General features: G+C 39.1%; 3 protein-coding genes across 6 annotated transcripts; 2 read left to right on the top strand and 1 right to left on the bottom strand.

Annotated features, from left to right (window-relative positions):
• Positions 1-1686: 1686 nt before the first annotated feature.
• On the bottom strand, positions 1687-5281 carry HINT1 (histidine triad nucleotide binding protein 1). Its single transcript, XM_070736305.1, has 3 exons — positions 5128-5281; positions 3022-3126; positions 1687-1991 (listed from the first exon to the last, which is right to left on the bottom strand). Exons 1-3 carry the CDS (start codon positions 5236-5238, stop codon positions 1827-1829), a joined length of 381 nt encoding a protein of 126 aa, XP_070592406.1. The 5' UTR covers positions 5239-5281; the 3' UTR covers positions 1687-1826.
• Positions 5282-6024: 743 nt separating this feature from the next.
• Positions 6025-17492, top strand: LYRM7 (LYR motif containing 7). 3 transcript variants are annotated; one of them, XM_070736302.1, is made up of 5 exons: positions 6025-6148; positions 12651-12723; positions 14782-14852; positions 16144-16225; positions 17393-17492. In XM_070736302.1, the coding sequence occupies exons 1-5, from the start codon at positions 6134-6136 to the stop codon at positions 17461-17463; spliced, it is 312 nt and encodes a 103-aa protein (XP_070592403.1). In that variant the 5' UTR covers positions 6025-6133; the 3' UTR covers positions 17464-17492. The 3 variants fall into 3 exon arrangements, with proteins under 3 accessions (XP_070592403.1, XP_070592404.1, XP_070592405.1); XM_070736303.1 differs by lacking the exon at positions 6025-6148 and adding an exon at positions 6792-6875; XM_070736304.1 differs by lacking the exon at positions 6025-6148 and adding an exon at positions 8846-8970.
• A 52010-nt stretch (positions 17493-69502) lies between these two features.
• Positions 69503-139200, top strand: CDC42SE2 (CDC42 small effector 2). Of its 2 annotated transcripts, none has more exons than XM_070742834.1 (5): positions 69503-70475; positions 112737-113046; positions 133396-133497; positions 135263-135377; positions 136787-139200. In XM_070742834.1, the coding sequence occupies exons 2-4, from the start codon at positions 112993-112995 to the stop codon at positions 135359-135361; spliced, it is 255 nt and encodes an 84-aa protein (XP_070598935.1). In that variant the 5' UTR covers positions 69503-70475; positions 112737-112992; the 3' UTR covers positions 135362-135377; positions 136787-139200. The 2 variants fall into 2 exon arrangements, with proteins under 2 accessions (XP_070598935.1, XP_070598936.1); XM_070742835.1 differs by lacking the exon at positions 69503-70475 and adding an exon at positions 70543-70839.
• The last annotated feature ends 4979 nt before the right edge of the window (positions 139201-144179 follow it).

The raw sequence follows: 144179 nt of genomic DNA, 5'->3' as shown, positions 1-144179 counted from the left end.
TGAACATGGTGGGAACATTCAAACAGGGACCTTTGCTCAGGTTCGCCTGGTATACCAGTTGCGGCCCTATTTGGACCAAGAGGCTTTGACCAGTCACTCACGCCCTCATCACCTCCCGTCTTGATTATTGCAATGCGCTCTACATGGGTCTACCCTTGAAGAATATTTGGAGACTGCAAATAGTCCAGAATGCAGCCGTTGAAAGCCACTATGGGTGCATACACCCATATAACACCAATGCTCCGCAAGCTACACTGGCTACCAATTAGTCTCTGGTCACAATTCAAGGTGTTGGTTACATGTAAAGCACTATATGGCTTAGGACCAGACTATCCACAGGACCGTCTCCTGCCACATACCTCCCAGAGACCAATACGATCTCACAGGGTTGACCTCCTCCAGGTCCCGTCAACTAAGCAATGCAGGTTGGCAGGGCCGCAGGGGAGGGCCTTCTCTGTAGCTGCCCAAGCTCTATGGAACCAACTCACCCTCAATGTTCGTACTGCGCCCACCCTACTGGTCTTCCAAAAGGCAATGAAGACCTGGCTGTGCCAGCAGGCCTGGGGTTAATACTACCATCTGTCACAGCCGAATAGTGTTGATTGGATAGGTATGTATGTTTGTTTGGTTGATTGGATTGCTGTGGGGGTTTTTTATTGTTATTATTGTAATGTTTTAGTGTTCATTTTAACTTTTTATTATTGTATTTTATTATTATATTGCTGTAAGCTGCCCTGAGTCCTAAGGGATTGGGAGGCATAGAAGTCAAATAGATTAAATTAATTCATAATTGGATGCCTGAGAGAGTTTTGTCTAATTACAAAATGGTCACCACTGGAAGCTTGGCAATGCCCATTAACAGAGGATGAACGGTTGCAGGAACTGAGCATGGCTAGTTTGATGAGAAGGACCAGGGGAGACATGATAGCAGTGTTCCAATAGCTCAGGGTTTGCCACAAAGCAGGAGGAATCAATCTATTCTCCAAAACACCTAAGGGTAGAACAAGAAGCAATGGGTCAAAGCTGAACTAGGGAGAAATTTCCTGACAATTAGAACAATAAATCAGTGGAAAAAGCTTGCCTCCAGAAGTTGTGAATGCTCAAACACTGGAAGTTTTTAAGACGTTGAATAACCATCTGTCTGAAGTAGTGTAGGGTTTCCTGCCTAAGCAGGGAGTTGGACTAGAAGACCTCCAAGATCCCTTACAACTCTGTTGTTGTTGTTGTTGTTGTTGTTGTTGTTGTTGTTGTTGTTGTTGTTGTTATGAATGAAAGAGGCTTCTCTACTAACATCCCCATGCACTGAAATTAAGTCAATATGAAAAGATCTTTGGTTTAAGTTATATTTTTTAGAATATATTCTGATTTTCTTCACAGAATGTATTTGTGGGCACTAGTCTCAGCAAACGAAACAGCATTTTGAGAAGCAAAAGAAAATATCCAAGCATATAAAATATTATTTTCAAAATAAATTCTGTTCATTTCTGCTTTAACAAACAAAATTTAAACACATCTGATTACTTCCAAAACTTTCTTTTCTAACATAGTGGCATTACAACTTAGAAACAGCTTTTGGAAAGTTTCCGGTTGGCTGCATTCAGAGCTTTTAAGCAGCCAAATATAGCCCTGAGTTTCAGACTGTACTAATTTATATTACATAATATAAAAATAGGGGGGAAAGAATAATTAAGCTTAAACTTTATTGATTTATGAGGTAAAATTATAATCGTCTTCCACACAAAACAGTAATTAATTGGTATTATAGACAGAACAAGTGTGGACTCTATTCAATAGACTGAGGACAGTTTTTCTTCTCATTTGAAGTCTTAGCCTGGAGGCCAGCCCATCTGACGTCCCCCAAGTACATGGAGATGCACGTGATAGACGGATTGAGCACCATCTGGACCTTCATTCACAACCATTCGGTATCCTCTAGTCAGACCTAATTGAGCTGCACATTTTTTCCCCACAATGATTAAATGGCCAAGAAGCTGAAAAACAAAAGAAAAGCACATTACTTTAAGACAAAAAAAGGGGGGCAAAGAATATCTCCAGGACAGCCTTCTGCCGCACGAATCCCAGCAACCAGTTAGATCCCACAGAGTTGGCCTTCTCCAGGTCCCGTCGACTAAACTCAAGTTTCAAGTTTCAAGTTTTATTGGATTTATATGCCGCCCCTCTCCGAAAACTCGGGGCGGCTAACAACAATCATGAACAATATACAATAAAATCCAATACTAAAAGCAAATTAAAACCCCTGAATATATGAAAACCAAACATACCTACAAACATATCATGTATACAGTTGTAATGGGCCAGGGGGAGAAGAAGTCTTAATTCCCCCATGCCTGGCGACTGAGGTGGGTTTTAAGTAGCTTACGAAAGGCAAGGAGGGTGGGGGCAATTCTAATCTCTGGGGGGAGTTGGTTCCAGAGGACCGGGGCCGCCACAGAGAAGGTTCTTCCCCTGGGTCCCGCCAAGTGGCATTGTTTAGTTGACGGGACCTGGAGAAGACCCACTCTGTGGGACCTAACTGGCCGCTGGGATTCGTGCGGCAGAAGGCGGTCCCTGAGGTAAACAATGTCATTTGGCGGGTCCCAGGGGAAGAGCCTTCTCTGTGGCGGCCCCGACTCTCTGGAACCAGCTCCCCCCGGAGATTAGAACTGCCCCCACCCTCCTTGCCTTTCGTAAGCTCCTTAAAACCCACCTCTGTGGTAAGGCATGGGGGAACTGAGATATGCCCTTTCTCCTAGGCCTATACAATTTATGCATGGTATGTTTGGTTTTTTAAATTAGGGTTTTTAAAATTATTTTAAATATTAGATTTGTTATATGTTGTTTCACTATTGTTGTTAGCCGCCCCAAGTCTACAGAGAGGGGCGGCATACAAATCTAATAAATAAATAAATTGCTGGTTTAGCAAACCTACCCAAACCTTACCCATCCTTCTTCAGATCTCTTAACCTCTTATTATTGAAAAGCTGGCCACTATTTAATATAAAGTCTTTTTTCAATACTTACACTTGCATCGGTGTCTTCCGCTTGAGATATCTGAGCAATATGCTTCTTGGGGATCACTAGGAAATGAGTTGGAGCTTGTGGAGAAATATCATGAAATGCAAGGCACTAAATAGAAAAAAGGCACCATTTTAGTAATAGCTTTTATTAAATGAATATAAAGTTTTAAGTAATATAAAGTTTTAAGAACCAAAAACAAGTTTTAAACTGGAATGCATTGTATGAAATATTACCCTATGCTGGCCTGCCCTCTTCATAACACAGTAATATTTTAAAATAAAATTATCAATTTAAGCAAAACGTGATTAGGAGTTACGGACATGAAGACTATGAGAAATGGACTGTGAGATGCATATGTTGAATTATAATCACAACTTTTAAAAAATATACCTCTACTGGGATCCTTACAAATATTCATTCTGGCTGAGAATGAATACACTCCTTCCAGTCATAAATTTAAACAGTGAATACAAACAAGATTGTAGCCAAAATTGAGCCATTAAAGAGGAAAATATCAGAATGATTTCAGAAACTCTAAGGAAATCAGCCTGTGATTCTTCTTTTGTAGTTAGGGTTAGGAATTGCAAACCAGATTTTATTTTATTTGATCCCTAGATTTAGAGGAAAGTATAAAAATCAGGTACTAGATTTAATCACAATAAAACACTTTCTCATTTGCATCTAACCCTGGCAGTAATATGCTCTGGCACATATATATATTTATATGCCAGAGCATATATATATTGTTAGCATGTCCCCATATCTCCTTCACAAGTTCCTCAACACAGCAATGATAAAGAGCCACAGTGGGGCAGTGGTTAGAGTTGCACTACTGCAGGCTACTTCTGCTGATCACCAACTGCCAGCAGTTTGGCAGATGGAATCTCACCAGGCTCAAGGTTGACTCAGCCTTCCATCCAAGGTGGGTAAATAAGGACCCAGATTGTTGGGGGCAATATATGCCGACTCTGTAAAGCTTAGAGAGCTATAAAGCATTGTGAAACATATATAAGTCTAAATGCTATTGATATTTGCATTGTCTTTAAATACTGTATATGTTTTTTCTTCTTTGATGAGTACCCTAAAGGTGCAACAAAATCTGTACCAGCCATTGCTTTGGATAAGAGTCAAATCATCTGCTCATTTACACTACTCAAACAAACAAATAAATAAATGGAACAATTAAACAACAGAATATAACTCCAAGTAAATCAAACTTCTGTGAAATCAAACTGTCCCCTTAGGAAGCAAAACTGATTGACAATCAATTTCATTTTGTTGTTAGCACATTCAACTTTGTACAGAACAAAGTATTCAATGAGAATATTTCATTCATTCAGATCAAGGATGTGTTATTTGAGAGTTCCCTTTATTCTTTTGAGCAGTGTATATTGCACCTTTCCTCCTGAAGTGCAAAGAAGTACATAACATTCCCTGTTCTAGTTATTATTCACTTGGGATGAAACAAAAAATATCATGAGGAAAATATAGCAGAAAAAAAAATATTCCTGCCATGGAATTATACAAACAGCATGCAGGGACAAGGACCCAATGGTTGAAATGTACCTAGGTCAGAGGTAGGCAAAGTTGGCTCTTCTATGAATTGTGGACTTCAACTCCCAGAATTCCCGAGCCAATCATGCTAGCTCAGGAGTTCTGGGAGTTGAAGTCCACAAGTCATAGAAGACCCAACTTTGCCTACCCCTGACCTAGGTAATTGAGAACAAACTGCAGAGGTTAGGATTATACTAAACTACTTAAAATTTAAGAAATTTAAATTTTGAGAAATTTAATCTTAAAGGATAGAAAACGTTAAGATTCAGGGATGGACATTAGACATTACTTGTAGGTAATATAGCCTCTTGGGGGGGGGGGCGCAAGAAAAATAGAGCCTCCAGGTGCAAAGTCATTCTACCTCGCTTCGCTGGGCACTCCACCCACAGGCCACGCGATAGCAATCCCTAAGCGACGCGGCCACCAAGCCTGCCTCGAAGTCATGCGAATGCCGGTTCAGCGTGGCATTGCAGCCAAAAAAGGCAAACAGACCCCGGCCAATAAGATTTAATGGCCGCAGCCATGCAAGTTCGGACTCGCCCCCGTTTCCCCCACCTTCTCGTCCTCGAAGATGATCTTAGCGGGGATCTCTTTACGGATGATTTTCCCGAATATGGTGTCCCCGCCCGGCTGAGCCGCCTGAGCCTTGCAAACCTCCTCCGCCATCTCTGCACAGAGAAACGCCCACCCGACTTCTCCGTCGGGGCCTTCTATAGACCGGTCCCACCCACCCCTCGAATCGACCAATAACCAGCGTAGGAGCGGGAACAAGCGGCACGTCCGCCCTATCAAATCAATACACTGATAGAACTCCCCGTTTTAACCTGTCCGTTCCTCTGCCCGTCATTTTATTCTTCCTCCTCATTCTTTCCCCAAGGACTGGCAATATCGCTGAGGCGAAGTCGTATGATGCGGCAATAGTTTTTTTAAAAATGCTGGGAAATATGCACTACACGAGTTCGTCCTTTCTCATAAATTATTTACAGGCTTTATACATATGGCCTTTTCCTGTCAGACATTTGTTCACCAGCTGTGGTATTCCATTTTTATTATTTTAATGTTTTTCTTAAGACAAGACTACTATTTCCGTGGCGTGTGAATTTGAATAAAAGAAAACATTAAAAATTTCCTCCGTTAACACAATTTTTTTGGGTCGGGCACAGGTATTTCTGAACCTCCAGCAATGTTTTTTAAAGTGTGGACTTCAACTCCCCAAATTCCCCAGCATCCCGCTTCCAACTGCCGGCTTGGCTAGAGAATTCTGGGATTTGAAGTTCCCTGCATCTTCAAAGTTGCGGAGGTTGAGCCATCGGAGCTTAGCGGAACGTCGACCCTTCTTATTTCCGTTTCCTTTCAGGCACCTTGTACTCTCCTCGTAACGCTACTCTAAGAATATAGCTCTCAAATCATCTTTTATCTCCTCCCATTTTGGCTGCAGGACGCCCGCTGATTTGTCGTCGTCGTGAAGGCGATGTTCTCATAGAACCAATAACGTGCACGGGTGGGCGTGGCTTTATTACGGCCGGAAACCTCAATAATAGGGATTCCTCCAAGAGCAGCGATGCGAAGGGCAGAGGTTAGTTGATGGTCCTGTGTTAACTTCGCAGGCAAGAAAATGTTTTGGAGCGAGAGAATATGGTGGTTACTGTAAAATTTTGTTGTTGGGTTGAGAATATTATTTGAGCAATATAAGAATGTATTACAGTATATAGTACGAGTGCAGGCAAAAAATGGAAAAGATTTTATTTATTCATTCATTCATTCATTCAATTTGTATGCCGCCCATCTCCCTAGAGACTCTAGGTGGCTCACAACCAAAATCAAAATATACAAATAATATTAAAATATCTAAAAAGCAATTAAAAACAATTTAAATCCAACAGTTAAAAACCATACAGACAATTTATGGTATGGTACCATCAGATCAACAATGGTACACCATCAGAGATAAAAGTGTAAAGAGATGTATTCCTCCTTTTTCTTCATTTTCTTACTTCATTGCCTGACCACATTGTTACTACCAGTATGTTTGCTTATTTGTGTCAGAATGTTAGGAAGTATCACAATTAAAATAAGGCATACTATCAGACCTAAGATTTGAAATACAAGATTAAAATGTGTACAAATTAAACAGATCTTGCCTAGAAACTAACAATGTTAATTATGTTATTGCCGATTGATTTTCAAAATAGGCATACAATATATGAATCCTTGAAAACTTCCTTGCATTTTTTTTAACCTGCCGGATAATCTAGTCTTGAAAGGGAGGTTGTGATAAGGCCAGTGATTATACCATGATGATAGTAAGTTGTTGGTTTTTTTCTTTGGAATTACTTTTTGCTTCCTTATGATTTACTTGGGATGCACTTTATTAGACTGCAATTTCCCATCTTCTAAAATGCTGTAGAGCCCTATTGTATACCACTCTACATCTGGATTCCCGCAACACATTAAACCGGATATATACCGTATTTTTCGCTCCATAAGACGCAGTTTTTTTCCTCCCAAAGTAGGATGAAAAATCAGCAGCGTCTTATGGAGCGAAGATGCAGGCAGGGAGGGGGGGCGGCGCAAGCCCAAAAAGCAGCCGCAGCGGAGGCCAAGTCTCGCTCCGGGCTGTGCCCCCTCCGAGCGCTCGCCGCCTGTCCCTGTCAGCGGCCCAGCCACCTTCACCCGTCTTCGCGTTGCTTCGGAAGCCGCTCTGCATCAGCGGGAAGGAAGGCGGAAGGCAAGCAGCAAAGCGGCACTTGGCGAGCGGAGAGGCGCTTCGCTGGCTGCGGGCATTTCGGAAGAGAAAAGAGCCCACAACACCGGGGGAGGCAGGGGGTCCCGCGCCGCAAAGCAGCCAGAGAGGCTCCCGCGGGGGAAGAAGAGACTAGGGGCCTCCCCTCGGAGGCGGGCGGGGGAGGGGCAGGTAACGCGCACCGCTGCAGGAGGGATGAGGAGTCGAAGCAGCCCCCCGTCCGCCCAGCTGCCCGTCCGGGGATTTGGCAGCGCAGGCCGCTGGGCCCTCCCGCCTGCAGGATCAGCCTCGACAGCCCCCCCCCACTCGCCTAAAGGCCTGGCCGGGAGCCCGCGGGCTCGCCCCAAAAGCGCCTTCGCCCCGGAGAGCAGCCGCCGCCGACCTCTTCCTCGCCCGCAGAGTGGCAGGAGCAGGCCGAGCAGAAGCGCCCCCGCCCCGCGCCGGAGAAGTCGCCCCTCCGAGCCCGACGTTTCGTGCAGATGCGGCAGGAGCGAAGCTCGCCCACCTGCAGCCCGTTGTGGCTCGGGCGGAGCGGCTCGCCCGGGATGATGCTCTGCCCCGCGAGCGCCTCTGGGACTGGAGGACAACCCCCCCCCGCCCGCTCGCTTGCTCGCTCTCTCGCTCCCGGTGCGTGGGCCCGCGCTGCGTCCGACCGGGCGCCCTCATGTCGAGGTTCTACTGTACTGCCTATTTTGTCTTGAAATATCTAAACTTTATAAATATATCATGGCAAGATTCTTCTTTATGTTGTCTAACAAGTTATTCTGTGAAATTTCCTAAATTTCAGAGTTTTATCCATATCCAGGTTGTGAACTACTATTGCAGTTTTCAAGATCTCTCTCTTTCTGTACTATAGTTTTTTCAGACGTGTCAGATTGATTAGTTTGCAAATCCCCATATATTTGACTTCCTCCACTTCTCAAAAATTTGTTGAAAGGAAGAAAAAAACCCAAAGTTTTAGCAAGACTATTATTAAGTTTCTACTGTATTACAAAGTGTAGTTAATCTAGCCCAGGAGATTGTAACTCATTAAATTCTCTTTTAACAGTGATAGCTGCTAGCTACTTTATGTAAGATGCTGCCTGGCATTGTCATACAAGTTATTATTTACCCTTGTATCTGAGCTTTAGTAGAAAGTCAATTATATTTAACATCAAAATGATCCAAGTGAGATGTTGCTTGTTTGTATATTTTCCCAATTCCCCTAGGGCAGTGTTATTGTAATAAATATTTTAGCCTACTTTTTGGCTCAAAATATTTTTTTTCTATTTTCCTCCTCTAAAATCTAGGTGCGTCTTATCAGCAGGTGCCTCTTATAGAGCGAAAAATACGGTAATATAGTATGTTACAGTTCAGTAAAATATATTAGTCCTACATTTCCCACAATCTTTGATAAGCCACCTACTTCTTTTTTCCCCTCTTTAAATGGCATGTATGTTTTCAGGTAGGGGTGATTCCTGGCAACTGCCTGGCGTCCCTGTAGTTTTCTTAGCAGGATTTACACCACTGCTTTGTCACTGTCTCCCTTAGGCTGACAGAGAGTGACTGGCCCAAGGTCACCAACTGGTTTCATGCCTGAGTTGAATTAGAATTCAGTTTCCTGGTTTCTAGCCTAATGGCTAAACCATTGTGCCAAACTGGTTCTCATTTAAATGGTACGTAGTTTATATACTGCTCCACTTAAACAACAAAATATAACTCCAAATAAATCAAATTTCTGGGAAATCAACTTAGGAAGCAATTGACAATCAATTTCATTTTGTTGTCAGCACATTCAACTTTGAACAGAACAAAGTATTCAATGAGAATATTTCTTTCATTCAGATCTAGGATGTGTTATTTGAGTGTTCCCTTCATTTTTTTTGAGCAGCGTACATTCAATGAGATGAAATGTCTGTTGCTTCAGTCCCACAAAAATCTGCTATTGCCACTTTATCTCCAAAAGATAGTCTGCTATCCGTTTTATCTCCAAAACTCATGTATTCTTAATAGTTATAGGACAAGCAGAAATACACCAAGTGATGCCTGTTTTTAACTGGAAAGATACACCTATGGAATTCTTGTTAGTTGTAAATGTTTTAAATTATTTAAGTTTTGTAAAATAAGATGTAAATATGCATTTTTTTTACTCTGATGTAAACTTTGTTTTCTTTGATATCTCAGTTCATAAGGATAGTTTTATTTCTTCCTATAAAACAGTATTCATTGCAAATAAGTATTTTGAATGGAATTCAGAGGTGAAATCCAGCAGGTTCTGGAGAACTGGCAATGTAAATTTTGAGTAATTCAGAGAACCAGTAATGAAAAGTTTGAGTTGTTCAGAGATCCAGAAAATACAACCTCTGACTGGCCCCAGAATGGGGTGAGAATGGAGATTTTGCAATATCTTTCCCCAGGAGTGGGAAGGGAAGGGAGATTTTGCAGTATCCTTCCCCAGCCACGTCCACCAAGCCACGTCCACAAAACCAGTAGTAAAAAAAATGGATTTTACCACTGGTGGCATTAGTGTCTTTTGGTCTTTCTGTCATCCATTTAGTATTTTTATGGTGAATTTTTCCCATTTACTAGTCAAATTAAAGAGGTTGGTATCCTGGCTTACCCGTTTGAAAATATTTATTTATTTATTTCCTCTGTTAAAATTATAAAATGATAGCTTTTCTAAAAATCCCTCTTCTGCATAATTCTCTAGAAACTAAAACTGTTTTGCAAAAATAAGTGTTATAAGAATTCTTACTGCTAATGATGTGATTTCTGTGCATTAAAAACAATACCCTTAGTTATATATTTTTCTATTTTAATTATGCCAGTAGTGTAACTGGCTTATTTAAGCAGTTATATTACTGGCTTAATTTAAGCAATAAATTTCAGCATTTTTGAAGTACTGTGTCAAATTTCCATTAGTTTGATTTGTTTATGTATTAATTACTCCGTGTTTACCTTCAAATAATACCTTTTTCTCACAGTTCTAGCACCTTCTTTCTCAAAGTTTATTTATTTGTATGTTGCTCAACTCAAATACGTGGCAGCTCTTAAAGTTAAAAACAGAAAGCATTACAAAAATTAAACAAAATCATAACAATAAAAACACATTAAATAGATTAAAAGAGTAAAACTATGAAAAACCATCCCAGGTTCAAAATGGCAAAGCCAAATCTTCAGACCCTTCCAGAAGACCAATAAAGTCAAAGATAATCTGGCCTTGTAAAACTAAAAACTAGCATTTTAAAATTTTAAAGTACAGTGGTACCTCGAGATACGAGTTTAATTCGTTCCGGACCTGGGCTCTTAAGTCGAGCAGCTCTTATCTCGAACGACTTTTCCCCATAGGAATTAATGTAAATAATTTTAATTGGTTCCAGCCCTCAAAAAACTCACAAAGTTAGTCTAAATTATGCAGAAAGACATGTTTTTAATGAAGAAATGTACATGTACATATAAATGAATAATGAAGTTTCTTTCACTTAACTTGTAAACTTTCTTAAACTTTTAAATTTACATATGTTCAACTTCTCTGCCACCCAATCCTGTAGGACAGAGGTCCCCAACCCTTTTTGCACCAGGCACCGGCTTTAAGCGATCAAGAGAGGAATGGGTGAATGAATGGACGGAGGGTGGGAAGGAAGGAAGGAAAGAGGGAAGGGACAGGAACAGAGGAAGGAAGCAAGGAAACTTATGAAAGGGGAGAGTAAGAGAGGAATGAGTGAAGGGAGGGCGGGAGGGAAGAAGGTGGGAAGGAGAAAGAAAAGAAGAAATAGAGGAAGGGAAGGTAAAAGAGAGAAAGAAAAAGAGCAAGAAAGAAAGCTGCAAGCACCCCCCCGAGCCCCCCAGGCCGGCTGCAACCTTTTAAAACACGCGCGCCGCTTCGCAGCTGTCTCCTGAAGCCGAACGCGGAAGTAAGCGTTTGGCTTCAGGAGACAGCTCCTTGGCGCTTGTATCTCGAATTTGGGCTTGTAAGTAGAACAAAAATATCTCTCCCCTCCCAGCTCTTATCTCGAGTTGCTCTTAAGTAGAGCAGCTCTTATGTCGGGGTTCCACTGTACTGTATTACCGGTGTTATTTCAGACATACAGCTGGAATATCTGTGAAATGTCATCTTCAACAACTTTTCTGTCACTTTCTAGAAGCTCGCCTCGCTAAGAATCAGGCAAGGAATTTAAGATTATAATACCTAACATATTATGTTCTTTCATGCTGAGTTTCACATACCAGTATTACATACCGTATCTACCATATTTTTCAGATTATAAAACAGACTTTTTTCCTTCCCTAAAAGAGGCAGAAAATTTGGGTGCTTCTTATACTCTGAATATAGCTTTTTTTTCCCCTCGAATTTTTTTGAAGCTTTTTTTCCTAATCTTCCCAGCTCTAACCTTGCAGACTTTTTCATTGTTACTTTCTCCAAAGGATGTTTTTCCAGCCCTAAGTCTTTGCAGGCTTTGTTTCATTGTTCTACTTGCTACGAATAAGTTTCTCTCCAGCCCTAACGAGGTGCTAACAATGTTCCCAGCTCTTGCCGCCTTGCAAAACTCTTTCATTGTCTTTACGAATAAGGTGTTTTTTTTAAAGCCCTAACCAAGGAATAAAATAATGTGCTGAAGCTGATTAGACTAAGGAAACTAGCCAGATGAATACCTGGTAGGCAGATTTTTTCCTCATATTTTCCACTCCCAAATCTAAAGTGTTTCTTATACTCTGATGCGTCTTATGCTCCAAAAATACGGTATGTTAGTAATCATGTGGTGTCAGCGTTCCAAATAGCATCTGAGAAATAAATCAGAGTCCAAGGCTTGGCCTTCTTCAAAATTCCAATTTATAAGCAGAGTCATGTTAGCACAACTGGAGAAACCTGAATCTAAAGTTAGGAGGGTATCTCCACCTGGGTTAGAGTTCATTTCTTTGCATCTCCTCTCACAAGCCCATCACCTGAACCATACATCTTCTGCCAGCATATCCTGCAACTCCCAGCAGCTTCCAGCCAGACGCTGAACAAAGGCTGACCATGAGAACTTAAAAGGAATGTGGAATGGCTTCACCCATGCAGCCACACACACACACAAGTTCCCACAGCAAGAAACATTCTAAAGCATTTAAATGTGACAGGCCAGAGGCTTCAATAAAATATGGATTTGGTCTGACATGTGGGTTGCTTGTTATATCAGTATTTACAGGAGATGCTATTTCTAGGAATCATTTTGATTTCATTCTATGACCAAATGCTTTTTCCTGGGGAATTTCTATATTTTGTTCTCCCGATATTCTTACTTCAAATTTAACTGAACATATGGTGCTTTCTTTATAACATAAGGATGTAAAACTTTTAACATTCTATTTACAGGTCTTGAAAGTTTTCAAGGTTTTACATAGGACAAGGCAAAATGTGTTCAAAGGTGACACCAGAAGCTTAGACGGTAAGATTATTATTATTATTTTAGTAAAACAAGTTTTACTAAAGGAGCAAATGCTCAATCTCTTTCGCAGTAGACGGCCACTTTAAATCATAGTATTTAAAAACATAGTTTTAAGGTATGATTATTACTTCTAGCATGGGTTAGAGTTCATTTCTTTGCATCTCCTCTCACAAGCCCTTCATGGCATCGGACCAGAATATCTCCGAGACCGCCTTCTGCTGCATGAATCCCAGCGACCGATTAGGTCCCACAGAGTGGGCCTTCTCCGGGTCCCATCAACTAAACAATGTCATTTGGCGGGGCCCAGGGGAAGAGCCTTCTCTGTGGCGGCCCCGACTCTCTGGAACCAGCTCCCCCCAGAGATTAGAACTGCCCCCACCCTCCTTGCCTTTCGTAAACTCCTCAAAACCCACCTTTGCCATCAGGCATGGGGGGCCTGAAATATCTCCCCTGGGCCTATACAATTTATGTATGCTATGTTTGTACGTATGTCTGCTTAATAATGGGGTTTTTAAAATATTTTAAATTGTAAATTATTAGATTTGTTATGAACTGTTTTATTGTGTTGTGAGCCGCCCCAAGTCTACGGAGAGGGGCGGCATACAAATCTAATAAATAATAATAATAATAATAATAATAATAATAATAATAATAATAATAATAATAATGATGATGATGATGATGTAGTTGTATTTGAGCCTCTATGCTTTTTTTTATAGTATACATTCTGTAAATGCACTGAGTACCTTGTTATTTCATTGTAAGATCTTGCCAGTGTTGAATTATAGTTGCTTCACTGTTTATTCAGTCTTTCTTTCCATGTTTTATCTTAAAAGATACAATGCCTAAAGGTATCTACAGTTCTTGCCTTATGACCTGAAAAGGTTTTCTTCAGTCAGAAAGTAGGCAAAGTCATCACCGAGAAGCTGTTGGAAAAGGGGTTGAGCGCTAGACCTTTCTAAACCTTTAAAAGCAAGTTGCAGCAAGACTGCTGGAACAAGAATTCAATCTTTTTCTTTCCTGCAAGCTCAAAGGGGACTGGGGGGAAAAAATCAGACTTTTGCAGGTACGGTACTTTTCGGAGTATAAAATGCACCTTTCCCCCCACTAAAAGAGGTGAAAATGATGGTGTATCTTATATACCGAATACAGACATTTATTTATTTTTTTACTGTACTGAAGACCTACCCCCACATCCCATTTTTGCAGAAAATGGGTTGTTTTTCACAAAAATGAGGTGGACAGAGAGTCTGGGAAGCCTGCAGAGAGCTGAGGGCGGGGGGCGGGGGCAAATCCCCCTGTTTTTGCAAACATTTTTTTGCCTGTTTTTTCGCAAAAATGGGATTGGCAAAGGGTATGGAAAGCCTGCAGAGAACTCCTGGGGACTGGGGGGGAAACAAAAATCCCCCCATTTTTGTGAAAAAAGTGGCAAAAATGGCTTCCCAAATCCTTTGCCCACCCCATTCTTGCAAAAAAAAAATTGCCTTCTAATTATTGGAGGAGGAATTCTGGGAGTTGAAGTCCACTAATCTTAAAGCTCTCAAGTTTGAAAATCTCTGGGTTAGCAGTTAGAGGTGCAAGGGTCTTCAAACTTGGCAAGTTTAAGACTTGTGGACTTTAACTCCCATTCCTGAGCTAGTATGACTGGAGGAAGAATGCTGGGAATTGAAGTCCACAAGTCTTAAAGCTGTCAAGTTTGAAGTTTGTAAAAAGTTTGTAAAAAGTATACATGTTTGAAAAAGTATTCTGCTACACTGGTATTTTATTAAATAATATATATATTACAAACCATTTGGTTCAGAATACTTTTTTCCTTGTTTTCCACCTATAAAATCTAAATATAACATGCATTTGGGACTTCGGGTGACATTTTATAATATCGTATATTGCAACTTAATTGTTGGGGAAACAGATTACGTCTTTTTAAATATCTTCAGATTAGCATATATGATTCTGGTAACCTACTGGGGAAATAATTTTTATAGAAGTATATATTTTATATGTAAAAAACCTGAAGAAATGCATTTCTTTAAATGCCTATTCTCTTGTTTTATCTAGCTGCAAGACTTAAGATAAATGAGGAATTCAAAAATAATAAAAATGAGACTTCTCCTGAAAAAATAGCTGAGGTATTTGCATCACTGGCCTACAATTTTGTCACCTTGCTATTTAGCAGAATATGTCACTATCTCCCTCATCTGATATAACTCTTATTTTAAACTTTATTAGCTAATAAGTGTTATATTTTGTCACCTGTGCCAAATTAGTGAATAAGCTCTTTTTGTTGTTCCGTTTCAGAAAGATTCCCCCCATTCATTGAATTTTTTTCCTAAAAATGCCACCAGCAAAAATGCTAGTGATCTGACAAGTGAAAAAGAGGGAGATTAGGAACAATAGGATTTCTGAAGAATCTGCTTTGAAAGGATAATAATTTGCCTGTAAAACAAGAACAAGTTCTTTTATGTGCATGCAGGATATGTGTGTGGACAACTGTAAATGAACCAATTTTTGGCGAAGAGTCTTCTTACAGTAATTGGCATAATAGATTTCATTATTCTGTAATTTTCTCTCTTAAAATTGGTACAGTTCCAATTCCTTGAATTATTGGCATTTAGTTTCTTTTGCCTGAAGAAAAAAAAATCACCAAGTGTTTGTGTGTTCGACAATATTAAAATCTTTAAAAAATGAATTTCTGAAGCTTTCACAAAATCTTCGCTGATTGAAAACTGATTGCTAAAATGAACACACGCATATTTTTTCATGGGTTATTATTCTTTCAATCACTAACTCAGATATTTTTTCAAGCTGATTGATGCAAATAATTATTTAGATTTGGAGGAATAGACTGTCAAATTATTCATGAAACTGATGAAATGATAAAATTATAACTCATCTGAAACCAAATTAAACTGTAATTACTATATGTGTATCAAGTAGTATATTTCTGCTTTATGTTTTAATAAAGTATGAAAAAATTTTTGCGCTATCCAGTTGATAGCTCTCTGATTACTTCTTTGAAGTAGGGTGATGGCATTCTAAGAGTTTCTAGTAGTAGGTACAGTATAAATTAATGAAAGATATAAAAATGAAAATTTAATACTAATGTTAGAAGAATAAAAATGTTGTTTCAAAGAGACAAAAATATTAACCAAACTAATAGTTTCAGACACTTTTACTTATTATAAAGGAAATATATTGAAAAGTTCAGTTTTGCTCTGTTCTGCAAGCAAATGCATGGTTTTTATGATTAAATCTTTATCCCATGATGAATATGTGTTGCTAGTTCTGAGAAAAACCCATGTTCTATTAAGAGTATGTAATATAACTATAATAATGAATTTGGAATAACATTTCATAGATGATCAGTAAACAAAATATATTGATGAATACTTATTAATTCTGTTTCCTAACTCCACCCAGTCTATAAAATTAGCTTCAGAAGTGGAAGTTATACTTAGAACATGTGTCCTACAAGGTGTTTATGTGGATGCCAACAAAATAAGTAAGTAAAGATTCTCTGCCTTGCAACTTTTATTAATCAGTTTATACGAAGCTAAAGCTGGCAAAGTGTATTTGATTTATGAGGTATAAATATATACTAGAATAGATAAGATTGGATGGATGGATGGATGGATGGATGGATGGATGGATGGATGGATGGATAACCGACAGAGGGGGGTACATGTGATTATTATATATCTTTCAGATTTTAATTAGATTTAATTAATATAGTAAATAGAATTTCTATAGATTTCTATGTATTCTGCTTATGGCAGATTGGTATTCATTTCAAGTAGTTCTTTAATGAATAGTGGAATATTGATAAAATATTAGTATAGTTATGAAAGTCTAATAGTCAGCTATCAAATTTGTTCTATTTTCCTAATTCCAGCTGAATCTGTTTTAATAGAAACTTTATACCTTGAAAAATTAAATATCTTAACAAAATTAATGTTTCCATTCATATATTTTTTTCAATATTGCCACTAAGGGTTGATTAGATAACCCAAAATGTATGTGTTTTCTCTATTGTTCTATCCTATACTTCCTGTCGTGAGATCTTTTGTGATATCTTTACAATTTAAAATATAAAATGTTATGATTAATTCAAACGGGTTCAACCACTTTTAATCCAAAATATGTACATATTCAGTTTGCATCAAAACGTTAACTAAAATTCCAGATATGAAGGTGCCATAATTTTCTGTTGGCATCCCTTTCTTAATGATCTGTAACATAACAATTTTCCTTTTTTAAAGCTGATATACATTGCATGAATATCTTTTTTTATATATCCACTTCATTATTCACTTCATCATCCACTTCATTAACACAAGGACAACATGTCAACCCCTTAGACGCCCCTTTGGCTTCTACAGCTGAGACTGGATAGAAACTGAGATTTCTGTAGTTTTAATTTGATATCTTAACCATCTTGCTACATTTGTTCCATTATACTGTACAGTATATTCATCGTGGGGAGATTTTAACTGCAGAATAAGAAATACAGTGATACCTTGTCTTACAAACTTAATTGGTTCCAGAATGAGATTCGTAAGGTAAAAAGTTCGTAAGACGAAATAATGTTTCTAGAGTACTAGAAAGACATTGTTGCCTTTGTTTAAATAATAGTGTGGAAAATCTAATAATAATGTCTTTTTTCTTCCAGAGGTTTCACCAAGAAAGGAGGTGCTACGAGACAATGCCCCATTCTGTGACACGCCGAAGCAAAACACATGAATAGAATAAAAATTTTGATTAATTAATAATGCCATGTAATTCCTTTTTTTAAAAAAAATAACTTTCCTATAATACTGGCCTAAATAAAATGTTCAACATGAAAAATGACAGCTATTTATAGTCAGATCAAAAGCAAAAAAATATATAATATTTTGTTATTTCAAGAAATATATTTACATTTATTTTCTGGTTTAAAAGAATGCCTTCACCATTACCAAATTAGTGTAAGACTTTCATAAATTTTAATCTCTCCAATTCATTCTTCCTATGTACTGCAAGTTTATATTTTTTTATCAATCCCCAAAATATGTAACAACCTATTTTAGAATTAAAAAGAAAATGTTTTAAAATTTTAAAATATAATTGTAAAGGTTCCAGAAAACAAGGTACAAAGTTTCATAAAATTAAAGTAAATTAGAAACTTTTTTTAAAAAATGTGAATATTATGCAGTATGCATATTATTTTGCTTAAGGACATCATTTAAATTTTTTACACTTGAAGAAGTGTTAGTTTGTAATGGTATAATTTCAATCACTTCACTCAGAAGTTATTCACATTGAATTAATTGAGTTTAATCCTAGATATGTAGATTGCAAAATTAAGCTTTGATGGTATCTACAATTTATATTATTTACATGCCAATAGAAATCAAGTGGCTTATGCTTACCTTTTTATAAATTTTAGTGAACCTAATAATAGGATTGACTTCGATGTAATCTTGAAATGGTGCTATATGTACATTGTTTCCCCTTTATGTTCTCAATATAATTTTGAACCTGAGTTTTAGCCTATATATTGAATATTTTTGGTGGAGTTGTAGAAATAGATTGTTCCCTTGGCTGTAACATTGTTACAGGAAAACAGTAATGGACTAAAGATTTAATGAAAGAGGATGGACTCTTAACAGTATGATTGTTTTTTTTAGAAATACAAATATTGGAGTTTGAATGGCAATACCCTCATTGAATGGCAATACCCTCATGGGAAGAAATTCAGATATTTACAAAGTGTTCTATGAAGAACTTTCTCCATTCCTGATCTAGCATGATGGCTTTCATTCCAAAATTATTTAAATTATGTATATTTCATTTGTAGAATAATTCTTATTGGACAAATACATCAAATTGACTTCATTTTCTCCCTTTGGAACCACAGAGTTACTAACTTACAACCTGACTCGGGCTCTCTCTTAAACATTGATTTCAATGATTCTCATAGCATTATCCATCCATTACTACTGCAGTGATATAAATAGTACATACAATAATAACACTGTTGTTTTGATCTAAACCTATAAAATGAAATTATTAGTAGGGGTGGCTTCAGATAAATGCCATTTCTCTGTGATAAAAATGTAGCAGGCATTTTAATACCCACATGGGCAGACACATTGGCTTATAAGTCAATTTCGTTTATAATTAATGTTTAATTATAATTATAGTAAATTAGTACCACTGCATTTGTTCTTTAGATTTTACTTATTTTTATATCCATTCCTAAAGATGATTAGAGAATATTTAGTGAAAAAACATAGTGTTCAGCAGATGGTGCTCTTGCATATCTATAGAGAAGCAAGCTTGGGAGAGAGTTCTGAATCATGCCCTTGTGTACATTTTATATTGAGAGGTAAGCAGTATTTAAAAGGCAATTTAATAATTAAACTGCTTTGTTTTACAAAGAAATATAAAAACAAAAAGGTTGGTTTTGAACTGTTTAATCAAGTATGAGTTTACTTGAAATACATATATATAGCTATATAAATGAAAATGTAAATTTTCATCTATTCCAAATTTTAAATCTCCAAAGTTCTTCACCTATTGTTTTGAAATTTTGACACAACATGCCATTTGAATACACATGTGTTTTTATATACCTTCTATTATATAGATGTCATATCTGTATAAAAACAGCATCAATGAAGGTGTATGGCAAATTCTTTCATTTCCATACATGCTTTGAAATTGACATGCAACATGCAACATGCAAAGGGTTTGACAGGACCTTTCAAAGGTGAAGGTGTTCTCATTGCTCACATTCCTATGATTCCAACGGATATGCCATTTGAATTTAAGAGATTACAATTCCCAATTCGATTGCCGTTTGCAATCACCATCAACAAAGCTCAAGGCCAATCTTTAGAATTGTGCAGTTTAGATCTACACACGGATTGCTTCTCACATTATTATGTTGCAGGTTCTACCGAACTGAGCTACAGCAATGCCTGGCCAGGTACAGCTAATATTAAATAAAATACTGTTTAGAATAAAATTGTGATTCAATTAATAACAGTTTATATCCATAATAATGAAACTGTCTTAGATGTAGGTCTGATTAAATTCAAGGAAATATCCAAGTAAATGTATAGTATTTAAAATCTTAGCTAAATTATAAGCTTATAAATTATAAGCTATAAATTTTACATCCAAATTTTTCAGTACTGTTTAAAATACGACTTCCACAGGGGTTCATTGCCTTTGTACTATTGCTCCTGAAAATGCCAGATAGGTGTTAGCTTTAATGATGTAACTGTAATTATTGGCTGTGTATCATATTAGATCTGTACATAAGGAATTTAATTTCTAGTACTGGCAGTTCTTCACACTTCCTTTGCAAAAATGGAAAAATATTAACACTGGAAAACTAAAAATAAGGCCAACTAACCTTTGCAGGAAAACAGACTTTCCTTGAATGAGACAGCTTTTTCCAAATATTTCCTAAGGTTTCGCTTGGAAACAACTGTTACAATGAATGAGAAAGCATAATCATGAATTCAATTAAATATGCCATCTTTTCTATAAGTTATGACTACAATTCAAGTTGAATTGTAATGTACCTTATGTGTTAAAATGTTTTTCTTGATAAACCTTGTTTCTTTTTATAGGAAATGTTCAGTACAACTGACTCCTGGGATACAATTTAGGCATATAGTATAATCTTCTCAGGCATTATGTTTTCTATCCTATTATGGAACATTTTAGACTAACAAAATCTCAGTTATTATGGTATAATGTAGCAGGCTGTGCTTAAAGTATTGGATGTATATGTTTCAGCTATGAAGCTTTCATTCATTTTTGACTTTGAAAGATGTGAAGTTGGGAAGGACTATTCTAGTTCCTGCCTTTTCAAGATGATTTGTTTAATACAGATCAGAGGTGGGTCGCTCCCAGTTTGCTGGCGGTGGGAGCCTCTGGCCATCCGCCCAGGACACTTCTGCGCATGGGCAGGAGCATCACAGTTGCGTACAAGCATGGGCACAAACCAGTAGCAAAATCATTTACAACCCACCACTGTTACAGATGGTATTATTATATCATACTTGGCTGTACTTTTAAGAAATTACATTTTAAACACCAGTTTAAACTAAGGCAATTTGGGAACTTGATAAATATAAAGAAAAGCTAAAGCCTAAAATTCTTAAAAGAATCTTCAGGTTGGTTCATGCTAGGGGAAGGTTAGTTTAGACCTCTACAAAGCAAGAATCATGCTAAACTGACCTTGCCCTTTTTTTATGCTTAGGAATTATATTCTTATGAAGTTTTACCGTTCAGACTATGTGATTCAGTATTGTCTGTAGCAGGGGTCTCCAAACTTGGCAACTTTAAGACTTGTGGATTCCAACTCCCAATTCTGGGTATTAAAGTCCACAAATCTTAAAGTTGCCAAGGTTGGAGAACCTTGGTCTGTAGGATTGTTTTCTGTCAAAACCTGTGTTCGCCCATCATGATACTTCATCCAGGTATGATAATTTTCATGACAGCTTTACTGCTGTATCTTAATGGTAGCTTTATTTACTTTACCTCCTCTTACAAAGCCTACACTGGAGGGCATAATCAACTAGTGGCTCCAGATAGAAATGCTAAGTACATAATAAAGTAATCAAAAACCATTCTCCAATTCTCTATATATTTAGGACATGGAGCAGATTTAATAAGACAGCACCCTATCCCTGCCAAACCTCAATGGCCTATAGGTAGCCTCAGGTCAATTCACAAGATTCAGATGGGGTACATCAAATGTGAGGAAAGAGATAAAAGGAATTACGTCCTTCACTTGCCAGAGATTGCCCGGGGCTGTCAGTGAATGACTTATCCTATGATGGCTGCTTGCTAAAACAGAACCAGCTGATTAGCTCTCACATAATTAAAAGCAGCAGGAAAAAATTATGTCTGAACTAAGAATATTGGGGAAAAATAGTGGGAATTGTGCATTTAGAAAGGACCTCATAAGACAGCAGTCCCCAATCTTTCTGGCTTTGTGGACCACCAGCGGTAGGGGAGAAGAGAGAATGGTTCTGTGCAAGCAGTGGGCGAGCACAGTTGGCAAAAATGGAGGTTGGAGACTCCTGCTATAGGGTTTTTTCCTTTTATCGTCCTAACAGTTGGCCAATCGAAATATATTTGATATTTAATTTGCAATTATCTACTAGGCCAGTGATGGTGAACCTTTTTTCCCCCTCAGGTGCCGAAAGCACACATGCGCTATCACACACCCATAATTCACTGTCTAGAGAGGGCAAAAATGGTCTCTCCCACCCCTCCCAAGGCCCTCTGGAGGCCGGAAACGGTGCGTTTCCCAACTTCTGGTGGGCCCGGTAGACAAAAATGCCCTTCCCCATCTCCTCAGAGGTGCTCTGGAAGCCAAAAACTTTCTCCCAGAGCCTCCTTGCAAGCCAAAAATCAGCTGGACAGTGAGCACACACGTGCTGGAGCTGAGCTAGGGCAACAGCTCATGTGCCGGCAGATACAGCTCTGTGTGCCACCTGTGGCACAGGTGCCATATGTTTGCCATCACTGTACTAGGTGGTCAGTCAGTGTGATAATATTCAGTATATTCCTGCCCCATTTTTATCCTGGTAGCAATCCTATGAGGTAGTCTCCACTTGGAATTGGAATTGCCCCTAACTCATACAGAGTGCTACATGGACAGGCATGAATGTAAGTCTCTCAAACTCAATATTTCCATGCTGATGTTGGAAATGTAACGGAAGGTTTTCCTCTGCAACCAATGATCTCTAGTCCAGCCTGCAACAGTACGTATGTTCTGGAGTGGTTGCTTCAAAACAGGCTGTTAACCAAATAAAACAGAACTCTGGCATGAAAGCAAAACAAATGACATGAATGAGAATGGGAACACCAACGCTCAAGAGAACAGGAAAGCAAGACCAAAACAACGGATATGAAATAAAGCATGGTCATCATGTTCCTCTTCCCCCCCCCAAAGGATGGTTGCCCCTCTCCTGCCCTTTCCTCCTACACTACAGAATATGAGTAATTTGATGTAAACTTCCTTTCACTTGAAATTTGTAGGTGGAAGATAGTTTCTTATGTTCTTCAGTTGCCTGTTCCTCAACAGCAGACTTGCCAAGAAGTTTCACTACAAATGAAGTACTGTATCCCTCATAACATTTTTTTCTTAACATGCTTCTTTTTTACTGCAGTATTTTAAGATATTCTGGGCAAGATGTTTTCTGTGCCCCCATATTCCCGACTCCCTTTTTTTCCATCACTTTCTTCATTCTTGGTTGCTTATCCAGCTCCCTATTTTCTTTTCGCTTACTTCCTTTCCCTTACCAGAGATAGGACTGTTCTCCTCACCCCATTTATTTATTTATTCATTTATTCATTTATTCATTTATTCATTTGTCCAATACACAAATACATAGGAAGAAAAATAGACATGTGATAATATAAAAGAGAGTGAAAGTGAACTTAGGGGAGAGGATATATGAGAGGAAGAGAATATATAAGATAGGTGAAAGAAAGGAATTTCTTTGTGGGTTTCTTGATTAAATTCACACAACCATATACTGTAATCCTCCTTTCATCGAGAGCAGGTACCAGGGAGGTTGCTCCAAATCAGGTTGCCCAAAAGCTGGTGTGGTACAGATGTATAGGAATTTGCCACAGGTCTGCAACGCTTCGGGTATATCATGGTTTTAAGTTATTCATTCCAACACTGATGACAAAACTGCTTCCATCCATTCTAAAAGGAGATTGAAAGGACTTCAAGGCTGCATAATGTAAGATTAGAATTAGAAAATCCAATATACAGTGATCCCTCGATTATCGCGAGGGTTCCGTTCCAAGACCCCTCGCGATAATCGATTTTTCGCAATATAGTGGTGCGGAAGTAAAAACACCATCTGCGCATGCGCGCCCTTTTTTTTCCATGGCCGCGCATGCGCAGATGGTGTTTTTACTTCCGCACCTGGGAAGACCCAGGGAAGGTTCCTTCCGCCGCCCAGCAGCTGATCTGCTCGGCAGTGCTGCAGCAGCGAGGAGCTGAAGATCGGGGTTTCCCCTTTGCGTGGGCGGCGGGGAAGACCCAGGGAAGGTTCCTTCGGCCGCCCAGCAGCTGATCTGCTCGGCAGCGCCGCAGCAGTGAGGAGCCGAAGATCGGGGTTTCCCCGCCGCCCATGCAAAGGGGAAACCCGGATCTTCGGCTCCTCGCTGCTGCGGCGCTGCCGAGCAGATCAGCTGCTGGGCAGCCGAAGGAACCTTCCCTGGGTCTTCCCCGCCGCCCACGCGCCGCTCGAGAGCAAGAGGGGGAGAGATAGAGAAAGAGAGAGAAGGAAAGAAAGAGATGAGAGAGGGAGGAAGAGAGTGTGAGAGAGGAAGAAGCAAGATAAAGAGAGAGAGAAAGAAAGATGAGAAAGGAAGAGAGTGATGTCATCGGGTGGGAAAATATTTTTAATTAATATTTTTTTGAAAAATCGCGATATAGCATTTCACGAAGATCGAGATCGCGAAAATCGAGGGATCACTGTATTTGTTTTGCTGTGGTGGGCTGTGACTTATTTTTTTATTTATGTCCTGCCTTTATTTTGCACACTTCAATGTGACAAGCATTATTTATTTATTTATTTATTTATTTATTTATTTATTCAATTTTTATGCCGCCCTTCTCCTTAGACTCAGGGCGGCTTACAACATGTTAGCAATAGCACTTTTTTAACAGAGCTAGGCTATTGCCACCACAATCCAGGTCCTCATTTTATCCACCTCGGAAGGATGGAAGGCTGAGTCAACCTTGAGCCGGTGATTAGATTTGAACCGCTGACCTTCAGATCTACAAGTCAGCTTCAGTGGCCTGCAGTACAGCACTCTACCTGCTGCGCCACCCCGGCTTCCTTCTCCAAATTTCCTAGAACAACAACAGTCTACGGAGAGGGGTGGCATACAAATCTAATGAATAATAATAATAATAATAATAATAATAATAATAATAATAATAATAATAATAAAAGTTGGGGTAGGAAAGTATGACCAGATCAAAGATGTCTGACCACTATCAAAATATATAATTAGGTTTAGCTTCCTATTAGGTAGTCCAGAATGAAATTAATAAAATGTTAAACATTAATTGGATTATTATAAAAGAAACAGCAATTTTAATTAAATATAGGGAATTAGGAGAATTTAAGGAAATTAAAACTGCAGCATTGGAAAGTGCTCAAGCGGTGATAGTTCTAGGATGGAAAGATTCTACAAAATGGACAGTACAAAATTGGTATTGGTATATGGTGGATCACATATATTTTGAAATTATGGAAATAAGATTAAATAATTTTGATGAGAATAAATTAGAGAAGCTGATGGTGCGATGGAACAAGGTAAAAGATTATATGTTAAGTAAAATCTGTGATGTAAATACGAAAAATAAACTACAATCACTCTTTTAGTAAAATTTGCTCAAGATAGAGCCAAGGATTAATAGATAGATAAACAAGTGAAACCTCTTTGAATCCTCCTGTAGGGGTGGTGGAGGTGATGGGGTGTGTGTGTTGTTTGGTGATGGGCACAAGCACTGTGCACTGTTATATGTTTGTTTTTTGTAAACCTATAAAAATCAATAAAAATATTTTTTTTAAAAAAAGGTTTAGCTTCCTATTATATCAGTTAATTAGCGATAGAATGTGAAACCATCTGCCAATATAAATTTATTTCCACCACAAAGTGATATATACATGCCTAGCTACTTCAACACCACCAAGTAATGTTTTTTGTGGCCAACTTTGAGAGCTATCAAGAGAAGTCAATCTGATTCATATTTTACACTGTTGGAAAAAAGTACTTATCCATATCATATTCTCACAGAATCAACACTGATAAAACTTGGTTTTATTGATTAAGGTTACATGTTACGAAATCAATTAATGGTCTTTGGTATTTTTAGAGTGTATCAAGGTGTATTGTTCACACCCAATGCATTGGGCATATTCTGTGTGATATGTTATATCTACACCTATCTCTACATATATATGCATACTGTTGTCTTTTTCCAAGATGCTGAAGTCAAGTAAACTAGATAAACCAAGTATTGTAGAGATTGATAGGCCTACAGTTTATAGTGACAATAGCCACAATTTATTTATAGTCTATCAGATCAATCTGAAAATGTGGCACTAGCATTTATTTATTTTGGAATAGTGGCTGTTTCCAGCAGTTTTTGTAGAATGGAAACAACAGTGTGTGTGCTGATTCTCTGAAAGGCATTATTTATTTGTTTATTATTTTAAAAAATTCTGCCTGTCTTAAGTATGAGCCTGCAATATGCTACAATCCAATCCTAAACTGCATCAATAAAAGAATAGCATCAATTGCCTTCATTCATGAATAGCATTAAGATCACAAGAAATGATAGTACCACTTTATATGAGATTAATTATGCCACAATTGAAATACTGTGTCCAATTCTGGTCACCACGATATAAAAAAGATGGAGGATTATTCTCCAAAGCTTTTGAGGGCAGCACAAGAAGCAATGGGTGGAAGCTTGGGATCCAACCTGGAACTAAGAAATTTCTTGGCTGTAAGAACTATTAACCAATGGAACAGCCTGCCACATGGAACTGTGGGTGTTCCATCACTGGAGCTTTTCAAGAAAAAAATGGACAACCATTTGTCCAGGATATAATAAGGCCTCCTGCCATGGGAATTTGACTAGAAGACCTTCCAGCGCTATTATTCTATTCTATTCTATTCTATTCTATTCTATTCTATTCTATTCTATTGAAAATTTCCTGAGATAAACAGAAAGTGCAGCTTTAAGATGGGGAATGGCTATCTTTGTGTTTCAATTTGTATCTGAGAGGAGCTTTGGTTGTTCTATTCCTCTTATTGTTTTTTAATTAACATCAAATATCTCATGTGGCATTTACATGCTGATAAGTGACCAGATTTTACCTTCAGTAAAGTGGGACACCACTGACGGGGGCGAGACGGATGACTGAAAAATCTCTGCAGATCTAGGAGCCCCCAGCTATGCTCCCCCCACTGCAGGGAACAAGACCCCGCGTTCCCCAAGCCCCGTTCCCCTCCAACATTGCATCGGGACATCCCCCAAAGCCCTGGAGTACCCATGCTCCCCAGGTCAATGCTCTCCCTCTCCCGCTGCAGTGCCCACAGAACCCCAAGATCTCAATGCGCTCCGCAGCCGTCCACAACCCTTCCTTCCTCCCAATGCTGGACAGGCACACACCTGGCCTCTCCCAACCCCCCTCCCTCTCGCTGCTGGGCACCTGCAAAGCACCAAAGCCCCGGGCCACCACCCCATCCTCCTCCCTCGGGGCCAAAGGAAAACTCCCCCAGTGTGCCGCAGCTCAGACCACCCTTCCCCATGGCCTCCAAGCCCCCTCCCAGTAGCAGCAAGCAGAATCGCTGAAGAAGGAAGCCTAACCCCACACCGGCCAACACCGGGCAGCGCAGAAGCTGAGCTGCCCGCCGGACAATCCCCCCAAGCCATGTGATTGCCCGGTCCCAAGGCAATCCCCAGCCAGCATCTTCAAAAAATTGGGACTCCCCCAGAACACCACAGGACGTGGGACAAACCACCCAAAATCGGGACCGTCCCACCAAAATCGGGACATCTGGTCACCTTAGTTATAGCTTGCCATATTTTCTGCCCAGATACGCCATTCTAACCAAATACTCTGTTTTCTCTTTTCTTCCAACTAGTTTCCAACTGATTCCCACTGACCATTTTTCAAAATATTGATAAATGGAGAATCCATACACCCACCACCCCAGGAGGTTTTCTATAAATGCTGAAGACCCTCTCAAGCCCATTCATGCGATCTTCTTGTGGGTGAGTTGTATGATACTGAAGAATCCATAAGTTCAAAGAACAATTTGCTGTTCTAATACAAAAGCAGCCAATGTCTAGTTTGACAGAATACCAAGAGCATTCAGAGAGATAAATATGCTTAAGTATTTACTTCCTGAATGCTGAGCAACGCCAGATTTTTTTCCTTTCGTAAATGAGACTGGCCTCTCAGTTTCATAAGATGTGATAGATATTTCTGTAAAGAGGAACAAATATTTAGTGAATATATTCTAATCTCACTGATCAGTCTTCAGTTGGAAGGTAACAAGTCAATTTGGGCAAGCCAAATTTTTGTCTTCTGAATAAATATGTGTTTTTTTTCTTTTGACAGAGAGCTTTCTGTCATGCCTTCCGGATGTAAACTACATAACTCAGGTTTGTATAATCTGTTATGCCATCTGACCTTTCCTCACTTTTCCCAAGGTTTGTATGAGGTGACGCTGAATTCCAGCCAAGTTGGCTGATATTGAGACTGATGAAAAACCAGCTCACAGAGAAAAACAACTAAAGGAAATGGAAGAGGTTATAATTGCTCCCTGTATCTAGAGTATACATCCACCTTTTGATTCTCAGTCAATCGGCTTTGGAAGAATATTTGACATGCTCTTAGTCTGGACTAAAATGGATGAAGCTAGAAAGAACAACCAACAAATGCTCTATCCTCCACATCGGCAAAAAGAATCCAAACCTCATATATAAACTAAATAAACAAACTCTCACAGCCAACCCACACTCAGTAAAAGACCTTGGAATACTAATATCGAATGACCTAAGTGCTAAAGCCCACTGCAACAATATCGCCAAAAAGGCTTCTAGAGTTGTTTACCTGATCCTACGTAGCTTCTGCTCCGGCAATCTCACACTACTCACAAAACTTTTGCCAGACCCATCCTTGAATACAGCTCATCTGTCTGGAACCCATACCACATCTCGGACATCAACACCCTTGAAAATGTCCAAAGATATTTCACCAGAAGAGCCCTTCATTCCTCCACTTGAAACAGAATATCCTACGAAAATAGACTAACAATCCTGGGCCTAGAAAGCCTAGAACTACGGCGCCTAAAACACGATTTAAGTACTGCCCACAAGATCATATGCTGCAACGTCCTACCGGTCAATGACTACTTCAGCTTCAACCGCAACACAAGAGCACACAACAGATTCAAACTTAATACGAACCGCTCCAAACTTGACTGTAAAAAATAAGACTTTAACAATCGAGTTGTCGAAGTGTGGAACTCATTACCGGACTCAATAGTGTCAACTCCTAACCCCCAATATTTCTCCCTTAGACTATCCACGATTGACCTCTCCAGGTTCCTAAGAGGCCAGTAAGGGGCGTACATAAGTGCACTAGTGTGCCTTTCGTCCCCCATCCAATTGTCTTTCCTTTATCTCATATATCATATATATTTTCTTCCTTTCATATATCTTCCCTTCTATTTTCACTTTTATCCTTATATATATATTACTTGATGTTTATTTTTGTGTATTGGACAAATGAATGAATGAATGAATAAATGAATGAATGAATGAATGAATGAATGAATGAATGAATGAATAAGCAAGCAAACAAACAAACAAACAAACAAAAAAACAAACAAACAAAATAAGCTTCTGAGAAATAATAGTTACTAAAAGATCAGTTTTTTAAAATTTAATGTTTGGTGTGTCGTACACTAAAAGCATGACAAGACATGAAAGACACTCTGGTCAACCACTGCGCCCAGACCATCTCCAACTGTCTTGACTTGTCCTTCTACTGGAGCAAGATTAAATCTGGGAAGAGAAAGTGATGCTGACTATGCGCATTTCTCCCCCTCACTTTAATCCAATTCATGCGCAAGTTTGACATCCCCTCCAAGAGGTCAAAGTCCTATTCGAAACAATGGACGAACATCATGTATCTAAATATACACCTCATTTCTATTATAATTGTAACCTGTAAATAAACTAAGGAAGAAATGAAGGGGAAAATTAAAGATTATAGCATCTGATCTCTAGGCAACCATTTTATCCTGCTGCTTACTATATTCAGAGTTTAAGTGGTGATGTAACAATAGAAAGGGAACATAGGAAAGAAGACAGAAAAACAGACATTTATAAAAATATATATTATCAAAAAATAGGGTTTTTTAATGTCATTTTTACCCTGAATTAGGTAAATGAGAGTAATTATAAAATAAGTTGTACAGAAATTAGTCAAACTCTGTATTTCAAGTAATACAAAGAGACTGACTGACTCTTCTATGTAGTACAAACAAGAATTATTGGTGCAAATTTGACTTCATACCTATTATTCATGTATAGTGTTGTGGTTGGCTCTGACCCAGCTCCTGCCCCAGGGAATGTGGGAAGGCAGGGGAAATGTCAACATGTCCTAGGCCTGTTTTGTTGCCAGCAGAGTCAGGGAGTGCAGTTTCCTCGGACGAAGAAGAAGGTGGGGGTGACTTGGAAGAGTGGGGCTTGGCACATAGCCCAGGAAGCCAATCACCATTATCTTCGGTCGATTCGGATGACAAAGTGTTAGACCCACTCAGGCGCAGACTTATGCATCGAAGAGACCAATTGAGGAAACATTACAGGAGATAAGAGAGGCCACCTGTGTTTGGGTGGGGCTCCAGTAATTAGAGCTGCTGCTATAAATATCAGCGTGCTAGCTTGGCCGTTGTGGAAGATTATCTGATCGCAGTTCTTCAGGATCATGCCTCGCTGTTTCTGAACATTGTTTGTGGAGTTTTCACGCCTTTGACACCAAAGCAGAGTAAAGTGTATGTGTGTTTCACTTCATGGGAAGAAGGAGGGCTGTGACGTTTCTTCACAGCTACTAGCTAAGTACTTAAGGACTGGTTAAGGGACTTGTACAGCCTACAACGTTGTTTTGGGGAAGAGTGCTCTTTGCAATACAAAAAGGGTGCTTTGTTTCTTTTGAATTTTGTAATAAAGAACATTGTTTTGAATTTTCAAATGTGTGTGTGTCTGAAATTTGTACCCTTGAATTTTCGGGAGGCTTCTACCAGAGAGCCTGGCAGAACATATAGTAAAATAATAAAACCGTGAATTGGGTGATGCAGAATTTTGAACATTCTTCATGTCCATTCGTTATTGTTTTATTATTTAATTATTATTTAAGCCCCAAAAGGTTTGCTTACAACCACTTTTCCACATTTGCTGGCCTTTCTAACATCGCTAATTGTGATCCTTCTTCTCTGTGCACTCAACAATCATGTGCTCTTTCTCCCAGCAACTGCCTGAGCATTCATAGGTGAAGATAATTCACAGTTACAAAACACAGGAAGACTAAAAAAAATTCTTAAACACTTCCAACTAGAAGCTTTAACTGTGAAAAACACTGTTAAGAAATAGAACTGTTGAGGCAATATCTCAAGGACCAAGAAAATTCTCTGCAATGTAAAAATAACATACCGTAGAAACATAGAAGTCTGACGGCAGAAAAAAGACCTCATGGTCCATCTAGTCTGCCCTTATACTATTTTCTGTATTTTATCTTAGGATGGATATATGTTTATCCCAGGCATGTTTAAATTCAGTTACTGTGGATTTATCTACCACGTCTGCTGGAAGTTTGTTCCAAAGATCTACTACTCTTTCAGTAAAATAATATTTTCTCATGTTGCTTTTGATCTTTCCCCCAGCTAACTTCAGATTGTGTCCCCTTGTTCTTGTGTTCACTTTCCTAAAACACTTCCCTCCTGGATCTTATTTAACCCTTTAACTTATCTAAATGTTTCAATCATGTCCCCCCTTTTCCTTTTGTCCTCCAGACTATACAGATTGAGTTCATTAAGTCTTTCCTGATACATTTTATGCTTAAGACCTTCCACCATTCTTGTAGCCCGTCTTTGGACCTGTTCAATTTTGTCAATATCTTTTTGTAGGTGAGGTCTCCAGAACTGAACACAGTATTCCAAATGTGGTCTCACCAGCACTCTATATAGCGGGATCATAATCTCCCTCTTCCTGCTTGTGATACCTCTAGCTATGCAGCCAAGCATCCTACTTGCTTTCCCTACCGCCTGACTCACTGTTCACCCATTTTGAGACTGTCAGAAATCACTACCCCTAAATCCTTTTCTTTTGAAGTATTTGCTAACACAGAACTGCCAATGCAATACTCAGATTGAGGATTCCTTTTCCCCAAGTGCATTATTTTACATTTGGAAACATTAACCAATAACCAATCATTACAAATGAGCAAGTGATAAATTTAATAAACCCACCCTGGATTGACTGCCTACAATTCCATAGTACAGTGTAGTCTATAAAACAACAATCTTCAAGAGAAAATTGACAAAAAATATTACCTCTAAACTCATCACAAAAACCATGGCTTAAAACATGCAAAAAAAAACACACACACCCAAGCAACTCAAGAACCACTTTGGAACAGCACTTTGTACTGATGAAACAAAAACTGAACAATTTGGCCACCACCTTTAAAAGATATACTGGGGCGGGGGAGGTGAAGGATTTGTAAAAAAACAAAAACAAAAAAAAACTTGCCAACTGTTAAGTACAGGAGGAATCTGTTACAGTTTGGGTTTGTGCGGCAGCAAATGGTCCAGGAAATATTGTATGTAGGAGGAAGAAAGAATGGATCATTAATTATCAACCTACTACAACTACACCCAATAGTTAATATATGAAGAAAGTAAATCTGAAAAGCGGTTGACTATTTCAGCAAGATGACATTCTAAAACATAAATCAGGCATAAAAGGGAAATTAAGTGTTCTGGAATAGCTGCTCAGTACTCCAACTTGAATATTATTGGAAATCTGTGAATTGGAATGGAAGTATGTAGTGTATACAGAATTTTTATTTATCTGGAAGAATTCTGGAAAGAACACTGGGTAAAATGAGGACCCGGTTTGTGAGGGCATTATGCTGGCTCTGTTAAAAAGTGCTATTGCTTACATGTTGTACAGCCACCCTGAGTCTAAGGAGAAGGGCGGCATAAAAATTGAATAAATAATAAATAAATAAGCCACGCCCACAGTGTGGTAGTAAAAATTTTGGTAGCCCTTCACTGCCCAAAACTAAGGTACGTCTTATATTCCGGTGCATCTTATACTCCAAAAAATACGATACTTGCTGTATCCACTGTTTTTTTAATCTTAATCTGTTAAAAAAAGGCTGTACACGACTGGTAAATATGCTTTCAAATTTCCAAAAAGCTGTGAATATTGTACCAATTTCTTTTCCTCAAAAGACTGAATAAAGTACAACATTTGGCAAGAGGTAGCTCTTTTGTACAGTAACTCTTAGATTCTGTGCAGAGTCATCTTACAGGGCACCTGGGTGGCATAAAAATTAAATAAGTAAACAAAGAAAATACAGAAATGGTTAGATTTGCACATAAATGAAGAGGTGATGCTCAGGGACAGTTCAGCACCTTTATTGTCTATTAGCTAAACTAACACGGACTGCCAGCAAGCTGCAGGGAAGCTGCTTTTAAGGGCTTCCCTGAAATCAGCCAACCAGTGACAGCACTTTATTTCTGCTGCCACTGTATCAGCCAGTCAGCAGCGACTATGCAAATTTACTCCATACATCAGAACATAACAGAAACACCCTAAAAATTTGGTGAGGGGCTATCAGGAGATAGAATTAAGCAAATTGGTCACCTAATTGGCCCCTTATATCTGTACTATTAGCTCTTTTCTCCATTCTTTTTTGCCTGCTGAGTTACCTAGAATAACAGAGTTAGAAGGGACCTTGGAGGTCTTCTAATCCAACCCTCTGTTTAGGCAGAAAACCCTACACCATACAATATCTTCTTTAAAACTTCCAGTGTTGGAGCATTCACAACTTCTGGAGGCAAGTTGTTCCACTGATTAATTGTTTTAACTGTCAGGAAATTTCTCCTTAGCTCACAGTCTCCTTATTTAGTTTCCACCCATTGTTTCTTGTCCTACCCTCAGATACTTTGGAGAATAGCTGGACTCCGTCTTCTTTTTGGCAACCCTGAGATATTGGAACACTATCATGTCTCCCCTAGTCCTTCTTTTCATTAAACTAGACATACCCAGTTCCTGCAAATGTTCTTCATGTGTTTTAGCCTCCAGTACTCTAATCATCTTTGTTGCTCTTGTCTGCATTCTTTCTAGAGTCTCCACATCTTTTTTACATTGTGGCTACCAAAACTGGATGCAATATTCCAAGTGTAGCCTCACCAAGGCATTATAAAGTGGTATTAACCCTTCAGGTAATCTTGATTCTATCTGGGTTGGCTTTTTTGGCAGCTGCTGCACATTGCTGGCTCATATTTAAATGGCTGTCCACCAGGACGCCAAGATCCTTCTCACAGTTACTGCTATTGAGTGAGGTAACACATATAATGTACCTGTGCATTTTGTTTTTCTTGCCTAAATGTAGAACCTTACTTTTTTCACCATTGAATTTAATTTTGTCAGATAGCGCCCAATGTTCCAAGTGTGTCAATAAATCTGTCAAAAGGTGATATAGTATTATACCGTATGAGTTGATCAGTAATCTTTTTTCAATCATGGAATGATTATATGTAGCTTGGAGGATCTACGATAAGTCAGCAATACTGCTTTATTTGCATTAGCCCCTGACTAACATGTTATCAATTTTTGGTCCAAAACTATTATGTCCACCTGGTTTTAAAGACCCAACACGATAGCTCTGGTCTTTATGTATCTTAATATACAGTATTAGGATAAAATTGGTATGTCTTTTTAAATCCAGCTGTACTCAAAATACAACTAATTAAAAATATGAAAAAATTGGTATGTCTTTTAAAATCCTGCTGTACTCAAAATACAACTAATTAAAAATAGTTGACATAGTAGAATGGGAATGGGAATTGAAATCCAAAAATATTGAGAAGATTACAAATGTCCTGTTCCCAGATTAAGTACTGGACTGCATAGCATAGTGGAAGGGCCAATTTATATTGAAGTTAGACATCAACTATATTTTTTCTGAACAGCTGGAGGAGGGCCACAATTAATCTATACCCTTTATTATAATGGTAAGGAAAATATGTACTTCAGTACTAGTGCTGGAAAGCTTCAGACACGTATCCAATTAGCTGATTAGTTTTGATTCTTTGAAACCAACAATGCTTGGTCAGCAATTGGCAGAAATGATTTAACCTCTATGTTTCTAGATGTGGATTTATTTTTCCTAAAGTAATCCTGAATGCATGCATATTACTAAAACATATGATTATACTGTTAAAGTGGCTTTGTATGGCAGAAAAAATATTTTTACATAGTGACAGATTGTATTGAAGGATAAGGCATAACACAAGGAGGCTGTCTACCTCAAAGTTCCTATAGTTTCCCCCCCCCCCCTCAGGTTGGTACCATCCTGATTTGTTGGGTATTACTCAAAAAATCCCAGTCATTACTCCTTATTTCGTGGAGAAACATTGTTTGACTTTTTTCTTTTTATCTTTATGCTCAAACTAAACATGATGATGGAAATATACAATTCCCTTTGCTTTTTTTTAAATATATTTTTATTGGTTTTGCACATTGAAATTAACATAAACAAACATAAAACGGTGCACAGTGCATGTGCCCATCAACCGACTGACAATTCCACCACCACCACCACCAATTGCGGGGGTTCAAATATTACTAGTTGATATTCTTTTATTTCCTTAGCTCTATTTTGCATTTGTTTATTATTGAAAGAGTGATTGGAGTTTATTTTTCACATTTTCGTCACAAATTCTACTCAGCATATAATCTTTCACCTTATTCCATCGTACCATCAGCTTCTCCAATTTATTTTTGTCAAAGTTGTTTAATCTTATTTCCATGATTTCAAAATGAATGTGATCCACCATGTACCAGTACCAATTCTGTAATGTCCAGTTTTTAGACTCTTTCCAACCCAATACCACTACTGCTTGAGCGCTTTCTAATGCTTCAGTTTTTATTTCTTTGAAGTCTCTTAATTCTCTTTGTTTAACTAATATCGCTATTTCTTTTGTATACAATTCCCTTTGCTGACATGAATTTAGGGTGTCTGTGTTGGTGAGGGTCTATAAGTCTTTCTGTCCACTGATTACTTCTTGCATGGCTCCATGTGGACTTTGAAAACAGAAGTGGGGAAAAACATTACTTGAAAAGGAGGTGATGGTGAATATGATTTCCTTCTAAACACTTTTTCCTTGTGTTTCCATGATTTCCAAATATGAGATTGGAGTAAAATACTGAGCCCTGCCGCACATAACCTATTGTGTTTATAAATTGGCACTAGCTGGTCTGGTCTATCCAACCAGAGAACCAGTTTGGTGTACTGTTATGGACATGCTGAGCTAGGAAGGAGGAATCTGTGAGTTCTTGGTCTCCTCTAGCCATGAAAGTCAGCTGGGTGACTTTGAGACAGTCACTCTCTCTCAGCCCAAAAAATCCCAGTCATTACTCCTAACATATCTAGGTAACCCACCCTTCAGGGTTATTGCTGTGGGGAGATAGGAGGCACGAGTATGAAGTATGTTTGCTGCATTGAGATATAATAATGCATTAATGAGATATAATAGAGCACTGGTGAGACCACATTTGGAATACTGTGTTCAGTTCTGGAGACCTCACCTACAAAAAGATATTGAACGGGTCCAAAGACGGGCTACAAGAATGGTGGAAGGTCTTAAGCATAAAACGTATCAGGAAAGACTTAATGAACTCAATCTGTATAGTCTGGAGGATAGAAGGAAAAGGGGGGACATGATCGAAACATTTAAATATGTTAAAGGGTTAAATAAGGTTCAGGAGGAAAGTGTTTTTAATAGGAAAGTGAACACAAGAACAAGGGGACACAATCTGAAGTTAGTTGGGGAAAAGATCAAAAGCAACGTGAGAAAATATTATTTTACTGAAAGAGTAATAGATCCTTGGAACAAACTTCCAGCAGACATGGTTGGTAAATCCACAGTAACTGAATTTAAACATGCCTGGGATAAACATATATCCATCCTAAGATAAAATACTGTACAGGAAATAGTATAAGGGCAGATTAGATGGACCATGAGGTCTTTTTCTGCCGTCAGTCTTCTATGTTTCTATGTTTCTATAATAATAATAGTAATAGTAGTAGTAGTAGTAGTAGTAGTAGTAGTAGTAGTAGTAGTAATAACAATCCAGGATCGAAAAATCAGCTGATGACCCAAAATGCAGACTTTGCAAGGAAGCTGATGAAACTATTGATCACATCCTCAGCAGCTGCAAGAAAATCGCACAGACAGACTACAAACAGAGGCACAACTATGTGGCCCAGATGCTTCATTGGAACCTGTGCTACAACTACCATCTATTAGTGGTAAAGAACTGATGGGATCATAAACCTGAGAAGGTAGTTGAAAAACAACATGCCAAAATATTTTGGGACTTTCGAATTCAAACCGACAAGATTTTTGAACACAATAGACCAGACCTCACAATCGTGGAAAAGAGGAAAAGTGTGGATCATGGATGTCGCCATACCAGGTGACAGCCGAATTGATGAAAAACAACAAGAAAAACTTAGCCAATATCAGGAGCTTAAAATCGAACTACAATGACACTGGCATAAACCAGTGCAGGTGGTTCCAGTGGTAATCGGCACACTGGGTGCTGTGCCAAAAGAACTCAGCTGGCCTTTGAAAACAATAAACATTGACAAAATCAAAAATTGTCAGTTGCAAAAGGCCACTGTACTTGGATCTGCGTGCATCATATGAAAGGGCAGCGCCGGACTTACCCGGCAGGCAGGCTTTGCTGGAGGGACCGGGAGACACGGTCCCTCATGGCGGCCGCCATTTTGGATCCCGGGCGAAGTCTCGCGATGCGAGACTTCGCTCGGGAGATCAGGGCCTGATTGGCCAGGCCCTGATTGGTCCGGGCGGGGCCTGCTTGCCCTATATAAGGGCGAGCAGGCCCGGGGCTCTCCCTTTTCGCCCGGACTGAGCTTCTGAGCAGACGTTCGGTCGTTCTGCTCCGGCGGCCATTTTGTTTGGCGACCTCGTGCGAGGCGCCATTTTGTGGCCTGTGGAGTGGCGAAAAGCCTTTTGCAGCATCAGCGGAGCCAGCATCGGCTGGGCTCCGCTCCGGTTTGGAGCCTCATTGTCCCTTGAACAGGGGGGGGGGTGCTGCCTTCTGGTGGCCTCGCGGGCCCGCGGGGGTCGCTGGGGGGCTTCAGGCCTGGGATAAAGGCCTGGTGTTGGGCCTTGTCGCCCATTGGAAGGGGGGATTGGCTTCCTGGGGGGTTTTGCACTACTGAGGCCTGCTGTTTTGGGCAGGCCTTGTTCCTGTGGTGCAGGGCCCGTTGGTGGAGGGCTTAGTCCCGCCCTATTCCTTCTTGTTATAAAATTAGATTTGGTGGTATGGCCCCTAAAAAGCGGCCAGCTAAGGCCCTCCCGGCCCAACCTGTGGTGCGGCCTAGGAGGGCTGCCAGGCCGTCTGCCCGGGCTCGGGCAGCGGCAGAGGGGCCCCCGGGGGGGATCCCGGTGGGGGGGGGGTTGGGTTTATGCCCACAGTCCCTCAACCCGAGGTGTCCCCTTCTCTCTCCTGGGCCAGGGTCCTGGAGCGGCTCGACGATTTGGAGAGGTGGCGGTCGGGGGCAGGCCCGGAGGGGCTTTCCTCGGCTGCCACCGCAGCATGGGGTGCAGACCCTGAAGAGGAGTCGGCACCAGCAGGGCAAGTGGCCCACGATGTGCAGATGGCTGGCACCGGACAGACGGGCAGCACCGGGCAGACGGGCCACGCTGGGCAGATGGCCCAGCCTGGGCAGTGGTCATCGTTCCAGGGCCCAACCAGGATGGGCCCACCGTGGATGGCTTCTACCCCTTACGGGGCAGGTGAGGTTGCACCACATGTAGGCACATCACCGCTCCTGCCCATCCAGGGTCCCGGGTTCATCCCGCCAGCTTTGGGGGGTGGTAACAGCTTCATGGGGTCTGCTGCAGGCACCTGTGGTCAGGTCTGGTCCCCGCCGGCTCCGCCAGTGGGGGCGCCGGGGGTACCTGTCCCACCTGGGGCGGGGGTGGGGGGTTGGATCCCTCCTCCACCGGCCATCATGCCACCGGTCCCATTCATGTATCCGCCGGGGCTTGGGGTGCTGGGCTCGGGGGCCACCACGGTGTGGGACCCGTTCGCCAGCATCAAGCCTGGGGCCATCCCTTGTGGGTTGCCCGCGACGCCTTTAGGGTACCATCTTCACCCGTCAGTTAAGGAGGCAATCTGGCGGGGGGAGTATGTTGATCTTTTCTCCATTTTAAACAGGGAGGTCCCTAAACAGGACAAGGAGGTGGTCCCTGGGGAGAAGGTTAAAAAGACAAAGGTCACGAAATGCTTCAGCTCGTGGCTGTATGCCTTTCTGACCTTTGCGTCGGTGGTCATTCAGAGGCAGCCGGGTAGGGCCGCTGCCTTGCTGAAGTACATCGACCTTATAGCGAGGGCCCATTTTGAATATGGGGGCACCATATGGAGGCATTACGACAAGGGGTTCAGGATGCGTATTGCCCATGACCCCTACTTGCCTTGGGATATGGTGGTACCGGACCTGTGGTTCCAGGCCACACATATGTCAGGTAAGGAGGGCTGTGATAGGACCGATAGCGGTCACTTTATGGAAGAGGAGCCTGCGACGCCCGCGCCGGCCAAGGCCGTGGCGGGTGCCGTTGGTAAGGGAGCCTCTTTAGTATGTCATGAGTTCGCTGCAAAGGGGGCGTGTTTCCGCCCCATTTGCAGGTTTCGTCACGCCTGTGGAAGTTGTGGGGGAAACCATTCCGCAGCCATGTGCCCCCGCCCCAAGAAGGGGATTGAAAAGAAAGGCTCGGGTCTCCCAAAGCCTCCCCCACCTGCTGGGGGAAAAGGGGCCCAGCCCAATTAATTTAGTGGTGCTTGAGGGTTGGTTGGGCGACTACCACCCTCGCTCGAGAGCGGCCGCTCTCTTGCTAGGTTTTTCAGAGGGATTTAGGATCCCTTACCAGGGTGTTAGGAAGGCCTTCATGTCTGACAACCTTAGGTCGGTTGTTGGTCATGAAGACATTGTTAGGGAGAAGATTGGGAAGGAGGTTGCCGAAGGCAGGGTCCTCGGGCCCTTCTCGGAGCCGCCCTTCCCGAATCTTCGGGTGTCTCCCTTAGGTGTGGTCCCCAAAAAGGCGAGTGGTGAATTTAGGTTGATTCACCATTTGTCTTTTCCAAAAGGGGAGTCAGTGAATGATTTCATTCCTGACGAGTTGTGTTCAGTCCGGTATGCGTCCTTTGATGCAGCCGTGACCATGGTTAGGAAGTGTGGGGTGGGAGCCCTTATGGGTAAATGCGACATTAAGTCGGCATTCCGGCTCCTCCCCATACACCCAGACGACTTTGAGCTGTTGGGCTTCCATTTTGAGGGGGGTTATTACGTGGACAGAGCTTTGCCCATGGGGTGCTCTGTCTCGTGCTCGCTTTTCGAGAGTTTTAGCACCTTCTTGGAGTGGGCGCTCAGGAGACAAAGTGGTCTGGGTACGGTCGTTCACTACCTAGATGATTTCCTGTTGGCGGGGCCTGCGCATTCAGAGCAATGTTTTGCTTTGATGCGGGACTTCGAAGCCCTTTGTGCTCAATTGGGGGTGCCTTTAGCCTCTGAGAAGACCGAAGGCCCCGCTACCAGGATTACCTTTCTGGGTATTGAATTGGACTCAGAGGAGCAATCTTCTAGATTGCCCCTGGAGAAGTTGGTTAAGATTAAGCGGAAGCTTGATGAGGTCCTGGGCTGCCGGAAGGTGACCCTACGGCAGCTTCAGGAATTGGCAGGCATTCTTAATTTTGCCTGTCGGGTAGTTGTTCCTGGAAGGGCTTTTTCCAGGAGGTTGTATGATGCGATGAAGGGGCTCCGTTTGCCCCATCATCGTACCCGCCTTTGCGCTGGGGTCAGGGCTGACCTCGGCATGTGGCGGGATTTTTTGGATAGATTTAATGGGTTGTCTTTCTGGAGGCACGAGCTTCTGTTGGAAGCTGAGTTGCAGCTCTGCTCTGACGCCGCGGGGACTTGTGGTTTCGGGGTAGTGTTAGGTGACCAGTGGTGCTGGTCGGCATGGCCTCCGGAATGGAGTGCCTCTTCGTTGGTTAAGGACCTGACGTTCTTGGAGCTCTTCCCCTTAATAGTGGCCTTAGAGCTTTGGGGGGAGCAGTTTAGGGACAAGACCGTGCACTTTTGGTGTGACAACCTAGCGGTTGTCCATGTGGTGAATGCCCTGTCCTCAAAGAGCGACAGGGTCATGCGGCTTGTCCGCCATTTTGTGCACGGGTCCTTGTCTCTAAACGCATTGTTTTTGGCTAAGCATGTCCCCGGGTTAGATAACGGGGTTGCTGATGCCTTGTCCCGTGGTCAGTTGTCCAGGTTTCGGACCCTGGCCCCGTGGGCCCGAGAATTGCCAGAAGCGTTCCCCAGCCACCTCTGGAGTCTGGGAGGGATCCAGAGTGGTGGAGAGGCGAGGCATCCCGGGCGATCTCCTTGTCTGTAGCGCCCGGCACCCTCAGGGCATACCAGCGTGCAGGTAAGGAGTTTGGGGAGTTTAGGCAGGGCAGGGGTTACCAGCTTAGTTGGCCTGTCCCTGTAGAGCATTTGGCCGAGTTTTGCGTCCAACTCAGGCAGCGTGGCCTGTCAGTTAGGACGATCCGGTCCCGGTTAGCCGGCCTCGCCTTTCTGTCCAAGGCGGGGGGGTTTGCAGATCTTTCGGGTGACTTTCGCATCCGGAAGATGCTGGAAGGCTGGCTTAGGGAGCAAGCGGGGGCCCCAGGTGACACTCGTCAGGCTCTGACGGTGGAGCAGCTGTCTTTAATCAACGTGGTTTTTGGCAGTCTGTGTTCCTCATTGTATGAGGCCCATCTTTTTAGGGCAGCGGCCTGTGTCATGTTCTTTGGGGCCCTTCGGGTCAGCGAGGCCATGGCTTCGTCTCAGGCTGACACTTCGCTCCGGGCCTTCCAGTTCGCTGATCTGGCCTTTAGACAAGGGGGGGTGTCCCTTGTAGTGAGAAGGTCTAAAACGGATCAGCTACGCAGAGGGGTTACCTTACAACTTAGTGCGGCCACCGACCAGTCGGTGTGTCCGGTGGCCGCCCTACGGCTTTATTGTGGTATGAGGGGGTCAGGTCAGGGGTACCTGTTTAGGCATTGTGATGGTACCCCTCTGACCCGTTTCCAATTCTGGGCTTTAGTATCTAGGGCGATGGCCCAGGTGGGCATGGATCCCGCCGGTTATGGAACGCATTCGTTCCGTATCGGCGCCGCCACTAGCGCGCCACTTTCTGGTTTCCCGGCCCATCGGATTCGGGAGATCGGCCGCTGGCGGTCAGCGGCATATTTGGGTTATGTTAGGCCCGCTGAGGATCCCTGGCAGGGCTTAGGCTAGGTAACCTCTCTGTGTCTGTGTCCTCTTGCAGGTCCCCAGGCTAACACGAAACCGACGGCGCTGCTGTGTGGCCACAGCATGATTTTCTGGGCCGGCCGCGCGGCAGCCAGGAGCACCATCGGGACCCACCTGTCCCTGGGGCGGTGGGTCAACGTTACCTGGATGGGCCGGAGAGGTATGCGGTGGGAGGGTCTCCTACCGGCGTTGCTGGGCGGTCAGCATTCTGTGGCTGCGCCCGGCAATATGGGGGGCGGCTCCTGGAGTCGCGCCCAAAGGGGTCTGGGTGGGCAGCGTCCTGTGGCCGCACCCAGGTGGCTGGTATTGCACTTAGGTGGCAATGACCTGTGCATACTGGGAGGCCTGGCGCTGCTCATCCAGGCACGCGAAGACCTGCGAAGGCTTCGTGAGGTCTGGCCCACCACGCAAGTGGTGTGGTCAGAAATATTACCTAGGATTGTGTGGAGGGATGCCTCTTCCCTTAGGGCCATTCACCGGGCTAGGCGACGGGTGAATAGGGCTATGGGTAAAACGGTTAGAGAATTGGGTGGAGTAGTAATACCTCATCCCCTTATATCAATAGACCAGCCATGGCTCTACCGTGATGATGGCGTTCACCTGTCTGAGCAGGGGAACGCCATCTTCTTACAGGACCTGCAGCGGTCTCTGCGTGAGCTGGCGCAGCTAGAGGGGGGAGTCGGGGGGCCAAGATAGAGATCTGACCCCCGCTCCTGTGGCAGGTTAGGGGCGGAAAATTGGGTGGTTTAGCAACCGCGCATTCTCCCTTGGGCATCTTTGGGGATGATTGACAGGTTCTCCGCAAGCTCATGGAGGGAGTTTCTGCCTGAGCAGCTGGGGGGAACCTGTCTTTGGGTCCTGCACCTTTAATTCCCCGATTCGGGTTAGCCGGTGGGACCCCCCTCATGCACAGCATGGCAGAAAAGGTCACAGGTGACGGCCTGGCCCTCACCTGGACCTTGCATCGAGATACGCCCATGAGTTGCCCAGGAATGTTTGCTGGCATAACGTCATTTCCGCCCCGGAAGTATTTGTTTGACCCTGCAGGTCCATTTCCGGGTCATAGTTGTTTATGCTAATTTATGCAAAGTATTTGAATAAATTATGCAAATTTATGTTAATAAAAATGACCCAATTTTAAATCCAGCTCTGGTGTCCGTGTCGTTACTCCGTCTCTCCAGCAAATACATCACACAGCCCTAGACGCTTGGAAAATGTTTTCCATTACATTGCATTTTACATCTTTCAGTCTCAAAAGACCATGGTATCATGCTCTGGATTCCCCAGAGCACGAATCCTGGGAAGGTTAGAATGGAGGCTAGACTGTTGGAAAGTGTTAGACTTGTTATATTGTAATACAAAATCCAGCATATAAATCTTGTTTGCTGTGTAAATTACTGCTTTTAGTGAAAATAAGAATAAGACTAATAATAAGAACAACGAAGCTGGAAATCGGAAGGGACCTTAGAGTTCTTCTAGTCCAACCCTCTGCTTAGGCAGGAAACTCTGCTCTACTTCAGACAAATGATTATCCATACCACATAACCCATACCACATCTCAGACATCAACACCCTTGAAAATGTCCAAAGATATTTCACCAGAAGAGCCCTTCACTCCTCCACTCGAAATAGAATACCCTACGAAAATAGACTAACAATCCTGGGCCTAGAAAGCCTAGAACTACGGCGCCTAAAACACGATCTGAGTATTGCCCACAAGATCATATGCTGCAACATCCTACCGGTCAATGACTACTTCAGCTTTAACCGCAACAACACAAGAGCACGCAACAGATTCAAACTTAATACAAACTGCTCCAAACTTGACTGTAAAAAATATGATTTCAATAATCGAGTTATCGAAGCGTGGAACTCATTACCGGACTCAATTGTGTCAACCCCTAACCCCCAACATTTCTCCCTTAGATTGACCTCTCCAGGTTCCTAAGAGGCCAGTAAGGGGCGTACATAAGTACTGTACACTGGTGTGCCTTTCGTCCCCTGTCCATTTGTCCTTCCTTTCTCTCACTTATCATATATATTTTCTTTCTTTCATATATCCTCTCCTCTAAGTTCACTTTAATCTTATATATATTACTACATGTCTATTTTTCTTCCTATGTATTTGTGTATTGGACAAATGAATAAATAAATAAAAATCCAACATCTTTAAAATTTCCCAAAAAAATTAAAATGTTTCCACTCTCTTTGGCAGAAAGAGCATATTGTAAGAAATTAGGTTTTTTTCAAGCAAAAAGGAGAGAATAAGGTCAATGCTGTGAGGGCATACATCCTCAAATATAGAAACATGTGAAGGAAACTTCCTTTTTAAAGATTTTTGAGCAACTGAATAATTTTGCTTCTTGCAAACATAACTAGAAAGTCACAGTCCTTAAGTCAGTATCCCTGGTGTCATGAGACTTAATCTCTCTTTTAAAAGGCTTGATTTGGTGGAATCTAATGATGATTAAAATCAAATTGGGGATACAGGAGATGATATTTTATTGGTTAGATCCTTTCAACTTTAATAACTCTGAAAATGTAAGGATCTGGGCAGTTTTTAGAAATTATATTTGGAAAGGTGAGAATCCTATCACTTTCTTTATGAGAATCCCACTTGTTTAATTTTTTAACATATAAAAGACATGCTTAGAAGTCAAACTGGAAATTTCTTAAAGTCCAATCCCCAGGTCCTCCTGTTAAAGCTAGCCTATAATTATTGTACTCTTGTTTCCATTGGAACTCTAAAAACATTGAAATAATCAGGCTTATTTTCAGCTAGATTATAAATTAATCTTGCTGATCATCATGGATTCCTGTGTAGTAAGATCTCTCACTCCCTCTTCAAATTACAACATAATGAAATAAATTCCTAATAATCCAGTACCTATGGTTTCAGTTTACCTGTGAATGTGTTTGCTTTATCTTTTTTCAAAAGGCATTTTTTTAAACTTCTAAATCTTAGTTGCATATTGCTATGGTGTTGGGGAGGAAAATAAACAGCCAGCCTGCAAGGAAGATACCTGACTTTTAACAGAAGAAAGAATATTGATGCTGGGAGATTTGAGGTGATGATCGCCACAAATGGAAAAAATGTCTGTCCATAAATTCTGTAGAGCTTTAGCATCACAGATACACAAGTTGCTTTTTCTACAATTTGAGGTATTCAGCCGATGAGCCAGAAATAAATTGGATCAGCTGTCAAGCAGAGACTCTGTGAAATCATACAAATGTGGAATTCATGGTACAAAGACTTCATGAGGAAGTGCCCCTTATTATTTTAGGAGTGTAAAAGGATTACATTGGTTTACTAAAAATTCCTCTGTCTTTTCTACAAATATTGGACACTAAATTGTTGCAAAATGGTAACACTTGTGGCCGGCATAGTTTTTCAGTAGAACAATATCAGACATTTGCAGGTTTGTTGGGTTTTATACTTTTGGAGGTATATAATGGATCTTTTAAGTGTGGCAAATTACCATCATTTTATGAGGCACATATAAGACCGATTTTAAAACCAGATAAAGATCCAAACTTTTGTGCTAGTTATAGACCTCCTGCATCAATTAATGTGGATATTAGGATCTTAATGGCTAGATAATTGCAAGTTGTCTTATCAGACATAATTTATTCTTCCCAATTGGGGTTTGTTAAAAATCATTAAGCATTGAACAATTTACAGTTGTTATCTAATATATTCAATATAGCCAAGCATAGAATGGATTCTGTAGTGCAAGAATCTTTAGAGGAAGAAACCCCGATTTGGATCAAATTCCTAGCGCAAGTGATTATTAGATATGGCTTTCAATTGAGATTTATTACTTACAACTCTGTGCCATTATAACAAACGGTGTGATTTCTCTTGGATTACAATATGGCACTCAGCAGGGCTGCAGACTTTCACCCTGATTATTTGATTTCACCCTTGAGCCTTGGCCACCATGATGGGATAGACATTAAGCATATTACATTGGCAGAATGCGAGTTTAAATTACTTATCCATGCTGATATTTTTGCTATTCTAGATCAGCATCTTATCAAGCATCCTAATTTTATAAAAATAGTACAGTATGTTGGAAAGCATTATTTGGATAAATCTTACCTACTTTCCTTGGCTTCTAATATATTAATAGTGTTAGGCAAAGATTTGGCTGTTCTAACTGACTATATTGAATATCTGGAGCCTTATTAAAAAAAGAGAGAAAGGATTGCAAAAAGAGAGAATTAAAGAGATCAAAACTGGTGGAATATAATCTGTGATTCAGAATGCTTTTTTGTTGGATAAGTGAAAATATGATAGACTGCCACAGAAACCAATTATAGCCTTTCCTGCACACGGCTCAGAGCTATCAAACGGCAGAATTTGCACTGACAATTTTCGTAAAAGGCAGCCTAAATGGGTAAAAGAGACATTACAGGCTGCTGTTGTTCCAATAGATTTTTTAAATATAGTACAGTATATAACAAATGCAGTAGTCTTTAATTTGAGTAAAACTGTGGAGTAAAATGGAGATGGAACTGCTCCACACATTTTTCAGTTTAAATCACTTCCCCTAGGCCTATTATGTTGTTGCTTAGATCATGGAGGAAAACACAGACATATGAGTACATTTATGCAATGTAGGTCATGTGTACTTAATTACTGTGTTATTTTAGCAAATCAACATGTTTGTTGTTGCTGCTTTTTTTTTTCTTTTTTTTTTGAAAATTCAGTATATAAGAACTTTCTATACTTTGTGGAATTAAATTCATCTGGAAAAATTTCATGCAAAGAAAACTATCTGCCAGTTTCATTCAATTGTTTCTATTGCAGTGAAGAAGAAGAAAATCTATTACAACATTTTGATGAGTTACACATGATAGCTGAAAGCACTTATTCCAAGATTATACTTCAGTGTCTTAGCAAACTCCCCCTATTGTGTGTCGAGGAAAGTGGGAAAACTCAAGGGTCATTGGGCAAGAATGATGGAACGTTGACTTCCTGGTGTTATCGTGCTTCAGAAATTATGAAAAACAATCTTTTTTCTCTCCTTACAACACAATCAATGCCTGCATAAGTCTTCAGTGGAAATACAGCATTTTAAAGTAAATTATGCACCTAAATGAACATGATAACTATCTGAAATTTTAGCTATGATAATCTTTACATTCAATAGGAGAGGTATAATCTTTATATCACTTGACAGCGGTGTGAGTTAAGCAGGAAGTATATATGGAAAGAATCCAAAAGCATGTTCATCAAACTATCAGAAGACATCAGAAGAACAGAGAACTGAAATAATGCTAGAAGAAACCTCAGCCCCACTCTAAAGCGACAAGTTATCACAAGTACAAGAGGGAAGAGGAATATTTTTCTGCTTAAAATGAATTTCTCTTGGTTTTGCAGTCTAGCTGGCTGAAATATTACAACTCCCTGTCTCCAATTTTTCCTGCTCGAAGTCTATGATTCCATAGTGACGACTTTATTTTTCTCTCTATAAGCTTACAGAAATCAACTACACCAGCAATTGAATCTTACATTGACCCCAGAGACTTAAGAACTGCAACTGCAAACATTACATTGACATTTACAGCATTGTTTTCCAATGAAAGGGTATAGCTAGGGATTCAAGAGGAGCAGCAAAAATGGCTAATGCTTCATTAGCACATAGTAGATGAAGTAGATACTCTCCTGTGTCTAATGATAAGACTGTTCCGATCTGCATTTCTTAACTGAAGGAACAAAGTGCGGGCAGCCCAGCTTTACTACAATGTGTGCAGTTGAACTGCAAAACTTCATGTGATTATTTGTATCATCTTCTTTAATTCTAGATGCCTCAATTAACAAACTACAGGAATGGGCACAATTAGCTTTTGTCATGCCAAGAAAAAGTTCTAACGTTTTATTTTCATCAACATGGAAAAACAGAAGAAGGCAGAAACAGCAGAATGAATATAAAAATTAACATTATAAAGTTGTATGAAATGTGAACAAGTTGGAAAAATGCAACTGAAATCCCAACGTATTTCCATCATTTATGCAATCCATCTAAGCTCTAATCTTTAAATGTTATAGCAAAGAATAGCACTTTTCCTTTAGATACACACCAGAAGAGTCCTTCACTCCTCCACTCAAAACAGAATATCCAACGAAAATAGACTAACAATCCTGGGCCTAGAAAGCCTAGAACTACGGCGCCTAAAACACGATTTGAGTATTGCCCACAAGATCATATGCTGCAACGTCCTACCAGTCAATGACTACTTCAGCTTCAACTGCAACAACACAAGAGCACGCAACAGATTCAAACTTAATACGAACCGCTCCAAACTTGACTGTAAAAAATATGATTTCAACAATCGAGTTATCGAAGCGTGGAACTCATTGCCAGACTCAATTGTGTCAACCCCTAACCCCCAACATTTCTCCCTTAGACTCTCCATGATTGACCTCTCCAGGTTCCTAAGAGGCCAGCAAGGGGCGTACATAAGTGCACTGGTGTGCCTTTCGTCCCCTGTCCAATTGTCTTTCCTTTCTCTCACTTATCATATATATTTTCTTTCTTTCATATATCCTCTCCTCTAAGTTCACTTTACCCTTATATATATTACTACATGTCTATTTTTCTTCCTATGTATTTGTGTATTGGACAAATGAATAAATAAAATAAATAAATGTTTGGATACTATGTTCTGTGTAAGCACTGTGTGTTAGAAAGAATAGCTTATACCCAGTAATGGGCAGCCAAAATCTTTACTGCCACACTATGGGTGTGGCTTATTTTGTGGGTGTGGCTTAATGATCATGTGACTGGGTAGGAATGGCTTGCCGGCCATGTGATCAGGTGGGAGTGGCTTGAACGATCATCATCGTTCAAGTGAACTGTTAAGTCCTCGACTTACAACCTTACCAGTGTCGCTCGTTGAGGTGACAATTTGCTTCGCATTTCCCACATTCTCCTTTTGGGTCACCCCCTCCTCAGGCTGGGTAACTAGGTGAAAGGATGCTGCCCAAAGCATAAATGCTGCCAGTCACGTTTCCACCTACGCCTTCTGCTTGCACCTCAGGCGGGAGGTGGCTGCGTGAGGCTGGAGGGGAGCCGGGCAGGAGAGAGAAGCTCATCCGAGGCCAGGAAGGAGGAAAGAGGAAAAAAGCAAGGAGCGCAGAGCCAGCAGCAGCAGGGGGGAAAAGGAGAGTCGAGCCAAGACCTGTTATCCAAGAAGTGACAGCCACTGATCAGCTGGAGTTATACACGCGTCTTCATTTCCACCAGTGAACTGCGTTCCACCCCATCCTGCCTGCTGCCCACCCCTACTTACATCCAGTAGCGGGTTTCTACCAGTACGGCTGACATCATCACACCAGTAGTGAAAATTGAGCTGCACGCACAACTCTGCATCTCTGGCATGTGCATGCACGTCCATGCAAGAATTTGCTTCCGTGCATGTACAGGAAGCAAAATCTCGGGTGAGATTTTGGCATTTTCTGCTTCTGCACATGCACAGAAGCAAAAAAAATTGCTGAAATCTTACATGAGATATGCGTGCAGCACACCAGTAGCAGTGGGAGCGGAAAACCCTGCCTGCTTATATGGTTGCAAAAACTGTTAGAAGCCATTTTTTGCAAATGTCTCCCTGGTGCACCCAGATGCCAACTACAGGTGAATGTAGAAAGAATTATAAAGTATACAATGTATAGCAATATAAAATATATACTTTCTGTAATATACTGTATGTACTTTCTGTAATATACAGTATGTTGTATAAAGCAATGTCTCTCAACCTTGGAAACTTTCAGATATGTGGACGTCAACTCCCAGAAGTCCTCAGTGACTGGCTCATACACCTTAAAGTTGCCAAGATTGAGAAACATTATAATATATACAGGATATAGAAAATAGCAGAGATAGATAGATAGATAGATATAGATAGACAGACAGACACATAGACAAATAGACATAGAACTCTAACCAGCAAACTTACACAAAACCCTTTGCAACTAATGTTTCTTGGGTAAAGAAATATACAACTTCAACTCATGAAGCAACATGTAATTTTCAAAAAGAAAAGAATCGGTATCTTCTTATTTATTTATTTCCTGATAACAAAACTGGCAGTAAATCAAATTTATATCAGGATTTTCTGGTTGCTTGGTGGTGAAGTAAAAGAATTACAGTACAAAGTAAAATAATTTTTAAAAATTTAATGTGTTGCCATGGTCACAATCAAAAGTCATTGAATTTGTTAATTTATCTCATGTTTTATATAACATTTCCCCCCCCCCCTTTTGGTTATATTCAGAGACAGTTGCATGTGAAAAGATATATATTAAAAATATGATTTTGCTCATAAGTAAACATGAAATGAATGTGAATAAGGCTATAAATTTATATACACTTAGCAAAAAGTAGGCCCTGTTAAGTTCCAAAACTGAACAGGCAGGAGACTGGTACCAACTCTTTATTGGTTACCATGAGTAAACATCAGCACCTGCCTGCCTCTGGCAAGAGGTTTAAATAGTGAACTCTTTTGGAAAAGAGCTAATCAGAATTTGTCTGTTCAACTTCCTAGTCGGACTGGAATGAAAACTTCCCAGTTTCGCAGGGCATAATATCCCTCCTCCTTTAGTTCAGTGCATAATTTAGCATATGTAACCATTGAGATAGGTAGGATGTTTAACTGCTCTAGTTCACCTGCACAGTTCACTCTGCACATTGGCTGAGGCTGGAGAGGATGTGTTTCCTCTCTCTGGCTCTCTTTCTGGAACCTTCTGGAACAGCTGGGTCGCGGTACTGGATTTGGTTGGACTGAACTCATCGCTGTCGCTGGGTGACACTTCAGGATCGAGAGATAAGTGAACCGGCTCCCGGGAAATAGTTATAGCTGTAGGAGTACATTGTTAGGGGTTGGGCCTGGATCCCAGCATTTAATGGCCGGCGGTCCCGTAATTGTTCCATATGGTACTGCCAATTTCTGCCATCCCCTAGCTCTATTGTGTACAATTTGGGGCCTGTTGTTTCTAAGACCTTCCCAGGTACCACAGGGAACCCGTTGCAAAGTTTCTTGCATATACTGAATAATTTATTTTGTATGTGTTTATTTATGCCGTTATTTGAATAACTTGGGTATAATCTGTTGAGGACAGACCAAAGCTTTCGGTCCATCATATTTTATGATCACCCTTTTGATTCCCAACACCAGGATTTGGTTTACTTAGCAGTCTGAGATCCTCACCGGCTGAGTTTTGGGTTGGCCCGGAGTGAGGTTAGGCATGGCTTGCTTGGCAGTTTCCTAAGACACGATTGTTATCAATGAGGCTGTATCCATCTGCATCCCACAATAATGCAGATTGGCGCACTGCTCTGGGCCCTTGCTTGGTTCACCCTGATGTAATTTACCCTGGTTGTATAACGTAGCTAATGCAAGGTACTGGCACTGGTTTCTGCACCTCCCTTCTATGGTCCATCTGATATACAGTGGTACCTCTATTTACAAGCTTAATTCATTCCGTGACCAGGTTCTTAATTAGAAAAGTTTTTAAGAAGAAGCAATTTGTCCCATAGGAATCAATGTAATAACAAATAATATGTATGATTGGGGAAACCACAGGGAGGGAGGAGGCCCTGTTTCCTCCCAAGAGATTCCTAGAGAGGCCCCATGAAGGCTTCTACCTGCCTTTTCTGGTTACAGTGTCAGAGGCTTGGGTTTGTAAGTAGAAAATAGTTCTTGAGAAGAGGGGGAAAAAATCTTGAACACTCGGTTCTTATCTAGAAAAGTTCGTAAGTAGAGGCGTTCTTAGGTAGAGGTACCTGTTCTGTCTGGGTGCCCCCAGACTTCAACACCAACTGAAAAAAGCAGCCAGACACGCTGGTAAAAACAAAGGTACTTTATAGTTGGGAAAACAAACACAGAGACAAAACTGTTCTTACAAACAGGGTTGTTAGGAGGCTTCACAGCAGAATCATGATGGCCAGACAATACAACAAACTTCTTGCTGGCACACACACCTCTGTAGAGAATAAGACCCACGCCTCCCCCCAAGGTTTCAGCTTTCAAGGCCACAAGCCAGAATCAGAGACGCCAAAGAGCACAGCCAGATCGCAGGACTCCCAAAGATAATACTCCACAATTACAGGAAGGGTGGGCCTGCCTTTTCAGCCTTTCTGGGGAGAACCACACCCAAACCCAGCTGTTGCATATTTAGTGCTGGAAATACCTGGCTAATTGTCCCCTTCGCTGGACTGCTCTTCTCTGCCTTAGATCAATTATGGCTTGTGCATCCTCAGCTAAGGACTCCAGGCTGCTTGCTGGGGAGAGCTCCATCCCGGGGGACTCAGGCTGTTCTCCCTCTCCCTCGGCCTGATATTCCTCCTCCCCGTCTGCCTGAGCCTCCTCCTCCTCCTCCTGTTCCTCATCCACCCCCTCTGAGCATGGAGCCGGCAGAGGTTCAGCCGTTCCCTGAGGAGCCTCAGACGGAATCACAACAGTACCACTGTATTTCTTCCTCATCTACTTCACGTTTGGTTAGCTCAGCAGCAATGTTCTTGCATTGAATCCAGGGGTGGGTTACTACCCGGATTGGGGGGGGGGATGCAGTGGGGTAGTATAAATGGAGTTCCATCCCAGAACACCCAATTTGCACTGAAAGATGTTGAAAGAAAATGCAGGGTGCCCTGCATAAGCCACGCCCACAGTGTGGTAGCAAAAATTTTGGTAGCCTTTCATTTCTTGAATCTCATAAATTTCAGCATCCCTTTTGTTGGAATTTGGAGTGCTCTTTCAGTACAATGCTTCAGCAGCCTTATTAGATGTCTTGTCTGCCCTGGCTTCAGAGTTAAATCGCTGCCTTTTGCTGAGAGTCTTTTTTGTAACCCTATATCTCGCACCTCACAAACAAGTTGGAAAAGTAGCGCTTCATCTAGATTTTGAAATTTACCATGGATTGTGGCTTTTCTCATTTATGTAGTCATTTATGCTCTCTCACTCTTGCTGCAGGCCTTCACTGAATTTGTACTAAGAAATTTTGAAGGTCATAGAGTTTCTTAAACCAGGTTAATGGCCTTTTAGGCTTCCTCCACATGAGTAGGAGTTCACTTTTTGAATAGTAAGAATTATATGTGGGGGGGGGGATCAGGATTTTAGAGATTCTTAGCAGGGGCATGGGCAAAAAAAGATTTAGATTCTTTATTTCCATTACTAAATCCTTCACAATGTAGCTCAATGTTGATTTGCCTTTAGCTTTGTTTCTACAGACTTTACAATTCTGAGAACTCACCGGGGATGTTACAAGCAAATCAGTGCTCACTACCAGTTGACTATTAGGAAAGTTGTGAAGAAATTAACCACTCCTTGCACTACACTTTGTGAGCTTCAACAGATCTTGATGCAACAAAAAATTCTTAACTGTAACATTACACAACAGGAAAAATCAATTGATTGCTAGTGTTTCTCACTGTTATTTGGGGTTCTTTTGATCTGTACTTTGTTAAGAATTCTGAGCAGTTAATATGACAAAAAGGTTTTTACCTGAATTTAAAGTTCTCTTGCAAGCTGTAGAGATGAAAGGATAGCATATTTGCATTTTACAACACATATTTTTTTTAATGCTTCTAACTAGAGGGGTACAAAATGTATTATTGGGATAATGGATCATTCTGAAGGGGGAAAATGGGGAATTTGCAGAAATATGTTTTCCAAATCAGAAACAGTTCAAGGGTTTCTTAGTTTTGTCTGTTCCCAAACAGGTCTGTTTTATCTTGTCCAGATATCTTGAACCTCTTCTGGTTTAGGCAACTTTTTTTTTTAAACGGCTAACCAATCTCTCCAAAAAACATAACCAAGTTGGGATACTAAAGAAGATTTAGCCTGGTCAGATGCCAAATTCAAACTGAACAAAGACTAAGGCACCAAATAGAACACTGTTATGTCATCCTACCATCAGCCAACCCCATTTGATAGAGAAAATGAAACCTGGAACAATTATATGGCAAGATTCCACTGTTTCCTGGGAGCTAATGATTTGAAGGATCTTTCAGATAACAGGAAGAGAGACAAATTCCTGAGCCACCGTGGACCCAAGGTTTTTAATACAGCTGTAGCTTTGACGGAGCCAGTTACATGGACTAAGCTGCAAGAAGTACTTAAACAAGGTTCCAATTGCCCCTATTAAAAATCAAATCACCCCACATGGGAACCAGGGATCTAGATGAAGTATCTGAGAGACCCATTTGTGTCATGTTGGTGCAGTGGGTCTTGAAACTATTGTATGGGTGTAAAAATAAGGCTTTAGCTATTTGCTTTCATTTCTCCTTTGGTATATGGGTTATTTAAAGATGGGATTGAAAAAAACAGAGGAGAGGAATAATCGGGGTTTATGGGACTGATACAGAATGGGTTAGGCACGTGTAGTCCCAAGTCTCTTTTTGTGGGATGCTTTTTTTATATTTATAGTTTGCAGGATTAAAATTTCCCCTTCCCAAACATTTCTGAAAACTGATGGCAAGATTTGCTGCTTTATAGAAGTATAAAGCAAATAAAAATGATTGTCCTATTGTCCTAAAGCAGGCTACTAATAGTAGAGCGGTGCAAACTGTTTGTAAGGTTTATGTGAAATCCTTTAAATCAGCTTTCCAAAAACTAGAGGGCCTTTCCCCTCTTTCCCTTTTATATAGCAGAATTTCTGCAAAGGCTCTGTATGGCTAAGGAAAAAGTGCTTTGTGTTGACTCAGAGAGGTAACTAGCTTCAGTTGAGGCAAATTGTTCTTATTCTGCACTAGCTCAGAAGATCACTATCAATAAAGAAAAGAGCAAACTCTCCAAAGTCTAAAGACAGGGGTCCCCAAACTTTGCAACTTTAAGACTTGTGGACTTCAACTCCCAGGATTCTCCAGCCAGCATGGCTGGCTGGAGAATTCTGGGAATTGAAGTCCACAAGTCTTAAAGTTGCCATGTTTGAAGTCCTCTGGTCTAAAGAAAAGAAAAACAGGAAATTACTAACCCAACTATTACCTCCCTCATCTCAATGTTTCAAAATCACAGATATTTCTCATCTGCAGTCCTCCAAATTGCCACCCTGCATACGGCACTCCAGGGTTTTGTGCATTTGCTTCTCAATTTGCTTGCAGAGAAAGGGACCCATGCATTTTGCTAAGTGGAAATTACCAAATAAGAGAACTATCCATAGATCAAAAATGACAGCAGTGTTTCAGACCTGAGTAATCAAAAAAGCAAGTAACAGCCAAATCATTAAAGAATTGAATAACGTTAGGGCCAATATTTATTTGCCAGTCAGCTTCTAGCACCATACATTCATCAACTAAATGTAACTTTGAAAAATTAACCAGATTAAAGTACTGTACAGCTGTAAGAGTTAAAAAAAAAAAAAAGCGGGCAGCCTTGATTGGCTGGTGTTTACACAAGCATCCCTGTGGCTCTGACTTTAGAGTTTCTATTTTTGGATGTGCCACCCTCAAAATGGTAGAAACTAGGATTGGGTTTATTATAACAGGTTTTGGGAGACCCCAAAAGAGGTTTAGAGCAGTGTTTCCCAACCTTGGGAATTTGAAGATATTTGGACTTCAACTCCCAGAATTCCCCAGCCAGCATTCGCTGGCTGGGGAATTCTGGGAGTTGAAGTCCAGATATCTTAAGTTCCCAAGGTTGGGAAACACTGGTTTATAGGCTGTGTACAACCTTGGATCGTCATACTGCTCTTTGAAATTTGAATTAAAACAATTCAAAAGTGTTATTTTCCATCTGTCATCCTACTCACAAAGCAACTGCTAGTATGCAGCTCTTCTGTTATGATGATGTTTCAAGTCGTTTTATTTGCATCCTGTTCCTCTTCCCCCTTGCAGAGTCTTGCATTATAACCATGTGTTTGAGGAAAATCAACATCCTTTCTGCATGGCCCTTTGCAAACACATTCTCTTGGGACTCACCTCTTTACAGCAATGGGCTTCAAGCGGAAACACTAAATTGCGCTCACTGCCACGTTCTTGCGGGACCAGCGCGATTTTGCTGCTGCCCCTGGGAGGTAGCAAAATTGCGCCCATGTTTCGGCGAGGTTTTATCTGCGGCTCCGTGCGTGATTTTGCAATCTCCACAGTTGCAGCAGCAAATCGTGCTGGTCCCGCAAGAACTTACGAGCTGCGGTGGCGAGTGCAATTTATTGTTCCGGCTCGTAGCCCACCGCTGCCTCTTTGCCAGGACAAATGATAGTCATCATAGCTTGGAATCCTATAGAAGTTAAATGATATTCTATCTTTCCATATGGGGAGTGAGCCAGGAAGCAGCACTGAATAATGCCACAATATGTATGTGTTCTGTCAGGTTCTCTGGTAGAATCCTCCCGAAAATGCACAGATACAATTTCAGACACACACACGTTTGAAAATTCAAAACAATGTTCTTTATAATGAAAATTCACTTAAACTAAGCCCTCTTTTTGTATAGCAAAGAGCACTCATCTCCAAACAAACTGGTAATTTGTACAAGTCCCTTATCAGTTCTGTGATACTTAGCTTGCAGTTATGAGGCAATTCACAGTCCTCCTTCTTTCACAAAGTGAAACACACTTTGCTCTGGTTTAGTTTCAAAGTGGGGGAAAATCAGCACACAAAAGGTCAAAGTCAGTAAAGCAGTCATGAAACACAACGATCAGATAATCCTCCACAATGGCCAAACCCACAGGCTGCTATTTATAGCAGCCTCACTAATTACCACAGCCCCACCCAACCACAGGTGGCCTCATTTTCTTTGATAATAATCTCTCAGTTGTTGTTGCTTATGCATCACTCTCCGCATGCGTGGCTGTATCATTAACTCTTGTTCTGAATCCAAGGAGGAAAGAGATAATTGATCTCCTTCTGAGCTGTCTGCCACACTCTCCTCCTCCCTGTCACTCATGTCTTCTTGGTCAGAGGAGCCTTCACCAGCAGATTCCACCGGGAGCAAAACAGGCCTGCAGCATGTGAATGTCTCCCCCACATCCACAGTCCTTGGGGCAGGAGCTGGGCCAGAGCTAACCACAACAGTATGTATGTATATAAGTATGTATGTACTGTATGTATGTATGTATGAATGTATGTTTGCATATTTGTTTTGTCAGGCATATAAAAGATAAAAGATAAGAATATCTTTTATACTGTGGAATGCTGTGTTCAGTTCTGGAGACCTCACCTACAAAAAGATATTGACAAAATTGAACGGGTCCAAAGACGGGCTACAAGAATGGTGGAAGGTCTTAAGCATAAAACATATCAGGAAAGACTTAATGAACTCAATTTGTATAGTCTGGAGGACAGAAGGAAAAGGGGGGACATGATCGAAACATTTAAATATGTTAAAGGGTTAAATAAGGTTCAGGAGGGAAGTGTTTTTAATAGGAAAGTAAACACAAGAACAAGGGCACAATCTGAAGTTAGTTGGGGGAAAGATCAAAAGCAACATGAGAAAATATTATTTTACTGAAAGAGTAGTAAATCCTTGGAACAAACTTCCAGCAGACGTGGTTGATAAATCCACAGTAACTGAATTTAAACATGCCTGGGATAAACATATATCCATCCTAAGATAAAATACAGAAAATAGACTAGGTGGATCATGAGGTCTTTTTCTGCCGTCAGTCTTCTATGTTTCTAATATAAACATAATTTTGAATACATGAAAAGGATACAAATAAAAAGGGACAATAGGACAGGGATGGTAGGCACGTTGGTGTGCTTATGCCAGGGGTGAAATTCAGCAGATTTGACAAGTTCTGCAGAATTGCTAGCAGAAATTTTGAATAGTTTAGAGAATTGGCAAATCCCACCTCTGGCTGGCCCAGAGTCGGGTAGTAATGGAGATTTTGCAATACAGTCTCTTTCCCCCAGGAGTGGTGAGGGAATGGGGATTTTGCAGTATATTTCTTATCGAGTGGAGAGGGAATGGAGATTTTGCATTAACCTTCTCCTGCCACGCCCACCAAGCTACCCCCACAAAACTGTTCTGGTTTCTGGTAGAAATTTAGCAATTACATATAACTCTTTTTTTTAAAAAAACATATTTTTATTGATTTTGTAAATATGGTTACATAAAAAACAAACATAAAACAGTGCACAGTGCGTGTGCCCATCACCTGACCGACAAAAAAAAATTCCATCACCACCACCACCAATTGCGAGGGGGTTCAAATATTTACTAGTTCATATAAATATATTTCCTTGGCTCTACTTTGCATTTGTTATTATTGAAAGAGTGATTGGAGTTTATTTTTCACATTTGCATCACAGATTCTACTCAGCATCCATCGTGCCATCAGCTTCTCCAGTTTATTTTCATCAAAATTGTTTAATCTTATTTCCATGATTTCAAAATGTATGTGATCCACCATGTACCGGTACCAGTTCTGTAGTGTCCATTTTATAGACTCTTTCCAACCTAATACCACTACCGCTTCAGCACTTTCCAGTGCTGCAATTTTTATTTCTTTAAAATCTCTTAGTTCTCTTTGTTTAATTAAAATCGCTGTTTCTTTTGTAATTGTCCAATTAATATTTAACATTTTATTTATTTCGTTGGGCACTTCCTTCCAAAATTTCTGTATTTCTACACACTCCCAGAACATATGCATGAAAATTCCTTTCTTTTGGCAACCGTGCCAACAATTACCTTTCTCTTTCCCCTGGAAGTGTGCAAGTTGTGCTGGTGTATAATACCATTTAACTCTTATTAAATGCATTATTTCATGAATAAAGAAACTCCATTTATTTCTCTGCTCTTCTGGAATTCAAACACATTTCATACTGGCACTTATCTCTTGGTCCGTTATCCCCCTTAACTTCATTTCTCACATTCCTTCTCCACTTAACAAGATTTATTTTCCTAACCGCATGATTTCTAAAACAGCAGCCCTGACTGTTAATCAACACAGAATATTTTTGCTTCCTTGGGAGTGGCAGAGAAAAACCTCCATTTTTTCTCTTCGGCAATGTTGAAACTCCACCCTTCTTCCCCCCTGACCCCCTGACGTGCCAAATACATCACTACAGTATTTAACCCATTCCTCTCCTTAATATCTTCTTCCAGACACCTGTTCTCTATGTTTTTGGGCCCTTCTGAATTTAGGGTTAACCCAGCGAGCGTCTGATTCTTCCTCGCTAGATCCTGAACTCATAGCCCCATCCTGTGGCTGGCCTCCCACCTGTTCTACTACCTGTAACCCCGGGCCCCCCACTAATTCATAAACACTATCTGAATCAGAGTCCTCAATATCTTCATCATCCTCCAACTGACCAGGAGTATGTACAACAAAAACCAGTAGTATAAAAAATTGGATTTCACTGCTGGCTTATGCAAGCCCCTTACAGACCTCTTAAGAATGGGGCTAGATCAACAATAGACAGTCTAAGGTTAAAATTTTGGGGGTTAGGGGAAGAAATCAGAGTCAGGTAGTGCATCTCTCTCTCTTTCACACACACACACACAAACACACGCATACCTCTCTTTCTTGGGGTTCTAAAAATCCCTTATAACCTGCCTTTTCCCCCAGGCTTGAGGTTAATGTGTTGTGACATTGGGGAGAGGTTCTGGCGCTTTGTTTAAGCAATATCTTTTTTAACGTGAGCTGTTTTGTCTACATATTTAACTTTTTAATATTACATTTTGTAATGCACCCGAGACCTACTGGATTGGGTGAGTATAATAAATTTAATTAAATAATAAAAATAAAATTGACATTGTGACCCAAACAGTGATAATAGATAATCCCTGGGGTTGAGCTGTCATAGATCCATGTATTTCTCTTCAGAATATATAAATCCTATTCTTTAATCAATGTAGCTTGCAAATATCACTAATTCCTGACTTAGGTGCATGAAAGAAATAACTTCTTTCTGACTATTGTATCTCAATAATTGTTTTTTGCATACATATCAACTGGCTAGAATGATACAATATTCTAAGCTGTACACTATTATTTATAATCAAGTTGTGGAGTTCTATGCTCACATAAAATCCTTTCTGTGGCCTTTGGAACTTCCTCTCATCAGGATTGTTTCAGTAGAATTCAGTTGCTCAAGAGGAGTTGGCACTCATTTGTGTATGAAAAGAGAAATTTATCTGGTTTGTGTAAAGGTTTGCAAAAGAAATAGGTCTGCAACAATTTCTGGAGAAAACTTTGCAGACATTAATGGATCCAATGGCACAACTGTAGAGTGTAGGATGCATAGGTACAGAATAGGAGTGTCAAACTCACAGCCTACAAGCTGGATGCCATGCCCACGCCCAGTTTAGCAAAGAGGAAAAAAAGTCACAATAATGCATGTGACGATGCGAGTTTGACACCCCTGGAATAGAGAGGACCTGACTCAACAGTAATAACTATGAGAGAGATCTAAGTGTCATGTCGGACTGCCACTTAACTATGAGTCACCACTGTGCTACAATTGCCAAAAAAGCCAACCCAATCAACACAGGGATAACAACAAGAACAGAAAATAACACTTTATACTACATAATGGATCCAAACCTGGAACACTATGTGCACTTCTGGTCACTGTGATACAAGAAAGATGCTGAGATTGTAGAAAGTGAGTAGCCAAGAACAATAAAGGTAAGGGATCTAGAGGCTGTATTGTAGGATAAATGATTGAGGGAGCTAGGTATGTCTAGCCCAGTGATGGCGAACCTATGGCACAGATGCCACAGGTGGCACGCAGAGCCGTATTTGCTGGCACATGAGCCGTTGCCCTAGCTCAGCTCCAACGTGCATGTGTGTGCCGGTCAGCTGATTGGCTCACACAGAGGCTCTAGGAGGGCGTTTTCAGGATCCAGAGAGCCTCTGGGTGAGATGGGGAGGGCGTTTTTACCCTCCTCTGGCTCCAGGGAAGCCTTTGGAGCCTGTGGAGGGTGAAACACGAGCCTGCTGGGCCCACTAGAAGTTGGGAAACAGACTGTTTCCAGCCTCCAGAGGGCCTCGGGGGTGGGGGTGGGAGCAGGGACGCTTTTTCTGCCCTCCCCAGGCATTGAATTATGTGTGTGAGCATGCATGACAGCCCGTGAGCATGCTCTTTTGGCACTCGCGGAAAAAAGGTTCGCCATCACTGGTCTAGCCTATTGAAGAGAAGGATTGTGGGTGGGGAGACATGATAACAGTCTTTCAGTAGTTGAGCAAGAGGGGATTGTTTCATTTTCCAAAGCATCAGGGGACAAGACAATTTCTTGAGAGTTGGAACAATTAATTTAATTCCTCTTGGAATTGTGGGTGCTCCAACACTGGTGGTTTTCAAAAGTAAACTGGGAAGGTATAAGGTCTTCTGCCTTAAGCACAAGGTTTGTTTCATTTATTTATTTTTTGTTTGTCAAACATGTACAAGATAACAAATATAAGTATGATCATAAACATAAACAAAGGAAGTAAATTAGGAGGTTCTGCCCCAGATGCCTGATGGACCCAGAGGGCTTTCAGAGGTTTTGCCGGATTCGCTTGTACACAGTTCAGCAGAGTCTCTTTCTGCAGCCTGGAATACAGTGGCAGCGGAGGCTCTAGACCGAATTGCGCCTTTGCGACCTCTCTGTAGCAACAGACCCTGGAGATCTCCTTGGTTCACTGAAGAACTCCGGGGGATGAAACGCCAGAAGAGATGTCTAGAGAACCATTGGAGAAAAAGTAAATTTGAAATGGACCATACACTTGTAAAAGCTCATATGGATATTTACAAAGTGGTGCCCAGGGTGACGAAATGCATGTATAATATTGCTCTGATTGCATCTGCGGAATTCTACCCAGCCGCCCTGTTTAGGGTGACTCGTTCCCTCCTTAATCAGTGGGGAGTTGATTAGTGCTGAGGACTTTAACAAGTTTTTCGCATATAATATTGCTCAGATCCAGACAGACCTTGATTTCAATTGGAATGCAGTGTTGGCTGACAACGAGTCAGTTGAGAGGACAGGGGCCCGTCCTAGTCCATCTGTATGGGAAGAGTTTGACCTAGTGACACCTGATGAAATGGACAAGGCCATTGGAACTGTGAGTTCTGCCACCTGTTTATTGGACCGTGTCCCTCCTCTTACACACTTGTAAGAGGATCATAAGCTTCCTAACAGACAGGAAGTAGCAGGTGAAGCTAAACAGAATCATATCAGATACCTGTAAAATTAGCAAAGGGCCACCCAAGGTTGTGTGCTCTTTCCACTTCTCCCTATATACCAATGACTGCATCTCAAATGATCCATCTGTTAAACTACTGAAGTTTTCAGAGAATACAACAGTGACTGGTCTCATTTGAGGCAATGATGAAACCGCATACAGACGGGAGGTTGAACAACTAGCCTTGTGGTGCGACTGGAACAAGCTGGACATTGTTTAGTCGACGGGACCCGGAGAAGGCCAACTCTGTGGGACCTTATCGGTCGCTGGGATTCATATGGTAGCAGGCGGTTCCGGAGGTATTCTGGTCCAATGCCATGTAGGGCTTTAAAGGTCATTGTTGTATCCTGTAATGGCTACCTTGTAACTCTGTAAATAGTTTGTTCCTCTTTCAGCGCTGTCTGAGCCCAAGCAGGAAGTCGCTCCTGATTGGCTCAGACGCGGCCAGCTCTGGCTTTGGCGGGAACCGCAAATATATAAAAGGAGCGGTTTCTCCAGCCAGAGTCAGTCGGTACTCGCTGAATTGTCACTTTACCTTGCTGAGCTGTCATTTATTCTCTGAGCTGAATAAAAGTACCGATTGCTCCAAACCCTGTCTCTGGGTCTACTTCACTGGCGACGAACGGACGGAAGAAACTTCGCGTGCAACATGGACAAAATCCAGATCGGCCAGGCTCCGGAACTCTTCGATCCCGAGAAATCGACATGGGACGAGTACATGGCCACCTTCGAGATCTTCCTCGAGGCGGCGGGAATGCAGGACGCCGAAGCCGATCGCAGACGGGCTATTTTCCTTAACTACTGCGGCGCAGAAATCCGCAGACTAGCCCAAACTCTCACCGAACCAGAACAAGCAAGAGCCACAGCGTGGGACGTCCTACAACAAAAACTGGCGAGCCACTTCAAGCCGACCAAACCAGCCATGGTTTTTCGGCATCAATTCCACATGATGGTTCAGAGGGAAACCGAGTCGATCAGCCAGTTTACAACGCGGCTGCGAACGGTACTTGCTCAATGCAAGTTTAAAGACCCGGAAGCTCGCCTCACCGACGCCCTGGTTTTCGGCATGAAAAGCAACACGGTGAGAAATAAACTCCTCATCGAAGAAGAGCCGACTCTACAAACCGTAATTAAACTGGCGCAAACCGCAGAAGCAGCCGACGCGGCGGCGAGAGAATTGAAAGAGCACGGAAGGCGGGAAATCATTGCAAAAATCGACTCCGCGTCTCCCAGCGCCGTGGAAACAGACAACCCCAGCCAACAAAGTTCCAGCGGAGACAACTGCCTCCTGGTGCAAGACCAGCCGAGACACCTGAGAGCTACTCACCCAGCCCCCTGCGCGGGCTGCCGGGGAAATCACCAGCGCCATCGATGCCCCTTCCGAGACGCTACATGCCGCCGTTGCAACCGGAGAGGCCACATCGCCATCGCATGCAGAGCAACAGCGCCAGAGGACACATTTGCCACACCGCAATACCAGCGACCTCAAAACCAGACCCCCCAAGCGCGAGAAAGGAGACCATTCCGCAACGCGGGTCAAAGGAACTACTCAACCGCTAACCGCGACTACTATAGAGGTAACTCTCAATTTTCCGTGAATAACACGGCAACCAAAAAGGGGGCTAAAATTGTTATATCACTGCTACTCAATAACCAACCTTGCTCAATGGAGCTGGATACGGGCTCTAGATATACCATCATGCCCTGGGAAAAATTTAAACTGTATATGCCTAATGTATCTAAGGCTGACCTAAATCAAACCTCTTTGGTGATTAGAGACTTTCAGGGGGGAGTAATCTCGGTCTTGGGAACAGCAAATGTACCTATCGCATTCAAGAATGTTAAATGTACCCTTCCCATGCTTATTGTAACAGGGGCCAAGCACTCTCTTCTGGGTTTAGCATGGATGGAACCACTGGGGATCGAGATTTCGGGTGTGTGTAATGTAAACTGTTATGATATGCCTAACTTTGTGAAAGAGTTCCCTGAAGTGTTCAGCCCCACACTGGGATTGTATAAGGGGCCCCCTATATCTTTCTCTATTGACCCCAAGGTCCCACCGATCAGACTAAAACCTCGCAGGGTCCCCCTGCCGCTCCTCCCCAAACTAGACATACAGCTGGACAAACTCATTAGCCAAGGTATTTTGGTCCCTGTGGAGCAGGGGCCATGGGAAACTCCCATAGTTACCCCTCTGAAGCCAGATGGCTCTTTAAGAGTTTGCGCTGATTACAAATCGACCCTAAACAAGGCACTCCAACACCACCCCTACCCCATCCCGGTTGTGCAACAACTGCTACACTCCCTGGGGGAGGGGAAAAGGTTCGCAAAGATCGACCTGGCGCAAGCTTACCAGCAACTTCCGGTCGATGAACAAACAGCAAACGCTCAAACAATTGTAACGCACAGGGGGGCTTTCAAATGCACGAAGTTACAGTTTGGGGTAAGCATAGCCCCAGGAATATTCCAGAGCATTATGGAACGCCTATTGTCAGGGGTAAATGGGGCCATTCCATACTTTGATGACATCTTAATTGCAGGGGAAAACCAGGAACAAGTAAACAAAAGAATAAGGGAAGTACTTAAGAGGTTACAGGACAAAGGTTTAAGAATCAAGCCTGATAAATGTGTCTGGGGAACCAACAGTATAGAATTCCTAGGATATAAAATAGATAAGGAAGGTATCCACCCCACAACAGAGAAGCTGAGAGCAATTAGAGAAGCCCCAGAGCCACGAGATAAGAATGAGTTGCAGGCATTTTTGGGCCTCCTTAATTTTTATTCCGTTTTTTTAAAGCAGAAGGCAACAGTAGCAGAGCCTCTCCATCGTTTACTCCAGAAGGAAGCCCGCTGGACATGGGGGAAAACTGAACGTGAAGCTTTTTCTCAAATAAAAAATTTATTAACCTCTAAAAGTGTAGTAGTCCAATATAGTGCTTCACTACCCATTAGGCTCACGTGCGACGCTTCGCCGTACGGCATAGGAGGAGTCCTAGCTCACGTTCTACCTAATAAGACAGAGGCCCCAATAGCATTTTTTTCTAGAACCATGACCAGCACAGAAAGGAATTATAGCCAGTTAGACAAGGAGGCTCTAGCATTAGTGGCAGGGGTAAAGAAGTTTCACAATTACATTTTTGGAAGAAGCTTTGAGCTAGTCACTGACCACAAACCCTTACTAGGCCTGCTAGCCCCCAACAAGCCCACTCCACCTTTCATGTCTCCAAGACTAATCAGATGGGCTCTTTTCCTCTCAGGGTATCAGTATGAGCTCACCCACAAGGGGGGGAAGGAAATCAATCATGCAGACGGCCTAAGCAGATGCCCCATAGCAGACTTAGTGGAAGACCCTGTTCCTTCCACAGATGTGTTAATGATAGAACTCGAGGAAAACCCACTAACCACAGCAAAAGAGGTAGCTGCACACACGCAGCAAGATCAAATCCTTAAACAAGTGGTGAACTGTGTGCTAAAGGGATGGCAAAATGATGTTGTGAAACCTGAATTGTGTGATTTTAAAAACAAAAGACTTGAACTATCGTATGTAAAAGGTTGTTTACTGTGGGGGGATAGAGTGATCATTCCCAAAAGCCTAAGGGGAAAGGTACTCAAAATGTTACATGTGGGTCATCCTGGGATTGTCAGGATGAAGAGCCTGGCAAGGGGGCATTTATGGTGGCCAGGGCTGGATGCTGATATTGAAAATTGGGTTTCAAAGTGTGATCCGTGCCAAGAGTCACGACCCAGTCCCCCCAAAACAACTCCGGCTGAGTGGGAACAGCCTGCTGGTCCTTGGTCTAGAATCCACATTGATTTTGCTGGCCCAGTGGGGTCTCAGTATTTTTTAATAGTGGTTGATGCTTTCTCCAAATGGTTGGAAATAATAGCAATGAACAACATAACCACAAGTGCCACTATCAAGGTATTGAGCAGACTGTTTGCATCCCATGGTTGCCCAGATCTCTTAGTGTCTGACAATGGGCCACAGCTAACAGCCAGGCAATTCGAATTGTTCCTAGATGGCCTAGGGGTCAGGCATGCCCTCATCTCGCCTTATTCGCCCTGGGCTAACGGATTGGCAGAACGTTACGTACGGGTGGCAAAGGAGGCATTGCGCAGATCAGGCCCTGGGGATGTGCAACAGAACTTGGACCAATTCTTACTCACCCAACACATTACCCCTAACTCGCACACACATGTAAGCCCTGCAGAGTTATTGATGGGAAGGAAGTTGAGGTCACCACTAGACAGGTTAAACCCAAGGTTCTGTGTTAATAATAACCAAATGTGTACAAAACCTGAAAGAGAAATGTATTTGGGACAAAATGTATATGTAAAAAGTTTTGATGGAAATGTAAACTGGATGAAGGGAATTATTGTTAAGCAAAATGCACCTAAGACCTATGTTGTTAAACTAGAGGATGGTCGTTTGTGGAAACGACACATAGACCACATTCGGAAGCGAACAGAAAATCAATTGCCACAAACCGCTGACATGGACTCTCCCCCTTCAACAGACTTTAGTACATTGCCCGAAATAAGAGACACGCAAAGAGACTTATCGGGCCAGGGGGAACCATCCAGCGACGCCGAACCATCCTCGTCCTCCGAAGCCTTCGTTGGGCCCGCCAGGCCAAGTCCGCAACACCGGGAGAACAGCGGCGAGCCATCCTCCACAGTCGGTGGCGAAGGAGAAATTGAACTGCGCAGGTCAGCGCGAGCTCCTCAGAGGCCCCACCGATTGGACGACTTTGTCACATGGCTTTCTTGATGGATGTGTCCAACTATGAGGGGAGGGGTGTTGTATCCTGTAATGGCTACCTTGTAACTCTGTAAATAGTTTGTTCCTCTTTCAGCGCTGTCTGAGCCCAAGCAGGAAGTCGCTCCTGATTGGCTCAGATGCGGCCGGCTCTGGCTTTGGCGGGAACCGCAAATATATAAAAGGAGCGGTTTCTCCAGCCAGAGTCAGTCGGTACTCGCTGAATTGTCACTTTACCTTGCTGAGCTGTCATTTATTCTCTGAGCTGAATAAAAGTACCGATTGCTCCAAACCCTGTCTCTGGGTCTACTTCAGTCATAACCAACACTTTGAATTGTGACCAGAAACTGATCGGCAGCCTATGCCCTCACCACTGTCAAAATATTTACTAAGGCTGCATTACTATTACTATTAGTCTTCTCATTTTTCCTATCACCCATCTCCTCCCACACTTATGACTGTATGATGGTAACTTGTTGCTTGTATCCTTCCAATTTATATTAATATTATTTCTTAATTACTTATTTGTACTCTATGACAATCATTAAGTGTTGTACCTCATGATTGACAAAAATATCTTTTCTTGAATGTAAACTGAGAGTATACGCACCAATGACAAATTCTTCTGTTTCCAATCACACTTGGCCAATTAAGAATTCTATTCTATTCTAAAGCTAGGCAGTGTAAACCTTTTTCAAGAAGTAGGCACATAATCCATCAGGGCCAATAGATAGAGATGGCTTTAGGTTGCATAGTACTGTTTCAACATTAACTGTTGTAAATTCAGTATGTAGTAAGTAATTTGCTATGGTTAGACTGGGAAATGGGTTGGACTAGAAGACCGAGGTTCTTTCCAGCACTGTGATTCTATGTTCTATTCTGTCCTCTCTTCTAGCAACCCATCCACAGCCTTCCATCCTTCCGATGTCAGTAAAATGAGGACCCAGATTGTTGGGGGCAATATGCATTGCTGACTCTGTAAACCACGTAGAGAGGGCTGTAAAGCACCATGAAGGGGTATATAAGTTTAAGTGCTATTGCACTTGTCTAAGAGATTGCTCAGCTGTCACTTCCATTTGCTTTTCTTCCAGGTACACACATACACACACATCAAAAATACATGCCAATTCTCTTGGCAAGATGTAATTAGTTAGTGTTAGGCTTTACCTATTCCAGTCTGATATTTTCTGTAAATAAATAATCCCTCAGTTCTAGTTACAAAACCTGCTTCACTCATTGTTGTTGAGGTCAGACTATACATTCAGTATTATAAATACATATGAATTGCTATTTGCATGAGATCATGCATGCTAAATAATTCCCCCCCCCCCAAAAAACCCCACCTCCCCTACAGAAAATTCTGGTGGATTGACTAAATAATGTGAAGAGAGCTCAGGAAGGGGAAGTAAAAAAGAACCAGCCTAAAAGTAGAGAAGACATTGGAGTTTGAGGATAGTTGCACTACCCAGATTACACTCAATATACTGTATCTTTTATACTTTTATAAGCACTGTGATCTACCTGAAGATCCCCAACCATTTAGGAAGAACCGGATTAGACTTGTTGACAGACACTACTTGAAATGATCAACCAGTTGTTTGTTAGCAGTTTCAGAAAAGGAAGGGACGGATGTTTGATTTGGACCATTTGAAAACTGTATAGTTAATTAATTAATTAATAAGTAAGTAAATTTTTATTATTAATTACTTACTTACTTACTTACTTACTTACTTACTTACTTACTTACTTACTTACTTACTTACTTACTTACTTACTTACTTACTTACTTACTGCCCTTCTCCTCTTGGACTAGGGCGGTTTACAGGAGTAAATTCAATCTAACAATAAAAAGAGTTGCTACTTTCTGTATCAAAACTTTGTCCTTCACAAGGTCTGCCCTTTGATTAGCATTCCTTCCTAGATTCTCCCTTCAAACTACAATTCCCAGAATTCTTTTGGGAGGGGGAAAGCTATGACAACCAGAAACTCATTGACGTTTGTCAGGCAGACGTCATCTAACTTCCTTTCAGTTCGCTGTCATTTAACAGCACTCCGCTCCGGCTGATTTTCCCCGCATATGCCTTCGTTTCCCGAAACCTCATCGCCCACGGTTGAGATTTTTTTTCGTTCTTGCAACTGTGGCAAAACCGCCTTCATTTAATCGCAAGTGACGCTGGCGTTTCTTGGAAGCGGGTGGTCTGCAACCTTGGCAACTTTAAGACTTGTGGACTTCAACTCCCAGAATTCCTCAGCCAGCAAAGCTGGCTGAGGAATTCTGGGAGTTGAAGTCCACGAGTGTTAAAATTGCCAAGGTTGCAGACCCGTCTTTACAACTTCACTGCCGTCAAATGAACTCGACAGGTTTAGCTTCTTGCATTGAAAATGATCACTCCGCCCCGGGTTTCTGGCAGTGTAGCCTAGTAGACGAAGCCTGGGAAAAATGGGTTTATGAAGGCCAAGCTCTCATTTGCCTAAAGGACAAGTCGTTTAAAAAGATGAAAACTTTTTAAACATTGTATTGACGGAGACAGTTATACCTAGTTTCTCTGTAAGGAGCCAAACCCCCATTTGTATAAAAAGAGATACGAATGTTACTTTTCAAACACTCAGATCTTGTTTGCTGCCTTGGCTTTGTCAAGCAAGAGGTCTCCCACGTCATCTGAAAGATGCCGTAGTACAAAGATTGTGTATGTGTGTGTGTGAGAAAGAAATGTATGTGTGTGAGAAAGAGAATATGAGAGAGACTGTATTTGAGAGACACTGTGTGTGTGAGAGAGGGAGTGAGACCGAATGTGAGAGAAAATGTGTGTGTAAGTAAGAGTGTGTGTGAGTGTGAGAGTGAGAGACAGAATGTGTGTATATGTGAGAGTGTGTGTGACAGGCTGTGTGAGAGACTATGTATATGTGGGAGTGTGTGTGAAAGATAATGTATGTGTATGTGAATGTCTGTGTGTGTGTGTGTGTGTGTGTGAGAGAGAGAGAGAGAGAGAGAGAGAGAGAGAGAGAGAGACGGAGTGAGTGAGTGTGTGTGTGTGTATGTGTGAGAGAGAGACAGAGAATGTGTTTGAGTGTGTGACACAATGTTTGTGTGTGAGAGAGAGAGGCTTTCTCCCCGCAACCACTTTGCTTGTTCTCTTCGCTTTTTGCCCCGCCTTCCTCATAAGGAAATCTAAAGTTAACCCTTTCTTTCCACAACTCTGAAGCCGCATCCCGGGCCACTCGCCCTTTTGTACCGGCCGGACTAAGGAGGTTCTTCCGTCCTCCCGCCCGGCCTGGGCCACTCCAAGAAGAGTCAGTCAGTCAGTCAGCCAGCCAGCGCTGCCGCGTTTCTCCGTTCGCCGTTCTTTGTCCGGCATTCGCTCGAGCAGCCCGAGCCCGAACCGGTGCGAAGAGTCAGCGGAGCGGGAAACGGCGCTGCACTCGACCAAGCGACAGGAAGAAGCGCGGAGGGCTGTACGGCGTTGCCGGAGTCGCCTCCCCTTAACTCTCCGCGTACGGACTCCTCGTTAGCAACCGCCTCTTCGCCATCCACCCGAGCCAGGAGGAGCAGAACTCGCTCTTCCGAGCTGCAGAAAGGCGAGAAACGGCGGCACCGAAAGCAAGCAGTGAAAGAGGAAGCGAGACAAAAGAGGGCGAGAGCGAGGAGGTGAGTGGCGGGCGGAGAGCGAGGCTGGGAGCTTTGCTTTTCCGAGGCTCGAGCTTCACTACTCCATGGGGGGCGGCGGCGGCGAGGCCAGGTAAACGTGTTCTTCTCTGCACCCACCCCCCGCTCCACCCGGACATCCCGCGCTCGATCCTCCAGCCTTATCTTGCAGCCGTGAGAAACCCCTGACGGACGGGCGCTTCCACCCCAAGGCTATCGGGGACAGCGCCTGGTGGTTTAACTAAGGGGGTGGCGGCGGCGGCGGCGGCGGCGGCGTGGCTTTGAGACTCGGCACGTGAAAACAGAAAGTGCTGCTCGGAGGAGGAAGAGGAAGAAAACCAGTCCTGGCTAGTCGCCGCGAGATAAAGTGCGAAGGCCTTCTTGCATGTCTGTGTGCAATTGCACACACGTGTGTGTTGTGTGTGAGAGAGAGAGTGACAGAGAGAGAGACTTACGCCCATAGGATCCATGCTGGGGCCGATTTATGTTTCCCTGTATGTTTCAATTGATTTAATAAATGCGGGTGTGTGGTGGCCGGGGGGGGGGTATGTTTGCCCTGCGGCGCTGAATGAGAAATATGGGTAGCCTGGCGTGAAGTCGCGAAAAAGCATCGATAATAATAATAATAATAATAATAATAATAATAATAATAATAATAATAATAATAATAATAAATGGGTTTGGTTTGATGAGGGCGGGGGGATGCACCACTGCTCTTAAGTAGGCAGCCATAGGGATGGAAGCAAGAGGAGGGTGGGGGGCTGTCTTGCACTGGCAGAGGAAACATTTCCCTCTGCCATTTTTTTGCATTTTACCTCAGGAATAGGTGGTTTAAAACAATATGTAAACCTTTGAATGTTTAACTAAATGGGGAACAGTGGCCTGTGTGGTTTCCTAATGATGAGTTCAAGGCCTGAGAGCTTTTCTCGTTGCCCTCAGTACCTAGGTCGGGTTATTATCAGTATAGGAACTGAATTAGTATTTTGGCATTTTCTTAGGGATTTAAAGCAAATGAGAGTATACAGGGCATGCTTCTCTCATGTTATATATGGGTACTGCGGAATGGCATCGATGCCCTTAATAGGCATTTCAGCCTGGTCAATTGGAAGAAAGTGTGAATCTTTGGAGACAGGTGTTTGTATTTATATGGTGGAAAGGTACATCCGCCCTTCTGGATACTTTTAGGAGGATATTTTTTTTAAAAAAAATGCTTCTTCTGCCTGAGAGTAAATAGCCCAGAGAAAAAGCTAGCTAGATGGTGCTTTATAACAGGTTGTTCAGCCCTACAGTAGTATTTTTTGGCCTCAAGGACCAATGGTAGCTTTAATGTCTTCCCCACCCCCTTGTTATAAGAGAGGGTGCGGTACCTACTCTGTAATGCCGCACTGCTAGCAGCAGATAGCAACCAAGGCTTCTATGCATGTACGGAATAATATTTCTGCCCTCTTCCAGAGTCTTATCAGAAGAACTGAAATGTTGCTTTGGGCAAAATACTTTAAATTTCCTAAGGAAAAAAATGCAAACCTCTGCATAAAATTCAATGCTGAATTAGGCCGTAATGTGCAATATGTCTTTTTTATGTCCAAATATAATTTTTTAAAATGGTTTTTCTGGTCAACTTTAATCCACTTCAGCCTTCCATATATGTAATGGTCCAGTACTTAAAAGTATTTTTATTTATATTAAAATTTATTAAAACTAACAAACTTTAGTTTTACTACATACTGCTTTTCTATGATAGATTTTGCCTAATAATATTGATTTCATTGGGATATAGTCAATTTTACTTTGACAGTGGCCTGTTTGTTAGAAGGTTTTGAGATTTATATGGTTTGAAATCAGTGTTTTCATTTAAAAATAAGCATTATTTATGTTATGATAGAGAGAGAGAGACTGCTGCAAGTCCACCCTTGGCCATGGAAGCATGCTGAATGATTATGGGCTAGTTACTCTTTCTCAGTTCAACCTACCTTCTAGGGTGGTTGTATGGAAAAATTGGAAGAATTGCTTTGAATTTCTGAATTGTAAATCCAATGCATAAATAAATTTATTTGTATTAAAGATAGTTAAATAAGATGCACTCATAATTCTAGTTAAAACAAATAGCATCTGTGTTATTTTAAACTCAAATTATTTCTAAATGGGGAATACATATTTTAATGAAGGGATTTTTAAATTATGGGTAAATATGGATGATTGATTTAATCATTGAGTACTGAGTATATATTGATTAAATAGTTATGAGGACTTAGTTTGGGAGAAATGTTGACAATATTACAGCATGGTGCACACTTCTTTTTCTGTCCATTATATTGATTGGGATATTTTATTCCCCAGTGTTTGCTTAGAAATTGGATGAGAAATATATTGCATTTATATATATACACTGAATATAGTCAGACAAAAAAAAAGATTCTTGGATATGGAACCAGGGTTTTGGTTGGATTATTCTAGTTTTATGTTGGAAACATAATGGAAGAAAGCAGTGGCATTTTAATACTGTTCCCTTCACCCCAAAATGTGAATACTGGTATTTCTGTGAAATCACCATGAATTAAGCTTGTAACTTTACTGTTTTTACATGGTAACAGGACCTAATATTTTTCCAGTAGAGATAGACTGCTAGAAAATGCTAGATAAAATTTTAATATGGCCTATGTCCTGGGGAAGAACATTGGAGATCTAAAAGCCATCTCTGTTAATTGCAATACAACAAAGTTGCCTTTAAATGTGAATAATGCATTATACATTTGTTGGTAAATGGAGGTAGGGACCTCCTCAGCTTTTTCTGTTGAGTCATTTCTTGTGCCCTCGTTTTACCTTTTGGCCCTATGTTAGGCATAAAAATTCCTTGATGTACCTATTGTTGACAATGTAAAGATAATCCATGCTATTTTTCAGAGGTGCCATGTTTTGTTTTATGTCTAAGCCCAGCACAAGATCCCAACTTGGTAGCTTTATTAGCATGGTCCTCCAGGTAGCTCAGTTAGTCTATTAGAAGTGCAAACATGAACATTAACCTTAATCTTGATTTAATTTCAACTCAAAGGACATGATATATGTTCACTTTTGAGCCCTCTGACCTCTATTCTGATCTGCTCTATTGAAACCATTCATCTCAATAATATTTAATCACTAACTGAGCATCTAGTATTACCATCATAAAGTTTTTGCTTATGCCAGCTACTACACAATAAAAGTCATTTCTGTTTTTACTTCCTCTTTCTCTTCTACCAGATTTTTAATTTTAACTGACTTTGCACCATTGTTTCTCTGCAAAGTGCCATGATGGTACTATATATTAATAACCAAACTACAATTTCACCATAGATTTCATTTACTAATATAGTTCTCATCTATGTAATATGGATCTATGTTAATGGTATGTTAATGGCCATTCCTTTATAAAATGCCTCTATAAACGTTTATGTTTTGTTTACATTTTTATAAATGTAAAGTAAGACTTTTTTTCTAGCTTCAGTTTAATTTCTATGATTACTAGGTTTGAACATTACTGATAAGGTTGATATTTTTCAGAACTTGCAGTATTTCTTTTACTCCCCCTCCCCCTTTAGTCTGTGTTTGCCTTTTTAAAAAACTTGCATCGCCACTTCCTCTGTGCTAGAACATGGAAAGTTGAAGTGTTATAAATCTCAAGTTGTGAAATACTTGCATTTGAATAGTCAGTTTAATATAAATATTTTACTCTTTAAAAACATTTAAATAGATAATTACAAGACTGGGTTCATACAATATACACATCCGTTTAAGCATATTAATTTCTCAGTTTTAAAGTGGTGTGCGTATAAATATACAGATACACATACACCCATAGCTACATGCAAAACTTTTTATGTTTTAAAAATATCATTACAAATATTTCCATTTTATTCAGAAGTAAATTCTACTGTGTATAGTTGTGCTTTTCAAGGCCTACAAGCAGTATAAGGATCAGAATTACTCAAATCCCCCTCCCCCAAACTATTTTATCTTTTGAGGCATGAAATCTAAATTACTGTGTGGATCTTAAAGAACAATTGTTGATCCCTATATTGTACTTTCCACATGTACTGCTGTAACTAACAAAAAAAAAATCCTGGGATTTCCAGATTTTAATTTTCAGTCTGAAACCCTGCAGCCCTAAAGTGCAATGAGATTTATCAACAAACCTGTGGCTGGATATGAAATTTTGAAATGGTAGCTTATAGACTGCTTTATTAAGACATACATAAGCAAAGATGATATCTTGTCATGACAGAAAGCCACTGCCTTTCAGTTGTGATATTTTAACTGGTAACAGAAGAAGAATAGCTCTTTGACCTCAGTAGAGAGAAAAAAGTGGACTAAACAATCAATAGAAAAACAGGAAGTACAGTAGACTCAAAATTATTTGTGTGTGTATGTGTATTTGCAAATTGTTATGCCTTTTAGCTGCTAGTTTTATAACTATTTGATAACAGGGCTGTGAACACAGTGTCTATATTACAGCTACTTAACATTTTTTAAAAATAAATGCTCTGTTAGGTCTAGGAATTCTATAATGGAAAATGGATTGTGCTGACCAGTCAATTAATCTCTATCTTGTACATGAAAGTCTGGTTGTGATAGAGAGTACCAATTACTGTATTCTTTACAGCATTTTTAAAGATGTGAATTTTGCTCCCTGCCCCCTTTTATTATCTCCTCCTTGATTTGTTTTTAAAATGAATTCCCAATCATTTTGAAACTAGATCAGTAATATGACATCTTCATTTATTTATATTAGAATTTTAAACAAGTTCTGTAATAACATTTCAAGTAATTATGGCCTGCTTTTTAATAAAAGGATTTATGATTGGAAATGGGGTATGAAGTTGAGAGGTCATTAAGAAAGAAATAATGTTTCACTTCTGTATAAGTATTCTCAGTAATTATTTTTGGCAGCCTGGTCTTTTTTACTTCTTTTTTCCTTTCCATGATATAGTACTTATTCTGAATTTGTTTCAACTAATCATGTGACCGTAAAGCAAAGTACTTTCCTGTTTGATCTACTATGTCAGTTAGTTTTGAGGATTATTGCAAAGGTACATTATGCTGTCCTAACAAAACTTTAAAAACTTCTAAATTCTATTTGATCTGTTTGATGCTTCACCAGATTTGTATATCTGGAAATTTGTGAAATAATCCAGAATGGATGGATATGGAAAGATAGGTGCATGCTAATCTATATCTAGCACCATATATCTTGCTCTTTAGCTTAAGCATCTACAAGAATAAAATCAGATGTCTCTGCCTACAAGGCTTGTAATCTAAAATACATTATAAAAAAATATAATACAGGTAGTCCTTGATTTATGACCACAGTTGAGGCCATATTTATGTTGTTAAGTGAGACATTCATTAAGGGAGTTTTGCCCCCATTTTACTATATTTCTAGTTGTTAAGTGAATCACTGCCATTGTTACATTAGTAACATGGGTTGTTAAGTGAATCTGGTTTCCCATTGACTTTCTTTGTCAGATCGCAAAAGCTGTTCACATGACCCCCAGCCATCATAAATATGAACCAGTTGCCAAACATGCAAATGTTGATCATGTGACCATGGGAAGGCTGCATCAGTTGTAAGTGTGAAAAATGGTCATAAGTAACTTTTTCAGTGCTGTTATAACTTTGGATGCTCACTAAACGAACTCTGTAAACCGAGGACTATCTGTAGATAAGGGACATGGAAAGAAGCAAGAGGAATAAAAAGGGAACTCATCCTTAATACTTTACTGGAAAGGTATGATGGAATAGCAGTGTACAGGAAGACTTCGGCGATACTGTCATCCCCAGGAACAGACAGTGCTCCTTTTTCATCACACAGTAGTTGATTGTGAAGAGACAGAAATTCTGAGCCAAACAAAACACCTGCAGCAAGCAAGATAATAACAATTCATTGTCTGCTGCTTCTCTTACTCAAATGGCTTTTGGTTCCAAAATGAATGGACGTGTTGCTTTTGTTTGTAGAGTTATAGGAGGACTAGCAGTAGAAGGCAACTAACTAACGAGCCGCTTTGAGTCTTCGGAGAAGGGCGGCATACAAATATAATAATAATAATTAATAATAATAATAATAATAATAACAACAACAACAACAACTAGTCTCTCTTAGTGGCTACCTTTGCTAATATAAAGTCTTCAAACTGAGCCTTACTCCTGGCAACCATGTTTTCCATTGGCATCTGGATTTTTTCCCTCCCCAGCTTTCAAAATTACTGCTCTTGAATTTTCCAGTGGTCTCCCATCACAGGTACAATGTGCTTAGTCCCCCCTCCCCCAAGAGTTAGTTTAGTACTTGTCTGGGATTTTTGTTGGGCTACTTGGTGTTATTTAAAAATGGCTGATATGTTCAAATGAACTGTAAGTAGGGTGCATCTTGAAGGAGACTCCTTTTGTCTTCAAGGCATGGCTGGGTAATTATCTTTTTAAGGCAGTTGCTGCTATGTAAGTTCTTGATAATCTACTGTTGTTTCCAACATGATGAAACAGCATTTGTTGGTGCATTGTCTTATAATTGCAGGAGTAGAAGGAGTTTGAAAGGCTGTGTTCCGTTTGTATTTATAGGGCAAGGTATAAATATAATGCTTTGATGGAGAAAGGAGTGGGGGGTCTTCCAGGTTTCGGTTTTTGTTAAAACAAAAAAAAAGCTGATAAATACATGTAGAGGTAGTCCTTGAGTTATGTCCACAGTTGAGTCCCAAAATGTATGTTGCTAAGTGATAAATTTGTTAAGTGAATTTTGTCGCAATTTACAATGTTTTTTGCCATATTTGTTAAGTGAATCACTGCGGTTATTAATTGAATCTGGCTTCTCCATTGACTTTGCTTGTCAGAAAGTTGCAAAAGGGGATCACATGAACCTGGGACACTGTGACCATCATAAATATGAACCAATTGTCAAGCTCCCAAATATAAATCACATGACCGTGGTGATGCTACAATGGTCATGAGTGTGAAAAACCATCATAAGTCACTTTTTCAGTACCATTGTAACTTTGAATGGTCACTAAATGAACTGTTGTAAGTCAAGAGGACTACCTGTAGTATTATTACTGAATATTTTAAATGTCAAAAAGACTCTGTTGCCATTTAAGATTGTTTACCTTGAAAATTGGTCTTAGAATGCTGTTAATCTTAAAACAGGACAGTTATGAATTTCCAGTCTTCAAATGCCTTCTCCTGTCCGAGGTCAAAGATGAAAATTGAGGAAAAATGCTACAAAACTAGCTTTATAGCTTAACAGGTTGTTTAACTTTTACGCAGTGGAGCATGAAAATTCAGTACAGTACAGAAACTGTGACACAATAGCAGAAAGTTGGAAAACGCACTTTGAAAGCGATCTATACCATATTGCATGACCTACATGTGATTGCGTAAAACAGTATGTTAAAAGTTATGGTTTCATCTGCCTACAGCTCTTCATCTTCCCACTAACCAATGAAAGAAACGTAAGAGTTAATACTTTTCTTGAAAGACATCAGCCAATAGAGAAGGCTACTAAAGTTTTGCCCCCTATCACAATGATAGTGAACCTGTGGCACGAGAATCTGTGGAACCTGCCTGCACATGAGCCGTTACCCTAGTTCAGCTCCAGCGTGCATATGTGCGCTGGCCAGCTGATTTTGAACTTGCACGGAGATTCTGGCATTTTTGGCCTCCGAAGGGCCTCTAGTCGGGGGTGTCGGAGGCTCTTTTCATCCTCCCAAGGCTCCAGGAAAGTGGTACATTGGGTCATTCCATATCAAGTGATTCAAATATGAATTTTTTTTACCTCGCGTCTTTAGATTTTGTTTATTTTTATGAATTTTTATGAAAATTCAAAACTTTTAATTTGTAATTAACTAAAATAGTACTTACTTCAGTTAATTACAAATTAAAAGTTTTGAATTTTTTTCTTCATCAGTTAATTTTTTACAGACTTCTAAAGTTTTGAAAAAGCGCAAATTTTGGCCTGGTATGGCTTTTTATTTTTTATCGTATCTCAGGCTAGAAATAATATAAAGAGGTGGGAGAGGCATCATTTTTCTCAGAACAGTGCTGGCTTTCATCTGATATGTGACAATACTATGTGACATGGGGTGTACTAACTTTTGTTGCCAGCAGTTTAGATGTTAATATGTTGTGTTATTTTGAGGGGACAGCACATTTACACCGCTATACAACTATATACTCACTACTTTACATTGCAAGTGTCATTTCTTCAGTATTGTCACATGAAATAGTGATCCCTCGTTTATCGCGGGTATTACGTTCCAGGACCACCCACAATAAAGGAAAATCCATGAAGTAGGATTTCTACTTTTAATCCCCCACACATTGTCCCTCACTTCCCACAGCAGTCACCTCCTGCACCCGGAATACCCGTAGCCGCTCTCCTCCATACCTGTCAGCCCCATCAAAGTCAGTGCCAAGTCTGAGCCTCCTTTTGCCTGCCTAGCTGGGCCTTTTTTTTTTTTTTGGCCTCAGCCGCGCGCACTCCCAACTCCTTGCCTGGCTGCTTCCCTGGGCCATGGCGCTTCTGAAGCCCCATCTGGCTCTCCTTCCTCCCCCCCCCTTAGTTCAGGGATCTCTGCTCCCCACTGCTTTCAAGCCAAACTGATTTGGCTGGCCGGCTTGTTGATGGCAGGGACAAGGGGGCAGGGGACGAAAGAAAGGTGCATTGAGCTGTTCAGTGCCTTCTTCTCCAACTTTGAACTTTATGCTGTGTCTTTCTTTCGTTCCCCTCCCGTCCCTGCTATCAACAAGCCAGCCGGCCAAATCAATTTGTCTTGAAGGCAGCGTGGAGCAGAGATCTTCGAACTAAGGTGAGGGGAAAGAAGGAAAGCCAGATGGGGCTCTGGAAGCACCACGGCCTGGGGAAGCAGCTGGGCAAAGAGTTGGAAGTGCGCGCAGCCGGGAGGCAAAACAAAAATAAAGGCCTAGGTAGGCAGGCAAAAGGAGGCTCGGATTTGGCACTGACCTCGATGGGGTTAACAGGTGTGGAGGAGAGCGGCTTACAGGTATTCCGGGTGCAGGAGGTAACTGCTGTGGGCGTTCAGGGAAAAGCCGGGGGATGGCGGGGGGAGAAATATTTCCCCGTTGGCTCGCTGCCCCTTCCTCACCTCAGCGTCGTAGGACATCCGTAGCAGCAGTGGCAGCGGCGACAGCAGCCGCCACCCACCCTCACTTCTGGTTCCTTCAGTAACCCGCGATGCACTGAAGCTGCAGAAGGTGAACCGCGAAGTGGCGAAGGATCACTGTACTTCAATATTTACAAAATATGAGGGGGTTTACTCACTTCTGTCACATACTGTATATTCTAGATAATTTCTCCAGAGGCATGTTTCTTTTCCACTGGTCAGAACCCAAGCTGAATCTAGCAATCTCTTGAATGGATGAATACACTGAATGGTGCATGAGTGAAATGTAGCACTTTGTTAGAAAGTGTGCAGGGTTACTTATGGCTTTTTGTAGTAATGTATGAGCCACTTTCTGGGACCTTGAATTAATTTTTCCAGGCTCATATGATTCTGCTTTAAGTTATTAATAAGCTAGACCATCGGTGTCAAACTGGCGTCCTGCAGCTGAATGTGTCATGTGTAGGCCACGGCCACCCCAGCTCTGCGAAGGAGAAAACGACGCAAAACGTCACTTGACGGCAACATGAAGCAGTGAATTTGACACCTGTGAGCTGGACTATTATTCAAGGCACCCCTCTGCAATCCTACCTCCTAGGAGTACAGTTAACCCTTGACTTTCAACAGTTAATTCAGTGAACATTCAAAGACACTGAAAAAAAAAGATTTATGGCCATTTCCCACACTTATGACTGTTGCATTATCCTCATGGTCATGTGACCAAAATTCAGATGCTTGGCAACTGGTTCATATTTTGATGATGGTTGAAATGTCTCAGGGTCAGTGGTAAAATCCAAATTGTTTTACTACCGGTTCTGTGGCCATGGCTTAGTGGGTGTGGTGTGGCTTGGTGGGCATGACTTGGTGGGTGTGGCAGGGAAACAATAATGCAAAGTTTCCATTCCCACCCCTCTGGGGCCAACCAGAGGTGGTATTTGCCAGTTCTCTGAACTACTCAAAAGTTCCACTACTGGCTGTCCAGAACCTGCTGGATTTCATCCCTGCCCAGGATCATGTGATCTCCTTTTATGACCATCTGACAAGCAAAGTTCAGATTCACTTAACAACCATCTATATTAACTTAACAACTACAGCAATTCATTTAACTGTGGCAAGAAAGCTTGTAAAGTGGGGCAAAATCTCGCCTAGCCGCAGGAATTTTGGGCTCAATTATGGCCATAAATTGAGGACTATCTATATATGCACTGTAGGACTTCTGTATGATGGAATAATGTTTTTGATTTGATACTTTTTAGATTCAAAGGACAGTAATACTTCACTAGTTGTGGGTCATGATCTACAGTGATGTTTTTTTCATTTTTCTTTATCTCAGGAATAGAACACTGGGGCATTTTCATATTTTTGCAATTTGTAGGTCGATAAGCTCTTCAAATAATGAATTAATGTGTTGGTGCTCAGACAGTCCCTTTAGATGGGGGACACAAGCAAACTTAGAACCCTAATATAATGGCATTGGAGAGGAGGGTATTTAGCTTATAGTTCAAGACCTGGCCAATTTTTTTCAACCTTCAATTCATTCCTTTGTTTAGAATAACAGAGTTGGAAGGGATCTTGTAGATCATCTAGTCCAATCTCCTGCTGACTATATCAGTCATGGTGAACCTTTTTTTCCCTCGGGTGCCAAAAGTGCATATGCGTACCTATCGCGCGCACACGTGTGCCCACGGCCATAATTTAATGCCCCGCATGCACCCCCCTTGCACATGTGTGCAACCCCCCACACTGTTCCATTTCCCAATTTCCAGTGGGCCCAGTAGGCCCATTTTTTGCCCTCCTCAGGCTCTGGAGGCTTTCCTGAAGCCTGGGGAGGATGAAAACGCCCCCCGCCTGCCCCCCATAGGCCTTCTGGAGGCTAAAAACACCCTCCCAGAGCCTCTGGGTGAGCCGAAAATTAGCTGGCTGGCACACATATGTGCACTGGACCTGAGCTAGGGCAACGGGTCGCATGCCGATAGATATGGCTCTGCGTGCCACTTGTGGCACACATGCCATTGGTTCGCCATTACACCCCTGTATCATTTCGGACAAATGGCTGTCCAGTCTCTTCTTGAAAGCTTCCAGTGATGAAGCCCCCCATAAGTTCTGAATACAAATTATTCCATTAGTTGAGTGTTCTCATTGTCAGAAAATTTCTCATTTCTAAGTTAAATCACTCCTTGATCAACCATTACTAAGAGAAGCCACAGTTTATAGGATCCAGGAATCCACTATTCTTCTGCAGGATAATATGGGATGGTCTTTTGCCACTGTTTGTCAAAATGGTATCAGCCAATATGCTTGCTTTTACACCCAAAACACTTTTCTGCCTTCAGGTACAATAGTCCCAATAACCTATAACAGTGATGGGAAACCTATGGCAGTGGTGCCACAGGTGGCGCGCGGAGCCATATCTGCTGGCATGCGAGCTGTTGCCCTAGCTCAGTTCCAACCTCCATGTGTGAACCGCCCAGCTGATTTGTGGCTCCCACAGAGGCTCTGGGAGTGTTTTTGGCTTCCAGAGAGCCTCTGGGGGGATGGGGGAAGGTGTTTTTACCCTCCCCTGTCTCTAGGGAAGCCTTTGGAGCTTGGGAAGGGTGAAGCACAAGCCTACTAGGCCCATCAAAAGTTGGGAAACAGGCTGTTTCCGGCCTCCGGAGAGCCTCTGGGGGGCAGAAGAAGCTGTTTTTGCCCTCCCCAGGCATTGAATTATCGGTGTGGACACTCACGCATGCGCAATAACGCGCACCCACAATCTTTCGGCACCTAAGGAAGAAAAGGTTCGCCATCACTGACCTATAGTATAGACATTGTAGTATCAGGAAGAGAAGGTCATAACTTGACTACAGAAGTTTCAGAAAAGAGTTGCTATATAGATGCTCCATGTTTCAAATGTGAGAACAGTAGTGATACATAAAACAGAACAATTATATATTAAAAGGGAATTGATATGAGATGGTTTTGCTCATTAATTTTGAGTACATTGGCTGGTGGGGTTTTTTTGTACAAGTTCTGTATACATTTACATTTAGTGTTTTATCGTAGGTCATTTTTGGACTCTTTCTCTGCTGATTTGATTCAATCTACCCATGTTTATTTACTGTTTTTTCTATCTCTGTGCATCTAATGAAACAAGCTCTTGTCCTATGAAAATTATGTCCATGCTAAACTGAGAAGCCTCTATACTGCACTGATATTTATAGCTCTGTTGTTGACCACTGGTTTCCATGAACTAATGTTATTTTTCTGGAGGGATACCTCGCTCAGAATTACCACTTAGTACTTGCACTGAATGTTATGGTATGTATCTTCACAATAGAGTAATTGCAATAGTACTTTAAGACACAAGTAGGGGCAAAATATGTAATTCTCTACAGCTATTTTACAGCAGAACAATAACTTACTTGTTTAAAACAGGATTCAAAAACAGCAAGTCAATTGTTTGCCGAATAACTGAAGGTCACACATGGATTCTAAATATACTAAAGCATTATATGTTTACTATTTAAAAATATTTTTCCTTGGAGGATAAATTTATTTTTTCTCATTCTTCCCCCAGATTCAGTTTCTGTAGCAAACCAAATGCGTAAAGCTAAAAGAAAGTAGATAATGATATATATACGACATAAGTTAACATTCTAATGCATACATTTTAATATGTTTATATGGTGATTTAGGTATATATTAAATGAGATAATAAAATATATCCCCAGATGTCCGTTGATATTTTAGATACTTTTGTATTTAAAAAATGTTGTCAATGGGCTATTGAGTTTTAAAAGTTTGAGCCAATGCTGTATTAGTAACTATTTACAGTAGAAGGAGAGGAGAGGAGAGGAGAGAATTCTTTATTGGCCAAGTGTAATTGGACACACAAGGAATTTGTCTTTGGTGCATATGATCTCAGTGTACATAAAAGAAACATTGAAAGCCTCCTTTAAATCCCTCGATATTGACAGCACTTCCTGGGAAACCCTGGCATAAGATTTATCAACATGGTGCATACTGATCCACCAAGGCTGCCAGACATCTGAGGACAGAAGAACAATCATAGCAGAAGCGAGCACTCCGCAAACCTGGAGCTGCAAATGCTATGACAATGGTGCCCACACATGTCTGCCCAACATATGGCAGAACATTTCATGCCCATAGAGGCCTTACCAGCCACCTGCAGATACATCGTGGACAGCCTACAACCTGTTAGATGTCAAAGTTGTCTTCGAAAATGATGGACGAACATCATATACATAAAAGAAAAGATACAATTGTCAAGAATCATGAGGTACAACACTTACTGATTGTCATAGGGTACAAATAAGCAATCGGGAAAGTAGTAGAGTTGTACCAACCTTTCAGAGGAGTCTAGTGTCCCTCCTAAGAGTTTTAAGGCAGTCATGCCTTTCAAAATGCTGCCCATGTGCTTCCATAGGTTCTTTGCTTCGCTGGCAGTCCCAGTAAAACAACTCTCTACAAAGGACTCAAGAAGGCTCTTTAAAGCAGAAACTATTAGCTTTCTGAAATATCGTTGCTTTGAACAAGCTTCACAAGATAATCCATCAGGTGTTTTACATCTCTATTCTTAATATCATCCTTAATATTTACTCTTAATAAAAGTTTCTTCATTCTTTGATGGTGCTATATCAAAAATTAGAATATTAATTTATTGTAGAACTTTCTGTGGTACAGATAGTCCTCCAGTTACAATCACAATTGAGAACAAAATTTATGTTGCCAAGCAGAACATTTGTTGACTTTTGCTCCATGCTTAGTTGGGGGAAAGATCAAAAGCAACATGAGAAAATATTATTTTACTGAAAGAGTAGTAGATCCTTGGAACAAACTTCCAGCAGACGTGGTTGGTAAATCCACAGTAACTGAATTTAAACATGCCTGGGATAAACATATATCCATTGTAAGATAAAATACAGGAAATAGTATAAGGGCAGACTAGATGGACCATGTGGTCTTTTTCTGCCATCAGTCTTCTATGTTTCTATTTAAATGACTTTTCTTGCCACTGTTGTTTAAGTGAATCACTGTAGTTAAGTTAGCAACAAGGTTGTTAAGTGAGTCTGGCATCTCCATTGGCATCTCTGCTTGTCAGAAGGTGACAAAAGCTGATCACATGACCCCAGGACATGGCTTGTCAGAAGGTCAAAAAAGGGCATCACATGATCCCAGGACACTGTAACCATCCTAAATAAGAACCAGTTGCCAAGTCTGAATTTTGACCATGTGACTTTGGAGGTGCTGCAATGGTCACTTTTTTCAGTGCCGTTGTAACTTTGTATGGTCACTAAAAATACTTGTAACTCGAGAACTGTTTGTACTTGTGACAGAGAAGAAAGCATTTGATCCATAAGCCTTCATTCTCTATGATAAGAAGTCAGTACTATTTATCAGAATATTAGTCTTATCCCCTAATTTGATTTCTATATCCTGAGTGCGTTTCTATATCTGAGTATTAAATTCTATTCTATTGTTTTGGGGGTGTTTCTCTAATCTATCAAAATTATTTTCATTTTCATTTCATTTCTGACAGAGTGTTAGATGTCTCACCAAATCATTATCATCTTAGATTTCCTAAGTATTGCTTCCAACTCATATATAACTAATTGATTTAAAATGTCGAAGAGTAGAACTCCAGGACTGAACTTGAACCTTATGTTACTCCCACTGTTACCCCAATTCTGTTTGATGAGAAATCATTGATAAACACTTCTTGAATATAATATGCAAGTTATTTGTAAACAGACTATCCTCAGCTTCTACATGATTTGGGATAAATTTATTTATTTTATTTATTTATTATTTAGATTTGTATGCCGCCCCTCTCCGCAGACTCGGGGCGGCTCACAATAAATGCTTTTAGTCAGAGGTTCAGGCATGTGCCAGTTTTATATCCATGTATACTTTGATTCCTTTGAAAATGAAAGTATCTACCAAGTGTCATTTCATCAAGCCCATAATTAAATTTCTTAAAAGCCAGAACGTTATGGACTACTTTGCCAAATGCTTTACTTAAATCAAGACATATTTATTGCATTTCCATAATTTACTAAAGAAGTATGAGATAAGTCTGGCAAGATTGAAAAAATGCCTGCTGGTGTCTGGTAATTGTTCCCAATTTATTGAATCTCTACAATATAACCTGCTTTACAATCTTTCTAGATATGAAATTCAGATGAGTCATTTTGATACTGTTAAGATCATTTTCTTCCTATGATTGGAAATTATGGACATTTGTTTCCTATTCATCTGATAGTTCACTGTATCTCCAGAGTTTTTTAAAATGATGAATATAAGTCTAGCCAGACCATTATCAAATTCATTAGGGTGCATTATCAGTGGTGAGATTCATTTTTTTTTACTACCGGTTCTGTGGGTGTGGCGTGGCTTGGTGGGCGTGGCAGGGGAAAGATACTGTAAAATATCCATTCCCACCTCACTTCAGGGAAAAGATACTGTAAAATCTCCATTACCTTCTGATGGGATTTGGGACTCAGGAGGCAGAGAATAGATGGAGGTGGGGCCAGTTAGAGATGTTATTTACCAGTTCTCCGAACTACTTAAAATTTCTGCTGCAGGTTCTGCAAATATTAACATAATTTAATTTAATCTACTTTATAATCTAAATTTACCACTTTTTATTTAAAAAATAAACCAAAAAATGTTTCAATGCTTATTTGAACCTATACCTTTCTGTTGGAGGAAATTGAGTCAAATATTCTGAACTAACTATGTCTTAAGTACTGTATACTTAATGGACAACTAATATGATTTTGTAGTGTTTTGTCATTAGTAGATTCTATAATGCTTTCATGGCTGAGTTTGAATTACTAAATGTAAAAGAAAGTGTGTAACTTCCACAAAAGCTTGTGCTTGTGCTTTCTCATCTTTCTTCGTAAGAGAGAAAAACAGTAAAAGAAAATTGAGTCCTATTTTTGCAGATTTCTAACTTGTCACATGTTAACTGTGAAATGTGTTTTAAAAACAACATACCTCAGTCTTTTTAAAAAGTTCTCAGTAGCTCAATTGGAATATATGAACATATTTTTGTTGTTATTTTAGAATTTCAAAGAAGATCTCCCTTATTTCCAGGTCCTTTTTATTTGTACTTACTTGTTAAACTCATGGCTGCCCTACATCCAGATATTTAAGACAGCATGTTCACTACTCAACAATCCTATGAATTAGTTGCAATTGAGAAAGAAGGTGGTCAAATTACCATTTGCTGAGTTCCTGTGATTTAGCATGAAATTGGCCTATGCCTTTCTGATCATAATCCAAGCACCTGACTTTCTCTAATTTTATTTTCTGAAATAAGCAGATAAAACTCAAAATATTTTGTAACCCATTTTTAAATACTGTCATTTTCAGAGTTATTTGGATCTCTATCTGAAAAGCTCTCCTAATTATGTACCTGTGTCTGAAACATCTTGGTTCTTGTCTGCAGCATGTCTCCTTTAATAAATCACCGTTCCAAAAGCATATAACCCATTATCTAAGATCCTGTTCTTTCCCTCCCCTGAGAATTAATGTGTACAAGTCACTATGGGCAGCCTTATCTATGCTTTGCAGATTATAGGTTCTAGAGGTAAGTGCTCTGTTTGGGCAAGGAAAGCATGTGTAAGTGCTTGATTTATTAAATACCACACAATCCCCTTGCTGAGTGATGAGCCTGCTCAGCTAACATTTGCAGTGTTTGCCAAAACTTTTTCAAACTGACATTTAAAAGTTAGAAGCTTTTATGGTGTCAGCTTCTCTAGGAGAGCTCCCAGTTTTTACTGAGTATCCATAAAATGTTCGTCCCAGCTAGTCTTCCAGTCTGAACATGTACAGAATCTGTGATACAGTCTGCACGAAAGAGATTATTTTGTCCAGCAGTATTTAATTTATTAAAGCATGGTGTTCCACATGAATAGTATCAGACTTTTCTTTTACTGGTTATGGTCTTCCCTGATAAATCCCTGTACAATGATTTGGTGCTTACATCCAAGGCCAGTCAAATATTTTTTGCTCTATATTCTGCCTATAGTGTGCGGCGGTCCATCATAGTGTTACAGTGCATGCTTGAATAAAAATCCCATGATGACATCTGAGTACACATTTTGAGATTTCAATTCTAGTTAGTGTCATTGCAAGGCTTCTCGACTGTACAGTAGAGTGCTAAATTAATTGCCGTACAAGCAATTACTGTATTATTATTATTGCACATTTGGCCACACCAGCTGTGTAGCAAGGCATGCTATACAATTTTCGGTGGACACTGGATGGAATGCAGATTATATTTTTATTATTATAAAGACATGATCATTGAGACAATATTTAAGAACTTAGCTTGGGTCTCATTGGTTTCTTTAATATAGTCTAACCCTGGATTTTTAAAACATATAGTTTATTAAATAAGCCACAGTGACTAAATTCAGCAAAACCAAAATACAATCCATGAATAAAATGCCACAATATCTTGGTACCTTGTTCTCCTATTATATTAAATCATTATGTGCTTAATTTTATTTGGGAGTGTATAGAGCAGCATTCCGCAATCTTTCTGATTTGGCAGACTAGAGGAGGCAGTGTGGGGGGAGAGGGGATAATTTCATATATCTGTATGTGTAAAACCACGTTTTCAAATGCAGCTTCTCACATGTCCATACATACCACCTCAGCAGCACAGTTTCCGAATGGGTTTGGCCCACCAATGGGCCACTAACTAGGAATTGCGGATCACTGGTATAGAGGGAACCCAACCACAGTAGTTTGTAAATCATGATTTATGTAAACTTAATGTGTGAACTATTATTCAAACCATGACAGAACCATGAGCTAACCATGTTTTTACAGGTTTTGAAAACCAGAATGGAAATGTGTTACATGTATTTGAATTTTTTCCCTTATTTTTTCTTAAACAGCTCTCTTTATTTATGTTATTACTTGTTTACAATATTTATTATAGGACTCAATCACAGTTGTAATACCGGTAATTTGCTTAGACTACCGTTTCTCATTGGAAGTTCCTTGTTCCAGTTCATTGAAATCTTTATGTGTAGCAAATATTTGTATATTACCACAACCTTTTGAGGAATTGTCTGACATTCTGCGTAGATACTGTATTCTTTGTGCTGATAAAAAATGTTAAAATAATATTCAGATTCTTTCAGTTTACCTAACAATTCAGACACTGAAAGTTAGGAAGTTTGTATCTTTTTGCTAATCCTAGAGCATAATATCCTTAATAACATATTGAATTGTCCCTATATTATTATTTACTTTTCTCATTCAGATTACTTTGAATGAAATATTGTGAACGTGTCTAACTCCTGCATAATGCAACAGTGTTGTGTGTTTTATCAAATGTGATTCTTCTGTGGTTCGGAATATGATTGCTCTTTGGTAGTTTATTGTAATTTAACTTTTGAAATAATAAGCCAGAACTGAAACATCTCCCCCGGGCATGTACAATTTATGTATGGTATGTTTGTGTGTGTGTGTGCTTGTTAGTATATTGGGGTTCTTTTAAAACTTTTTTAAATATTTAAATTTATTTGGATTTGTTATGGTTTGTTTAGGCCTTGTTGTGAGCCGCCCCGAGTCCGCAGAGAGGGGCGGCATACAAATCTAAATAATAAATAAATAAATAAACAAATAAATACATAAATACATGCATGCATACATAAATACATACATACATACATACATACAGTTTGACCAGTGTTCAAGAAGGTAGATCTCACTGAGACATGACAACATAGGCTGCCTGATCAGGATAGTGACTTCAAATAGGTTTGATAGCTGGGCAGAAAAAATATATTTATTTATTTATTTTATTTATTTATTTTGTCCAATACACAATGAGGGTTTTACTGGGTATATATCTATATACACATAGTAAAATACATGATGAAGGTTATAGAGAAGATACTCATAGTAAAATATATCTAAGAAAGAATAGAAAAGAAGATACAGTAATAGAACCTATCAATGAAAGAATAGAAGAAGAGATATAGGAATAGAAGAAAGGTATAGGAGATATGGGAGAGCAATAGGACAGGGGACGGAAGGCACTCTAGTGCACTTGTACTCGCCCCTTACTGACCTCTTAGGACTCTGGATATGTCAACCGTAGATAATCTAAGGGTAAAGTGTTGGGGGTTTGGGGATGACACTATGGAGTCCGGTAATGAGTTCCACGCTTCGACAACTTGGTTACAGAAGTCATATTTTTTACAGTCAAGTTTGGAGCGGTTAATATTAAGTTTAAATCTGTTGTGTGCTCTTGTGTTGTTGTGGTTGAAGGTGAAGTAGTCGCCGACAGGCAGGACATTGCAGCATATGATCTTGTGGGCAATACTTAGATCTTGTTTAAGGCGTCTTAGTTCTAAGCTTTCTAGGCCCAGGATTGAAAGTCTGGTCTTGTAAGGTATTCTATTTCGAGTGGAGGAGTGAAGGGCTCTTCTGGTGAAGTATCTTTGGACATCTTCAAGGGTGTTAATGTCTGAGATGCGATATGGGTTCCAAACAGATGAGCTGTATTCGAGGATGGGTCTGGCAAAAGTTTTGTAATATGTAAAGATAACATACCTTGCATTATATTTATAAGAATATGTGTGTTTAAATAGTTGCCATAGAAAGCCTCAGTCATATATGACATATTAAGACAGAGACCGTCTTTTTCTCACAAATCCAATTTCTAATATTCCCTATCTGTTAAAGACAAAATCCTGAAAGGGAAGCTGCTCACAACACAGACTGTAATTTCCATTCCTTCATATTTAAATAATGCCACCATGTTTCAAAGTATGATAAAAGCTCATGACAGAACATCATTATTAATTAATTACTGCTTAACAGTAATTTGCTGTTAACAGTAAATACAACAATATTAATATTAATTATATAATTACATTAATGACTGAGCGTGATGTTGTTTTAGTATACGGCCAGATAATCCATTGCTATGTCCCAGTGGTTCTATTAGTACTAAATATAAAGCAGTTAATTTACTTAAATATTACTGGCTAATATGTCAGATGTAAATACCAGAAGGTGCCGTGTTTGCTAATGATTTGATTTTATCCATTTATTTCCAATCTTTCAATCCTGTGTAGGCCTTGGCTTACAGCAATTTGTTTAGTGACCATTCAAAGTTACAACGGCACTGAAAAAGAGACTTATGCTGGTTTTTCATACTTATGACCATTGCAGCATCACTATGGTCATCTAATCAAAATTCAGAGGCTTGGCAACTGACTCATATTTATGTCCGCTGAGTGTCCTGGGGGCCCTTTTGCGACTTAAGTGAAGCCAGATTCACTTAACAATCATGGTACTAATTTATCAACTGCAGTGATTCACTTAATAACTGTGGCAAGAAAGGATGTAAAATGGGGCAAACAGAAACTTTGGGCTCAATTGTGGTCATAGGTTGAGGAATATGGACATATACGACCCTCATATTTAAAATCTAAAAAGGCAAGACATAATGAAAGATGAGTTTGGGAATGAAAACAAAAAAAAAAAGCAAGCCCGACTTACTGATATTATATATTCTCATTTTAATTTGATATAATACAACTGAAATGCTATGATATTATTAGCTATTCTGCATGGCATCGGACCAGAATATCTCCGAGACCGCCTTCTGCTGCACGAATCCCAGCGACCGATTAGGTCCCACAGAGTCGGCCTTCTCCGGGTCCCGTCAACTAAACAATGTCGGTTGGCGGGCCCCAGGGGAAGAGCCTTCTCTGTGGCAGCCCCGACTCTCTGGAACCAGCTCCCCCCAGAGATTAGAACTGTCCCCACCCTCCTTGCCTTTCATAAACTCCTCAAAACCCACCTTTGTCGTCAGGCATGGGGGAATTGAGATATCTCCCCCGGGCCTATATAATTTATGTATGGTATGTTTGCAGGTATGTCTGCTTAAAAATGGGGTTTTCTTAACTACTTTAAATTTTTAAATTGTAAATTATTAGATTTGTTATGAATTGTTTTATTATGTTGTGAGCCGCCCCGAGTCTACGGAAAGAGGCGGCATACAAATCTAATAAATAAATAAAATAAATAAATATTCTGGGTCGCTTTTCATGGCCAGTGAGAGCAAAGCAACTCGTGGAGTAGAGCAGAACAATACCATCGTCTCAGATGATATGGCTTACTTTTCTCTCCTTCACTTCCTTCCATCATACTACAGACTGATAATATGGCTACTCTACTGAAGGCCTATTTCATAAGCAAATCCTTATGAAATAGGTCTATTTCATCAGCAGGATTTATGGTAACTTGATTTTTTTTCTTACTCTAGTGCACTCTGGTGGAATGGCTGCTGATCTTGAAGGCCATCTTTTCGCCACTTTGATCTCTAGTATCAGTTTGAAAGATACTTAATCTGAAGTGTTTTGTGAAGCAGCAAAATTACTAAATCATTTTGGATTATTTTGCAATTTCTATCATGCAGAATAATTAGATAATTGGTTTTAATCAATTTTCCATGAAATATTTGGATTGGAATCAGCAGTGGGTTGCTTCCAGTTTTGCCTGGTTATGTTTACCGGTAGCCCACCCACCTAGGACATTCCGCCTACCCGGTTCCGCCCCCCCCCAGGATGCTTCTGCGCATGCACAGAAGTGTCGCATTTGGACGCAAACAGGCACCAACGGGTTTTAGAATCCACTACTTATTGGAATCCAAATATTGGAATAGCTAATGTCAAGAAAAGTATAATTGTTAGAGCTGGTCAATGTTTTTGTTCAGTTACACAGGTTCACAGAAGCACACCCCAGAGTTAATTCGTTTCGAATAACTTTTTAAATTTTCAGTTTTTCATATTTAGTCTTATTGTTTATAATAATTATTAAGCTTTTATTCTGTTCTGTAATTTTCTAATTGAGAATTTTCTATTGAGAAAGAGCATGTTTTGTGGTTTTGAATGTCTGTGTGTAATAAAAGAAAAATGAAATGGGTGTGTAATTACATTTTATTTAGGATGGTTACGATGACCAAGTTCACTGCAGCCAGTTGAGTCTGATTCAACAGCTAACAAACAGCTTCAGTTATGCTTGCAAGATGCTAGTCTGCGAGAGTATTAATCCTAGTAGAGCAGGGGTCCTCAAACTTGGCAACTTTAAGACTTGTGGACTTCAACTCCCAGAATAGCTGGCTGGAGGATTCTGGGAGTTGAAGTCCACAAGTCTTAAAGTTGCCAAGTTTGAAGACCTCTGTAGTAGAGATAAGTTGCAGTCATGGCACCTATGCGACTGGACTTGATTTTAGGATATCTTTATAATGATTGTAAAGTAGATCATTGTGGTCATTAATGGGCATTTTTTTAGCATTCTGCTGGAAAACAGCAACCAAAAAAATAAATAAATTGCAAGTTGTTAACACATGATTGCAGAATTCTGCAACTGGTCATAAATGAAATCACCCTAAATGCCATTGTTTATTTATTTATTTATTGTTAGAGTTGGAAGGGACCATGCGGGTCATCAAGTCCAACCCCCTGCCTAAGCAGGAACCCTATAGCATCCTAGCCAAATGGCAGTCCAATTTCCTCTTAAAAATGTCCAGAGTATTGGAGTTCACAACGTCCGCTGGTAGGTTGTTCCACTGGTTGATCGTTCTGACCATCAGGAAGTTCTTCCTTATTTCCAGGTTGAATCTCTCCTTGGTCAGCTTCCAGCCGTTGTTCCTCGTCCGGCCCTCCGGTGCCCTGGAGAATAATGACTAGGCAAATGGGACAGCAGTCATAACTTTGAGGAGGGGCTATAATCACCTCATATCATTAAGAGGTGATTAAGTGACCAGTTGTAAGTTGAGGACTACCTGTATTGAAATTTATTATGAGTAAAAGGGCATCCTGGAATGGGATAAGACATTGAAGCCCCAAACAGGGCCATTAGAAAGTATGAATGTAGTTTGTTCTGTGAAATTCACTGTGGATTATTCACTCAATTTTATTTTCAATATGTTAATAAGGGCAATGACTGGCCACCAAATGATAGTTGTACCACTCTCCCACTGTTGATCTTCTATGAATAATGATGTGCAAGAATCTTACTGGAGTCAGTCGTCCCCGTTATATAAAAATTTGCATATTGCTTTCCTTAATTGAACATGAGTAATGTAATCTAGGCATTTATTCAGTGTTGTTGTGATATCAGTCATCTTTTACCAAAACATCTAATTATTCTCATAATCTGTTTTTGAACCTAAGAAATTAAAATTATACCCGGCCTTCAGTTTTTTGTTTTCCATATAAATTCACTAAACATGCTAGCTGACATCATTTCAATTCCTTGACTTATTTTGACATTTATCTCTACATTTGGCATTGCTCTTTCCAAATAAGGTTCCATTCTTCTAAGTAGCATATTAAACATAACTTTAGGTGAGGAATTAGGTTGAATATTTGCACAGTCTCTTTTTAATACAGATTTATTCACCCATCTTTTCCAATCACAGTCTTGCTGCATCTTTGTTGATGTACAACTATTAGCACATTAATTGCCTCTTCCGTTCTAAGGAGGATAGCAGTTTGCCATCTGTGCTTGATATTTTCCTGTTTGATCCCTGAATCCAACTTATTAGGCAAATGTGTCAGTCTCAACATCCTTTAGTAGCTTCCTGAGGTGCTTCTTTCGATATTGCTAAGTGTTTTATATGCCTGTCCTTTCTAAAGAGGCATGATCAAAGTTGCTCATTCTGAAGTTATTACAGGTGGTCCTTGCTTACTGACCATTCCCTTAGCAACCCTTCAAAGTTATTACAATGCTTAAAAATAACTTTATAACCCCTTTATAACCAATTGCAATTTAAAAATTTAAATTGGCTGCATAGCTAGAGGTATAACAAGCAGGAAGAGGGAGATTGTGATCCCGCTATATAGAGCGCTGGTGAGACCACATTTGGAATACTGTGTTCAGTTCTGGAGACCTCACCTACAAAAAGATATTGACAAAATTGAACGGGTCAAAAGACGAGCTACAAGAATGGTGGAAGGTCTTAAGCATAAAACGTATCAGGAAAGACTTCATGAACTCAATCTGTATAGTCTGGAGGACAGAAGGAAAAGGGGGGACATGATCGAAACATTTAAATATGTCAAAGGGTTAAATAAGGTTCAGGAGGGAAGTATTTTTAATAGGAAAGTGAACACAAGAACAAGGGGACACAATCTGAAGTTAGTTGGGGGAAAGATCAAAAGCAACATGAGAAAATATTATTTTACTGAAAGTGTAGTAGATCCTTGGAACAAACTTCCAGCAGACGTGGTTGGTAAATCCACAGTAACTGAATTTAAACATGCCTGGGATAAACATAGATTCATCCTAAGATAAAATACAAAAAATAGTATAAGGGCAGACTAGATGGATCATGAGGTCTTTTTCTGCCGTCAGTCTTCTATGTTTCTATGTTTCTAAATACTTGCAACATTTCTCAGTCATGTGATTGTCATAATAGTCAGTATACCTCCTTTGCTTGACCAGTGACATTTCCCCCCCTTCCTGCAGAGCAAAGATATTGAAGAGAGGAATTGCAAGATAGTAAATTATTTGCTATTCTTGAAAGAAGTGAGATCATGCTGGCAACCTGGGGCAGCCAGAGATTGAGAACCACAGGCATGGCTACACGAACAGCTAACAGTATACTCTTGATATCTCACTCTCTTCAATCTCTCCACTCTGGGGGGTGTGGGGGTAGCAAGCAATTTCTGTAGGCATCTCTCCTTTCCCTAACCTTTTTTCCCACCAAGAGACCAGAGAGATTGAGGAGAAAGAGATTTAAAGAGAACAAACTGTTTGGGCTTCTATGTATAAAGACCAATGCGATTATGCTAACAGCTGGGAAGGTTAACTGAGAGCTTATAACATCATGTTAGTTAAATGCAGCTTGCTTCTTTCCCATAGTGAATGTACTTTACAGCTACTTTGATTGCTTTAGTCTTTTCATGTATATTTGGCTAATCCATTTTTTTTCCACTTTCCCATTTTCATAATATTTAAATATAAATATTTGTTCCCTCATATGTTTGTAAAATTTAAAATATACCTTTAAATAATTTTAAATGAAACATTAAAAATATAAATTCTTTTACTATATTATAAATTACACGAGAAATTTAGTTTGATAAATTAATAAAAAATGGAAAGGCTATATAGTTTTTAGTCTGCAGAAGACTGTCCCGAAGCCAATGTGACATATCTATAAGCAGGAATCAACTGAGCTTTAAAAGTATCTGAAGATAAAGTAAGATTTTGGGTGGGGAAATGTTATTTTGTTTATTTAAAAGACTTGTATGGAAGCTCATCTCACAACCCATCTTTTATATGAGAGACCTTGATAACTGGTGTAGAATATATTTTAAGTAAATAAATAAAATGATCAGTGTATGCCCCTTTGTATGTAAATATTAATAGTTTTTATGATAAAGCTCCAGTATAAACTTAGCTGGAAAAAACTTTGGTTTTTGTCTGTAAAATATGAGAATCTTTGTCTTCACAAAATGTTGAAGTCATTGGGTCTTCTGTGGAAAAGAATCAGAGTATAAAAACTAAGAACTCATCATCTAAGTCTGAAGCATTTCCTAGAAGGCTGCTTGGGTCTAATTAAGTTCACTTAGACCTTTGTTTCCCATTGATTTACTGGTGGGAATATGAATATGCAGGATTGAAATAATTTAAATCTTGAATTCATATTCCCAGACAAACTTCATCATCTTCTAAGTGATGTTATTACCTGCAATTTGATAGACTTTACACGAATGGGATTATTTTTTCTGTAGCCTTTTCTTCAATCTCTTTCACACAATACAATTTCACACATTTTTGTTTTATGTAGCTTTTCAAAGCAGTACTTTGTACACTGATGTATTAATGCAATTATTTCTGCAGTGTTTCTTACGTGTCGACTTTGTAATCAAAGAGAAAAGGATCTGATTATTATTATTATTAAACTTTGCTGTATGCATTTGTTGATTGAGAAAGAACTATTTGCTTTTAATGCTGAAAATTATTCAATTAAATAGCAAGAACAGATGGGAAAATACATTTATCATGGTACTGTGCTCATCAAGGCATGGCAAGGAATTTAACCTCCACACCATTCTTTCATGAATTTCTAAATAGTGCTTCAAGTATCCCTTAGGTAATGAACCTCTCAAAAGCAGTATGTTGGAATTATGATATGCAAAATATCTTCTGTTTCTACAATAAGAACATCCTTATTAATATTTATATATAATATAAACCAAAATTGACAGAAGGTCCAGGTGCTTCATGACCTTCAATTATTTGAATGAATTATTTTTGACAGTAATTAATTCTTCTGTTTCCCACTAGCATTATTTATAGCATCCTGCTCTAAAATGTAAATTCCAGTTTTGTGCTGCTTGTTTTTTGGAATGAGAGGAGCAATTCAGTTGTCTATAGAAGACTGAAGCTCATCACATATCTCAATATTTCTTTAAAGAGGAACTTTTCCATGATAACGTATTGTATGTCACAACCAGTAAGGAACAGATTAAATAATTATTATATTTAATATAAATGTATTAAGAACATAAGAAGAGCCATGCTGAATCAGGCCAAAGGCCATCGAGTCCAGCATTCTGTGTCACACAGTGGCCCACCAATTGTCCATGGGGATCTTGAGCATTATATTATTCTCATAAAATCCTGGTGCTAAAAAAAAAAGTCTGATATTTGCAAATTATATTCCAAATATATAGAAATAGAATATGCACTATCTGCATCACAATGGCCTGTGAGCCTAAATAATATTCTAAAAGAAATGATTTTTTTTTGTTGCAAAAATTCAGTCATCTATCATTATTCTTGTTTTATGTCTAAAGTATTTGTTCGTTTGCAAAACTCTGGCACATCTTCCAAGTGTGCTACACTGATGAACTTCTATTTTTCTTTTTATTTCCCCTACTCTTATAATAACTTTTAAAATAACTAACAGTTGTCCTCATTGTCACCATTAAGAAAACACCAAGAATACTGGATGATCAGGCCAGCCAGTTAAAGAGCAGACACTATATGTTCCATCCCAAAAAATATGAGCATCCCAGCAGTTTCAGATCCTCATCCTTAGTTTGTTCTTGGCCAATTACTTTTCTTCTTGGCCAATTTAAAATTTAATTTAATTTTGGCAAAAATATTGGGTTTTTTTTAAACAAGTTTCTGAGGCTGAGGTACAACCATTCAGCTGTTCAGTGTTAAAAGAAGGCACAAAGAGAAAACAGTGTGTTAGCAACTAATAAAAAAACCTGTAAGAAATCAGGATGTAACTGGAATGTGAAATGAAACAGAATTTCTTTTCAATAGGAACCTGTTTACTTCCACTGTTCAATTGCAAAGTTATATTTGTAGCAATTTTTTTGTACTTTAGCAGAGCTGGAATTCAATCAAATTTGCTGCTCTGAGGAGGAAACTGCAAGTGATCATATGGTTAGGGTATCTCCACTTACTAATGATAGTATCCTTTGATGAGATGATAGGGGCCATTTGATTGGAAAGGAAAGCTTAAGTTCTATTTTACACTAATTGGCCTTATTTTACAAATGCTAGGAAACCATCATACATAGAATTCAGATAAGCTTACGTACCCCGAAAATAATGAAATAAAATTCATTGCATACAAATATTTAACATTTCTATGTCCAGAAAACAGTTTGGTACAAATTCATAGATGATGTATTTAAGAGGAATGTATAATATGCAGTAATCACAATATGTAGCCCACAACTATAACCATTTAAATTCTTCTTGGTTACAGTTTGGAAGGTAATGTGCAATAGACATAGGATAAATTTAAAGAAGCCTCTGAATTCAAACATCTGTTCGATTTTATCACAAGAAAACTCAGGTGATAGAATGCCCAAGGTGATAGCAAAATTAAAAACTCTTAAGAGAAAATGTTTAAGGAAAATAATTAATTAGAGATGCAATAAATGCAAATATATTCATGGGTAATGGAATGGTCATTTATTTAAAGTCTGCCTAATAGAGTAATTGATTTTTGTGTTGTTATTGTTAGATGCCCATTACAGTGTTAATAAGACCATCTGTAACAACATAATCTGCAGGGATGTTCACAGCCATCTGTACTTGTGTTTTAACTGGACTGTTCGTCTATCAATAATTAGTTATTTATAAATCTAATACGTTCCCTGGGGATGTATATATCAGTATATGTTAAAATTAAAAAATATGAATGATAAAATCATTGCCTCTAAAAATGTTTAGATTTTAACCCATCTATAATTTGTTGAATTATTAACAAACAGAGCAGATCTGTAATTGGAAATTGGATCAGGTAGAGATTTAGACACGTTACTGGCTTTTAGTAGAAGCAAACTCATTTATGTTTCTTTCCCTGGATGAATTTTAGTATGGAAAGAGAGAGACTCTACAATTCAGTTGAAAACATATTTTGCTACCTTTCATCAGGAATTTAGGAAGTCTTATTTCAGCCTTTCCAAAATCCACATGGTTTGTAAAACTCTTGAAGCTTGGTTTTTTATCATCTCTATTCAGTAATAACAAATCTAAACTTTAGTTGAAACAATTGCTTAAGAGGCTATTGAAAAATATATGGCAGTCCATCAAGGTTCAAATATATCTGAGAAACCTTTGAAACTTCACTTATACCTTCCTATAATAGAAACTATAATTCCTGTCATGAGGTGGGATTCAATCAAGGATGTCCATTTGTGATTTACATAAATAAACAATTTCTCAGATATATTTGGACCTTGATGGACTGCCATATATTTTGCAATAGCCTCTTAAGCAATTGTTTCAACTAAAGTTTAGATTTGTTATTACTAAATAGAGATGATGAAAAACCAAGCTTCAAGAGTTTTACATGTGGATTTTGGAAAGGCTGAAATAAGACTTCCTAAATTCCTGATCAAAGGTAAATAACTAAGAAGATTCTCCATAGTTATTCCTAACTAATAATTAGGTTATCAGTTAGGTCCCACAGAGTGGGCATTCTCCGGGTCCCGTCAACTAAACAATGTTGTTTGGCGGGACCCAGGGGAAGAGCCTTCTCTGTGGCGGCCCCGGCCCTCTGGAACCAACTCTCCCCAGAGATTAGAATAGCCCCCACCCTCCTTGCCTTTTGTAAGCTCCTCAAAACCCACCTCTGCCGTCAGGCATGGGGGAACTGAGATTTTCTTTCCCCCTAGGCTTGTACAATTTATGCATGGTATGTTTGTATGTATGATTGGTTTTATAACAAGGGTTTTTAGCTGTTTTAGTATTGGATTTCTACATCTGTTTTTATCACTGTTGTTAGCCACCCCGAGTCCACGGAGAGGGGCGGCATACAAATCCAATAAATAAATAAATATAAATAAATAAATAAATAAATAAATAAATAAATAATATCCTTAGACAAAACACCCATAAATATTTTAATAGTTAAAAGGGAGCTCAGGCTGGATTTTAAGGATAATTTACTCACATTTTAAGTAGTCTTCCCAAATTATGATTAAGATAACTAGTGTTTTTAAAATACATTTGAAGTCTGCCATTTAGTAAAATTCTTGCTTTGAACCAATTATTGAAACATGTATTGTTGATGATAATTCTAAGTTGTTAAGATTGCAGTTTCCAATCGGCTGTGTTAGTGAAGAAAAAGTACCGGTATATAATAATAATTATAATTTATTAGATTTGTATGCCGCCCCTCTCCGCAGACTCGTTCTAATTATACGTTCTAATTCATTGATCTTAATTTTTATTAATTTTCTTCCAAATTACATACTTTCTACACTTATCTCTCTTGAAAAATGGTCCTTTCTCTTTGCATTATAGACTTACTACTTGTATAAGTGAAAAATAACTGGTATTGCAAGTGGTTAATATCTCTGATACCATTGTCTCTTCTGTTAACTTTATTTTTTTTTATTTCAACACACTTTTTCTACAGTACTCTTTAAAACCAATTAATGACAAATTCCTTGTGCGTCCAATCACATTTGGCAAATATAAAATTCTATTCTATTCTATTCAACATTTTGTAAAAATCTTATTTTTGACACTAATTTCTGTAATGTTCTTCAGAGTTTTTTTAAATTAATGTGTGGTTTTGCCTAGTAAATTGTTTTCAAATTTTTCTGCAAACAATTTTAAGTGCCATCTTATGGATGAAAAACTTCATGCCATTATTATGTGTCTGGTTTTAGAGTTGCTCTATTGACAACTGCATCTTCTTGTTATAACCTTTTAAAATTTAACTTTATGTCAAGATTGAGAATATTAAAGTTATTGGCTTCTGAATACATGGACCTGAAGAGGGCTTTGATTTCTGAGAACAACTTCTAACAGAGACACAAGATATAACTTTTGAAACTTGCACAGGTTGGATTCTTTCCCTTCCATGGCTCTTCATATGTAAATGGGCACGATTGAGTGGTTGGAATTATTCAAGAGAGAGGGGGCCAGCGAGAGCTTCATTCTCTCCATGTGAGTGCTCTGAGAAAAGATAATGAAGCCCTTTGTACCCCCTTGAAAGATCTGCGTTTCAGCTGGAATTGGCTAAGCAGCTGGCACCTTAGCAACCAGGCCTAGCAGAAAAGAATTAGAGCAGTCTTCCAAAGTGCTAAGCAGACAATGTGGTCACAATTTGAGATGTTAAACTTTATAGATAAGCAAGACCATCATCTTCTGAAGAGGATAGATGTTGCATTTTATAAAATTTGTTTTAGGCAAATGAAACCATTTCTAATGACAGCAACTAGTGCCTTTAAAAATATTTATCAACTTGTAAGACTGAAATGGAGCCTGGGAAGTTTGTGACAGTGGGAATTGAATTTATACTCCTATAAAAGTTGGGAAATCCTTGGATGATTTCAAACATTTAAGTTTTTAGCAGCATTTAGAGTTATTTGAAGAAATTGATTAAAAATATTTCAGTGGGAATAGGATGTGTGCCCTCACCCATGTGATTTGTTGTTTGCATAAGCTCTGATTTAATCAGAATAATGGTGCTGATGTGAATACAATAGACTTCATTAATCACCCAGCTGTTTGGACTGACTCAACTAGCTCCACCACAGACTTGCTAGTGGGAGTGCGGAAAGAGGAGGGTGAATAAGAATACAGGGTTTTTTCCCTTAGCCAGAGTTACATATTTAATAATGTGTGTCAACTTTTTTTTTGATAGATTGGCACACAGGTAGATTTTTGGATGGCCAGTGAAGGGAGTCATGTATATGAGGTAATAATTCCTTATGCTGTCCTTTCCTCTAACAAGCAGTTTTAGTGTTTTTTAAATTATTAGATTTGTTCTTATATTGTCTTTGTTATTGTTGTGAGCCGCCCCGAGTCTACGGAGATGGGCGGCATACAAATCAAATTAAATAAATAAGCAAGCAAGCAAGCAAGCAAGCAAGCAAGCAAGCAAGCAAGCAAGCAAGCAGGAAATTGTGAATATAATAATCAAACTCCAACAAAGACCACAAAAAGTAATCTGCGGAGGATTCTAGCCACATCCTAATTTACGGGACGATTTTTGAAATTAAGCAGAAAATTGTGTACAAGCCTGGGATCATAGGATGTATACTATCATATAAATATAAATATAAAATTAAACTTTGTTAAATAGTTGTTTGGATTATAGATAAATGATCATTATTCTTGGGTTATGTTTCACAGAATCTGCTCAAAAAAACAAGAGTGATGATCAACCACTGCCATTAATATTCACATTCTTCCTCATGATGATAAAAAAAAAAAATGCTTAATGCTGTGAATATAGGCACAAAAGGCAGCAATTGGAGCCTTTTCCAAGAAATTTAGGACTAGAAACATTGGGAGGCATTTCTGTAAATTTGGGATAGTGGAGTGGCATGTGAACATTATTCCGCTTGTGTGATTCACTCATGTTTCATCGTCAGGCACAGAGCAGCTGGTATAAATCATTACTGCAAATTGTACATTTTGCCTTAATCTTATTTGACTATTATTAAAACATTTCATTTTAATGAGGCTGGCACACGCACACACACACCCTTTCAAATATAGTTAGAACATTAGAACAGTAGTCTTAAACTGCGGCCTTAGATCAGGTTCTGAAATTTTGGAATTTACGTTATTGAATATTGAATATTAGATTAGATGTGCTGGTATCTTTTTAGTGAAATCATTAATAAGATTTGTGATAGATAACTTTACTAAATATGGCAGCTTCATTTGTACATTTCTGTACTGCAGCCCAAAATTGGAATAATTTCCATTAAAAAGGGCTGTAGATTCATAGTTAATGTAGTCTAATTAACACTGTAGACAAAATTTTATCATTTCAGGAACTGGTGAGTGGCATGATGGATTATTCTATGATATATTTAGTTTTTGACAGACACAGTAATTCAGAATTAGTGTGGTACAAGGGGAAAACCTGAGGCAATTACTCCAAAGAGTGGCAGTGAAGACTGTAATTTTAAACAAAATTATGTTAGGTGTTTTTTTAAAAAAAGACATTTGGTATTTATATAATGGATAATGTAAGCAATTTTTTGTTCAAAAATTAATATTAATATAATAAATAATCTCTTAAAGTTCCATGTTGTATATGCTACAGTGGTTTCGTGTGATCCTTTTTACATTGTCAGAATAAGTAGTGAATGTAATCAACTTCATGAAGTCAAAACATGCTTGTAATTACAGAGTTTAAATGACAGATTACTGTAAGTCAGTTAAGATACTTTTGTCGGCTACTTCTTTCTCTTATAATAAGGCTACTTTTAATTATTGTGCAGTTTCTTTTATAATACTGCAAAGCTACCTACAATTAGTCATCCTACTGAAAGTCTGCACTATACTCTTCGCTAGCACTGTGCCTATCATTATTTGAAACCATACAGTAATCACAGAAATGTCTAAAAACAGACTTAGTCAGCATAACAGCATAATCTCTTGCTGATGAAGCTGCAACCATTACTGATCTTGGGAAAGTACCTCTACTTATGGGGAAGGGAGGGAGAGTTTGTTGCATGGCCTTTATTTTGCATTTCCTTTACATAATCCAAAAATAGGAGTGAGCATGGCAGCAAACAGAAAACATTTTTAAACCCCTTATTTTCCAAAATAATCAGGACCCATTTTTTAAAAATTGTTGGAGCACTATAAGAGAGTAGCGTCCAGCAGCAAAAATTGAGTTTATGTATTTATTAATGATATTTATATGCCACCCTACTGCAACAGGACTCTGGAGTTTTCCCTGTGTATAGATCAAACGTCTGTAGATATTGTCAGTAATCTAGATCATGGTTGTCCCAAACTGCTTTTTCAGGTGGCAACTGGACAGTGTATATACGTAGACTGTTTTATTTTGATTAAAGTAATACTTAAAATGCAATTGAAAACAAACTTCTCTCTTGTGCTAAATTAAAAGTAAAAGGGCAATATTTGTACAATATCAATTTACGCCACAATTGATCCCAAAATTTCTGCTGTTAAGTGAGACATTTGTTAAGTGAGTTTTGCCTTATTTTACGACCTTTCTTGCCATAGTTGTTAAATCAATCACTGTAGTTGATAAGTTAGTAACCTGATTGTTAAGCAAATCTTATTTCTCAGAAGGTTACAAAAGGGGATGATACGATCTTGGGACACACCAGCAGTCATAAGTATGAGGATTCTGAAGTATGAGGAGTCTTGACATGATCATGGGAATTTTGATCTTGATAAGATCATGGGGATGCTGCAAAAGTTGTAATTATGAAAAATGGTCATAAATCACTTTTCAGTGCTGTTGTAACTACCTTCACTTGAAGTTAAATGAATCTCGATAAGGTACCACAGAGTTGGCCTTCTCCGGGTCCCGTCAACTAAACAATGTCGTCTGGCGGGCCCCAGGGGAAGAGCCTTCTCTGTGGTGGCCCCGGCCCTCTGGAATCAACTCCCCCCAGATGAGAACTGCCCCCACTCTCTTTGTCTTTCGTAAATTGCTTAAGACCCACCTATACCACCAGGCATGGGGGAATTGAGACATTTCCCCCCAGGCTTATATAGTTTACGTATGGTATGTTTGTATTGTATGATTTTATATAAAGGACTTTTAGATATTTTTCTTCTTTTAAATATTAGACTTGTCTATTGTATGCTGTTATTATTGTTGTGAACCGCCCCGAGTCTACAGAGAGGGACGGCATACAAATCTAATAAATAATAATAATAATAATTATTATTATTATTATTATTATTATTATTATTATTATCTCAATAAATTAAATTGGAAGTAATATTTTCTCCTGCTATTCATTTTAGTTTTATTACAACTTCATCTCTTTAATTGAATATATTCTCTGCTTACCCTAATGTTAATTTTATTAATGCAGATATTTTGTAGATCACTTATGGGAATACTGTATTTGCTAAATCAGAAGGGGTATTCTGTGTGGGGCAATAGAATAAAAATACATATGCACAGAGATGCTCAAATAAAATACAGAAGCGCATGTAAAATGCACAAGGTAAACTGTATTTGAAATATCTCCAATTTTTTTCACATGACGGACATATTCTTACTTTCAGTGTCTGACTACTGAGTGTTCTAATTACACTACCTTGTAAGATTTGGAACCTGGAGGTACTGAAATGCAAGTCCCAGCTTAGATGTGGATAGTGAAGAATATTGGGTCTTTTACTTTGGTAATAACATCTGAGGATCATTGGTTTCCGACCCCTGCTTTTTCATGCATTATTGGCAACCCCTCTATGTTTCATATTTTTTCCAATCCAAATAAATTGTCTATAATCAGAAGGGAAAATATTTTAAGCAGATAATGCATTATCATAGTTGGGGGTTAAAAATCCAACTCAGAAATGAATGCTTTGATCTTCAAAACACTGAAATGTTTATCTGTTAAACATTTGTATTTAATTACTGGATTGGTATCATAAACTCTGTTCTGGCCCAGTTTGCATCACTCTACAACAAAGGTAAAGAAGAGAGGGGAAACCCATCTTTTCTATTTTGTGCATATCACAAAATCTCTTTATAGTCAGGCTGAAAGCTGAAAGTGTTCACAGAGCAACCGAAATCCAAAAATAACCACATGCCTTACAAGGCCTTAAATAGTCATAGGCTTGTTAGTTGCAAAGGAAATTGCGTGGGAGTAACCGAGCATGATGTGTTTTCTGAAGGAGAGAGATCTTTAATTTGTAACTTTAAAATATATTAACTGCTAAATGATTTTAATGGGAAGAATTGCATTTATTATGCATAATGGGAGTCACACTTATCTAGTAATAATGAAAAGCCACCAATTCAACCTTGCCTTATATTTTAGTGGTACAAAGATCTATTTATAGCTAACTTCATGCGATATAGCAGGTCAAGAATGCTGCATTTTGTAGTGGTTTGTTTATGCTATAGAGTAAAAACTTGCTGTCTGATGCCTTATTATGCGTGGGTTATGCCAAGTATTTAATGGATACATTAGATTATGTGATCCTAATAGGGAGCAGGAGTGGAAGGAAGGGAAGGTTTACCTAAGGGCAATTCATCCCTGATACAGTAGTTAAAATAAATTGCATGACCCATTAACTCTAGTTCCATCTGATTCCAGGGGAAAATACTGCTTGATATTACAATGGGAAGTCCTAAATTATGTTATGTGCGAGAACTTCAGCAGAACAAATAAACTAAGTCATCTTAGTTTACTACCCTCTTCTTACTACTGTTCTTAGTGGCTTCTTGCCGGTAAAACAGTACCGTCCTCAGATAATACTAGTTTTACATGACTTCAGTGCAGCTGTTATATATCAATCAGAAAGTAGATTTCCTATATGTAGAGCAGATGGCTTAAGAAATTATCAATATTAAATGCTTATGGTAAAAACTTACAACATGCATAATACGATCAAGTGTTAGGAAGGTAAAATTTCTTTAAAAACTCATCATTTTCAGATACCTCCTATATAAAATTTTTATAAGAAATACAAGAAGTTAAAACACATGCTCATATTCATATACTGTACTCAGTTTCCCACTTTTATCTTTTGAAAATGTGGACTACAGGATGTTTTCAAGCTCTCTCGCACTTCTGTATTTTATTTGAGCAAAGATAATATTGTATATGTGCATTTACATGTAATTAATTTTATTATAAAACTATTAAATAGAGGAAACAGCAGAATTGTATTGAGGATACCTGTTAGTATGTTAGTCACAAAAAGATTTTCAAGCCCAATCAAAACTTCATAGGGATGAGTTGATTGTTTCAGTTTTACAACATGTGTTGATAGCATTGCAAAAGAAACAAGCATAGATAATGATGTCATCTCAAGACACCATTAAATCCTTGAATAAGAATACTGTACCTCTACAAATGCAAGAACCTGCATACCATATTTTTCTGTTGAAAAAAAAAACCCCAACCAATTTACAAATTTAATTACTGAAACAGGAACATGTGTACCAAATGGACCATCTGCATTAAAGATTTCAAATGATTAAACATCAGACAGCCTTCCTTAACTCATTAATTCCCTAACTTATTTGAGCTACATTCTCTGCTATCCTCAAGCCTACAGTTGCTGATAGAAACATAGAAACATAGAAGACTGACGGCAGAAAAAGACCTCATGGTCCATCTAGTCTGCCCTTATACTATTTACAATGGATATATGTTTATCCCAGGCATGTTTAAATTCAGTTACTGTGGATTTACCAACCACGTCTGCTGGAAGTTTGTTCCAAGGATCTACTACGCTTTCAGTAAAATAATATTTTCTCATGTTGCTTTTGATCTTTCCCCCAACTAACTTCAGATTGTGTCCCCTTGTTCTTGTGTTCACTTTCCTATTAAAAACACTTCCCTCCTGAACCTTATTTAACCCTTTAACATATTTAAATGTTTCGATCATGTCCCCCCTTTTCCTTCTGTCCTCCAGACTATAGATTGAGTTCATGAAGTCTTTCCTGATACGTTTTATGCTTAAGACCTTCCACCATTCTTGTAGCCCGTCTTTGGACCCATTCAATGCTAAAAATGACATATTTCAAAACTGTTAAGTTGTAGACAGACTTTCACTTTTGTTTTTGTTAAATAATAGATGTTTCCAATTACCCCTAGCCCCTATTTAGTGACCGCTTCGTTTAGCAATCATTCATTGTTACAACAGTGATGGCCTTCTCAGGTCTGTGAAGCAAAGGAAAGATGAAGTAAACTCATAAGCCTAGTCAAGGTTTCACTTAGTGACTTGTTTAACTTAACCAAGCTTTTTATCTTAATTGTGGTCTCTCAGTGGTTGCTCTTTTTATGGCTACTCCTTGGTAATGGGGACTGGAACATCTGTCTCTAAGCAGTGTGGTTATAAAGTGCAATGTCACATGACTGCATTGCTCAGCAATACAATCCCAGCACCCCCTTCTGTTGTGGTTAGTGTGGATTGCAGTTCGTTAAGCGAGAATTAGATGCTTGCAAGTAGACTGGCAGGAAGGGAAGGGTGTACAGTTGTCCAGAAGGCACAATAGCATTAGAAGTAGCTGCTCCTAGGTGAAGGAGGGTATGTAGGTGGCCATTGAGGAATAAGTGCAAAGAGGCTGTGGGTGGTGGTGACTACTTCCAGATGGGGAAGAGTGTAAGCAACCTAGCAAAAAAGTGACTTGCAACTTTCCCTGCTGTTTTCCCCTATTGGTTTTGCTTGTGGGAAGCTAACAGGGAAGGTCACAGTCATTGATGTGAGTCATAGAATCACGGGGCTGGAACCATTTGCCCAAAACAGGAGTTTTTATACCATTTCGCACAAATTGTTTTTTCTTGAAAACCTCCAGCAATGCAGCACCCACAATTCCAGAAGGCAGGCTGTTGTTCCATTGATTAATCATTCTCACCGTCAGGAAATTCCTGTCAGAAAATTTGGCAGAACAAGGTACAATATTATTTCCATTATTCCTGGGAATTTTCTGCATTCACCCTTCCGTAGTGTGTCCAAAGTATATGTAGATGTAAGAATGACAACACACAAATAAAAAATAAAAGTTCTAACATGGTTTGTTTTTGTCACATGATTTGTGACATGAAATGGAATGGAATCGAGGGGAACGGAACAGAACAGAATAGAATTCTTTATTGGCCAAATGTGATTGGGCACACAAAGAATTTGTCTTTGATGCATGTGCTCTCAGTGTACATAAAAGAAAATATACATTTGTCAAGAATCATGAGGTACAGCACTTAATGATAGTCATAGGGGTCAAATAAGAAATGAAGAAACAATCAATATTAATAAAAATCTTTAGGATAACAAGTTACAGCCATACAGTCATAAGTGGAAGGAAATGGGTGATAGGAATGATAAGAAAAAACTAGTAGTAATAGTAGTGCAGACTCAGTAAATAGTTTGACAGTGTTGAGGGAATTATTTGTTTAGCAGAGTGATGGCGTTTGGGGGAAAAACAGTTCTTGTGTCTAGTTGTCTTGGTATGCAGTGCTCTGTAGTGACCTTTGAGGGTAGGAGTTGAAACAGTTTATGTCTAGGATGTGAGGGGTCAGTAAATATTTTCACAGCCTTTTTGACCCGCGCAGTATACAAGTCCTCAATGGAAGGCAGGTTGGCAGCAATTGTTTTTTCTGCAGTTCTGATTATTCTTTAAAGTCTGTGTTGGTCTTGTTGGGTTGCAGAACCAAACCAGCAGCTCTTTGGGCAGTTTGAGCTTCCTGAGTTGACGCAGGAAGACCATTCTTTGTTGTGCTTTTTTATGATGTTTTTAATGTTTTGATTAGCATGTATGAGCCTGCCAATTACAAGTACAACAAACCAAACATCTTGATTTAATGTTACAAGTGAAGCACAATACTTCTAAATTTCTTGTATTGTAAAGTTATGTTTCCCTATTGGCTTCATTTTTATAAGAAATTAAATAATATAATCAGACATGTGTATTTGGTTTTCTTTACCAAATAAATCTTTTATTTGTGTACCAGATCATGTCTGTATCATATATTTTGTTTTTCACATATCAGAAAAAATATTGGGATGGGTGAATGGAATAGTGCTTGTCATTGTGAATAACTTTATCTGGGTAATAGTCAGATGGAATGCTATGTATGATTTCTCATTTCAGAAGTAGATACTACAAATCACCAGCACCTACCTTGATTATGTTATCACTGCAATATGTTAAACCCGGGTTCTGTATTACTATAACTTGGAGGAAAGAGAAGTAAGAAAATATCTTTGAGATAGATATACCTTAGGTTTGAAAATTCTGGGGGATACTATATACAGTGGTACCTCGGTTCTCGAACGCTTTGGTTCTCGTACATTTCGGATACTGAACCACTGAGGAAAGGAGGCCCCCGAAGTTGCTGGTATTGCAGCCACCCCCACCCTTCCTACAGCTTGGAGCGTAAGGGTGTAGGAAGGGTGGGGGCGGCTTCAATACCGGCAGTTTTGGGGGGGCTCCTTTCCTCAGTGGTTCGTCTTGTAGCTGTAGGCAGCTACACCAACTTTCTCCTTACTGACGGTGGCGGCGGCTTTCCTTCGAGCAGCAGCAGCGCCGGGAACGTCAGCAGCTTCCCTTTATCATGTGACGTTCCCAGCGCTGCTGCTGCTCGAAGGAAAGCCGCCGCCGCCGCCATCACCGCCGCCTACAGCTACAAGACGAACCACTGAGGAAAGGAGCCCCCCCTCCGAAACTGCCGGTATTGCAGCCACCCCCACCCTTCCTACAGCTTGGAGTGCTTAGACTATAGAGCTCCTCACATCTTTATCCCATAGGAAATAAAGGAAATAGGGGCTGGAAACCAATTAAACCCATTTCCATTATTTCCTATGGGATAAATTAATTCGGTACTCGACCAAATCGGTTCTTGACCACACTTCTGGAACGAATTGTGGTCGAGAACCGAGGTACCACTGTATTTACCCCTGAGAGATTAGACAATAGATAAATGATAGATGATAGAGTAGATAGATAAGGTAGATAGATTAGATAGATAGACAGATGATAGATAGATAGATAGATAGATAGATAGATAGATAGATAGATAGATAGATAGATAGATAGATAGATAGATAGATAGATAGATAGTCAGATAGTCAGATAGTCAGATAGTCAGATAGTCAGTCAGACAGACGATAGAAAACTTCTTCCCATTCTTAATATGTGGTATTAATAATCCAGATTCTTATCACTTTCGCTCAAAATATTTTAGGGGAAAGGGAGGGCTAAGAGAAGATTGAGATTTTTTTTTCAAAATAAAAAAAAGTAAATTATCAATACAGGATTTTTTAAAAAACAAATCACACAACACACAGAATATATATAGAAGTATTTGTTTTGATTGCATAATCCATATCTTTTCTACAAAACAGAAAAATTGATGTTTAATTATAATTTTTTTCATTTCTATAATTTTAGGCTACTTAACCTTCAACAACTTTGGGCAGCTTACATTTAAATATATAAATATATAAAAATTGGAAATGACAAAAAGAAATAATAAATACCCTGAAACAGCATACAGTGTAAGCAGCCCAGCCCGAAGTCTTTATCCAAAAGGGACTCACTATTCACCTTGCTCAAAAACCTTGAATAACTACCGTGTTTCCCCAAAAAGAAGACACTGTCTTATATTAATTTTTGCTCCAAAAGTTGTGCTATGTCTTATTTTCGGGGGGTGCTTATATTTCTCAAATAAGACAAATTCACAGGCAGAAAAGCTGACACCCCCAAAGAAAGTGTACCATACGGTACACTGATTACGGTACGGTACCTGTCAGTATGGCACACACACACACACAAACGACGGCACTTATATGGTACAACAGTATATTCCCGCTATTGCAGCTTCCGGCCACCAGAGGAACTACAGTCTACGCACTGTAGTGGAGACTGTAATGGCAGTGAGACAGCAGCAGACTGTGTCTGTTGTACTGGATGGTACAAGGCGATGGAAGGGCCAGCAGGGGACGCCACATTTTTACAGTACCGCTATGAACAGTTTTGAATGGTACCTTATGTTTTTCCACTGTACCGTATGTAAACTTGACTACGCCTTATTTTCGGGGGGTGCCTTATATTAGCAAATTTTGCAAAACTTCTGACATGCCTTACTTTCGGGGGAAACAGGGTAGGTCTTTACTAGCTTTCTGCATATCCTCACAATGAGTATAAACTTTCCTAATTTAAACCTCAAAAATTGTAAATTGGCCACACACAACAGTTTAAGAGATTTTTTATTGTACATTCTGATACCATGTAGTTTTCTATAATATATTTTGACCATAGCACAAAAGAATAGGGGAGAATATGCCAAACAACTGAATAAAAGCAGTAGAACGCCTCATAAACTTTTTTTAAAAAAAAAGTAAATTAGAGATTATTTATTTATTTATTTTATTTATTTAATTGGATTTATATGCCGCCCCTCTCCGAGGACTCCGAGATTAACTACTCCTTGAGTTTACCCTCACAAAAATGTAGATGGAATCTTGTGTGTTTCAATTTTTCCACTATAGGAGCTTATCACCTTTTAAGGTAGCAGTTCAAAAATAGTCTATATTTTGAAAATTCCCTTTCTTACAGTAGTAGGGTAGCATAGACAATTTATGTTCATCTGATAGCTTGTCAGCAAGAAAAACAACCAGGTTGCTTAAACACACTTAAATGAACTGGGATTATTAGGCTGGTGACATAAACATATGCTACAGAGACGGAGGATATTCTAACAGAAACTTAATTGCAATAATAAAGAAGGTTGTTAAAGAATCAAGAGGACTATTACTGTGTCATTTTATGATATGCAGAAAATGTTTACAAGGAATATTTAATGTGGGCTTTTTTGGCGTTCTTTGAGAAGTATGGAAGAGGAGGGAAAGCAAGATAAAGTATATTATTATTATTTATTGGATTTGTATGCCGCCCCTCTCCGCAGACTCGGGGCGGCTAACAAATCCATGCTCTGAATCTCTGCACATTTGAGATTTATTCCTTATGGATCTTACTGTAAAAAAAGCAAGTTTCGTATAGCATATAACTTTGTTAGAATATGGAATGTTTGGCAATTAAAACCCACAAACCATTAAGTAACAAATTTTCATTTTGTAAGCAATATATCACATTTCTTTAACTTTCTCTGGTTTGCTTTTCTTCCAGGATTTTACTAAAACGCTAATAAATGAAGGAAAATATTGGTTTGGTGATGCTGCAATCAATACCTTGAGAGATAAAGAAGAGAGCTACGCGAACGCCAGCTTGGTTCCTTTTGTAGACAAAGAAGCTTAAAGGACGAATTTTATTTAGTTACTGCGGGACCTCATGCACATTGATTACTAGGGAGAGATACCTTTCAGATTTGAAGTGTTGTGTCTTGCTCCTAACTTTTAAGATTTGCACTTTGAACTGTTAAAAAATGAGTGAGTTCTGGTTGTGTTTCAACTGCTGTATTGCAGAACAGCCTCAGCCTGTAAGTATGGATTTTAGATTACTTTTCCATGGTCGAATCATGTTCCTTGCATTTTATTTTATTTCTCTGCTATGCTTTTAATCACTGTAATAATCAAAATATTCCTACTGAGATATAAGAGCAATCAGTTCGAAGACATTTTGTGGCATATGCCTTTAATTGATCATTTCTAAATTCTGCTAAATCTGATGAAAGGAAGAGCGATTGACACTTCACCTCATATGATCATTTTCTATCTGTAGTATTCTTTAAATTTGAAAAAGTAGTAAATGTGATTAGAGGTGTTCCCTTACAACTACAATTGAGCCTGGACTATTGGTAATTGAAATGAAGCAGCCATTAAGCAAGATGCTATCTGACCACCTCATTCAATAACCACAATCCTGGCTCACCCAGTCAAAGTCATTAAACAGTTTCCTGAATGGAACACCGGGGAGAAGGCTAAGGCCTCCTGGGCAGGGTGAGGTAGAGCACATGGGGCTCCCACTTAGAAGGCCCAGTCCCTCCCCCTATCCTACTGGGGAGAACAATTAGGAGAATGATGGTACGTGGAGGGAATTCTCCCAGCACACTTGAAGAAGATCTCAAATCTAGTCAAAACACTGTTGAATGCTATCGTTCACTTGGTTAGAGGACTTGAAGCCAAAACATATGAACGGTTGCAAGAGATGGGTATGTCTAGTTTAATAAAAAGAAGGACTAACAGTGTTCCAGTATTTAAGAGGCTGTCGCCAAGAAAAGGCGGTTGATCTATGCTCCAAAGCACCTGAAGGCAGAACAAAAAGCACTGATGGAAAATAATCAAGGAGAGAACTGGCCTAGAATTAAGAAGAAACTTCCTGACAGTTAGAACAATTAATCAGTGGAAAGGCTTGCCTCCAGAAGTTGTAGATGCTCCAACACCGGACATTTTAAAGAAGAGATTTGATAACCATTTGTCTAAATCAGACCTGGCCAAGGGGTGGCCCGCGGGCCGCATCCAGCCCACCCGCTGTCTGTGATCGGCCCACCTGCTATCTGTGACTGGTCCGCGGAGGTCGGGGTCCGCTCCAGTGCGAGGATGAAAGAGCTCACCGCATCTGCCGGGACTCTTCCGGTTCCTGCTTTCCTGATGAATCATGAGGAAAGCAGGAACCATAGGAGTCCCGGCAGACGCGGTGAGCTCTTTCATCCTCGCACTGGAGCGGACCCCGACCTCTTACCAAGAGCGGCCGAGCACAGAAACCACGCAAACACTCCAGCGCAGTGACTGTGGTGCACCGTGTTGCCATACAGCAAACAATTAGGGGTCTGTAGAGGAAGCATGCTCAGAGGATGTTAGTTCTCTTTGGATCTACCTAAGTATGTGAACAAACGTTCTCACGGATGAAGTTCAACAAATCCAGATACAGATCCTCTCTCAGTGATGATCACTTGTGTGCTGTTCTTCGCATATCCACTTCAGATATTGAACTTAACTTCAATGAACTTGTTCAGGCCCAAAACAGGCTAGATTACTCTCATTGAACATTTTCATGTTATTGAAATGTTTCATTTACTGTTCTTTACTAAGTTAAAGGGATGCCTGTCTGTAAAAAACTAACATGATATCTTGACCTAAAATAGCAAGTTTTTCCAAACACTGTTAAAGTTAACAATTTTCTAAAGTGAACAATCGCAAACTGGTTGCAGTTCATCATCTCATCATTAAATAATGATGTAATTAGGTCCTCCATATTTTCATTGTATTGTAAATTTTGCATTGTTTAACATACTGTTTGTTTATGAAAAGATAGCATATGTATACTGTATACAGTATTGGGTAGAACTGAGTTAATTATATTAGTCCGGCCCCCTAAAACTATCCCAATTTCTCCTGCTGTCCCATGGCAAAATTAATTGCCCACCCCTGGTCTAAACGGTGTAGGGTTTCCTGCTGGAGCAGGCGGTTGGATTAGAACAACGGTCCCCAAACTACAGCCCGGGGGCCACATGCGGCCCTCTGAGGTCATTTATCCGGCCCGTGGATGATGAAACAAACTCCTAGAGCCGGCGCCATTTCTCCCGCCCAACAGCTGATCTGCTTTCGGCTGGTAGAAACCCCCGTGGGCTATGAGCCCCACCCAGCTTCTCCGGCTGTGTCTGGGGACCACGCCCCGCCCACTCCTACCGATATTCTTCCCGCCATCAGGAAGAAACAGGAAGCAACTCCCCCCCAGGAAACAAGAGGCAGCGGTTGGATGGCCTTGCCACCTGTACGCAGAAGCAGCACCCTGGGGTAAGAGCAGTGTAGACTTGTGCCTACACCAGAGCTGTCACCTCGCCCTCTCTCCACCTTTCCCATAAGTTGACTTGTGGGGAGTCTCATTTTTTCAGCAGAGAGAGAGAGAGACACCCCCTCAAGTTCATGGCCGGGCACAGAGGTTTTGTGAGAGAGAGGGAAAAGAGAGAGAGGGGGGAAAAAAGGGAAAGAGGGTGAGGGAAATAGAAGTGGAGAGGAATGAGGGAGGGAGGGAGGGAAGGAAGGAAGGAAGGAAGGAAGGAAGGATGAAATGAATGGAGGGACAGAGGAAGGAAGGACTGTTTGTGGGGGGTAATTTTTTTTAATTTTCTCTTAGCATACATTCAGACAACACAGTGTACCATCTAATTTTCAATGAAAAAAAATGCGGTATTAGTAACTAATATCAATCATCAAAAAAGGTTTTTTTTCTAATTTTGTCATCCAGTTACATTCATTTTATTTTAATTAAATTCCCTCCTTAATGTTCCTTCAAAAGTACACCAATTATATTTCTAACTTATTACCCATTATGCCAAAGTGCTTCCTTCTTTATGCATTTTTCTATAAGCCAAGAAAACCTTTTACAGCCAATCAGATGTTAACAAAAGAAAATTAAAAACAAAACATAAACATATATGAATTTCAGACTTCTTCCCTCCCTCTAAATAGTATGTTCCCATTTTGTTTTTACTTTAAAATAAGGTATGTGCAGTGTGCATAGGGAATTGTTCATAGGTTTTTTTTTATAGTCTGGCCCTCCAACAGTCCGAGGGACAGTGAACTGGCCCCCTCTGTAAAAAGTTTGGGGACCCCTGGATTAGAAGATCTCCAAGGTTCTTTCCAATTGTGTATTCTGTTATTCATTCTGGAAGGCTCAGATTAAATAATCAAGAGATTATTGTCTCCTGATAATAATCCTTGAAATAATCTTTTTAGTGTGATTAAAAGGATTGACTATTGATCTCTATCAGGAGCAAAGATGAGAAGCTCCTAATTTAAATAAACAGGCAAAATGTCTGAGGTAATCAGACTCAAGTTTTAAGTTACACATAAACTGCAAAACTACTTTTAAGATCAGAGTATTATGAAGTATTATGAGTCTGCAGAGACGGGCGGCATACAAATCAAACAAACAAACAAACAAACAAACAAATAAATAAATAAATAACATCCAAAGCATTTTGAAACTATTTTTAAATTAAGCTTTTCTCATGCTCATGAGTGAAAATGTCAAAATAATGCCTGTCATCCAGTTACTAACATATTTTTGTAAGATTAACCAGTACAGTAAAACAGATGCTCCAATATTCTATGAGAATTTTCACAAAATAAATGGCTAACTTTCAAGCCGAATAGAGTGAGCTAAATCCCGAGACTGCTTGAACTTGTAACCAAGGTTGAAATATATACTTAATTATAAGCTTCAATATATATACAAGATTATACAACCATTCCCAAGAAGTAATCATAATTTTTATTTTGAAAATCTCAGTAGATATTTGTATTAGTAAAAAATGGTGATGGTGTTATCGGTTCAGATGAGTCTGACACTTGGCAATTCCATGGATAGGGAAAATCAGTGATATTTTTGTTACTGTTGTTGAAATAGAATAGAATGAAAACAAAAATATATGAAGCAGTAAACATTCATCTATTTCCATAAAAAGGCACTTGCATGGTGTCAGACGGAATTGGGAAATAGTTAATGACAACCTCTGCAAAAGCATTTCCCAACGTATATAACCTGTCTGATCTAAAGAAAACCTGAGCTGGGATGGAATAATTGGCCTCTGTCAGATGAAAACAGATTATCAGGGGATATATAAAATAGGTTCACTGAAAATTTGAACAGCATATTAGGTTCTTTCTGCCCATGAAGTTGGGATGGATCTGGCGAAGGTGAAATGAGATCTTATAAGATAATTGATCTAGAAGACAAATAACCACACAGTAAATGTATGTGAAAAATAGCTTTACATTAATTTAATAATTTCTCAAATATTTGTGGAAATTAAAGGTTAGATGCACGGCTGTGATTGGCAAAGAAAATAAGCTTAAGGATGCCAATGTAATTCTAAAAATGTGAATAAATTTTATTAATTACTGTAGAGGTTACTCCTCCACTCCTTAAACTGAAAATGTGACCAGATTCTCACTTTAATAAGCAAACTTTGGGAGGATTTCATATTTTGGATGCCTGACTAGGGAGTAAATATCCTCTTAAAAGTCAAGTGAAGGTTTCAAAATGTTAGGGCTGATCTATATACCAAAAAAAAGAAAAGGGAAGAAAAGTGCAGTCTTCTTAGAACTATGTTGCTTCATATTGCAGTTGAGAATTTCATAGAAACATGCACAACATAAACTTTTGCAACATTAAATAATCCACTGGAAATGTCCAAGTTCCACATTCACTTTTTCATTTTGAAAGTATAAAATAAGTGTTAAGTTTAGTATCTTCCTTTGTGTTAATCTTCAAAGTTCCATTTTTATAGTTTAGCTGTTCAGTTATTTAAAGCATTTGTAAAGAATTTTTAACAAATGGTAAATTTGTAAAATTACAAATTTACAAATGTGTAAATTAAAGCATTTGGTTATGAAGACATGTTTTTGCACAAGTTCTTCAAGCAAAATATTAGCAATGTTTTAAAATAATAAAATGCTAAATCCACTCTAAACATCTGGTTAAGTCTGAGATGAATCATAATACTAAACTGTAATAATGGACACCAACAAGAAATTAGCAAAAAGTTTAGTTTTACACCATTAGACTAGCAAAAGCCGAAAGGTTTTCCAAATTTCTATGTAATTCATGTACACTTATCAAAATCAAAAAACAAGTTAGAATGTAAAGCCTGAGCAATGAGGCAAAGGCTAATAACCGAAGATGTAATAATAGAAAATGATAATAAGTAATCAGCAGTAATTTTGGAACAGCAAGAAACTTATGGAACTACATTTTTAGTTTAGCTGTTTTGCCTAACAAACAAATGAGATTTTAAGATTTAAAAAATAAATTTTGGAAGTGTTCATTAAAAATTATTTTTGTTTGCAATGGAATAGAATTGATTGAATAGAATTTATTTTTTCTTGGAAAAGTATGATTGGACACACAAGCAATTTATCTTGGTGCATATGGTCTCAGTGTACATAAAAGAAAAGATAGGTTTGTCAAGAATTATAATGTATAACACAATGATAGTGTACAAATAAGCAATCAAAGTATATTAGGAAGCAGTCAATGTAAATTGTAAGTATACAAGCAACAAAATTACATTCATACAGTCATTTGTGGGAGGTGATGGGAACGATGAGAAGATTAATAGTAGTGCAGCCTTAGTGAATAGTTTGAGGGAGTTAGCAGAGTGACGGCGTTCGAGGGGGGAAACTGTTCTTGTGTCTAGTTCCAGTGTGCAGTCGTTTTTCAGGGTAGCAATTGAAGGAGTTTGTGTCCAGGATGTGAGGTGTCTCTAAATATTTTCACAGCCATCTTTTTGACTGGTGCAGTATACAGGTCCTCAATGGGAGGCAAGCTGGTAGCAATTATTGTTTTACATAACATTTGATGCATACAATACACATTAGATTAGAGAGAATGGACTAAGATTGTTTTTTTCTTCCCAATTTTAAATATAGCATTTTGGAAAACTTACTTTAAACATCTTTCTCTGCAGTTTGTATAATGTTGTATTCATTTTATATTAGATGCTAGGTTTTTTTAAAAATAATATCATGATCCTGACCCCGTGATTATTCTTGTATCCTGATAATGCACTACATTATGTAGTATCCTCAAATGAAATATTTTTACAATTCACATAAATAGAAACACATTGGCTTCTCCTGGTGTCAATTCTATGATCCCAATGTTTTCCCCTAAAGTTTGCAAGTTTTTAACATAATATCCCAATATTCCCAGGAGTAAAAAAAAAGATTGTTACAGTTGTTGTTTTCTTAAATGATACAACACAGAATAACCTTTTTTTGTATGGCCTCTTTGAGAGCATTGTAGAAAAGCTTCCATTGGTAATGTTAATCTTTTTTAGCATTAATTCATTCCCAATGCCTAATAAAAAAAATAATCCAAAAGCAATACATGCAAACTTACAAAAAATCTTTTTTTTTAAAATTTCCAAACATCTTGGATTTTTTGTTTGTTTTATTCTCATTACAGTATATTTAAACATTTGAGCCTGGCTCATTTCACAAAGTCCCTTGTAAATATGCACTTTCAAATTACACTGTAAAAGAGGGATGTGGGTTGATTATTTAAACAATTTTCTTCAGATCAGGGAAAGTTATAATCAGGGAATTAGGACTTTGTATATGCAGTCATATCTCTCTTTAACTTTGGTTCATCTTATGAATGTTACAATTTACAACCATAATGAGCAGGCTCTATTTGGTTATAACTTAAGGACTATCTGTGCTGCACAGCTGGAACTTCTGCATTGTTGTAAGTACACTTATTCAGCACTTTCATAACTTTGAACAGTTGATCAAAGTGTGCTTGTTAACTGAAGACTAGCTGTAATAGTGAAGGAAATAGAAGTAACTGAAATATTGAGAGAATTTGACCATGTAATTATTATTTCTTGATGTTAGGAAAAATTAAAACTCATTTCTCCCCTAAAATCAAGAAATGTTAATTTCAGTTAATGTCAGTTTTTCTCAATATCTCAGCCACTTCTATTTCCTAGTGAGTAGATAAACAAGTGCCCTTTGGTGGGAAGGTAACAGCATTCTTTGTGCCTTGGTGTGTAGTCAGGCTGTCTACAGAATTATGGAAAGGGTCTTCAGACAACACTGACTCCCTCTGCTAAGAAATAAAGATGAGCACTGCCCCCTAGAGTCAGATACAACTGGACAGATACAGTTTTTACCTTTTTTAAAAACTGTCATAATAATAATAATGGAAGGGACCTTGGAGATCTTCTAGTCTAACCCCCTGCTTAGGCAGGAAACCCTACACTACTTCAGACAAATTGTACTTTGTACTCATTGTAGTTTGATAAATATAGATAGAATAAACACAAATTGATGGTAACAGGAGAAGAAGCTCAAGATAGGTGAGTTCTTGAAAAAAAGTAATAGCATATTCTCAAATAATTGCAATAGGAGAAATGAAAAGACAAGGAGAAGCCAATGTGATTACAGAAAGTTTAGTGAAGATCTGAAAATAAAGGAAGTAAGAGGGGAAAAAATCACTATAGAAGAATACAATAGAGTAGTCTGCACTTGTTGAGATTATAATAAAGATTTAACCTCAAAATGAACTGAGTTTCATGAAGAAGGCAGACAATAAAGGCAACATTTTAAGGTGCAGAGTTCTTCAAGTATGTAAAAATTTGTAAGGAAACTAGTATGGTTATCTGCTAAGTGAAAATTTCAAATTCTGAAAGAGGACAAAGACAGAATTACTCTTGAGTCTATACCTTTCATCATGCAATTGTGAATTGGAAAGCATAAAAAGAGGCCAAATTGAAACTTGGGATAGATAGAAACATGGTTAAGAAAACCCAATTTGTTTTGAATGAGTTGAGCAAAATCTTGAGTGGCCACCCCACTTGCATTTTAGGGTACTGAAAGAACATGATGATAGACTTGACAAATACCTTTTCATTGTTTTTGAGAAATCTGGGGAAAGAGGAGAAACCTGGATAACAGGAGGAGGGCAAATGCTACCCAACATAGGAAAAACCTAAAAATGTGATATTTTCCTTTGTTTATATTCTATAGAAAGCATAATTGTAGTGGGTTAGAAAAAAACAACTCTCCCCTGGTGTTTTGTTTAAAAGGCTCCTGGCAGAGTTTGTGAGAAATGCTATTTCTTCCTATGTAGTAAATTGTTCTAAATAAGCATTTTTGATAAAAATATTTCTATTCTTTTGTATTATTATTTTATTATTATTATCATTATTATTATTTTCCTTTGTGTTGATTAGAATCCACTGAGTATCGCACCTAATTCATGGCATTATGAAGGAATTTTTTAAAAATACAACAGCAAGCAAGATGTTGCAGGCTAGAAACTAAGGCAACCTATTAGTATTGTCTCCTTATATCTTCATGTTGTCATAGGGCTTTTGTTGATTTGTAGAAGTTGAGTCAATTAACTCTCAGCTTAACTCTCTCTCTAGAGAAATCACTACAAACATATGTGGGGATTTCCCATTATTTTTTACTTGACATATTTTCTTAATAATCCCGGTCATATATCAGCTGTTTTCAACTGACTAAAGATGTCAAAGACTTCCCTATTCTGGTATAATCTATGCAGTTCATCATCTAGATGATTTTTTTCCTTTCATGTTCAAAATGAAAATCCAGGCAAACTAATATCACTGGCACAGGGACTAAAAGTAATATGTCTGAACAGATGCAGTTATTGTGTAGGTGTTATACTTATTTCTTAGGAAACTGAACTGTCCTTTTTATCTCACATTACATATGTTCTATAGCCAACGTAGGTGGATAGGGTGGATTTTTAGACAGATAGCAGCTCGTTTTCTTTATCTCCCTGCTGTCCTGTTAAAATTATATGTGTATTCCATCTACAGTATCTAATCACTTTGAGCAAATCTTACTCTGTTATTAAACCAATTGAATTCCTTGACTATCAAGTTGATAATTAAAACATCAAATTCCCTCTAGAGCAAAGAAATGTTTGAAAATTGCCTAGATATGCTGCAGTTCTTGAGCTGTATTTGACTATTGACACAAATTATGGGACTGAATAAATATTAAATATTCACTATATATTAGTAATTATTAATCTACTGTATTAATTCATCCTTTTGTGCTCGGCTTGAATTGAATTGTTCGGGAACCTTATCCGAATAAAGTGAGAGTTCTGTTTATAATTGAATTATATATCAGTTTGTAGAATAACATAGCAGAGTGTTAAGTGATGATGTTATTTAAGTTAGTCCTTTGAGGTTAGAAGGCCACCCTTAAGAGAAAGATACTTTTAAGATTTTATTAACTTTTTTCACAATTTATTGCAATATTTCTGCCAGAAATTGCAAGAATTGAAAGTTGTATGAGAAACATGCTAAGTAGACCACAACGGTTTGGAGGGTAAATCAGCTGAGAGGGTTTTAGCAAGTGTTATTTGAAAGTTTGAAGCAATAGACAAATTTGGGGCCAGTTTTGTCCCAAACTTAATTTTTTCCCACTAGGATGAAAATTCTAAAAGAAAAGAATATAATAGAACAGAATAGAATAGAATTTTATTGGCCTGGCCAAGTGTGATTGGACACACAAGGAACTTGTCTTGGTGCATATGCTCTCAGCATACATAAAAGAAAAAAGATACATTTGTCAAGAATCATGTGGTACAACACTTGACGATTATCATAGGGGTCAACTAAGCAATGAAGAAACAATCAATATTAATAAAAATCTTAGGATACAAGCAACAAGTTACAGTCACACAGTCCTAAGTGGGAGGAAAAGGATGATTGGAATGATGAGAAAAACTAGTAGAAATGGAAGTGCAGATTTAGTAAAAAGTCTGACAGTGTTGAGAGAATTATTTGTTTAGTAGAGTGACGGCGTTCGGGGAAAAACTGTTCTTGTAAAATCTGAAGGTTTAAGGGCTACATAACTTAAATCACATAGACAATCTTACTTTAAAGAATTACATAAAGCTTTGTGTTTTATAATTTCTAATGAGTATGTTGTATCTGGCTGCTCCAACATTGAAAATTTTGGTTTGCAGCTAAATATAGTACTTGTACTATCTAAAAACCATAATCTAAAACATCTGCCAATGTAGTAGCCAACATGCTTATTTTTTTGTACTGTATAATTATATCTGCTCAAAAATTGGGAGAAGGCTAACTATGCAATTGATGGATTTCTATTTGGCTCCTGCTACACATTAAGAATACTGTATACTGTATATGTGAAGATGAGCCGCAGTCAAATCAGTGTGTGGATCAGTGCTCATAACTTTAGTAGTTCAAGGATGACATTTGTGAATCAAAACAGTATTTACTCGTAAATTAGATGGCTACTTGGCACACATTTATGATCTTTGCCTCATAAGTCACACGACTATCTTTTCTGTAGAAGAAAACATTCTAATATCAAGTCTTTTAGAGAACTGTTGAAAAGTTTAAATGTGTTTTTTTCTTATATAAAAGTAGGTAATAATAATAATAATAATAATAATAATAATAATAACAATAATAATTAATAATAATAACAATAATAATTAATAATAATAATAATAATAATAATAATAATAATAATAATTTATTGGATTTGTATGCCGCCCCTCTCCGTAGACTTAGGGCGGCTAACAACAATAATAAAAACAACATGTACAATCCAATAATAAAAAACAACTAAAACCCCTATTATAAAACCAAACATACACACAAACATACCATGCATAACTTGGTAACTGAAAGAAATATTCAGAAGGATCTTAAAAAGTACTGAGGCTCAAAATGACCACTTTCTATGCATAACTTTTATGGAAACAGTTCCTTCATGTATACAGGTAGTGTCAAATGCAGGTAGTCCAATATCAATGGCAATTGGTTTTAAGAAATTGGGGATTTAGAATGTTTTTAGATTTAGATTAGATTTAGATTTCTAGATGTTTTGTATTTATTCTTGTTGTCAGCCACCCTAAGTCTGAGGAGAAGGGCGGCATAGAAATCCAAATAAAATAAAATAATAAAATAAAATAAAATAAAATAAATAAGGAACTCCAGCGCTAAGAAACACAATTGCAAAATATAGTATTAACTTAACAACAACACTTCTGTCATCTCTATTGCTGTTATTAGGCAAATCCTGCAGCCACCGCCCTCAGATGATCAGTATTTGTGACCTCGTGCTTGTCAAAGCCATCAGTGAAGATCACAAACGTGATGGTATGACCCCAGGCTGCTGTGACATAACACTGAGCTACTTAACGAGAGCCCAAATCATGGTTGTGGGGACATTGTGACAACTGCCGCTATGAGGACCCATCGTAAGTTCTCCTCATTCAGCACCGTCACCATTTTGGGCAGTCACTGAATGAGTGGACATTAAAAGAGGCCTACCTGTATTGTTTAAACAGATGCCTGTACACAATGGCTACAGTAATTGACATCAACTGATCGACATCTAAGGACATGATGAAGCCTTACATAAAAACAACATCTAAGAAACAAAACTACCTTTAATGGTACTACAACTTAGTAGTATTCTGCGCTTTGTAACTTGTAAAATCTCAGTTTGCAGTCAAAATTGATAGGCTTATGATTGCCTGTCTGAAAATATTGTATTTTGATAATTGTAGAGAACACCCAAGTTTCATAGGTATTATCTGAGCCCATTGGGCATCTGGGTATTCTCTAATAAATTTTACTTGGTGTTTTACCCATTAAACATGACTACTGTGCAATGCTATCTCCACCCTTTCAAACCATTGTCACTTAATGTTTCAAATGCAAAAACTTGCCACTGCAAAATTTCAGTGACCCGTCCTACTGCTAATCGATTCATGGGTCCGACTGTGATAGCTGGCCACCTGAAGACCTTAATTTGCCCAGCTTCAACTTATGTGTTGTTCATTCAACAGACGTTTTTAGTACTTTCTAGGCTTTGATTTGATTTGATTTGATTTATTGGATTTGTATGCCGCCCCTCTCCGGAGACTCGGGGCGGCTAACAACAATAATAAAACAATAAACAAAATAATCCAATACTAAAAACGATTAAAAACCCATTAATATAAAAAACCAAACATACATACAGACATACCATACATAAAATTGTAAAGGCCTAGGGGGAAAGAATATCTCAGTTCCCCCATGCCTGACGGCAGAGGTGGGTTTTAAGTAGCTTATGAAAGGCAAGGAGGGTGGGGGCAATTCTAATCTCTGGGGGGAGTTGGTTCCAGAGGGCCGGGGCCGCCACAGAGAAGGCTCTTCTCCTGGGTCCCGCCAAGCGGCATTGTTTAGTTGACGGGACCCGGAGAAGACCCACTCTGTGGGACCTAACTGGTCACTGGGATTTGTGCAGCAGAAGGCGGTCCCTGAGATAATCTGGTCCGGTGCCATGAAGGGCTTTATAGGTCATAACCAACACTTTGAATTGTGACCGGAAACTGATCGGCAACCAATGCAGACTGCGGAGTGTTGGTGTAACATGGGCATATTTGGGAAAGCCCATGATTGCTCTCGCAGCTGCATTCTGCAGTCAAAAGCAGTTCAGGAAGAGAGCCTATTTAAGTAATGTCTCCACTAGGGTGTGGTGGTGGGGAATCAGATAGGCACTGAGCAGTGTATAGTAACTGATTATAATGGTGAATATGTGACTGAGACAAAGATGCAAAGGTCATAAATGTGACCATTGATTACAAGCTTACCTTTTTTTGGTCACCATCATAGCTGCAAATGATCGCTGTCCATGGCAGTCACTAAATAGGGATCACCTGTATGTGTTTCTTATAGCAGCTTGTAATTAGTTCTAGTATGAATACAGAAAACTCATTTTCAATCTTCATCACAATGAAGTGGGTTTTTTCCCCCTCCTCCTAGTGCTTTTGTAAAATGAAACAACTCTAGAAAGTTTCTTATTCTGGGCTTCGTAACTTGTAACATCTCAGTTTGCAGTCAAAATTGATAGGCTTGTGATTGCCTGTCAGAAAAGAATGTATTTTGATGGTTGTGGAGTACACCCAAGTTTCATAGGTATTATCCGAGCCCGTTAGGTATCTGGGAATTCTCTAATAAATTTTACTTGGTGTTTTACCTGTTAAACGTGACTACTGTGCAGTGCTACTATTATGTTATCAAGTGAGAAGATTAAACTGATCACTTATTTAAAGAGGTTCAAAGCAAAGGGCCTTAAGTGAGATTTTCTGAATCTGATACTCTAATGCATCTCTAAACATCAGGCAAACTGATCAAATATTGGCTGATACTATCCCAGGTTATCTTGGGATATATCCAGTATAGGATGGATCTATCCAGAAGGCGGTCTCGTAGATACCGGACCAGGGTATGTACGAGACCGCCTTCTGCAGCACGAATCCCTGCGACCGGTTAGGTCTCACAGAGTGGGCCTCCTCCGAGTCCCGTCAACAGAACAATGTCGCTTGGTGGGGCCCAGAGGAAAAGCCTTCTCTGTGGTGGCCCCGGCCCTCTGGAACCAACTCCCTCCAAAGATTAGAATTGCCCCCACCCTCCTTGCCTTTCGTAAGCTCCTTAAAACCCACCTCTGCCGTTAGGCATGGGGGGACTGAGATATTCTTTCCCCCTAGGCCTTTACAATTCATGTATGGTATGTTTGTGTGTATGGATGATTGGTTTTACAATAAGGGTTTTTTAGTTGTTTTAGTATTGGATTTACATGCTGTTTTTTGTTACTGTTGTTATCCGCCCCGATTCTACGGAGAGGGGCGGGATACAAATCCAATAAATAAATAAAATAAATAAATAGTATCCACTGATAAGAATTCCTGCGATGCTAAATCTGCTTGAATTGTATAAGTCATAAATAATGTGTCTCGGCAAGATTGTTTGTGGACAATAGAAGGTGGGCAAGAAGTAACATTCCACAGCTCTCTATTTGTGCATCTAGAAGTAACTTTTACAATCAGCTAAAGTAGTTCCCTTTAAAAGTTTATTGCATCCATGGAGAAGAAGCATGGAGAGGCAGTTTCTGGGTTAGATTAAAGTTTAGCCATAAGTTTCCTGTGAATGCAAGGCCAGCTCTCTGCTTCTTTTTTCCCCTTCGCAATTGGAAGTGACATTTATTTAGCTGAATAGGAAGGATTTCACATTGTAAGTACTGACACATATCCTGTCATGGAGTTGTAACATTTCATCATGTTAGTTAACCTCTCTCCAAATATTTCCTGTGTTACTTCCAAGGACAGCAAGCGAAAAACAGGGTTTGCTATCTCTCCTGTACCTATATCATGTTTAGAGACAGCTGCTATTTAACAATAGCCAAAATTACTTATAAATTACCATGTTTAACTTGAAAGGTAACATTTCTGATCATTTAAACACTTAAGACTATAATGAGACCATTTCTCATTTGGTTCCCAAGATTGCTCTCAAACAACTTGTTTGAGAGCATAACAAATTCTATCTTTAAACATTGGGTTCCCTCAATTCTATTATTTTTACATCATTTCAAAGAATAACATCATGCAAGCATTTAAGGATTTTGTAAAAAGCAACCTAGACCTAGATGGATTGAGAAATGACTATACAGTAATTCCATGTTAAACAGTTCCCAATCTCTATCTTTACAACAGAATTCCCCAACCTTTCTGGCTTTCTGGACCAGTGGGGGGGGGGGGGGGGGGGAGGGAGAGGGATATTTCTGTGTGCGCACAGTTCCATTTGTGTGAGTGGTGGGCACCTGGACCTGCTGCTTGCGCAAATGAAGCGCATGCATACATGCTATGCAGCTGCTCTGGGGATATGAGTGTACACTCAATCACTTCTTCTGCCCAGTTCCAAATGGCTCAAGGCCTGGTAATGGGCCATGTCCCAGGCGTCGAAGACCCATTTTACAAATATCAATTTGGGTGGGATCATTTTCTAGAGCAGGGGTCGGCAACCTTAAACACTCAACGAACTTCAAAAGTCCTAACGGGAATCCCCCCCCCCCCCATTCAATTCTGGAGCCGACCATAAGTCCGGTTCCCTCACCATAGAGTCTCCTCCCAGCACAATGTCCTTTTTCTTCTACCCGTCCTAACCAAAAGCCCTATCAATTATGGAGCTGACTGGAATACCCACCACTTTCAAAATTGTGGTGCTGACCAATGACAGGAGCCACAAGAGAGGGATGAAAGAGACACATGCGGCTCCAGAGACGCAGGTTGTTGACCCCTGTTCTGGAGCATGGGTAGTGAGTATCATATTTAAATTATGCTTCCAGGAACATCAACCAACATGGATAGTTGTCACAGTTTATAAGAATTACAGTCCAAAATATCTGTAAACCACCAGGCTACCTCCTGGTGCCTCGTAGCATAGATTTTACAGTAATCAAAACTCTACAATGTTTTGGCCTGAAATTGCTAGCAGTATATTATGTGATGAGTAAAATAACCTATATGTCATATCATATAATGTAATGGTACATTAGAAATATAGTTTAGATATTGCATTATTTACTTTAAAAGATTGCTAAAATGATGGTCTGCTGAGCTAGCTGAAAAGGGGGGAGAAATTGTGTGGTTTAGATAAACACTATCCATTTCTGGGGTCCAGTTCAGTATCACTTACCAAGGACAGTGTGATATAACTCAAAATAGATTTGTAATGAATATTCTTCCTATATTTACGATCACTGAGTGTTTCAGGACAATAAAAGGGAAAGTCTCCTTGAGATACATCGTAAACTTGGGAGAGAAAAGAATATTTCTGTGCAACACATTTCCACCAAATGTGTTTCCTTCTTGAATATTCCAGTGAGGGAGTGGCATTGGTAATCAATTTTTGTGGGTGGAGTTAATGTTGTATCCTGCTTTTGTACTGGATAATTAATGACAGAATACTAGGAAAGGTCACTGAAAAAAGTTGAAGTTTTAACTGAAAAATAGAGAATGGATTCACATATCTAAGCTGGGAAATGTGGTCATGTGAAGACATCTTTACAGGTAATCCTTGACTTATGACCACAACTGAGTCCCAAATTTCTGTTGCTAAGTGAGATATGTGTGAAGTGAGTTTTGCCCCATTTCACAATTTTTCTTGCTATACTTGTTAAGTGAATTCCTGCAGTTGATAAGTTAGTAACCCTGTTCATAAGTGAATCTGGGCCTTTCCATTGACAAGGTTGCAAAAGGTCAGATCACATGACCTTGGGACAGAGCAATGATCATAAGTATAGAATAGAATAGAATAGAATAGAATAGAATAGAATATATTTTTTATTGGCCAAGTGTGATTGGACACACAAGGAATTTGTCTTGGTGCATATGCTCTCAGCGTACATAAAATAAAATATACATTTTATTATTATTATTATTATTTATTGGATTTGTATGCCGCCTCTCTCCGCAGACTTGTCAAGAATCATGTGGTACAACACTTAATGCTTGTCATAGGGATCAAATAAGCAATGAAGAAGCAATATTAATAAAAATATTAGGATATAAGCAACAAGTTATAGTCATACAGTCAACATGGGAGGAAATGGGTGAAAGGAATGATGAGAAAAAGTAGTAGAATAGAAGTGCAGATTTAGTAGAAAGTCTGACAGTGTTGAGGGAATTATTTGTTTAGTAGAGTGATGGCGTTCGGAAAAAAACTGTTCTTGTGTCTTGGTGTGCAGTGCTCTGTAGCAACGTTTTGAGGATCGGAGTTGAAACAATTTGTGTCTAGGATGTGAGGGGTCAGTAAATATTTTCCCCGCCCTCTTTTTGACTCGTGCAGTATACAGGTCCTCAATGGAAGGCAGGTTGGCAGCAATTGTTTTTTCTGCAGTTCTGATTATCCTCTGAAGTCTGTGTCGGTCCTGTTGAGTTGCAGCACCAAACCAGACAGTTATAGAGGTGCAGATGACAGACTCAATGATTCCTCTGTAGAACTGTATCAGCAGCTCCTTGGGCAGTTTGAGCTTCCTGAGCTGGCGCAGAAAGAACATTCTTTGTTGTGCTTTTTTGATGATGTTTTTGATGTTAGGTGACCATTTTAGGTCTTGAGATATGATAGAACCTAGAAATTTGAAGGTCTCTACTGTTGATACTGTGTTGTCTAGTATTGTGAGAGGTGGAAGGGTGGAAGGGTTTCTCTTAAAGTCTACCACCATTTCTGCGGTTTTGAGTGTGTTCAGTTCTAGATTGTTCTGGTCACACAAGGATAGTTGTTCAACTTCCCATCTGTATGCGGATTCATCATTGTCTCAAATGAGTCCGATCACTGTTGTATCATCTGCAAACTTCAGTAGTTTAACAGATGGATCGTTTGAGATGCAGTCATTAGTGTATAGAGAGAAGAGAAGTGGTGAGAGTACCCAGCCCTGGGGGTACCTGTGCTGTATGAGTCAGTTGCTAAGCACCTGAATTTTGATCACATGATCATGGGGCTGCTACATCGGTCATAAATGTGAAAAATGGTCATAGGTTTCAATGCAGTTGTAATTTTTAACATCATAAATGAATTGTTGTAAGTCGAGGACTATCTGTACTGCTAATAGAAAAAATAATCTAAACTTACTTTGGAATATGTACATAGATTTTAGAGACAGGATAAAATAAGTACACAAATCATTTTCAAAGGATTGAAAAATCTTTATGTGACATGGAAAAGAAGGGAAATACAAATACTTGGAAAAGATCAAACCGAATGAGTGGACCGTACGTATTCTGGCAATGCTCTGTGTGGGTGTACTTAGCAGTGTTGAAATGTCTGCTAATTTTTCTGTTGTCATAGAAACTAGAGCATCCTGTTTCAAAGGTTCCATTTATTGTACTGTTTAGAGGAATTGTAAACATGGAGAATTTTTAAAAAATCAAAGTGGAAGACTTACCGTATTTTTCAGAGTGCAAGAAACACCGGAGTATAAGACCCACCTTACTTTGGGGGGAGGGAAACAGGGGGGAGAATCAACCTACCAGGTATTCATCTGGCTAGTATCCTTAGTCAGTACTTCAGCACATTATTTTATTACCTGGCTAGGGCTGAAAAAGCCTTTTTCATAGAGATTAGGAATGAAACCAAGCGTGTAAAGACTTAGGGCAGGGAAAAAACCAACTTCGGAGGGAGTAGGAAGCTTAGTTAGGACTGAGAGAAAAAAGCTTCAGAAAAGCTATATTTGGCGTACAAGACGCACCCAAATTTTCAGCCTCTTTTAGGGAAGAAAAAGGTGCATCTTGTACTCCGAAAAATATGGTGGTTGTTTTCCTTTTTTTTTTTGTCCCATATGATTCACCTATGTAATCCTCCAAGTGCCCTCAGAGTACAAGCGTTAAAAGGAAACCAAACCTGGTTGGTATCTCTACAAAATTGCTCCAGGTGGACCAAAGGCAATTTTCCAGAGTTGTCACCAGCAGATTCCTAAATCAATTTCCAGTTTGTTCACAAAGAGTGAAACCAAAATGGTTATTGAATCTGGCAGCCTTTCTCAACTGTTCCCTATCAGATGTACTGTGACTTAAATTATGAATCAACATTGCCAAAGTGACAAATTGGAAATTTAGCCTGGTTTATATATTATATATTTATATATTAGATTTATTAGATTTGTATACTTCCAAAGGGTTGGTGATGACCTATATGTTCCTACATGGCATCACACCAGAATACCTACGGGACCACCTTCTGCCGCACGAATTCCAGCGGCCGATTAAGTCCCACAGAGTTGGCCTTCTCCGGGTCCCGTCGACTAAACAATGTCATCTGGCGGGGCCTAGGGGAAGAGCCTTCTTTGTGGTGGCCCTGGCCCTCTGGATTCGAACTTCCCCCACCCTTCTCGCCTTCCACAAGACCCTAAAGACCTATCTATGTCACCAGGCATCGGGCAATTAATGGGTCCCCTTTTCTGACCATTAAGAGTTATGTGTAGTTCTGACTGTATTGTATTGATTGTTTTTTAATGATAGCGGGTTTTTAGTCATAGTTCTTAATTATTAGATTTGTACTGTACTGTTTTTGTTGTTGTGAGCTTCCCCGAGTCTTCGGCTTTTGTTTATTATTAAGGTTGTTTGAACCTGTTGGTAGTTTTTTGATTAGGGTATTGTTTACTTCTTGATTGGTCCAGTGCTAAATTACAATAGCACTGAAAAATAAAGTGACTTATGAATGGAATGATTGTTTTTTATGGTTTCTTTGGGGGGGGGGGGGCTCTAGATTTTTAATTAGTTAATTGGATTATATTATGTATTGTATATTTTATATGTTGTGAGCTGCCCCGAGTCCTCGGAGAGGGGCGGCATAGAAATCCGATAGAGAGAGAGAGAGAGAGAGAGAGAGTCATTTTTCTCATGGTCATTGCAGCAAGTGATGGCCATGCAATTAAATTCTGTTGGAATGAATGGAATGTACATGACGTTTGTTTAGGTTTTTGTGCTAGCACTTTCTTCTGCAGATTTGGCATATTTTTTAAGATGCTTACTATTTGTGGAAAAGGTTCAACTCTCGTGGTGTGTTTTGTTATTCAGAAAAAGTGGGGAGCCTATAGCATGGGCATGTCTGTTGTGGGATTGAGATCATTCTAAACAGATCTTGCTTTTATGGGCTATAGACCATGATGTATTCTCAGCTGCGGCTTTGATTTGCAGTGACTCAACTAAGGCAGTGTTTGGACAACAGAAATCATGCTGATGAGATGAGTAAATTTCCACCCAAAACTCTAGGTGGTCTTGCCATCTCCTTGCATACTATATGTAGGAGGATGCTGATTCCTTAAAATATGTGATGGAGAAAATGCTTTTAGGGATAGTGCGGATGGGGTCAAGAAGTCTTTTCAGAGTAATGGAATAACAATTAAAGTCCTTTTAGTAATCACTTTTTTTTTTAAATCACGCTGTTATTTATGACTCAGATTTCTGCTTCATTGGTAGGTCAGGGAAACACTTGTATTAGATATTAGGAAGAATTCTTGGGGGACCAATTACTTCTTGGAAGACCAAAGCTATGATGAAGAGAAGCTTAATTATTTTTTAAAGTCTAGTTCTCCTCTATCTTTTAAATCAAAAAGCTGATTTCTGTTCAAGGAAATTGATCTTGTGGAGTCAACTTTATCTCAGAAAAATGAAATAGCACATCCTTTTGTAATCTCCCTGATATCCCCAAATGGATTCCCTTCCTATATTTGAGAATCAAACTGGGGGGGGGGGGGGGAATAGCTTGGCTGCTTAAGAGCTATATCACTAGGGAAACAAAGAATATTGTGGTTCTCCTTTTGTTATTTTTCACTTTTTCTTTTTTAATATTGGTCTTTTTTTTACTTTTTGTGTTTCTGTAGTTTTTGTCAATCTTATGTAAAATGTCTTTTTAATAAAAATTACATATAACAAACCCAAACCCTATAATGGAAACATCCATACATAAGTTTAAATGTTGTTTTCCTTTGAGTGGCACACAATGAGTTGTGTTTTGCTCCCTTTTCAGAAAAGGCGGCGGCGGATCGATCGAAGTATGATTGGTGAGCCAACAAACTTTGTTCATACTGCTCATGTTGGTTCAGGAGATCTCTTTAGCGGAATGAATTCGGTAAGTGCATTTGCCAGCAATCCAGCAAAGTTGGAGATCTTATTCTTGAACGTTATATTTTGAAATAATATTTCTGTCCTGCTGCCATGCAGATACGTACATTGGATTTCAATCTCCATAATTTCCAGATAGCTTTGGTAATACTTTCTGGAAATCATCAGTATTAAATTTCTACATCCAGATGGTCTCATGATGGAAAAGGATATTTTAGAGTACTGTATACCTTTTAGATTTATAACTATATCTAAAAGAAAAAAAGTGAAATCATTTGCAAATGAGACAGGAATTATTAGTAAAGAAAAGGAGAGAGGAATTTTCAGCACATCATAGGAATCCATTTATTAATGGATAATATGTTTCTAATCAAGAAATGCTTCTCCAGAGGCAACTAAAAATATATCCATGATGTAATTTCATTTCAGTTTTTTTCCTTTTGTTTACTCTATAGACATCATTGAGTCCAGTGCAGCTTATCCCAAGGAATTTTGCATCTGTGTGTGGTGTATTCAAATTGTTGTAAAAACATCTGATAATAAATACGTATGTCAAAATTAGGGCATGGTACTATATAGAGTAGCCTTCACATACAGCAAAGTCTTTAAAAGATAAAATTTCAATCATCATTTTAATGGCATTATAAGCATGTTGAAAACAAGCCATAGCAAGTGAATTCTTTTGCAATATTCATGTAATATTGCCACAAGGAAGAATTTGAAAAGTTACTTGCTTGCTTTCCTATAAATTTTTCCTTTTTTTTTCGTTAGCCATGTTTTTTAAAAGTATGATTAATGTCATTTGGGATTTGTAAAGTAAACTAAAAGGCATGTAGTTGGAAGTCTAGCAAAATATCATTACATTAATCATAGTTTAGTGTTTGGAAAATGCACTAAACATTCTACGATTCAAGAAATACTTAAAATTGGTAGAATGCTATCTGTCTAATGTAACAGAGAAAGTGTTTTACAGCCCTATATCTGTTATTTATGTTCACACTTGTAGTCTCTGGCTGGTTTAGAACTCCTTATGTCGTCTCTGAGTGAGACTGGTGGCATATAAAAAATTAATAAATAAAAATAAACAAATAAATACTGTATGTCCAATGTGGCTAGGTTTTTGTGCAGTATCTTAGCTCACAGAAGCTATAAGAAAATTTATGTACAGTAAAGTTACTTGTTGAGTTCTTAAGCTGTCCCTCTGTATTAACATGTGCTTGACATATAGAAATGTAAGAAAGGAAACAAGGAAAACCCACATGACTGTGCATTTTGGGCCACCAGTCCATCCCTTGACTCTGAACAAAACAGTCATACAAATAGCATGCACCTGAACTTCAGTCATAAAATAATTTACATGCATCTGTGGGGTCAAGTTGAAGAGAAATTGAAATGGTTAGAGATTCCTTTGGAGCTAATTAAATTTTGGGACAGCAAAAATATTAAGTTGACTAATACATGTAAAAGAAAAGCATGGAATTCTGCAGTATCCTTTCCTTACATGGTTGACTGTATATATTAATGAGTTATATGGTTGACTTTATACAAATCCTGCAAGAATAGAATAGAATAGAATAGAATAGAATAGAATATTATCATTTTGAATGTACACTGATCAGCATACGTTAAAACGAAATTTTATTGCATACATCTCTCAAAAGGTCGCCATTTCCAATACAGAATTCAAAAAAAGAAAGAATTCAAGAAATATCACATCATAGTTGACCATACTTTCTGTAACAAACAAAACCATCATGGGTTTGTTTCTCTAGGTGAGCTCAATTCAAAACCAAATGCAGTCCAAAGGAGGCTATGGAGGAGGCATGAATGCAAACGTTCAAATGCAGCTCGTGGATACAAAGGCGGGATAACTGGGGCATCTTTCCAGTAAGTATTACACACGTTTCACATTTTAACATCTTTCTCTTGTGACTTGAGAGACACAAATGTATGGTATATCTCAAAACTATATGCAATGTACATTCTGGTGTATTTCCTACTGATTTCCACACATCCATTTATTAAAAAACGGCCTTAGCTATTTGAGGTTTTTTATTATTTCATCAACTAATTAATTAATTATTCTTCAATATTTCTGTTACATCAAAATCACATGATTGGAATTATCAATGGAGGAAGTTGGAGGAGGGCATTGTATTAAAACAGTATCATGTTGCAGAACCTCCATTGCTTTCTACATCATAGTAGCAAACTTTCAGTTGTTTTGATATTGGCTTGCAGTGAAGTGCTTAAGGCTGTGGACAGGAACAGTTGCTTTCTAAAAGTTTCTTGTTCCTTTTTCCATTCTACCTTATCCCCCTCACTACTGCTGTTTCCATTACAATTACACCAATTACATATTATTATCAGATGGATTTCTGCAGTCTCCAGCAAATCAGGAGATGAAATTGTAGTCCCTAATCGCTCAATACAGGTAGTCCTTGACTTACAACAGTTCATTTAGTGGCCATTCAGAGTTGCAGCATAGCTGAAAAAAGTGATTTATGCCCATTTTTTTCACATTTGCGACTATTGCAGCAGCCCCCATGATCACATGATCAAAATTCAAGACGCTTGGCTATGATACATATTTATGATGGTCATGGGGTCACATGATCCCCTTTTGCAACCTTCTGACAAGCAAAGACAATGGTGAAATATGAAGATCTAAAAATCGAGCTGCAACGATTCTGGCATAAACCAGTGAAAGTGGTCCCAGTGGTACTTGGCACGCTGGGCGCAGTGCCAAAGGATCTCAGCAGACATTTGAAAACCATCAGAATTGACAAAATCTCCATCTGTCAATTGCAAAAGGCTGCTTTACTGGGATTGGCAAACATAATTCGCCGCTACGTCACGCAGTCCTAGGTGCTTGGGAAGCACCCGACTGGTGATGAAATACGAAATCCAGCATAGCGATCTCGTTTGCTGTGTTGTATTGACATAATAATAATAATAACAACAACAATGATAATTTATTAGACTTGTATGCCGCCCCTCTCTGAAGACTCAGAGTTGAGTTAACTACTTAGAGCAGAGAAATAAAAATTGTATATCGTTGCAATGTGGGATAGGAGGGGAAAATCCAAACTATCCTTAATGAACTTGAGGACTATTAGATAGTATCATTGGCACAATGAACATGGACAGATTCCAGGACAGTGGAGAATAAGGAGGTCTGGTGTATTGTGGATGATGGGGTCATGAAGATTCGGGCATGACTTAGTGACAGAACAACTACTGTATTCCACCCTACTTAAAATTGTTTTATTCATTCTTTGTTCTATTTTTCACAGGTACCTGCAAGTTTCTATACTTTGTTCCTGTGTCCCTCTCCTTTATGCCTTGGTGACTGCTTCCTGTGCTCATGATAAGAGAAGTTGATGGCCCATCATCCACCCTTCATGATTATTATGCCATTCAGACATTCCTGTTCTGCTGTGAGGCTGACATTTATCAGACTGGTTGTGCCTTTAAAGTGGCAAGCTTACATTTCACTACCAAAACATCTGTGGACATTGTACTGGTTGACTTGTTCTTTTGAGCTTCTAAAACTTTTACTCTCAGTATTTTGAAACAATATTTTGAGCAATCTAAATTCTGAACAGACAGGTTTGGTGTTGGGTTGACCCTCGTTTTGTACTTCCTCTGCAAACCCTTGATTATAGCATTCTCACCCTTTCATTGTTGTTATTATTATTTCTTTCTTTGTAATTAGAAGCAAGCAAGTTTCTGTTAATATCTTGAGTCTGTCATTGTTGATATAGATCTATTTTTTTTAAAGGTCTGGGACCTGCAAGCACAACAAACATTTCACACAGTCAGAAATCAGGAGTATATGAGTGTATGACCGCATGCTATGTGAATTTGCTTGGTATGGTGGCCTGTTGGATGCCAAAAACATTATTTTTATTTTTAATGCTTGTTCTTGGAGATGGATGATGCTAAAGTTGGTGGTGGGGAAATGCAGTGGTACCAGATTATGCCAATCTCTCTAGGGAAAAATGGACTTGTAACTCTTAGCTGCTTTGGAAATACGTCTTAGATTTTTAATCCAATTCATCTTGAAATAATAAAGAGAGAGTCTGCATTCAGAACACATTTTGTTGTAAATGTTCAATATATTTATTTTGGAAGAGCTGACCTCAAGATTGTAAACCAGTGTGGTAACGTACAAAGTAAATATTGTGGTGGCGCTTTTGTCTAGTTAAGAGGCATTGTTATGTTGGCTGCTTTTTCTTTCTTCTTTTTCAGTGCTTAATTTCAGGCTGTTCCAGCATTACCAGTAGCAGCATGATGAACTGCCTGCAATATTATAGCTGGAATTTAGTTGAACTCTCTAAATAGTTGGCAGTTTCCACATACTAAATATTTAGGGGCCCATGTAAGTTGCTAAGAGCAACATAAGTAACCTAGCAGGAATGGATATCAGTGAAAACAACATACAGGGTGGCTTTTTGCTATATTGGTGAAGAAGCCTTTTGCTCAGGTTCCAAAGCATGTTTCTTTCACAAAGTGTGAAAACTGTGTTTTAATATTGCACTGTTTTTTTTATGTTATTTTATATTTTGTTAAGTGGTCTATTTTTGTCTTCCCCATACTCATGCCTCCTTTGTCATATTAAATTAAAACAGTTGATTGAATATTAACAACATGATTTTAAGAAACTTTTAGAATCTTCCTCATGCATCATTTTTTAATATCTTAACTGGCCAATAGAGTAACTGAGCCTAATTGGAGACATTCTTAATGTTACATGTATTTGCTGCATATGGGGAAACAGGACCATGCAAGAACGTCATGCAGTTGTCCCCGAAAAAAAAGAGTATATAGTAGCATTGCTTTGTAGTTAATGCTTATTGCTACTTTCTCCACTGCCACTTATAATTTGTAAGGGGAGACTAGAGAATGGGGGAATATCATACTTACACCTTTTTTTTCCAAAACATAAAAATTCCCTAACAGTTTTGAAATCATTAACAATTGTTGAATGGAAATGGAAGAATATCTTTATCTACAACCACTTTTGAGCCCATACCTGCTGAGGAAGTAATCTATGTAAATATACCTTAGTGAAAGCAGCAGTTGAACAAATATATGAAGATTGCTGCTGTACAAAAATCCATATTTATGGGCTGGATCCAGAAGACATTCCTGGTACAGGCAGCCAAATAATACAGATGAAAATATAATTTGGGGGGGGGGGGGGATTTTCATTTCAGGGAGTCCAGGGAGATGCCTTTTACTGTTGGGGCCAAATACACAGGCAGCTTCGTAGTTGCCAAGATCAGGATGTCAAATGCATACATTTTCAAAAGTGCTCTTCAAAGTACTCTATGATATCTTTCCATATGATAGCTATCTAAATATATTGGACTGCACATTATCCCTGAAATCATAAACATTAGCTACTGGTCAAGGGAATTGTAGTTCAAAAGAGAGCATCAGGTTGGGGAAGACTGTCCTGGGGTTTCAGACTAAATTTCACTTTATTCTGAACTGATGGAAAAGAATTCTGGGAAGAATTTTTGATCAAAAAAATTAGTCATCATCTTCAGCTCAGTCGCCAGAAAAGAGAGACATATTTTTATAACAAACATACATTTTTGTACATTATGTTCATTCTTAAATAATGTAAGTTCAATGTTGTCTTGTAGATATTAAAAGGAAAATATTGACCTTTGATTCAATAAATGTTTTCTTTCAGTTACTGGTTTTCCTATTTCTTTACCATAATCAGTGCCTATTTGCTTGGACAAAGAGATCTGAAAGACAATGTCATTGTTTCAGATTTTTCTAGCCTGATGGTATGGTAAAGGTGAGAGAACTGTATTGCAACATAGCTGGTATCTTTTTACATATCTGCACAGGGCACATATTGTTTTAAGTGACCCTTAAAAGGAAGGAGGCTCAATATACATCAGTCAGTTTCTTGAACATAAATTCTCAACCTGCCTTTTCTATATCTATCAAATCCAGTGAATATTTACAGGTAGTCTTCAACTTACAACAGTTCACTAAGTGATCATTCGAAGTTACAACTGAAAACAACACTAAAAGAATGACTTACGACCGTTTTTCATACATACATGTGCCATTTCAGTATCCCCATGGTCAGGTGACTTATATTCAAATGCTTGAAAAATGACTCACATTTATGACGGTTGCAGTGTCCTGGGTCATGTTATCACCTTTTACGACATTCTGACAAGCAAAATCAGTGGGGGAGTCAGATTCACTTAACAACTGTGTAACTAACAACTGTGGTGGTTCATTTTACAAATGTGGCAAGAAAGGTTGTAAAATGGAGCACGACTCGCAAAACACATTTCTTACTTAGCAACATAAATGTTTTGCTCATTTGTGGTCTTAAGTTGAGAACTACCGGTACATGCCATTTCTTGCTATAAAAATATCCAAGAGTTTGACTGAAATACAAACCAAAAATTAATATATGTTAAAATTATCTCATTAAATAAAGGAAATGTGAAGACCAACTTTCCTTGAGAGCCCCAAGCCTCTTTCAAACTATATAGGAAATATTAAAATTTGCCTGTCACTGGAAGTGGTCTTATAGTTAGTATGTGTTAGTATCAGTTGAACATGTGTTATAAATATGATAAAGCACCATACATATTATACACACACACACATACATACATACACACGTATGTATGTATGTATGTATGTATGTATGTATGTATATTTCAAGCTCACAATCTTTTAATTACTTGGAAATGACTCCCATGGATTTCCAGATATTTGAAAAAATAATAAATACACTCTGCAAAACTTCTTACATTATATTCAGTTTCTTCTGCCTTTTCTCCAGCCATGTAAAGCAGCGGTCCCCAAACTACGGCCCGTGGGCCACATGTGGCCCGCTGAGGCCATTTATCCGGCCCACGGGTGAGTGACAGGAGCACATCTAATTTTCCATGAATAAAATGCAGTATTTTGTTAGTAACTAATATCAATAATCAAAAAAGTTGCAAAAGTTTTTTTTCTAATGTTGTCATCCAGTTAATTAAATTTCCTCCTCAAAAAAGTACAACACCAATTGTATTTCTAACTTATTAACCATTATGCCAAAGTGCTTCCTTCTTTCTTTATACATTTTTCTATAAGCCAAGAAAACCTTGTATAGCCAATCAGATGCTGACAAAAGAAAATTAAAACCAAAACATAAACATATATGAATTTCAGACTTCTTCCCCCCCCTCTAAATAGTACGTTCCCATTTTGTTTTTTACTTTAAAATAAGGTATGTGCAGTGTGCATAGGGGTTTGTTCATAGTTTTTTTTTATAGTCCGGCCTTCCAACAGTCCGAGGGACAATGAACTGGCCCCCTGAGTAAAAAGTTTGGGGATCCCTGATGTAAAGACTTGCTTTAAATTAAAATGCAGACTTGCAGAATAGAACAGAACAACAGAGTTGGAAGGGCCCTTGGAGGTCTTCAAGTCCAACACCTGCTTAGGCAGGAAAACCTACACCATTTCAGACAAATAGTTATCCACATCTTCTTAAAAACTTCCAGTGTTGTAGCATTCACAACTTCTGGAGGCAAGTTGTTCCACTGATATATTTTTCTGTCAGGAAATTTCTCCTTAGTTCCAAATTGCTTCTCTCCTTGATTAGTTTTCACCTGTTGCTTCTTAACTTACCCTCAGGTCAGTAGTGGGTTCTAAAACCCTTTACTACTGGTTTGTGTGCAATGCCTCTGCATATTATTATTATTATTATTATTATTATTATTATTATTATTATTTATTGGATTTGTATGCCGCCCCTCTCCGCAGACTCGGGGCGGTTAACAACAGCAGTAAAACAGTACAACAAAATCCAATACTAAAAAAAAACAGTTAAAAACCCATTATATAAAAACCAATCATACATACAAACATACCATACATAAAATTGTGAAGGCCTAGGGGGAAAATGTATCTTAGTTCCCCCATGCCTGGTGGCAGAGGTGGGTTTTAAGCAGCTTACGAAAGGCAAGGAGGGTGGGGGCAATTCTATGTGCAGAAGTGTCCCAGGAAGGTGGACGGAGCCTCCCGCCACCGCTTAGAACCGGGCCGAACCAAGAGCAACCTACTGCTGCCTTAAATGCTTTGGAGAATAGCTTGACTCCCAAGCTACCGTATTTGGCATCCCCTGAGACATTAGAACATTGTTATCGCTGCTATCATGCATATCTGTGACACAAATGAACTATAGTATAGTATTAGATATGGTATTAAATACATTAAATTATTTCAATAGCTTGGCTTCACAAGATCTACTCCTCCAGAAATATTATTACTGAAATTTCATGAGTTTCTAATAAAGCAAATGTTGTTTTTTAATTACTGTTACTAAAGCAAGTGATAATGCAGAGGAAAAGGAAGAAGAAACAATTAAAAAATCAATGCAAATGAATAATAATAAATATGTTGATTTGATTAACCTTACATACAATATATTATCTGTTTCCAGTTATCAAAGCTGTTCAAGAAATATTTTGCTGCTGATGTAGCCAACAGTTATATGTGTTGATGACAAGTCCAGTTAATAATTACTCTACTCTTAACTAAGAAATATAAATCACAAGTGGGAGCAGAACTCTTGTTGCAAAACAGATATCTCTTAAAATAGATAAATCTCCTTTTAATGTTTCAATCGTTTTACTTAGTGATTTATAGTATTTTTATATCACTTTTCATTTAAAAAAGGAAGCACATTATAGTTTAAAGGTGATTGTAATAATTGCAATACAGTTTAAAATTATAAAAACAAAACAGTAAAATAAAAACAGTAACTACCAATTAAAACAAGTTTATTTTATTTTTTTTAAAAAGGAGATAAACAGCTTAGCAAGCAAGAGGTAAAGAGATAACATCCTCCTGCTTTCAGCAAAATCCTTCCATTCAAGGGTTTGCTTAATTGCTTTTTTGGAAAGTGCTGGTTCACAAAGAGTTGATAATGCTATTTAACAAGAATTAAAACAACTGACAGCTGTCAATGTCAGCACAGGAGGATTTCAGTTCAATAGAATATCTTCTTTTCAAGCATATCTATAAACAGATTATGTACATTAAAGTCATATACACATCTTGAGATAAACACCTTAAGATTTAAACTAAACAACAGACCTTTGGGAATTTTTGTATCAATGCCAATCAGCATTAATGCCAATTGGCAAAAAGAATGTGAAACTGGAAGCAGTGACTAATTTTTCAGAAAATCTTTAGTTTGTGATTCTTTAAAATAAAGGATTTGTTATCATTATCACAAATCCTGAGAATAAAAGCTATTATTATTATTATTATTATTATTATTATTATTATTATTATTAATTAGATTTGTATGCCTCTCCGAGGACTCGGAGCAGCTTCCAACAAACAATATAGTCTACAAATCCAATATTAAAACAAAACACATTTAAGAAACCCTCATTAAAAACAATCACACAACTCAACAAACCATGCATAAAACGGGACAGCCGGGGGAATCAATTTCCCCATGCCTGGCGACATAGGTGGGTTTTTAAGAGTTTGCAGAAAGCAAGGAGGGTGGGGGCAGTCCTAATCTCCCGGGAGAGCTGATTCCAGAAGGCCGGGGCCGCCACAGTGAAGGCTCTTCCCCTGGGTCCTGCCAAATGACATTGTTTTGTCGACAGAACCTGGAGAAGGCCGACTGTGTGGGACCTAATCGGTCGCTGGGATTCGTGCGGCAGAAGGCAGTCCAAGGATGAATGGAACAATGGAGACAGCCTCAAAAATCTGCCATTTTTTTATTCATCAGTCTTCCACATACTATCAAAAGTCACACACTTGATGCTCAATAAGTAATAACTTTACTCAGATCTCATAAAGCTCGGTGATGAGATTCACAACTTACTATAAATCATGATGTGCTTAGTTTGGATTAGGTTGCATGGGAATCAAGATATGATGACTTGTAAACTATTATTTGTGGTTTAGTATCTATGACTTATTCATCAACCATGCTTAAAATGTGACTTTGTGCTCTCTGTCTCCATATGTGTGTTTATGTGTGTGTGTGAAAATCATAAGGTGAAAATGGAAATTTCAGCATAAAATTCAACCGCTAGATTTGGTTATGTTTTACTTTACAAAAGGACCATATTCAGAAAAAAAAACCAACTGTAATAATGTCTCTGTACATTTGGTCTAGTTTAGACATACAAAGGTTTCCCCAAGATCATGGACCTTGAAAACAAAAGTCTCCAATTACAGTCTACTAGCCTGATGCTAGCTTGGGACTTCTCACTGTGTTGGTATCTTGAAGTGGCTGAGTTTTAAGTATGCTTCAGAAGATGCTAATAAAGCTTGAACAGTGTACTAACATCAGACCAGAGAGTAACTGATCAAGTTTAATTTTACCATTAGTTTTGTACAAAATACCTGTACTTAGAATTTTAAACACACTATAATAGGAAGTACTTTTAAGGTCAATGAATAAAAGCTGCAACCTTAGAATGGAGGGAAAGGTATTATACAAGTAAGATACATGAATAATATTACAGTGGGCTTCTATGAGAGAGAAATTTAAATTACACTGCAATGATTTATGAATGTAAAAGCATGTCAATTAGAAATAACATATATTAATCAGCACTTATAATTAGAGCAGGTGTTTGAAAAGATATGTTATCACAAAACAACACAGAAATGTTAATACCA

This window comes from Erythrolamprus reginae, chromosome 2, assembly GCF_031021105.1.
Source record: "Erythrolamprus reginae isolate rEryReg1 chromosome 2, rEryReg1.hap1, whole genome shotgun sequence".
NCBI lineage: Eukaryota > Metazoa > Chordata > Lepidosauria > Squamata > Dipsadidae > Erythrolamprus > Erythrolamprus reginae.
Note: the sequence above shows the minus strand (reverse complement) of the source record. Positions and strands in the feature narration are given on the sequence as shown.

Excerpts from the sequence above, each read along its gene's own strand:
- HINT1 (XM_070736305.1), bottom strand. The coding sequence starts at position 5,238 with ATGGCGGAGGAGGTTTGCAAGGCTCAGGCGGCTCAGCCGGGCGGGGAC. Across the intron at positions 3,127-5,127 it reads TCATCTTCGAGGACGAGAAG|TGCCTTGCATTTCATGATAT; the intron begins GTGGGGGAAACG and ends TTTTCTATTTAG. Across the intron at positions 1,992-3,021 it reads CGGAAGACACCGATGCAAGT|CTTCTTGGCCATTTAATCAT; the intron begins GTAAGTATTGAA and ends TTTGTTTTTCAG.
- LYRM7 (XM_070736302.1), top strand. Across the intron at positions 12,724-14,781 it reads TGACACCAGAAGCTTAGACG|CTGCAAGACTTAAGATAAAT; the intron begins GTAAGATTATTA and ends TGTTTTATCTAG. Across the intron at positions 16,226-17,392 it reads TGTGGATGCCAACAAAATAA|AGGTTTCACCAAGAAAGGAG; the intron begins GTAAGTAAAGAT and ends TTTTTCTTCCAG.
- CDC42SE2 (XM_070742834.1), top strand. The coding sequence starts at position 112,993 with ATGAGTGAGTTCTGGTTGTGTTTCAACTGCTGTATTGCAGAACAGCCT. Across the intron at positions 113,047-133,395 it reads TTGCAGAACAGCCTCAGCCT|AAAAGGCGGCGGCGGATCGA; the intron begins GTAAGTATGGAT and ends CTCCCTTTTCAG. Across the intron at positions 133,498-135,262 it reads TCTTTAGCGGAATGAATTCG|GTGAGCTCAATTCAAAACCA; the intron begins GTAAGTGCATTT and ends TTGTTTCTCTAG.